The 132,464-nt window shown below is 55.4% G+C and overlaps 16 protein-coding genes and 1 non-coding gene across 17 annotated transcripts; 11 read left to right on the forward strand and 6 right to left on the reverse strand.

Moving 5' to 3' along the window:
- Nucleotides 1-9,014: 9,014 nt before the first annotated feature.
- On the forward strand, nt 9,015-12,370 carry BESB_014100 (uncharacterized protein; the record flags this gene model as incomplete). Its single annotated transcript, XM_029360140.1, has 5 exons — nt 9,015-9,054; nt 9,470-9,926; nt 10,063-10,589; nt 10,996-11,148; nt 12,210-12,370. 5 exons carry the CDS (start codon nt 9,015-9,017, stop codon nt 12,368-12,370), a joined length of 1,338 nt encoding a protein of 445 aa, XP_029216807.1.
- Nucleotides 12,371-13,051: 681 nt separating this feature from the next.
- BESB_014110 (uncharacterized protein) lies at nt 13,052-15,233 on the forward strand (the record flags this gene model as incomplete). Its single annotated transcript, XM_029360141.1, has 7 exons — nt 13,052-13,162; nt 13,214-13,275; nt 13,331-13,397; nt 13,452-13,502; nt 13,560-13,616; nt 13,676-13,705; nt 15,159-15,233. The coding sequence occupies 7 exons, from the start codon at nt 13,052-13,054 to the stop codon at nt 15,231-15,233; spliced, it is 453 nt and encodes a 150-aa protein (XP_029216808.1).
- Nucleotides 15,234-19,807: 4,574 nt separating this feature from the next.
- BESB_014120 (uncharacterized protein) lies at nt 19,808-23,314 on the forward strand (the record flags this gene model as incomplete). The annotated part of the gene is made up of 1 exon (XM_029360142.1): nt 19,808-23,314. The coding sequence occupies one exon, from the start codon at nt 19,808-19,810 to the stop codon at nt 23,312-23,314; it is 3,507 nt and encodes a 1,168-aa protein (XP_029216809.1).
- A 1,500-nt stretch (nt 23,315-24,814) lies between these two features.
- On the reverse strand, nt 24,815-33,186 carry BESB_014130 (histone deacetylase HDAC5; the record flags this gene model as incomplete). The annotated part of the gene is made up of 11 exons (XM_029360143.1): nt 24,815-24,944; nt 25,306-25,948; nt 26,338-26,679; nt 26,913-26,963; nt 27,616-27,940; nt 28,244-28,344; nt 28,693-28,772; nt 29,279-29,701; nt 30,047-30,186; nt 30,679-32,480; nt 32,868-33,186. The coding sequence occupies 11 exons, from the start codon at nt 33,184-33,186 to the stop codon at nt 24,815-24,817; spliced, it is 4,356 nt and encodes a 1,451-aa protein (XP_029216810.1).
- Nucleotides 33,187-35,478: 2,292 nt separating this feature from the next.
- Nucleotides 35,479-42,289, forward strand: BESB_014140 (uncharacterized protein; the record flags this gene model as incomplete). The annotated part of the gene is made up of 6 exons (XM_029360144.1): nt 35,479-35,907; nt 36,298-40,552; nt 40,842-40,903; nt 41,202-41,261; nt 41,365-41,757; nt 42,227-42,289. 6 exons carry the CDS (start codon nt 35,479-35,481, stop codon nt 42,287-42,289), a joined length of 5,262 nt encoding a protein of 1,753 aa, XP_029216811.1.
- Nucleotides 42,290-43,594: 1,305 nt separating this feature from the next.
- BESB_014150 (uncharacterized protein) lies at nt 43,595-49,273 on the reverse strand (the record flags this gene model as incomplete). The annotated part of the gene is made up of 8 exons (XM_029360145.1): nt 43,595-43,997; nt 44,374-44,697; nt 45,007-45,162; nt 45,435-45,546; nt 45,919-45,984; nt 46,172-46,221; nt 46,714-46,793; nt 47,267-49,273. The coding sequence occupies 8 exons, from the start codon at nt 49,271-49,273 to the stop codon at nt 43,595-43,597; spliced, it is 3,198 nt and encodes a 1,065-aa protein (XP_029216812.1).
- Nucleotides 49,274-50,701: 1,428 nt separating this feature from the next.
- Nucleotides 50,702-54,348, forward strand: BESB_014160 (uncharacterized protein; the record flags this gene model as incomplete). The annotated part of the gene is made up of 7 exons (XM_029360146.1): nt 50,702-51,057; nt 51,350-51,586; nt 52,025-52,141; nt 52,286-52,355; nt 52,610-52,657; nt 52,934-53,213; nt 54,251-54,348. The coding sequence occupies 7 exons, from the start codon at nt 50,702-50,704 to the stop codon at nt 54,346-54,348; spliced, it is 1,206 nt and encodes a 401-aa protein (XP_029216813.1).
- Nucleotides 54,349-57,928: 3,580 nt separating this feature from the next.
- BESB_014170 (WD domain, G-beta repeat-containing protein) lies at nt 57,929-77,230 on the forward strand (the record flags this gene model as incomplete). The annotated part of the gene is made up of 28 exons (XM_029360147.1): nt 57,929-58,039; nt 58,814-58,930; nt 61,104-61,227; nt 61,570-61,690; nt 61,975-62,014; nt 62,441-62,509; nt 62,747-62,941; nt 63,263-63,368; nt 63,802-63,869; nt 64,064-64,179; nt 64,443-64,641; nt 65,603-65,864; nt 66,271-66,653; nt 67,051-67,228; nt 67,286-67,524; nt 68,079-68,991; nt 69,551-70,102; nt 70,505-70,741; nt 71,212-71,568; nt 72,201-72,352; nt 72,798-72,873; nt 73,464-73,560; nt 73,875-74,007; nt 74,448-74,479; nt 74,836-74,920; nt 75,439-75,802; nt 76,168-76,606; nt 77,062-77,230. The coding sequence occupies 28 exons, from the start codon at nt 57,929-57,931 to the stop codon at nt 77,228-77,230; spliced, it is 5,934 nt and encodes a 1,977-aa protein (XP_029216814.1).
- Nucleotides 77,231-79,124: 1,894 nt separating this feature from the next.
- BESB_014190 (EGF family domain-containing protein) lies at nt 79,125-81,622 on the reverse strand (the record flags this gene model as incomplete). The annotated part of the gene is made up of 11 exons (XM_029360148.1): nt 79,125-79,420; nt 79,588-79,716; nt 79,843-79,925; nt 79,992-80,008; nt 80,142-80,237; nt 80,303-80,379; nt 80,434-80,537; nt 80,601-80,653; nt 80,710-80,738; nt 81,149-81,206; nt 81,590-81,622. 11 exons carry the CDS (start codon nt 81,620-81,622, stop codon nt 79,125-79,127), a joined length of 975 nt encoding a protein of 324 aa, XP_029216815.1.
- A 2,570-nt stretch (nt 81,623-84,192) lies between these two features.
- Nucleotides 84,193-85,318, forward strand: BESB_014200 (putative membrane protein; the record flags this gene model as incomplete). The annotated part of the gene is made up of 2 exons (XM_029360149.1): nt 84,193-84,505; nt 84,867-85,318. 2 exons carry the CDS (start codon nt 84,193-84,195, stop codon nt 85,316-85,318), a joined length of 765 nt encoding a protein of 254 aa, XP_029216816.1.
- Nucleotides 85,319-86,874: 1,556 nt separating this feature from the next.
- BESB_014210 (putative inosine triphosphate pyrophosphatase) lies at nt 86,875-90,092 on the reverse strand (the record flags this gene model as incomplete). The annotated part of the gene is made up of 7 exons (XM_029360150.1): nt 86,875-86,910; nt 87,145-87,250; nt 87,568-87,611; nt 88,199-88,303; nt 88,908-88,968; nt 89,344-89,512; nt 89,939-90,092. The coding sequence occupies 7 exons, from the start codon at nt 90,090-90,092 to the stop codon at nt 86,875-86,877; spliced, it is 675 nt and encodes a 224-aa protein (XP_029216817.1).
- A 2,060-nt stretch (nt 90,093-92,152) lies between these two features.
- BESB_014220 (O-sialoglycoprotein endopeptidase) lies at nt 92,153-94,509 on the reverse strand (the record flags this gene model as incomplete). The annotated part of the gene is made up of 3 exons (XM_029360151.1): nt 92,153-92,398; nt 92,765-93,745; nt 94,018-94,509. The coding sequence occupies 3 exons, from the start codon at nt 94,507-94,509 to the stop codon at nt 92,153-92,155; spliced, it is 1,719 nt and encodes a 572-aa protein (XP_029216818.1).
- A 945-nt stretch (nt 94,510-95,454) lies between these two features.
- Nucleotides 95,455-95,527, forward strand: BESB_015440. Its single transcript has one exon. It is a non-coding gene; the product is annotated as a tRNA-Glu (tRNA).
- Nucleotides 95,528-97,837: 2,310 nt separating this feature from the next.
- Nucleotides 97,838-100,174, forward strand: BESB_014230 (uncharacterized protein; the record flags this gene model as incomplete). Its single annotated transcript, XM_029360152.1, has 1 exon — nt 97,838-100,174. The coding sequence occupies one exon, from the start codon at nt 97,838-97,840 to the stop codon at nt 100,172-100,174; it is 2,337 nt and encodes a 778-aa protein (XP_029216819.1).
- A 3,907-nt stretch (nt 100,175-104,081) lies between these two features.
- On the forward strand, nt 104,082-106,418 carry BESB_014240 (uncharacterized protein; the record flags this gene model as incomplete). The annotated part of the gene is made up of 1 exon (XM_029360153.1): nt 104,082-106,418. One exon carries the CDS (start codon nt 104,082-104,084, stop codon nt 106,416-106,418), a length of 2,337 nt encoding a protein of 778 aa, XP_029216820.1.
- A 4,772-nt stretch (nt 106,419-111,190) lies between these two features.
- On the forward strand, nt 111,191-115,999 carry BESB_014250 (putative methylase; the record flags this gene model as incomplete). Its single annotated transcript, XM_029360154.1, has 9 exons — nt 111,191-111,392; nt 111,759-111,848; nt 112,429-112,475; nt 112,774-112,951; nt 113,396-113,457; nt 113,959-114,423; nt 114,863-115,127; nt 115,593-115,647; nt 115,906-115,999. The coding sequence occupies 9 exons, from the start codon at nt 111,191-111,193 to the stop codon at nt 115,997-115,999; spliced, it is 1,458 nt and encodes a 485-aa protein (XP_029216821.1).
- An 11,175-nt stretch (nt 116,000-127,174) lies between these two features.
- BESB_014260 (proline dehydrogenase) lies at nt 127,175-130,749 on the reverse strand (the record flags this gene model as incomplete). The annotated part of the gene is made up of 6 exons (XM_029360155.1): nt 127,175-127,584; nt 128,054-128,280; nt 128,752-128,981; nt 129,310-129,581; nt 130,112-130,345; nt 130,656-130,749. The coding sequence occupies 6 exons, from the start codon at nt 130,747-130,749 to the stop codon at nt 127,175-127,177; spliced, it is 1,467 nt and encodes a 488-aa protein (XP_029216822.1).
- Nucleotides 130,750-132,464: the final 1,715 nt, after the last annotated feature.

Raw genomic sequence — 132,464 nt, forward strand, 5'->3', positions numbered from 1 at the left:
CTGTTATGGCTTGCAGACACCGTTATGTGTGGTGGCTTGGTTCGCATGGGAGGGTACCAGGAGATCTGCCTAAGTCACAGGACTTCCACTGTCTACAAAACCACTCCAACTCCTCTCTAAGTACACCATTCGTACCGCTTTGAGCACGCGGTCTTTAAAAAAGCGGGGGCCTACGAGGTGATTGCCATTTCAATCAACAACTCACAGAACGAGTTGTTCCGCTTCAACGTCATTCCCGTCCTTATCGCAATTAGTCATGCATGGAGCACGTAAGTTGGCACACCGGAGCTGTGTCTATGCGTGCACGGAGTTGTCGAGAGTCCGACAATAAGGTCCCCCCAGTATAGACCGTAAAGGTGCCGCCTAGAGCCATTCTCTCAGAGCAGTGATACACCTAGTCAGTCAAGTGAAGTGGTAGGGGGGCTTTAGCTGCCACGGCACCGTGGTTTGTCCGCTCCTCATGGGCCGTGCAGGGCAATCATTGGCTGATTCGCGCTTACCGGGTAGGCCTTCCTCTTTGACAACATGCAGCTTGTGTTCTGAACTGATAAATGGAACGCCCCTTTCAGCCTTACTCTACAGGCACAACGCGATGAACGAACGAACGCCTGGTATCTGTTCCGGCTGTGTCGTATCTGCCCGGACTGCGACACGATTGTCACTTGTGGTGTACTGCACGATTCGCTCGGGTGCGGACCGGGAAAAAGTCCCTTTCGCAAGCGTGACTGCTGCTACGACTATACGAGTACGATGATGTCGTCAAGCCGGGACTAACAGCGGCACCTGCCCAGAAAAGTAGTCTCCCGGCGTCGCACGGGAAGAAAATATGATTGACTTGTCCTGCAGCTCTGCGCTAGGTAGATTCAGCTGATGCTGTGGTGTTGGCTGTGTCAACCTTTGTCCTGTACCTGCTAGTCTCTTCTGCTCAACTACCAACCCAACTGCGGTATGCAAGCGATATGCAGCTTTTCCGTTGACAACCGGGCACATCAGAATATTGGAGGACAAAACACTCTACATATTTTGTCTCGTACTCCCGCACTTCAGTCGCTACTATTATCGTGCGCCTCGTTAGTTGTGCACTGCCGGATAGACCCGATTCCGGGAGCAACCCACCTCATCATGTATGTAACGTGGGGCTCTTGAGAACACAGCCGCTGTCGTATGCTTCTCTGGTTTCTGAAGGCGGATATCACATCAGCACGCCACGTGAAGTTCAGGCCCTCTGGCTTCCTTAATCTGTGAAACACTGCTCCTCTCCCGAGTCGTAGACGCAGGATAGCCGCCTGTGTGCTTGCTGGTTTGCGTCCAGATCGTACGGAATATGGAATACACCAACCTGTGGGTAGTAATCGGCGCACGCGGGGAGTTCAGCAGCTTTCCTGATCAAAACACACGCCGCTCGGTGGAGATGGCGCAAACTGATCGGGCGATGCTGCTCCCGGTGAGCGTTGCTCGCGGTGCCGCTAACCGAGGTAACATCGACAAGTGAAGATATGGTGTCAGATCGCCGCCTTCGAAATGGACGGGGAAGGAGGGAGCATGCAAGTTGGAACCATATATGCTGCTTGTACAACTCTGCTGTATATATCTGTCTGCGTCTTCTTACTTCTGGATCTCCCCGAAGATAGTGGAGGGTCTCGCAGTTAGTTGAGTCCCGTATCTTGCACGCCTATAGGAAAGCGGAGGCAGCAACAGAGAAGTATGCTGCGTACAAAAAGAAGTCAAGGTGTACGGCTGTTTTTTATCTTAGCAAGAATTCACTCGATCTCGACTTGCTAGACGCACGCTCGTCCAGTATGGCTCCACAACGCGCACAAAGGGCCTCACCAATCGTCTGCGCAGCAGACTCGAAACGGCCGGGTAGTCGCTTCGCAACTCTTCGTCTATTCCGCCTCTCCTGCTGTCGTTGTTAAACGACATAGAGCTCTTTCTCTCACATCCCGTCATGATTACCTGTCTGCGCCACCTCTATAGAGAAGGGAAAGCCCGTGCGCTTTAGCACGGGTGCAGCCAGCTACCTTGCATAACAGCTGTCTGCGAACCTTTGTACTCACTTCGACGTCCATAGGTCGGGATAGTTATATCTGCCTGGACCTGTGCTTTTTAAAGCATGGAGTTACACAATTAATTGCAGCGAAACATAGGGTGAAAGTGACACTCCATTCCTCCTTGTTTTTTTCCCATGTTGATTAGAAGTCGTGTACATCGTAGGGCGTAGTTGTTCGCGAAGCTCGCGCTGCGTTGCGCACTCAGGTGTAGCGTTACCACGTTATGTTTCTGCACTCCTGTCGGCTAGTAGCAACGCAGAAAGACTCGAGCAATTTGCTGTCTTCACTTTCCATCCACATCGCACCTTCAACCTACTACAGCCAACCCCAAGTGATCGACTGATGGGGAAAGCTGCAGGCACCGGTTCCGCACGACCCGGTCCACCTGTCGGTACACAATTTGTTAAATGCGCAAAACGACACTTCTGTCTTTGCTATCAACAAGTCCGGAGAAAAAACGAAGCAATTAATGTCATGGCCGCTGTGGTAGATGTGGCAATCTCATGCAGAAAAAACCCACCAGGAGTCATACTGCGGGAGTAGATGCAGTTGAAGGGCGGAATCTGCAACCGTAACAAAAACTCAGCTCTTCAACCTGTGCCTCGTTATTTATCTGACGCCGAGCCATGTCGTGGGTATGTTCAGTACCCCGGAGTTCGAGTCAGGGCCCCCTAGTGGCAATGCGGCTGCGAGAACTCGGCGACACTCACCACTTCAGGCTGAATCTGTTTTTTCAACGTCTCCACGTCAAAACCACCGTGACTCCGCTTGTCAGTGCCCACGAGGCTGGAGACGATGCCTCTTACCGGCTCACTGAAGAACCTATTTGCCCTACCAAGCTCGTCCTTATCAAGCAGTGTCAACACATTCCACCCGTCATCGTGGTGCGGCTGGCCGGCATCGTTCCGGTGACCAGTTCTACAGTGAGTTTCCGAAGGCCTGACACTTCCACTTGTCTTGGTTTGAGAACGTGCACCAGGTGCATTGAATGCGTCAGAGATTTTGCTGGATCCTCCCTGATCGCGATTAGCTACCGGTACGTCTTCTGCGTGGTCCACCGGTGTCTTGCAGAGCTCAGGAGCATATGTACTCGGTTGTTCCCTTCTGATTTCTGCCGCCTGTTTGTTGCCTGATGACGATTGTTGCATGCTCTCTTGACGAAGGTCGCCACTGTCACTATTGCCAAATATGCTAGTTCCCACCGGCGCTGACGTTGTATGCCGTGGACTGCCGCCGCGCGAAAACGCTGCCGGATTCCGCCCTTCTTTGGCAGCCCTAGTCTGACGAGCCAGTGGCGTGTATGTCCTCAAGATATTCCTTCTCTCTGGTGAGACGCGGTGCGAGCGGTCCGTGAATGGTCCATTGTCCACCGCAACTGCTTTCGAAGGGGGAGGAGACGGGGAAGATGGAGTGTCTCTCTTGCTGTCGCCAGCTCCAGCTGCATCATTCTGCGGGCACTTGGGGACTAAATCCCGAGTCGCCATCTGCTGCAGCCAAAGAATTTCCGTTTTGAGCCAAGGCATGACTGGCGGATGATCGTTTGGCGTTGCTGACCATGATGTCATGTCAGTTACGTATTGCTGCTTCAGTCGCTTTTGCCTTACCTTTTCGGGTACCAGCGGAGGCCGCCAGTTGCACGCTGCATCGAACGTATCCCTAACGAGCTTTTGCATGCTTTCGAGAGCCGAAGGCAGTTTTCCCATTCTCAATCTACTCGCCAGACTCTCGTAATCTATCCATATCACCGCGTCAATATTTTTCATAATAGCCCAAGCCTCTATCCGTTGAAGAAATTGTTTGTGCTCTGAGCAGCAGCGATGCTTGCGAGCTCTCATATTGATGTATCCAATAGCTTCAGCGAATCCGTAGCCGAATGATAGGCGGAGGTTCCTAATAGCCGGGTCCAGTTTTTTGTAGGGGCTGATTGCATACCGCACACTACATTGGTAAACAGTTCCGGGTGGCGTGGGATCTTCATAAGGGAAGGCAGGTAAAAACGGTCCTCCAGGCATAAACTTGGTTGCGATTTGAAGACGCTCACGGGGGACCTCTGGCACATCGAAAGTGGCCCCCATTCTAGTATTGCGATCTGCTTCATAGCGCATGGCATTCGGCGGAGCACGAATGGAAGTCGCCCGTGTTCTCCGTCAAACCTGTGGGGGGGTCTCTTTTAGAGGGGGGAGGGGGAGAAAATTGGCTTTCGGTACACGGTATACCTGCCGCTCGCAAGGCCCACTGGAACTGTCTCACCTAAGCTCAGTTCGGCGTTCTTGTTGTCTTCATGCAATATCATGTTCGATGAAGGCAGCACATGCCAATTGGAAATCAGTCAGCGCTCCATATTTCCATGACAGAGCGATCCAGTCATAGGTGGTTGCCCGTTCCTGAAAGCTGTCTCAGGCTGTAAAAAGTTCAACAGCCGGCCCGGAGCCCCGAAGACTGTTACCGCAGGAGCTGCCTGTGGGGTTGTGGTATTAGACGCATGCAACTACAGTGGCCCCAGCTCGCCACATGAGTGTGCTCGCTATCTGTTACTGTACTTCTGAACAGCAGTGGAGCGCCTTCCTTCAACTCACGATATCTGCGCTTAATACTCGAGAGACGTGCAGAGAGAGGGGAGAGAGACTCAGGACTATTTTAGCTTAAGAGGGAAATCGCTGAGCAAGGCTGCGTCCTCTACGGGAGCCGTTGTCTCTTGAATGTTCTTCCCGCGAAGTGGATATGCTTGATACTATCCGGCATTGTCGAAGATCACGGCGACTCAAAAACATGGTTGGCAACTATTGGAAGGCTAATATCCTGTGGATGCATCAGACGGGCTGCAATTTCGCAGCCGGCACAGCAAAACTCTGACGTCAACCCGACAGCAACGCATCACCGCTGCATAGAACCAGCAGTGGTGTTACGCCTGAAACAATTTCGCTATCCAACAATTGACTCTAGTGGTCACGTGAATTCGTACAAACTTGAATACGTCAAAGGGAGGCAACGGAATGCTTTCTGCGAAAGGGTATGGAAGATCTGGTACCGGCACTTTTCTAGACAGCTACACAGGTTAGCTCTATGAGGACATCGTCTGCCCTAGATGAGTGTACGTTTCACTGCAGCACTCGTGGTGATTTTTTGGTTCGTGTCGTGTATTTACTGCCCTTCAACTTACCGTAGTAGACCAGTTATCTCAGGATCCAAGTACGAGAGTCTCGTAGGGGAACAGGGTTGCAGAATCAGGTTCAGCCAAAGTATACGAACTCAGTCGTATGAAAACGCCCAAGCACGAGACGCCGAAGAGTGTGCCTGCCCGGATGGACCTCGACATGAGGAGACTCTCTCTCCCAACGCTCTTCGGCACTGAACGTCAGGCAGGCTCAACAAAGCTGTCTTTTTCACTAGTTTTAGTGAGGTCACTTGTACACCGAACCAAGCAGCCCAGTTTTTTACCAGTGGCCCGTGAAGAGTCCTCTTCCCACCGCGTGGAAGCTCGGCCGTACTACAGCTCAGTACGATTTCGTGTAGGAGAGGAGGATGGCCAGTGCGCGGCGATGATTGCGCGGTGAGGCGAGACTTCCCATCAAATCCTGCCAGGGTAGATGCTCTAAAGAGTCTTCGACCAACGTTTGAAGCTGTTTTTTCTGGCGATAAAAGCTACACAGGAGAGCGGGATATGCCTGCCTTTACATTTGACTGTGGGCATCCAATGGACACATACACACGTCAGAAGAACACCAATAAAAAGCATAGCGTTTTTGTTTCCTGCGCGACAGATTCGCATCGTGGAAAGGAGCGGAGGAGGAAGACCTAAATATCACGATTGTGCGATAACATTCAGCAGGCGGCACACGTTCATGGGTGCTAGAACAGCTATATTACCGCTGCCGCTTCTTCGCATACGTCTTCAAGCTTCGGTAAAGATGCGCCTAAGACGAATGCATTCGCGTCCCAAACCGTCGGGCCCTAAATCTTAACAAAACATGCCAGCCTTGCGCCATCCAGTGTTTTTGCAATAACCTGTTTTATTCAACAGCTGGCGCGTAACGTGTAAGACATGGCGAGCCTCTAGCCCACGAGACGTGCACACTGACTATTGAGTTGCGTGCTGTAAATGGACACCTAGATAAGCCCACAGATTCAATAATGTAGCGCTTTAATGAGCAGCCGAGCACTACCTGTTTGTCTACGCACGAAATTTCAGTTTCCGCTTCCTTCCCTATGTGTATCAATCCAGGAATTTCAGTGCCTGTCAGAACTGTTTAAAGACTATTTGAAGCTGTTGCTTGCAGATCCAGGGAGCCGGGGCGGCGCATGGCAGCGTCCGCGGGAACTTGATTCAGCGTTTCCACCCGGGAATATTCACCTTCTTCCGTCGCGAAATAGGTTCCAGCGCGGCGCTGCCCCCGTCCAGCAGCGTGTGTTCCACGACAGAGCTTACGCCTCCCCGCTATACCAGTGGACACCACTGGAAAAGCCTCGACTTCTCCCGCAGTGACAAAGGAGGGATGGCTATTGCGCTGCCCTTCTGTTCGGATGCTAGTTCTACACTATAAGTCAAAATTCCAGTTATTTGGCGCATGGCGGACAGAATTAACAGGCAATTAACCCCAGGAGTTACAACGGGAATTACTTTAGTCCCGTAGGTATGGAGGCGCCCCTACGCGGATTATGCAGCTTCCTAGATGCCCAGCTGAGATGCGCATCATATTGCAACGAGGTGGAGAGACGTTATTTGGTCGGCAATAAAGCCAGAGCTTCCTGAGAAGAAGCTGAACGGCTATGCAGTTCCACATGCAGCACCTTGTGTTCCGCATGGGATGCCCTGTGTCAAGCTGCTCCCAAGCTTCAGTGACACGACACTTCGCTGCGCGGTTGTCCACTACTCGGCTTGTCAAAAAACCGTAGACAGGTATTCGCGCAAAATATAAGGTATCACATTCCAGAGGCGGTTGATCCTGGGTTCGCCTACAATAGAAGCCGTCACGGCCACCGCTCCCGCCCGCCGCAGACAAGCTAGCCACGGACTTACGGTAGCCACAGGCCACCGCCAGACCACCGCCAGGCCACCGCCACCGCGTTCACCGAAACATGCTGCCACGAATACAACAGTCTGATCGGAAAGTCGATTTTACGGTGGGAAACTCACTCTATGACTGGTTTTCCCCTATGTGCTGTTTATGGAGAACCCCTGTCCTCAGTTGTCATTCACTGCTTTGTGCGGACAGCCGCGGGCCCATTCGTTTTGTCTTGCCAGACACGGTCGGAGTCGGCGCTTCGCGGACTGAGGTGATCCGCCATCGCCTCCATTTGTCCTCGAAAGGAATTTTGTTGAAGTTTTTCTTGCGTAGGATATCTGTGCAATAGAAATACCTCTCAGCGGGGCAAAAACCGCAATGGTCTCTCAATTCGACGTCACCATCGCTATCTGACGCGAATTCCGCCTGACAGGGCGCCACTGCTGGTTGACACACAGCGCGCGAAGGGGCGCAAAACTATCACAGCTTTATGAACTCTGGAGCAAGATCAGGTTTTCGGCTCTGCCGCTTTAAACATCTTGTTTCTCTTCAACAGCCGTGTAAAGTTAAGGCGGCTTACTTCTGATGTGACGACGGTGCTTCGGGACTGGAATGTAGTACTCGCCTAGAGCTAACGCGTTCGAATGTGGGCTTTCAAGTGTCATGGGCCTTTCTTTGCAGAATCATGACATTCATACATTTCGAGGAGAGCTTTATCAAAGTGTGGAGCGCACCCCTATTGGCTGGGCTGTTAGCTGTACGTGCGAGACTGAATGCATTCGGATAGCGAGAACCGACGACAGCATGGAGGACCACCGTCAGCCGTGTTCTTCACTAAAAATGCTAAGGCCTGCGAGGCGTTACTGGGCGGCTGCAGCCTTCATTTGTCTATGTGCCTCCCTGAGAGTTCAGCTGACTGGGGCAGCAGAGTCGCTGCACCAGATTGTGGGTCCCTCTGTAGATCCTATATTTGGCCTGATCCCGTCATTGGGTCAGACCAACCTCAGAGTGGGACAAGAAAATCGGGAACTACAGGGATCATATCAGCTGGAACAGGCCAAACATCCCCATCTCGCTAGCCTTTCTTCTCGAAATGGCGGTAGGCATTTCGTCGCCGCAGCCCCTTCCGGCCCAGAGCACACGCTGTATTCTTCGTCGTCGCTCGTTTCAGCCCATCAGCATCTCAAATCTGTTCCAGCGCAAAATGGCGGTGTTCGCGCAGCCTCCGAAACTGTAAGGGAACTCCGTCTTTGGGTCAGCTGTGCCCATAGACGTCACGTGAAGATACCTGAAAACGCATTGCCATTTGGCGGGTCCCAGTCATGCTTCGCTCGACTGAGACACTTTACCATGCGTTCATTGGTATGTAGATACAACGCAGTTTGGCCTTGAATAAACTCAAATGAAGATGGTAGTTTGTCTGTGCGGCTGTCTTGTGTACCGCCATGACGGCAGCAGTTAAGGCGCGGGGGAAGTGGGGCGAGGGGGAGAGTGTGGATAGAACCACAACGTATTACGGACGTCCTGTTCTTCATCACGTCTCCTCCCCTTTCTTAGACACCACTGTCCTCCGTAAACCAAAGATTTCCGGCGGATACACGCATGGGTATTGATGGCGAAAGTTTTTCTCAGCTCAGGTCCGCCGCGGATGACAACCACGCTCTCAAGGTCTCCAAGTTTGGGCAGCACCTCGTATGTCTCTGGATGTCAATTTATGTTCGCTCGTGTAATCTACCCCTTTCATATTCGTTAATATGGCGCCGATCGCTATATATCTTGTCTCCCATTATTTATTCAGCAAAAAGGCGCTTCTTCAATGACTCAGCCAGCGAGGGCGTGGTCAGGTGTGGAGACAGCTGCCTCTATCCGCCGAGGACGTCGCTCGCTGTTTTCCATTCTGAGATCGCGCCTTCGGCCAGTTGGGCACGCCTTGAAGAAGAAAGCCCGCTTCGCTCGGAAGATGTTTGATGTCATGATACTCCAATTTCGTGACCGTCGCGGTGAGCCTTTCTAGAGAAACCAGCAAAAAAGCTATTGTTCTGTTCTGCGCTAGCTCATCTGGATCGATCTTGATCATCTCTCCCGTTGTGAACGAGCTGTGCTTCTTCGAGTCGCTCAGCCGCTCAATGGGCAGCTAATACGTAAGTTTGGGGGAGGGTGACGATGGGTATCAGTGACTGTCACCAGCATACGACGCGTTCCGGCGCAGATGGCTAGTCTTGAGCATATTTTGCTTTCAATGGTGGTGAAGCGCGAAGGAACAGGACTCCGCTATGAACACCAAAATCAGCAACCAGTGAGCGCCCCTGCGTGAAAAGATCTCCAGGTGGCCAGCTGGAGGTCGTCGCTTCACCAGCTATCAAACGCGAAGAACTAGAAGGGTTGAGCGCCTTCCAATCTTGTGTTTTCTCGCAGCACTCCAACTCATACCCGAGGATATCACCGGGCAGGAGCTGTGGGAACTAGCGAATGGAGGCCGTGCTGTAACAGGGCGCATGGAACAACTTGGCAGAATAGTAGGCTCCAAGCTTGAGTACCCAGTTCCTGTCATATCTTGTGAAGAGCACCAAGAGGCATCCCTGGAAACACTGAAGCCTGCACCGTTTCTCTCGCGGTCTTCGACGAAAGCATCTGAGAATGACAGTGAAGCGATGGATGTCGCAAACTCGGTCGAGTGGGACCTACAGGACAGCGATTCTGTTCCACTCTTGGCCTCGCCGTCGCCTGTTTCTTCGGTACAAACGATGGCAGAAGCTAGAGCCATTTACGAGGAAAACGTCCGGCAGTTTAGCATAGCCAAGAGCTCCGACATGGCATCTCGCATGCGCGATCTGAAAGGGTCCAAACCTCTGAACATCGTCATGCTGCAGTGGTAAGGGATTGTGAACATGGGGGATGATGCGAAAGCATGGAGCACAGCGGTATCGTGGTCGCGATTCACTTGAGTCCGGTACCGACAGCACGGTGATGTGGGGTGCGGTGTTTTTGTTTTGAAATCCTGCTCGCAGGAACACTGAATTGTTCAAGCCAACGCCATTCGAATTCCTACTGCCGTTTTGCCGGAAAAGTCCAGAAGAAGAAGAGGCACCAGTGATCAAGCTTGAGGGCATTGACATGTTTGTTGTCACTACTCAAGAGAACAACCGATTTTCCCCTGGGGAGGAGTTGATTATGCAGGATTCCATTCTGCGTGGCCTGAACGCTTTGAGTCAGATTCCCAACTGGAAATCCTCAGGGCTGCGGCAACTGAATAACGCGAGGGGTACACTGCTTCGACGGTTCGCGCCGTTCACACCAAACACTCAGATGATCATGTGGTTTGCTCGAGATCATGCGGTGTTCAATAAGCCCCCCGAATTCTGCATGGGAAGCCTAAAACAATCAGAGAAGGGTTTTGTTGCCGTGAAGGCAGCCGTTGAAGGGGTGGGGAACATCTTGATTGCTGGAACGCATATTGGTCACAGAAAATCGAGGCGTAATCAAATTTCTGAAGTCCTGCAGATGATGGGAACGAACTGCGGAGAAGAAGCACGAGGTGAGGGCGATGGAAAGCCTGCGAAGTAGGAGGCAGAGCTCGTGTCGCAAAATTTACAGGTGGCGCAATTTCTCATGTGTACAGTAGAGCCATCTTGGCACCCGTCGTTACTGAAGGGCATCTGGTGCGTCTCTGGGAGAGAGCTCACGGTGTTCGGTGCTCCATTGGTTCCGCGCGATCGTGTGACCCCAAATTCGTATTGCGACGTAGTGCGCATCAACACGTGAGGCGGCATATCAGGAGGGGGAGCCTGTGACATTCTGCTGTTCGGTTGCCCCTCTCGAACCAGAGCTTTCCAACACAGTGACGATGTTTATCAGGACGGTCAGCCGGTAGTGTTGTGGCACAAGCGCTCATATGTAAGCGGCTTCGCACCCTGGTGTGTTTGGCTTCATGCGCTCTGCAGGCCACACAGGACTGGATGATTTTTCTATCGTTCTCCTCGCGGGTGACTTCAACTCTCGCTTGGATCTAGATTCATCCAGGGAGCTTCTTTCTGTTATATCAAAGGAGCCCCCTTTCACCAGTCCTTTCGTCGGAGACTCAGCAAACCCAATAAGTAGGTCCCTGCAAATCCTTCCTGGTACCCTGTCCGGTGTCGACCAGGTGTTTCCAAAGGTGCCTATTCGAACATGGTGGTTTTATTTTGTCCTTAGGAGGCAGCGATCTCATGAAAAGCCTCTGGGCCGGCTACTCAGCCAGCACGCACGTCTTCCACAGCCGCGTTGTCCCAGTTCTACACGCTCTGGATTCTATGCAACCAGCTCCCATCCGCGATGGTCGGGAGATCAGCATTACGGTCCCACTTCGAGAGGCAGGTTTTTCCTCCGCAAGTGTATGCTACCAAGGGGGATTCAGCTATCCCTGGCTGAAGGGATGCCGTCCCTGCCCGAAGGGACAATGCAGCGAGGTATGTCCGTGTTTAGGCCTCCCTGGCTGGTTCGGGTGATCAGTCGAAGCTTGTTAGAAAGTGGTAGTTCGTATACATGTAGGAATCCGTGTTTAGCAAATTTGACAGGGGTTATTGCTTGAGTTGGGATCAGAATGGTATTGCATGGGTGGCAACTTCTACTATATTTAAAAGGAGTATCATACGTACAAGACAGAACACAAGGACCATCGCCGGGTAATGAATTATGATTGTCATATTACCAGCAGCCATGCTTGTGCACCTGATCCGTTAGCCAAGACTATATATCAAAGTTCATTATGTGCGCAATGTATCTCCACACCTGTTCGCTGCTATAGACAGCAGAGCGGATCCTTTGGTCTTCTCCTGCTTCACGTTAGTCTCTATGGAATGCTTAGAGTGTAATTCCTGGGGAGCCGCATTCGGAATTAGCACCCCCCGCTCGGCTCATCCGCGCGCCGTCTAATGCTGTATTTATCAACATTCGTAGGACATCCTCCACGCAATCAGGTATCGATTATGTGCTCCGGCAGGCTTCTCTAAAATCTATGATGGAACGGTGTTTCAGTCGAGCCGGACTCGATTCGCCATCAGCTTCGGGCTTTTTGGACCGACTCGTAATCAGAACAACAGGGGGTAGCTCCGCGTTTATCCGGAAGAGTCATATCTATTTCAACATGCGGAGCGATCATCTGCCCTATACTTTCGAGATAAGCCTATTCGGGTCGCCGGTCAGCAGCGCGTCCTAACGCCCCCCTCCGACGATATTGAGAGCATGCCACGGAAGATCGAGCGAAAGCAGTCAAAGAGGATGATTGAATGCCGTGCAGGCGGCGCCTTCAACACTTTTGGGAGGAGTCTTCCATGTTAAATTGAACGTTTCTCTGTATTCTGCGGAGCGTAGTGTCCCGGGGAACGCCTTTGCATCGGGAGACAGAAAAATACTTTTTTAAGCCTCAGAGCATGAGTTCAAATTAAAATTCGGGATGATGCCTAATTGGCAGGACCTCGAGAAACGAAGTCTGCTCGCATCGTGTCTTACGCCGACAAGTTGCTGTAACAACAAAAGCGGTGAAGATCCGTTGTTGGTACGTGTTTGTTGTTTCGTCGTCAGGCAGTGCTGTTGCGAGATCTGCGAGCTCTGAAATACCAACTTGGTATCGTAGATTCACTTCACGTCCAAGTAAACGATCTGGTGTGCTGAAGTTGTTGAGGCCAGGCAATGGTACAGACGCATTCACTGTGGATTAAGTTGGAAAGGAGTCACATTATTTGGCCTCGGGGCGTGTCCAGAAGTAACTGGTCACATATTCGCTGAAGAAAAACGGGGCAAGCACGCGAGCATGCAGGTGCTTTTGGCTGATAGCAGAGGTATGCGCGGTAGCTACACTGGGGGGAGGGGGGAGCTGGCGTGTCCAGACACGTCATTCGCTGTCAGCTGGGCAACTCTTCCAAGTGCCTGCAAAGTACTTACATTACGAACAGAGAGCCCGCTACAGTGTTTGTCCTACACAAGTGCTACTCAGTCACCCTGTGCCGTATCAAAGAGACCATGAGGTGTTTGATCCGATTATTGGTTTGTTCATCTGCTGCTTGTTTGGTCCTGGTGCCACAATCCGCAGTTGGCGGGCGGTCTTCCATCAGAACAACTCAAGACTATGACGTGAGTGAACTGGCAGAATACCGAAGCAAATAGGTGTAGACCAAGGCACAGGAGGATGAAGCGGCGGCACGAGCGGAGGGAGCGATAACTGACATTGAAGAAGCCGATAAAAGGTCAGGGTTTTTTAACGTGGGCATCGGCGGATAAAACCATCCAGAGACCCTGCAGAGAACAAGAGATAGATGAGAAAATAGACGCAAGTCACGATGAGGCTGACGAAGCGGAGATTGAAGAAGTCTGCATTGAATTCTTGAAACACATCAAGCGATAGACCTATGCAGGATTTTAGGAAGTTGCTGAGGCAATGATTGCGGAAAACGCCATCGCAGCAGAAGATGCCGTACGTATGACACCTGTTCCGAGCTTTGTGAGCGGGGAATACAGCTCAACCCTGCAGAAACGTGATGCAAGCCCTGACGGAGCATTGGAAAGGTTGATGGCCGAGCTGGTTGCGGTATGTCGGGCTGTAGTTTACTCCAGAGAAGCCGCTGAAGCCGGTGACCCATCGATCAGGCTACCTACGAGCTGCGCGCCGTTAATCAAGTAGGCGAGACAGCTACGCCGCCTGATAGTCACAAGGTAGACTCGTTTCTATTCAGAAACTCAAATTGCTTGATTAACCGTACACGAAGCGATAACACTGACTTGCGTAAGTCCGTCCTACTAGCAGCGGCGAGAAGAAAAAGAAAGCGCCAACCGGGGCCCACGTCTCCGGTTCCGGGGTCAACGGCAGTGGCGGCCGCGCAACGGGGGTCCTGCTTCGACGCACGTGGCGGAAGGCTATGACTACCATTTGCAAGCATGAAGACTCTGTTTGATGGATGACCTACAGATTTGATTTCTAGTACGGCCTGAACGAGCAAATAAACTGGGTTTAGTCTCTTAGCTGGGGTGGCGCCGTGCATTCTTGTGCTTGTGATATTCATACGTACGAGACAGTTTTGAGACTCAAGGGAGGCCTTATTGCAGTAGCGCCGCGCTCCCGAGCACCGAAAAAAGTTTTTACTGCACTGCAAAGCATCTGATTAAATACAGTTCCCATTAGTAAGAATCATAGTAGAAGTCACCAGGCATGCAATACCAATCAGATAACAACTGAAGCTAGACTCCTTGTTACACTTACTAAAATGGGAAACATATGATTGCTCCTTCCGCCATTCGTTGACTGTGTTTACCACGGGGAATTAGAACAGAATACCAACGTCTTTGTTTTCGAGTCATAAAATGTTGTATCAACATTCGGGTATTCAGAGCTCTAATTTCAGATAAAAGAGCGCCTGGAGGTTTGTTACGTTCCGTACAGTTCAGTACGACACTGCGATCCCTAACTTGCAACTGCAGCATTACTGCGCACGAGGATTGAGAGCTACCAATTGGCCCTGGTCGGTTCCGTGCATGACACTGGTAGAGCTCACTCAGCGGCAGCGCACTGAAGCCACGTTTCCCCGTACCGGGCTGCGCCATTTTCGGTTGCATCGTATCTGTCAAGCAGCATCCCCCGTCACGCCTGTAGAGCGTTGCTGGAACTGGGGTCGCATCATGGTGCCGCCTTGCAGTATGTCGCCCCGGCGAGTTTAGCCAGGTGATTTGGCAACGAACTTCTTTCGGGGACATCACCAGCAAGCGAGGCGTGCAGCAACATGGAATGGGCATAAGAGTGAGTCTTAACAGAAGATGACAGGAGACGTGTGGGTTTTCCCGTGCCGTGAGTGTACGGGCAGGACTACCAGCCTTGTGTTTGCTCGCAGATGGTCGACGAGCTGGCGCAGGGCGTCTGTTGGCAATGCAAGCCGAGCACATCGAGGGTGCATCAGTCACTGGAATCCGCCAACTAGCAGGTTACACCCGCTTCTAAAAATCGTCGCTAACAGATTTCCTGCGTGGGACCGCCAGGTCTGTCTCCCATCACTATTGATCTTCCCCCCACAGCAGTCGGGTTGTTCTCACTTCCGCTCCATTTCTTACAAAGTGTCTGCGAATGTGCGTATGAATTCAGGACCCTTTCACCCACAAGTGGCAAGGCTTGTACGTCCACAAAGTCTGCGTGCAAGGTTTGGCATCGAACGGGTAAAACCGCCATCCACTGCACCGGCCTTGCACCTGTCTCCGGGCCAGAGGCCTACTACGTCTTCTCGAGTCTACCTCAGTGCCGGCAGTAAATATGCTTAGGCAGAGCTGTACACATTGGCTGTTGTTGCTTCTTAGAGCCCCGCCTGGAAACGTCCACAGGGATTATATACCCCTGCATCCCCGGATGTGGCTCAGGATCTGCATCATGGTTGGAAATCGGCAGACAAGACATTTGGAGTCCCACTGTGCACTGAATCACGCGATGATTTGAACTCCGTGTCAGCAGACAGCACCTTCTGCACATTCCCCCGGTCTGTGAACATCCTCCAGCGCGTGCCGAGGTTGGCGTCGCACGCCAGCCACGGAATGGCAGCTTCGGCGAAAATTCGTTGCAGTCTTTCTCCATCATGTAAGCCCGCTCTCAATGCGATGCGGATATTATGGCTGAAATGAACTACGTGAAACTGTAATTTCCATGCTTCGCAGCAAACTCGACGCGAAATAGCGAACTGTTTTTGTATGGGATATCACAGAACGAAACACGCATCACTGGTTTTAGACAGATTGAGACTTCGTTTCCGAACACATCACCGTCGGAATTTATTCCCAGCGAAGTGCTTGACGCGCTGCGGCAGCGGAAGTTCATCTGATTTCCAGTCGCCTCCTGGTTTCAGCATAGTGACGAATGGCCGCATTTACACTTATCAGCGTTGACTACCATCGCGAGGTTGACCAACGGCATCCGCTCTCTGGCTTTCAGGAGAGGCATAGAGCCGCAGAAGCTCGTCCACGGGTTTCCCGAATGCTATCTTGGGACTGCAGCAGCTTGGGCGAGAAGGCGTCGATCCGCATCGGCAGCTGGTACAAGCTGCCTTCGCAGCCGTGCAGCCCGACTGAGAATGGCAACGTGGGCCCGGGCGAAAAATACCTGCAAAACGCCCACATGGCTCATCCCAAGACGGTCACAGCCTCGGAAACGAACCGACAGTGTCCGTATTCAAACATATTCAAGGCTGTGTGACTAGAGGTACTCTTTTTTGGGACGCTAATGCCGCACGCCACTCTCCCCCTCCGCATTGTGATTTCCATAACACTCTTGGCTAGCGGCTGTTTCTGCCCTGTTTTGCATTGAACGGAAATGTGAAGAGTGGAACCAACTTTCACGCACGATGGTACCGTAGCACTTTCTTCTGCTGATTTTTACCGGCGATGCATGCCGTCGAAATCAGGTGGTGGGCCCTCGCGGCGTTTTTTCCAAAGTACTCAACCGCCTGCGCATTTGAGATTTGCTTCAGAATGCAGGAGCAGGGACATCCAGCATGACAGCTGATGTGTCTCATGTTCGCACTATAGAAAACACGCAAGCATGTATCTATACTACTGGCCTGCTCAAGTGCGGAAACCAGCACGCCTGACCTTCCTCTCATCGCGGAGACGTTCTTCTTCCTTCTTCCATTCAATCATATTTTCGCCTGCCTGCGAGATAAACCGTATCAGTGCGTCGATTGGCCTAAAAACAATGGTTTGGTTCCCCTACAGTCTAATACCCTCGGCCGTGGCTAACATAATAGAAACGAGAAAATGCTAGGGGACTCTCAGTGGCGTAACACCATCGATTTGAAACTACGGGACCGCACACAGTTGGCAGCCACCGCAAGAGGGCACCCCATTGTCTCTCCTGGGACGAGGCAATTCTTGCCGGTCGACCTGTCGCCGGGGTTTTATGAGTGGCGGAGAGTAGCAACTCTCCTCCTGCACCGTGTTTGATGAACATTACGATGAGAAGGTGCTTTCAGAGTAAGAGTCCTGTGTACATGAAACTGATGAAAAAAACAGGAAGAGATAGTAACCGCTGCTGCGGGCAAAGCAGATCAATCATATCAATAGCCGCCACGACAGTGGCATAATAATGTAACCTCATATTCTCCAAGCGACGAGCAGACGTCGCCCGTAATTTGAAACACCTGTTGGCAGCCCGCGTAAAACTACCCTTGTACGTCTACTTAATGCTTTTCAACAGGCAGCTTCGACTGTCACATCGGAGAGGTCAACACACAGAATTATTAACGGGCTGTTGCTGTAGGGCCTATGCCGCGAGGAGAAAATACACCCATTCGTGGTTTTCGTTATGCTTACGGTAACACAAGGTCCGTGCGAGGAAGCTGCGAAATGTGTACTGAGGCGTCAGTTCTTTAGAAAACGACAGATACAATTGCATTTGAATTGAGCAGACGTTTTAATGGTGCGAACGTGTTGGTGTTCAGCTATGGCCATGCGCGCTCGCTTTCGTCTTTTAGCGACGATGACAGGCCCGCCTGCTTGGCTAACTTACCTCGCGAGCGATCCGTTCTGCGAAACGTTTTCGCTCGCGAAAGCAGAAAACATTGCTACGACTCTTCTCTCCCCGAAAGCTGTAAAAAGGACAGGGGGTTGAGAGAACATAGCATCACTGAAGCAACGTATGGCCTCGCAGTCGAGAGAGTGGTGATATATCGAGCACGTGTAATGGAACCCCCTTCCCTGTAAATCAAAATTACAAGCTGTCGCTGCCGGCTTACTAACGCTGGATGGTAGAACAGAGTGCAGTGATGAGAAGTTCGTCTCGGCGTTGAAGCTCTTCCTCTCTCGCCTCAGCGGCCTTATGCTTGGCCGTATTTCGTCTGTAGAGTTGCTGGATTTTCCCAACCAAGAACCTGGACAGCAAGAGCATGCAGCGGAAGCGGTTCCTGACGAACGTGTCAAGGTCAGAAATACACTCGACTTTTCCTATAAGGAAGCTTGCGCGTATCACAGTTGAATCACTTGCAGCGATGCCTCGTACATGGGAACCGCTTCTCCTGGTACCACAGTCGTGTAAGCAGAGGTGTTTCTCTCTTGCAGAACTGTCGCAGAGGGCGGGAACCTCATCTTTGTTCTGCTCACTACTTCACAAAACCGGAGCGCTTGCACTACATTTGAACGATGGTGCAACCTAGCAGACTAACCGCTTCCGCGCGTAAATGTGGCGTGCCCTCGCTCCTCGGAAAAACTTCTGGATCTTGACAGCGGCCTCTTCCTCTTCAGCGGATGCATCCGTTGCAGCCCTGAGGAACGAATGTAGGTTGCTCGGCCGCACGGCTCTCTCATCTGGTCTCCCTCGCCGGGAAGGGCCTAGAGCTCTTTTTAGCAAAGCTACGGCGGTTGAGGGGGTGGAGGGGGCACGCGCGGTGATATAGAAATCTGGTACTGGCCTGGTGTGATCAAGCGTGCCCGTCATCTTCACCTGAGGCCCAGAATTTCGGTCCCTCTCAGACACACCTAACAGCCTCGGAAAGAGCATGGTACCCTGGTTGCGGAAGCGTTTAACAACGTGGTCTAGCTTTCCAACTTCTCACGGTGGGGATTACCCTGTGCGATGTGCCACCACAGCGTGAACTACCGCTACTACTGCGTGACTCGGAGCCTCCTGTGCTTAGATATAGTCACATTACGGCGTTTCAACTTACTGTAAGAGTCTCAGGTGGTGACTCATCAACTTAGATGCTTCACTGGAGATGCCGTAAAACCACATTGTGACCCGTGCTGCTGCCGCTACTGCTGCTGCTGCTTACGCATCTGGACATCCGATCGTTGCAGGCGCCAATCGCTCGCCTGACTGTGTGACCCATACAAATAAGTGACTGCACCAAAAAGTCACACTGCTTTCACAAACTGGCAATCACCTTGTTTCTCTGCTCTAGACACAGCACGTTTATATTTTGTTGGTGGCTCATTGCAAGAGTTGCAAGCATGCAACTCTTGCAATGAGCGAAAAGTCGGACGGCTTGTAGGGAGCCTGCATTCTCCCATAGCTCCACGTGCAAGAATGTCTAACTCGGTCAAAGACGCGAACAAAGTGTGATTTTACCCACCGTGAAAAATTTCCGTCATCTTTCCGATGCTGAACACAAGCAAATCAATAATCCCTGCGTGCTCACAGGACAGGAAGCGACTAGCCAGGTCGATCCAGCGCTGCTAGGTCACTGAAAGCCCACCACCTGCGGGCTGGTGTACGGTGCAAAGCGCAGCTTTCATCCGATAGCGTGAAGAAGACAAATGATTCGTCATGCGAGAAGGGTACTTCGGCACGGTGGCACACTATGCCTTCGCTTCATAAACATATGGTTTCAGTTCTTGCTACTTGTTGAAGGCCACCGTCCCCACGTGGCCGCTGTTGCTTCGATGCTCTCACGATTAGGTCGAGGTCTTTGCACCGACATGCCGCGATGGCCTGCAGAAACGCTATGGAATTGCCCATTGCATGTGACGCACTGCGGGTTTTTGTGTAAGTCGCCCTTGCGCAACCGGATAACCAGATCAACGGATATTTGTGTACGAAACGCAGTTCCCGCTGTTGTTTTGCTTGTGGTCATCGATGTACTGCAAGATCTCCGCATTCGATACGGCAGTCAGAGCGAAGGATACCGGGTGCGTCGCCGGGTCTTCGCTGCACCCACGTCTCGTGGTGTCCAGCTGTGGGTCGTCTCTGCGAGACAATCGGCGCGTCAAGCACACTGGCAGCAGAAGCCTTGCCCGCCGGCGAAAACGTAAAACATCATGGCACAGTCGGAGATTTCTCTTTTCGCAGCCCAGTTCGATGAGCTGTGTGGCCGCAGCGTGACGCCCCGTGCTGAATGGTCACGCCACGCTGCAGGGTCAAGCACGCAGTCACCTCCGCCGTTTCGTGGAAGACAGGCTTGGGATGCACATCGCGCACGCTGGAGGGACTGCGAAGGCAGAAGCACCGAGGGCAGGCGAGGACTGGCGCAGGATTTCGCTAGGCCTGCGGTAACACCGGCGTGTGAAGCCGCTCTCATAAGCTGCAACAGTTTCAACAGCTACCGTTTGGCGACTGTCATCCCGCCGGAGCCTGGGCGGGGCACCTGGGCAGAGGGCGATGATGTCGCAAGTGTGGATCATCTGCCGTTCCCTATCCGGCGTATCGCCTCCAAAGATGCTGCAGCGTCTCGCACGCTCCTCCGAGAACTCCGCTCTGACGCAGGCTTTCAGGGAGTTGCCGCTAGATGTTTTTCAGAAAGGCCGCTTTTGTCGACCGCGGAACTCTTGGGCATGCTGAATATGACGAGCTGCGGCGGCCTCGCCTCTGTGGACGTCGGAGAGGGCACTCACGACACCTGCGGGGAAGTTCCGTGCCTTGCGGAGACTAAAAGTGCTGCCGCGAGTCCTCGTCGGAAACTGGCAGCGAGACAGCCTGTGAGGTTCGCGCGAGGCCGTGGAGACGCACTGCTTGGGGATGAGCGGACAGCGGGCTGTGCCTCCGGGAGTGGTGAACTGTTACCTGGTGTCGAGATGGAATATCCGTTTTCCACCAGAACTCCCCTCTCCAGTGCCCTGGCAACGAGTATCATACACGAGGCTGCTCTTGCGGCTGCCGAGGAGGAAGCAGCAGCCATTCGCGCTACGCGCAACCAGCTGGGCGGTGTTATATTTAGGCAAGCAGTTGCGGCGGCTAAGGCGGAAGAGGGACAATGCCACCTGCGGCAGCTAGTGACGCAGTTAGGGGAGCAGCAGGCAGCGATTGGGCAGGAACTCGAAGAGATTCGGAACTTGCAAGAGAGCTTGGCGCGCCAACAGGCAGAATTGCTGTCGCAGCAAAAGCGCACGGACGACGCAGACGGGAGACAGCTGCACGCCGAGATGCAGTCCGATCGGGAGCGGCGCGGGGAGGCGCTCGATGAGGCACAGGTGCACCAGCCAGGCGCCGAAACACTGCGCGCCGCCACGCCTCACCAGCCTCCTTCGGGGCGCGAGCCGTCGCCCTCGACAGGGCCGAATGGCGTCATCTCGACGCCGAGACCGGGGACCACTGCCTGGACGACGCGTCCGACATCGACGGCGGGGGAACTCTCGTTGACAGATAACCGGTTGGCTGTTCCCGCTGTGTGTCAGCCCCCCGAGGCCCCGCCGACGTCGCCGCCTGAGGCGGACGCGAGGCGCGCGCACGCGTTCCTCGAAACAGGCACGACCCTGCCACAGGCGGAATCCACGGCAAACATCTCCCCGCGGTCGGCTCGGCCGCCTGCCTCGCCTGCTGCAAACCGAGCCACTGCCCTGACAACGTGGAGTGCAGCAGAGAAGGCGCCTGTAGCCCCTCAGACATCCCCACTACCCACGGTGCTGCTTAAGTCGTGCACACCTGTCTCCGAGCTTCGAGCTCCGCGAGCCCTCGCCCCGTCGCACCAGCAGATCTGGCGAGCGTCCTCGGCTTCGCGTGGCTCGAGCTTGCAGACGACTAGCCGACTGAGACAAGCGTCGTCTCCGGCGCCTGCGTGCGTCTCTGGCTCGAAGCAGGCGGCAACATCTAGTCTGGCGTCGTCCCCGCTACGCTGGTGTGGCACAGCGTGCTGTGGCGCCGCATCCTCAACTCCGTCAACCCCTCGGCGACCGAGGGATCACACTGTCCCGGTTTTCCGCCGTGCCGCACCTGTTCAGCAAAGCCACGCGGATGCAGCACCGCTTGGGCCTGCCGTACGTGCACATGACCGCAACTCGACTGGGTACACGTGGGCGCTCCCTGTGGGAGTGACCGCGCCGCAATACTCGTATGTGCTGCCACACCCCTCCCGCGCAGGATTCTCACCCGTCCGCGGACGAACGGCCGTGCCAGCCGCGAATCGCACCTCGTTTCCGTCATCGCCAGCAGGATTCGCAGGGGCCTCGGGCTCAAATTCTGTCACGGGGGCGACGGCTGTCCTGCGTGGGCGAAGCTTCTCATCAGCTGGCGGTAGCGTCCACGCGTGTCCGGTCCGGTACGCCTCCCCGCACACAAGCGAGACAGCGCGCTACGTCTCCTACGCTCCGGTCTTGCGACTCGCACAGCCTTCTGTCCTCGTGTCGCAGCCCGCAGCGCCAAGCCTGTCCACGGGCCGGGCGTGGCGGGTGAGCGCGAGCGCTGCGAACCCAGACGCCGCTTCGGCCTGTTCAGCGTCAGCGCCGTGGTCCCCGCCGCTGCAGCCGCCTCGGGCAGACACATGGTCCGTGCACACGCCCGGGGCGGCTGCTGGCTTGGCACCTGGGCATTCGTTGCGGATTCGAGGCGCCCAGCCGCGGTGGCTAGTCGTGGATGATACGCAGAAATCTGTCTCTCCTCATCCGCCACGGCATCCCCGCACCAGCCGTGCCAGGAGCACCGAGGGGTGGGTGAAGTTCGAGACTCCAAAGGAGGACGTTTGGGAGCAGGAAGAGCCAGCTCATGTGAGTTTGGAAGTTTTACAGCTTCGGCAACAGCGACAGCAGTTGAAACAACAGCGCCAAGCGCTTTTACAGCAACATCTGGAGCGGGAAGAGGTGGAGCGCGACAGACTCAAACGTGAAGATGAAGAGGGCCGGGTGCTGCCCAAGAGGCAAGAAGAGCGTCCGCACCGCCGCCGCGACAAGCAACCCAGAGAGGAGGCGGGGAGAGAGACTCAAGAGAGAACCCGCGACCAAGCCAAAGAGACGGAATTCCCGTCGGTGAAGAGCAGCCCGGAGACCACGGCGACGGGCGTTCAGGTGGCGTTGCCATTGTTGGCATCTGGCGCTGGCGCTTCAGGCGCTCTTCCGGGTTCTTCGCCAGGGCGGTCCCACACTGTCCCAGGGGCTCCAGGGCGTCGGGCCTCGCTGCAGGTGACGTCGCCGTGCTGCCAGTGGACTGTTCAGCACCGGGCCTTTGACGAGGACTCCCCAACAACGCAGCAGGCGAGCCGCAGTGACCACTCATATGAACTCGGCACGCAGTCTGACGTTGCTTCAGCCACCGCGGCGGCGGCAGCAGCTGCCCGAGAAGCAGCTCAGGCAGCAGCTCGCCGAGCGGCGGACGGCGTGCAAGAGGCGGCCGCTGCAGTTCTGGAACCCCTTCAACCGATGCAGAAACGCTTGGCTCAGCTGTTCAGAGGCCGAGGGCAGCCACAGGAAACGGTGCGCCACTACGCGCTCCCCGGTACAAGCTCCCGCGTGACCTACTGGTATCCTGCAGGGGTCCAGGCTGGCGTTCCCCCTGGGCGGATGCCGTTCGTCGCGTACGGAGTGCCTGCGGTGCCTGCCGGCACTGATGCCAAGGCGTAGGCACAGGCGGCCGAGAAACGGGTCAGAACGTGCAGCGCAGGCAGCCGCATACACAACGCAGCAGCGCAACGGTGCGGGGGCTGGACCTTTTTTTATCAACTCGTTCGGCACGAAGTTTAATCGCATCGTGCAACCTGTTCTTTAGATCGATAGCAAGCCTCCTGGGTACTCTCCTTTAGATTGCAGCTGCGTGCGAAGAACGGGACCTCAGGGAATTGTTCCCAGCGACCGGCAGTTGATGCAGAATCTCCGAGCGACGGCGCCTTCAAATTTTGTGCACCACATACCCTCGGATTTGGTCCGCTCACACTTGTTAATAACCTGCGAACCACGAGTATCCACCGCTCGCGGGGATCTTGCATTCCTAACGCCGCTGTGGATTGTTTTGCGATATATATAGGTGCCGGTTAGTGTGGTGTATTGGAGAGATGCCTCGTGGCAGCTAGCGACGTCTCCGCGAATTTGATCCAACCGGCAACCGAACATCTGCGTCGATTGCCAGGAAGAAACACGTGGAAATAATATTTGTTAATCTCCGAAATTTCGCCTCCAGGGTCGACGAAAGCACATTCCCAGCTTGAGAGGCGCCATCGACGGCGGTGGAGACTACAAGTCGTGCAACGCCAACCATTCGCTGCGGCTCTCCGGACTGTGTTGCGCTGACCTGGGCACTTGTCCCACTCCCGGGTATTTTGATATTTTGAACAGTTATACCTGCGACGGGGACGCGGCCCTCAGTTTCCAGCGATGAACGCCCACGTTGCGACGACAGTGCTCGCAGCTAGGAGCTGAGTGCGATTTAGAAGGAGATGTACGATGTACGGATCATTCAGAAGTCTTCTTACGCTAATGCTCAATACAGGCTCGCATGTACATCTCTCTGTCGCACCGTGCTCTCTGGTGGCAGACGCCCCAACCGAAGCGGCGGCAAAATCACTGGAATCCTCGGCGCCAACCAGTCCACAAGCGAGGCGTCAGCGCACGTGACCGGACTACCTCTCCCCCAGCTAAACAGAATGGACATTTTCTACGCTCTCACAGCTGCAGAACGTATGCCCGCTGGCGAAGCCCACAGACTACTCGCCGTCGCGTGTCCATACACAGCCTGAGCACGCGCCCGTCCCATTTTGCCAACTAGCCTCCACGCGACAGGTGATCCTGCAAGCGTCTGTGAATACGAAATTGAGTGTGATCAGTAGCTCGACTCCGACAGGCACATTTACGCTTTAGCCAGGCGCGCCACGCAACCTCCCACCAGAGACCTGGGTTGCGGAGAAACGACCACAGTCTATCCAGATTTCAGCAAGCTCACCAAATCAATCAACGCACGGCAACTCACGCGCAAATAACTACACTCCACTTAACAGTTTCCACGCACAAGTCTTCAGTTTGGCGCAGCTCCCGCCATGCATCCCAGCGTGCGCAAGCAGCTGACGGCAGACGTGCAATCGCCTGCAGACGCCCGGCAGGCGCATGCGCGATTGAGCGCCGATTTCTGTCTCACTGTCGACCGCCGTCTGGGCCTTGGCAAAGCTCTCGAAGCCGAAGGATACCCTCGCTCAGCGATGGTGAGCGCTTCTGATGAAGCAACCCAGACCTCGCAGAGGACCACAAAGGCTCTGCCGGACTCCTGAGCACGCACAGCAGCACGGAGAAGCCACTCGAGTGAGAAGTCAACTCCCTCCAAACATCTCCACTCTTCTGCTCGAGACGAACTCTCCACGGCGACACTGTATGCACAACAAGTCCGTCGCTGAGTTCGCCGACTTCTCATGTGACCCCGCTGCCGGCGGGCGCGAAAACGATATAGCGCACTGACTGCCTACGGGCCGATGCATGCCGCAGCCACTGTAGCGACACCGGCGTCACGCTGTTTCCAGTGAAGCATGCACGGCTTCCCGCAGGCAAAGAGTGATTTGTTAACGGGATGGGAGCGCCGCCAAGAAAAGAGGAAAGCACGTGCGTTATTTTGTGCCACAATCTTGGCATACCTGTTGCGGGCCGCGTTGGCTTCACACTCTCTTCCTGGGTCAAGGCAACCGGTACCTCCAGTTGACGCGCGAGCTGTCAGGTCTGCATGCGCTTCCTCGCCCCTCAAGACGACATCGAGTCCGCGTTTGGACAGACGACCTGCTAAGCCGAGCGCCTCCTCGACGTGGGCACTCGGTGATACGCACGCGTCGTCGCCCGACACAGCGTGAAGCTCTGCGGGGCTATCCTCGGTGATCAGCTCCCAGCTCTCCTCGACGTCGCTTGCCGTGACTTCGCTGGCGGCGTCATCTCCGACCTCTATGTCATCTTCCCAGGAATGCTCTCCTGCGTCACGGACGTGGGGATCCCCTCCTGACGCGTAACCTGCGAAAACTTCACCCTGCGCGTCGTGCGCAGCTTCAGGGACGCAGGGGCCGCCGGAGGCCGTGCGCATCAGGCCGCGGAGATGCTCTTTGACAGAAGCTGCCAAAGTGCTAGAAACGCCTCCACTCACGCTGTAACCGCCCTCCAGGACACTCACAACACGACCCTGGCATGTTCGCTCCGCAGCCCGCACCAGGACGTGCGTGAAGAAACGGAAGTCCTCTTCTGCAAAGCCTCCAAAGGCGCCCCCGATCTGGTCTTGCGCATGCCCGTCGAAGCCTGCGAAGCGAGAGCAGCGGCATCGCACGAGAAACCTTGCAACAGCCAATCGCACGAGAAACCTTGCAACAGCCAATTCACCGTTTGCCGCTGAGACCTACATGTTCACAGCCCGCAGAGCATCTATTCCTTCCCGATGAAAGCCGTTCCGACCCGCTGAAGAAATTGAGGCACGGAGCGGCGCACGACGGTGACGATTGTTACCCACGGACGGACTCGCAGTAAGTATGTTTAGACCTTGGCAAAATCCTCACGCCTAGCAGGAGCTCCACAGCTGTGAGCTAAGAAGCTGCACTGCAAAATGCTCGCGCACACTTCAAGTCCCCATCCCGCGGCCGCGGCACGAGACGATTCGGGCCGCAGCCTCGCCTGATGACAGGCGTCCCTACCTGCCGAAATAAACAGCATATCCGGCGCGAAGCGGAGAAGCGGGCGAATAATACGCTTCAGAAACAGCCTCCGCGCTGCAGCGGATGACGGCGCCAAAGAGGGGTAGCGGCAAAAGTGACACGCCCACGGAAACTTGCCCGCTGAAACGGCTCCCTCGGCACCCACAATCAGATTTGTGGGCGCATCCGCTCTTTCACCGCGCGGAGCCGCGCCCCGAGAGAGGCGACGCGCGCGCAGCCCAGCGCATTCTCGGGTTGAGCACTTCTCGCAGCAGCAGCATTCGCGGCGGGACGGGGGAGCCGGATGAGGCAAAATGTTGACATTAATCACCACTGGTCCGCCTGAAGGAAAAACGGAACGCAAGGTCCCTCGCGGAGTTTGGAAATCCAGCACAGGTACCACCTCACACTCGCGTCTGAACTCTACCTGCTGCCAGTGCTCATCGGGAACAGCTGCACAGTACACAAGGGGCTGACCTCCATACTACGCAGCGTTCTCCAGGCGACGTGGTGCTCGGCGTCTCAATGGCCGAACGAGATATATACGTTATGAAACACACGAAGCTGCAGCTTACTGTAGTCCTCGCAGTCCGCTCCTGTCCCAGGATAGAATGAACCGTCGAAAGCTGGGTTGCACACGCAGCCGCATACACGCGACCAGCAAAATAATCATGCCGTCAGCAGCGGGAGGCTTCACTTTCCGGATTCTCAACGTGCCTCTGACACATGCTGCCGTCGACATCTACCGCTGACTGGAAGGTGGAGCACCACACAGTGACTCTCAGCTAGCGCGAAACAGTTAACCCGACTATGCGTGTTGACTCGCTGCTCAACTGGCACGTCCCCCAAGTCCCGACACACAGCCTACAGGCCTCAGCGAACAGAAATCTGTCACGGAGCCAATGCGAGCTCTACGCATGGCTTGCGAAAGTCGCTAATGGTCCTGGAAAAAAGGGGGTCGCGTTAGTTCTTGGGAAAACGACTACGCGTGTAACTAACTAAAGAACTGTAGGTACTTTGATTGAAGAGAGTTCACCCAAATCGAACAAACAAAGACAGTATAGTTCCTGCTGCTTTCGCAGTTCACCACCCTCAACCCCCCCCTCTCTCGGACCAAACGGCGACGCACTATTTGTCGCAGAGATGAAAATGGAACCCGCCGCATGCGCACTGGAGAGGATGCTTGCTGCAAAGCCTTGAGACGCCCGCCGGTCGACTTGACGCCTAGAAATACCGACGGGGGACGGTGGAGCGCTACAGACATCGCGCATAGCTTACCATGGATGGAAGCAAAGAAAAGCTCCTCCGCATCTCGCTCGTCCCGCCAGCCCCTCCACTCTGGGACATCGACGGCGCCGAGACTCTGCTGCGGCTGCCCGGCAGCAACCTTGCCGCTCCCCCCCATCGGGTACGCAGGCGAGGAGGGCGGATCGGCGCCACTCGGGTCTACATCGCAGGACACAGGTTCGACGCCGCGCCCCTGCTGACTGTGACTGGGCGCGGAGGTGTTGCGCGGCGAAACGTCGCTGCCTGACGGCGGCCAGTTCGAGCCTCGGAGCTCGTCGGCAGCCCGCTGGTACAGGCGCAGGGCAGCGCCTTGCGGCTGCGGAAGACAACAGCGAAAAAAGCGAACGCAAAGCGTGGACGCACGCCTTTGGCGGGCCCCCAATCAGCATGCGGATCCTGACCCTGTCCCGCCGCCCTCAATAATTGTCGACCCTAACCTTGCCGCCCATTCACCGCGGAAAACATGTGGTGAGCGCCCAACAGTACTACCAGTTTTAGCAGTGGTACTGGCGACCCCCCGCGGCCCAGTCTGCGCTGCGACACAGTCCATGCCCTGAGGAAGTAGAGCGGCATCCGCACTCTCATGCTAGCGAGGGGCGTCCCCGCGGCAACGCCTTACTTGCTTGACTTTGCGAATTTTCATGCCGACATTGCGTATAATTTGTTCGGTCCCGTTGCCGTGGTGCACGTCGAAGTCGACTATGGCAATGCGTCGTATTCCTGAAGGAGGACATCGGAAGCGCTCAGTCGGATTTCAGAGAATTCGCCTACCCTCCATCCTCGACGCAGTAGGTCTCAAAGCGGCAATTCGAAATCGAAACAGCCACGCAAGGTGCTTCCGATTCACCACGGACCAGACTGATCGCGTAGACGCACCGCCCCGACGGTACGATACGCGTCAACGGGCATGTCGTTGCCGCATGTTAGAGCCAAGCTGCGTAGTCCACAGCGGAATGTAGTCTCCTCAGGTCACTGGAAGCAGAGAGCAGTGCCGCGTGGCGCTGAACTTTCTTGAGGACGCCACCGGGCGCAACTCAACTGTCCCCTGGCGGCGCTGTCGAAGCCTACCTTTCCTGGCATAATTATACTTTGCGTATGAAGCTCCGATTGCGACGTTGTTCAACAGACAGAAGCCCTGACTGCCGGCGCTGCAAATAGAGACAGCGGATACACCCACGATCATCCCAATCGTGAAAGCGATGCCCATTCCACCCGGATGCCGTTAAGCTCGTAACACATACTACTGACACCACGCCTCCGTCCACGCGTATCATTCTACGGGAGCCCGCGGGAGGAGGAACCCGTTCGACGCCGAGGGTCACGACTGCACAAGTGAAAAACAAGTAGCATCAGCCTGCAAGCGCCCGGGCTCGAGGCCGGGCATCTCAAACCCCAGCTTCCACACCACGTCGACTGTGAAAATACATGAGCTTCCGGGTTCTGAAAGCCTGCTGCATGGTAGCGGGTCTCCCCTCAAGAAGAACACTTGACTACTATAGCGGCAGCGCACTGATCCTTGAAGTCATCACCTTCACAGACATCGAGGAGACCCGAACTCCTTCGTAGAGAGTCCTGCCGGACCCGCACCCGAGCGGCGCTAGCGGTTTCTAGCTCAGTCCCTTCCAGCCGCCCGCATCCAGGTCTCTCTGCTTACGCTATGTCTTCGTCTGTAAGCTTGTTGGCGGCGGTTTGGGCAGCGCCCCAGTTGCCCAGGTGATGGCCTGGGGGCCGAACGGCACAGAACGCGTTGCGGCACTTGCCTTCACAGACTGCGTCCACCGCTGCGATAACTGCCCCGGCTGCGTGCACAGCTGCAGCCCAGCTGAAGCAGGTAACTGGCGTGTCGCCGTCCGCGAAGACGAAGCTGTAGCGGCCGCCAGGTCCGATATTCTCCAGGTGCTGCCGCTTCTGCTGCTCGTACTGCTCCCCTTGCAGCTTCGCGTCGAGAGCTGCTGCGGCTGCCGAGAGGGCCGCTGTCCCTGCTGCTGACGGAGCGGGCAGCGCCTGGGTGGCGGAGGCACGAAGCGGAAGAGTCAGCGACGGAAGCCGGGTACTGATCCCGAAGGCATCCTCCACTCTGCGCACATGAGACCACATGCAGAGGCATGGGTCTGAGCGCACCTTCACGGAGCGACCTTAACTCCAACGGTGGCACCTGGACGGTGCAAATACTGATCGAATCCACGGAAAACAGTGTGCGCTCACCGACCAGGCCCTGCGAGAACAGAACTCGGTCTGCATCCATACAGGCCCCTGGCAAAACGCGCCACCAGCTCAGGTGTCCCATAACAATTCACTGAAAAGGGAGCAAGAAACACAGGGATGCGCTGAGGCTTTGCATCCCACGAAGCACAGGCGATGGGGTCCAGGCTCGTACCGCGAAGTCTCCCTGCGAGTCCACCAAGAGACTTCCAAAGCTCACCTGAGCTTGAGACGCGCAACGTAGGACATGGAGTGCACCCTCAGAATATCAGACATCGACGCAGGCATCGGATCGTCCATCCAGAGAAGAGGGGAGAATTCGCGGGTCCGCAGAATCCCAGATCGAGTCGACGTCACGACCTGCATCGCCGTGCGAGTGCACGAACAAAACACATGCAGTCCACACGCAGATCTCCACATAGCTGACGCGTAACAGAGACGGCCGCAAAGGCTTGAAGCCGTTCGGACGACGAGGGCTTTCCGAGCCCGCCAACGCTCACATGACGCTTTGCAGGCGCGCAACTGAGAGATGCACCGCCGCAGAGACGCAGAGTCGTTTTCGCACTTATGAACCTCGGTCGCGCTGTCCACGGTTTCCAGCAGCCGGCACAGTCACGACCTAACAAGAGGGGCGGGCAAGAAGTTCCAAGCCCGCCAATGTCTAGAGACGCATCCAAACCGCTGCCTCCCAGATTCCGCAAAGCAGACCAGCAGACGAGAGAAAGTTGCCACGGCCACACAGCGAGAGAGCGGAGATCCTGGTGAGAGTGTGCCACACGTCTACACAAGTCACAGCCCATGCACCCACCTCCCCCCCCCTCTGCGCCCTCTTCTTTCTGCGCCGTCGCTCACCTCTAGTCGGCTTGGGTTTTCTGGGAATCGCTGCATGAGTTTATAGCGCTTCAGCGGCATGTCGGCCGGTTCAGGAAGCGGCAAGTGTTCGAGGCAGAGCGCATGCGTCACGACCATAGTCCGTCCTTCAGCTGGTCTCGAAATCTCCAGAGCGTCAACCGCTCGCGCCGCAAACAGCGCCTGCAGCAATCGTTGCTTTTCGCTCTCGGCCTTGGGGCTGTACACAGTCGAGCTGCCTTGATCTGCGTCTGTCACATCTACGCCCCACGACGCGGCAGCCGCCTGACAGCATGCGGGAGTGCTGGCGAGGACGCGCCGGAGCTGCTCCTGCAGGTCGCACAGCGAGCCGGCGCGCCATGCCTGCTCCCTCAGGCAGCTCCATCCAGCGGTGTCGCCATCTAAGAGCAGATGCAGCGCTGCGCACCAGGGCGAGGCATCTGGTTTGCACTTTCCGGCATTGGATGCAGCGGTCGCCACGTCTGTCTGCAGTCTGCGCGGCTGCTTCCCGGTTTGGGCCTCCGCGCCACTCCCTGCAACGTCATATGCCGCGCCGCCGACTCGCTCCGTTGGATACAGAAGCAGAGCCCGGAGACACTTCCACGAACCCCGTCGAACGCAGCGTCGAACGAGCTGAAAAACGAGCCTTCTGGCTTCAGTCGAGTTGCTCAGGGGCAGCACGCTGCTTTGGGACGCGGCGCCCGCAGCCGTGGAGCTCTCGCCGGGGCTGCTGCAGCGGCACATGGGGTTCACCAGAAAGCGGCAAGGCAGAGTGTGCCGCAAAAGCAGAAGGCAACACGCGGGATCATCGGCATCGATCGCAGAATGGAGAGGCAGTTGACCGACCCTGAGCTGCCGCGCCCAGGGCGAGGCTCCGGCGTGCAGCAGCAACTCGGCGACCGGCGCGACGCCGAACGAGCACGCGAGGTGCAGCGCAGTCCGCCCCTGCAAGTCCATCGCCTCCAAGTCCAAAAGAATGGTGTCGGCTGCCTCCGATTCGCCGCCGTTCTGGCTGAAGTACAGCGGACAGCAAAACTGCGCGTTCTCTGCGGCAGGGTCGCCGGCGCTGCTCTGCCATCCTGGAGCCGGAGACGGCGCGCCGCAGCACCCGCAGCGTGGCTGGACATCCGCCTCCGCCCCTGAAGGCGAAGCAGCAGCGGCTGGTTGGTTTGCACTCTGCATAGCGCCCTCGACAGCCGCAGGCATCGATTCAGCCTCGCCTCCGCGTTTCTCGGAAAGAGCCTTGGTCGCCGCCGCCGTCGCCTTGACTTTGGTCGGCGAGCACCGCGGGCATCGATCCACCGCGCCTGCCTGGAAGCGCCCAATGTGCAGGAGAACACGTTTCAGGCACTCGAGCGCGTCTTCCCCCCGCGCCGCCCCGAAGGCGGTGCGACCAATGAGCAGGTGAAGTGTGGGGATTCCGTCCAGAGGAATGCTGAAGTCGACGCGCGCCGCGGTGGCGACGGCTACCTCAAACGCGGCTGCCTCTGCAACAGCGGCTGTCGCGCTGCAGGCAAGCTCCGACGTCCCCAGATGGCCTGCGGGTTTCGACGAGCAAATCACATGCTTCTCCGCAAGCACGTCCTCCAGCGAAACAGTTTGCGCCGCCACATCCGCGCCGCAGCTCTTCGCAGCCGAATCGTCAACCTGCGTCGCTGCGTCCGCGGACAGCCGCGTCGAGCTCGTCAGCCGCGGCGCGCAGGACGCGAGCAGCGAGGGCGTTATCTGCAGCGGCGGCGGCTCCAGCAGGAGAGACAGAATACGAGGGTTGCAGCACTGCAGCGCGACGTGAAGCGGCGTCTCCCCTGAAAGGAAACACCGCAACACAGCCAAACACAGTCGCAGCGATGATGTCGACTGCAAAGATGGGACCGCGTCTCTCAAACGCAGCGAGTCCCCACGAGCTTCAATATGGCTTCGCGCGCGCAGCGCATGTGCAGCTGAGCTGCAGGCGCCGCTGGTGCCGTGGCGGGCGTTTTGCGAGGCTAGAAAATTACACAATTGCTTACACCTCACAAACAGAGAAAGCGTAGACAGCTAGCCCTCCACGAGGTCACAGGCTGTGAGGAAACTCGCGGCATTCGTGCACCGCGCAGCGCACCGCCATCCAGTACGCGCACGAAAGTCAGCGCAGAGAAAAACAGTGGTAGGGAGCAGACACCCACGGGGAAGCGAGGGCGGGCGTGACTCACCTGCATGATTGAGGTCGTTGATCATGCCTCTGCAGAATGGATTCAGCAGCCAAAGGCGAACGCCCGCAACGTTGTTGGTAGCCACGAGCTTATGCAGCGAGCCTTCGCGCGCATTCGGATTCCCCCCGACGCAGTCTCGTCGAATACGTGCCAAGCAGAGTGCCAAGCAGAGGCGAAGCGCGAAGGGGCTGCCTGCGCGGCCGCTTCGCCCTCGGCTGCTGCAGCCGCCATCGGCGCTGCCTCCGCCTCGCGCTCCGACCCTCCAGACAGTGTGGCGCGCAGGCACCGCCTCCGTCCTCAGCAGCGAGCGACCCTGCATGCAAAGCTCCCGGGCGCCGCGGCTCCGACGAGGGCAACCGAGCGAAGAAGCCGAGAGGTGCGCAAAAGGGAGGTCAACGGATCGACAGATCCGGCGCCGGGCGATTCCCGAAAGGCACCAAAGAGACGGAGGAGGGGAATCTAGTCTGACGCCAACGCTCGCCCTGCCGGCGTGAACGAGACCGCACACAGTGCTGCGCAGATGTGCTCGGCGGAAAGGGGAGTCCTGGCTGCTGAGAAAGGCGTCACTCGAGATATATCGCTCGCAGCAAAAGTTCAGCGCTGTTGAGCAGAATTAGGAAGATGGAATGAGGGCTACCCTCCGTTCGTGCCTTCACGCAGGCGCCTGCCAAAACAGCCTGGATGACGACTCGAGTCTCGCATCCATCTTTCCGCGGACGGCTGCCCAAGGCGCGATCCAATCACGAGTGCCAGTACAAATGGCTGGGGTGGTGCCGCTACCCTCCTACGTCTTCACGTGAATCGGCACAGAGGACAAAGTTTTCTGAAGCGCGCGATCACAGCTGTTGCCTCAACGGCAAATTTCCCCGAAGCGCCACTCTCCGCCGTTGTTGACGTTCACGCCTGAACCCCTGTTGGGCCTCGTTCCACGGAATGCGCAGGAAACAGAAGTTTAGACTGTCCAGCAACTGGCTTCGACTCTGTAGTGCAGCGCCCCCGATTCTGAACGCCGAGCGTCTTACGGAGTGGCTGCCGGGGAAGGGCGACGTCAATTCCGAGGGCGAAGGCAACACGACGTCGTGAGTGACAGCCAGCGACCGTGCTTCCACCCAAGTACTAACCCGTCCATTCTACGTTCACCGCGACTAGTCAGACGCCGCGGTACAAAAGAGCTTCGAGGTTTCTGACCGCCGTCTAAATACTTTCCTCTTAGACAGCCGCATGCATGCACATCGCCTTGAAGGCTGACAACAGTGAATTTGTGAAAAGGGTGAGTTAAATACGGTTTCGATCTACGTCTAGAAGGGGGTGGAATCCGCTAACGCACCGGAGTGTGTGCGGAAAAACGCCAACGAAAATTCAGCGAAGAGGCAATCGGGACTGTCCCGGCGGGAGACAACCCCAATGACGGTAGCGCGACCACGAACATGAACTAGGCACCGAGACTTCGCGGCACAGACGGTACCACGTAAAAGTGAACTGCTAGAAATGGACTCAACAAACACTTTCTACACTGTCATCAGGAGATACGGCCTATTCCATTTGTTTGTTCCTAGTTCAGCCGCTGCGAAGTGGCCGCATGCATACTCAGCGCTTGGTCACATGGGGCGTCGTGGGCTACAGATCTGTCCCCCGTCTGGTCCCCGTCGCAGGGACAAAACACTCGATTCTTCTCTTGAAAGCACTCTTGAGCAGGTCGTGGCGTTGCTCCCAACGTCTTCTCCTGCGGGTTGGGCATGTGCGAGGCACATCCTTCACGTGTCCCCTCAGTAGAGCCTCAACCTCGCACAGCACTGATAGAGCGTGCCGCTTCTCGTACCGCGTTTCGAAATCACCACACACACTTTTTCGCTGAGAGTAGCCACTTCTTCACGCTTGTGAGCTGTGCTAGAGACGTCGATACAAGTTGTGGAAAAGGCTTCCGTTTACGCGACACTCGCGGCGAGCCGAGGCTACTGCGTGTGCTTACGGGAATGCCTGAAACGGTGCCGAGTGCGGTGGAGGCTGTTAACGTACAGCTGCCAGTGAACGTGGTTGCGGAGAACAATTTCGTGTCTAAGTCTCTGTATATCCTCTTTCAACCTTCAGACGACGCAGCTTTTTCGGTTGTGAGCTTCGCGGAAGGCATCGTATGGCCGCTGGAACCCGCATGAGCGAAGGTTTCTCCGCGCAGTCGTTTCCCTTTTTTCAGTACGGAGGTGGGCGTCGGGGAAATCCTTGTAAGCATTTGGAGGCCCTCGTTCGCGTCATTCGCAGCTGGCAGGCGCCTTCCTTGCTTCTTTCTTGGTTGACCTGCGCGCCTGGCGGGGTGCTGGCGGCCGAAATCGCCCACCCGCGTGCACTCCCTGCACAGCCCGCGGGGCTGGTAACGACCGATTTTCCCCCTTCGCCAGAGTCTAGCTGACGCGCGGGTGTGAAAAGTCGATGCTGAGTGCAGTTCTTTTCCGGACGGCTGTCCGCTTGAGGCGTGGGTGCGTCTGTGCACGGCTGCGCCGGTGAAGTTGTGTCTCTGTCGGTGCGGCGCTCGACAGAGAGGTCGGAACTCGCCGAGTCCGCGCCGCTTCCCGGCGGGAGGCTCGAGCGACGCCCTCGCTCCTCTGCAAGCAAGCGAATGCGCGCCCGCCCTCCAGTCGCCTACCGGCTCAGGCCGGCGGCGAGGGGCTGCCGGTTGGGCGCGCAGGCCTGTGCGCCGGCTGGCTGCGCCGCTGCTGCTCCCACGGCGCTTCGCTCAGGAGGCTTTGAATCGGGCTCACCTCTGCACTGCCGCGCAGCTGGCGGCCTCCAGTCGCGGGAGACGCGAGGAACGGGCAGGGACGGCGAGCAGAACTTCGCACTGCTCCAGCGACGGGCGCTCGCCTCGAGCAGCCGCGCTCAGCGGAGCCCGAGGCGCGCGCCGCCCAAGACGGACGGCGGCCCCCCTGCAGCAGCGCGCAGGAACGCGGCCGTAGACAGGTTGACGAGCAATATACACGACATCTCCGACATGAGCCCGCACGTCCTGACGGCGGCAGCCACAGCCGCTGCAAAAAGCGGGATGAAGGTAGGTTCGCGGTCCGCTGCATCGTGGGATCTACCGTTGTATGTCTCTCGCAGCGCTGCTCTCTGCTTCCGAGACCACCTCGTCGCAGCACCCGTCAGCGGAGCCTCTTGTGGATGTCCGCGAAGGGAATCGCACGTTCACGCCAGCAGCCCGCGGGTCTCTCCGGCCTTGAGTCACGCGCACATTCCTCATGACGTCCACACTCGAATAGAAGGAAAATCTAGGGAAAATAGTGCTGCTACTCGAGAGCCTGCGGGCACGTCTTCACAATATCGGCAGCGCGTGGGTCGCCTGTAGGCGGCTGTCGCTGAGCGATCCTCTGTCCCTGGTCGAGAAACCGGCTGATGTTTCTCGGGCTTCTTTCGTGGTTTCACGTCTTTTGCGCTTCAGGGTCACTGGACGGCGTGCGTGTCTCGCGCGTTTGAGCTGCGTAAGGGTCTCAGCGTGCGGGATGCCGCCCTTCTTTTCTCTGCCGCCACGCGTATGCGCGCACAGGACGGCCGGTTCCTCGACATGCTGGCTGGCGTTATTCTTGCAAAATTCCAGAGGGCGCGCGAACAGCAGGCGCTGCAGGAGCAACTCCGAGACCAACGATGGAGGCAGAGAGCGCAGGGCGCGTGGGCTCCCGAGTCTCCGCGCGGCGACTCGGGACTGCGCTCCACGACGCCCGCTGCCGACGGTCGATTGCCCCCGTCTTCGCCCCCCGCCCCTGCTTCCGATCCTGCGATCTGGCAGGGGGAGTCTTTTGGAGCGGTTTCCATTTCGGCGGCCGCGTCTTCTCGGGCGCTCTCTCCATCGCAAGGATGCACTTTGTCTGACCAGGAACCTGGCTCGCGTTCCCGCTCGGCTGCTTCCCTGTCGCCCTCACGATCCTCTTTCCCTCCCGCGCCGTCCGCTACGGGGACTCTGACGCCGCAGGCGCGCAAAGCAGAGTCGCCCATCGCCGCAGCGTTTTCGCCGTTCGCCGTCTACTCTGTTGCCGTCTCCTGCGCCACGCTGCGCTATTTCAACGAAGAGCTGCTGACTGCCTTGGCGGCCTGCGCGACCCACGTGCCGCTCTCGAGTTTCAGCGGCTTCGATCTCGTCGGCCTTCTGGCTGCCTTCGCCTCGCTGCGTTTCCTGCCTCCAGAGACCTTCCTCAGACAGGCGCACGCGCTTCTAAGAGACGAAATGCGGCAGTGGAGCTCTGCGCTGCAGCGCAGGTATCCGCTCCCGCCCCAGAGAACGGAGGCCGCGGACAGCCCCGCCAGCGGCGCACACCGTGGTGCATCGCCGCACGGCGCGTCCGTGGAGGCCCCGCCCCCGCGCGCGTTTCCGTCAGGGAAGAAGGAAATCCGTGCTCATCCCCGGCGCGAGTGCCCAAGTTCCGGCGACCCCGAAGAAGCTGCCTTCGCCCCTGCTCGTTCCGCTAGCACTTCGAGTCACACCGGCTCCCGAGGGCTGGCGCTGGGTAGAGAGCTGCCCCTAGAGGACGCCGTAACTCACGGCAACCTTCCGGAAAGGCAGACAGTGAATCTGGCTGCCGTCCTGCACTCGATGGCGAGGTTTGCGGAACTGAGTGATGGGGCGGCCGCGCGAGGCAGCCGCTCGAGACGGGAGACCGACGTCGAGGGAAAGTCGATCCACTCAGACTCAAAGAAACACATCCGGGAGCACGGGACAGCAGACGGAGGTGAGCGCTCTGAGTTCTTCAAAGATTGCCTTACCCTAATTCAGGACCATCTCCACATCCACCTTCGGCACCTTCCTGCATCAATCGACAGGCGCCAGCCGGTCCCTGCCTTTCTCGCGGGGAGCGGGTCTCTAACTGCTTTTCAGAAACTCGATAGTGATGCAGGCGCCCACGCGGCGTCAGTCGAGCCTCATTTGCTGGCTGCTTGCCCTCGCTATAACTTTGCGTTTTCCCTGACCTCTCTTCGCGATCTGTCTGTCATCGCTAGTGTCCTCAACTTCCTGCCGTCTCTAGCCTGCTGCGCCTCCGTAAGATGGCATCCTTCGCGACCGGCATCTTCTGTGGTGCACGCAATCCTGGACGACTTGGCGATCCTTGCGCCTCGCATCGTGGAGCGCTCTGCGCAGCGAGAGACTGCGTCGGGCGCTATCGGCTTCAATGCGAGGGAATCAAACAGCGGCGAATCCAGTCGCTTGCCTCAGTCCACTTCGTCTCCGCCCTCCTTTGCTGCAGAGGGCAACATGCAAGGGGCGCGGGGCGGCAGCGACTCAGCCAGTGACGCATTCTGCCACCTGGTCAGGCCGCACTCTCAGCTGCCCTCTTCTTCGTCACCGGCGGCGTTCCTGTCGCTTCTCTCGATCGCCCGCGCGCACTCTCGACTCCAGCCCGCACTTCGGCCGCAGGAGCCTCTCCTTTCGCAGTGTCTTCTGGAAATGCTACGGCACCCGTCTGCGCTCACGCCTGTGCGATTCGTTGCGCTCTGGCGGATTTTTTCGTCTTTGAGTCCGCGAACGGCAGAGGACGTTGCCGCACTACGCGGCCGTCCCCGGGGTCCGTCTGCAGCCGGTCAGAGCGTGGAACCGCCTGCTGAGCCTGAGCAGCCACGCTCGGCGGACGCCGCTGCTGAGGCGTCCTTCTACGAGGCTTCGCCTCACGCAGGCACCCGGGGCGAAGCAGGCAGGGCCGGAGTGACCGCGCTGGGACGTGCAGCGTTTGGTTTCCTTTGCCAGCATTCCGAGCGAATGCTTTCTTCGTGCACCATCTCCCAGCTGGCGTCAGTTGCGTCGTCGCTGCTCGCTTACGAGCCGCTGCTTCAAGCTCCGAGCCACACGCAGGGGGGGCCTTCTAGTGCGTATACGGCGCAGGCCACCTTCATAGCGAACGGGATTCGCCGGCGCCTCCTGGAGCTCTACCAGATGCAGGCGCGACATGGGAGTGAGGCGGCGCAGGCTGGTGATGAGGCAGACGGCGGTGCGCCTGAAGCTCCGAGAGGCAACCCTGACGCGAGGACGCAGACGCGCGTGTGCAACTCTTCCGCAGGGGAGCGAGAGAATGCAGATCAGCTTCTGAGGGCTGCGCGGAAGGGTGCTCCAGCGGCGGAAGGGCTCTTAGAACGCCCGCAGCAGGCGGTGTGGCTGCTTGCCGTCCTCGGCCGCTTTACTCCGGAGAGCGCTCAGTACGCCGCTCTTCCACTCCTCACTGCACTATGCTCCGGAGCCGCGAACGCGAGTCACGCAAATGATCAAGCTCGAGCTGGTGCGCGAGACGGCACTTCATTCCTCGCCGACACGGATTACGAGGCACTGCATCTGAGCCGCAGAGACGCGGCCGCGGTGGATGACCTGCGCCCTCCCTTCATTTCTCCGCTGGTGCGCGCTTTGAGTGCGCAGGAAGTTGCTGTACTGCTGCGCGCAATGGCGAGGCTGCATCTGCGGCACATCCGGCTTCTTACGCAGGTCTGCTTCCACCTGTCAGCCGCGCTCGACGGCGAGAATGCAGCGATCGACGGGTCGGCGGAATGCCGCCCCAGCGTGCATGCGGAGGGTGACTCAACGTCCGTTGCTGATGTGGCGCATACTGCGGCGACCCCCCTTGCCTCCGGCCGCGCCAGCGCAGCGTCCCTTGCAAGTCTGCTGCTTGCCTTGGCAAAGCTCTCTTTCCATCCTGCTTTGCTGGATGCGCCGACGTATTCCGCGGGGGCGCCTTCGCGGGCGTCGTCTCCGCATTCCGTGTCTCGAAATGCGGGTTCTGGCGGGGTCTTCTCCCGCTCAGGGATGAGCTCCGAGGCACCTGCGGAAGCTGCTGCGTTCTCTTGGACCGCGGTTATGCGTGAACTCACTTCCCGCTGCCGACGGCAGCTGTTGGGGTCTCTGGACGCACATCCGGCGGCGGCGACTCTTGAGGGCCGAGCCTCTGCCTCAGGCATGCTGGAGCAGCTTCCACTGAGCCGATACGTTGCAGATAGTGAGGCGGCTTCGGCGCCAGCTGCAGAGGGGGAAGTGACTCTGTTCACCGCAGTGAATGCGCTGTACGCATTCGCTTTGGTTGACTTCGCGGACTGCTACAGCGCCTGTGCTAGCCGCGGAGGTGACGCGCCGCCGCCAGCGGACAGTGCGACGGGTGAAGCCAGCGCCGCGCCGAGGGGGCAGACTACTTCCGAGCGACGAGCCCATTGGCCTACCCGAGGTGGCTGCGGCTCGCTGATGTCAGAGGCTGCAACGGCTCTTGTGGCTGTTTGTCAACGACACTTGCTCGGCAGCGCCACGACAAGAGGAACGTCTCTCCCTAACCCGGCTGAAGAGGGGGATGCGAAAGACATGGCGGGGGCGGCATGGCCTTGCGAATCGAGCCTCAAACTGCTCGCTGAGAAAGCGTCTGCGGAAATGCCTAGGATCGAGCTCAGCAGAAAATCTCAGGGCTCAGTCGAGACTTTCACTCAGCTCATCGCAGTCCACGCCGCCCTTGACCGACTGCGCGCCATCCCCGGCGGCGCCGGCGAGGACGTGGGCGAGCCCTCTGGAGAAGAGAGAAGCACTGCGGCTGCGTTAAACCAAACAGAGGAACTTGCGGATCTGGGGCAGCATACCTTGCTCTCGCCGCACGCCATGGCAGTTCTCCAGATGGCGAGAGAGCAGGGGGAGCGCGGGCTCCGGGCAGGGCAAGCTCCTGCCCCTGCCACACTCGCGACGTCAGGTCAGTCTCTCAAGGCATTCGAGGTCTTCCGTATGGACGTCTGAACTTCCACCTGCTTCACTTTGCCGAGTGCACGAGTGCCGCGGATATGCTGCGTTTTTCGGGGTGGCTCCAGCGCAGCCAGGGTACCACGTCTCCGTTTCCTGGGTTTGAACCGCCTGCGCTACCGATGTTATTGGGGCGGGCCTCTGGGCTACGCGATCTGCCTGCGGCTCACTGCGGACACGCAGAAAGGCCTGGATCGCTCCTTTTCTCTCGAATTCCGTCTGATGCGGTATGTGGCTTATAGCTTTTCACCGTCAAGCTATGATGGCTTTGGAGGCGGCGCTTTCCGAGGAGTTTTTGACGGAGGTGAGGCAGAAACGGTTTCGGCGCGCCCTCAGACTCGTACCAAATGTCTTCCGGCATGACACGTGCCCTACCCCTGCGAAAGGATGTTTCCGCCAAAAGTGATGAGGTGCTTGTTTGCTTCGTGTGCCGCGTCACATCGTAAGCATCGACTCCCGGTCTGTTGTCTAGTTCCGACGCCGGCGCGACTGCCTAGCTGGCTCCACTTCTTCGCCCCTCTGTCATGGGGTGGTTTCGCTTTTTGTCGACCCAGTGTCCACATCAAGGCGATTGTGCGTCGTTTTTCTGTCGGCGTTCTTAGGTTCCGTTCCTTAGCGGCGTCTTTTATATCGACTGCGTGCTGCACGAGAGGCGCCCGCCGGTAAGCGATAGCACCCGAGCCCCTAAACGCACAGATCGGCTCCTGGCGATGTTTCGCCTGCTCAGCTAGTCTTCCTTCTTGTGGATGCTGTGCGCGGATACAGGTGGCGCTTGAGTTCGACGGACCTCTGCATTTCTACCATCCTGCATCGTTTCCTCGCAGTAACGGCTCCTACGGACAAGATTCAGGCGGAGGATCTGACCGACAGCGGGCGCTCGGGGGGTCGCTGGAGTCGCAAGGGGGCTCGCGGAACGACGGAGTCGGCTCTCGTGAAGAGGCGGAAACCGGCAGACGGCCTCTAACGCAGCGACAGCCGCCGGCGGAAGGGGGCGGACACGGCCGTCGGGCTGAAAAAGACGAGGGCGCGCTGCAGTCCCGTCGCGCTCCACCCCAGAAGCGCATGCCGTACACCAGCTTAAGCCTTTTTAAGCAGCGACTTCTAGAAAGACACGGCTTTCGAGTGGTTCGAATTGCCTACTCCGACTGGCTGCGACTGGTGAGGCAGTGGACTGCGGCCCCAAAGCTGTAGCAGTTGCATCCGTTTTTTACCGAGTGGGCTTGCACAGTTCGCCTGGAATACCGTGTTGTGAAGCAAAAGGGTTCGTACTCCATTTCCACTCATGCATTACTTTCTGAGCCCAACTCAACACAACAGACAGAGCTACTTTCTACTAGCATCCGTAGTGTTGATCTCGTTAACCTCGGACTCGCACAGCTGAGGGCGCCCGGCGCCACTGCTCCACCGCCGCTCCCCGCGAAATAATGCAGTAAATCGGTAATCTGGTCTGATCCACTCGTCATGCGATGATACCATGTTATCGGCTCAGAGCAAGTCATACATGTGAAGCGACGCCGATTTCTCCCGCGGGTGTCACGTGAGGCGTCGTGGAACTAGAGAATTTTTCTGTTTACGATTTCTCGGCGCGGAAATACGGTAGCGTGTCATTTGCCTGTTGTGCTGGCAGGACGGCGATCTGGAGAAACAGAAAGCGTTCCTTATTCAAGCGATATCGAGCCCTCTGGACTGACACGGATAACACGAGGTTTCCACGTGAAGCGTCGACAAACTTTCGCGCGTGATCACCGTTTGTGTATCGCCTTTTTCATATGACTTTTCTTGCTCCAGGCATCATATGCTTGAGATACTGCAGTAACCTGAGTTCACTCCCTATCGCGAAGACACTCTATGAAGGTCTGCAGGCCTGCGGCAGCCGTGACGCGCCAGCAGGTGGTGACCAATAGATGAACTGCGTCGCAGGAGAGCATGCGTTCAGAAACGTTAATCGTATGCTTCTACTCTAGGCAAGTGTTTAGATACGCCGCACCTGCCGCTCACTGCGCTTCGCCATGTTTCCGGCGAAAATAGCGCTGGTTTTAGATAGATTTTCCACTGTTAGGCATCGTAGCACCCACGTGCTTACTGGTACTGACCGCCCTGAGAGCGCACCCCTCCTGAATGCGTATTTCGGCCGTGCAGGACATAGAGCCCCAGTTCGACGGCTGCGTTCGAATTTCACATTAAAACACAGTCTTTACAGGCGGCTTATACATATACGTAACGGTTTTCCGCTGTGTAGAAACGCCAACAATGACGTATTCGCACTCTTCCGCACGCGACGGTCGGTAAAGCGGCACGGCAGACAGCGCCTGTGAGACTGCCTGCGCGGCGCACGCTTTCGCCTTGAGAAAAACCAAACAGCCGTTGTTCTGCGGCGAGATTCAGGGTGCCGCGATCGCGAGAGCGACAGCGGCAGACTCAGGCCCCACGAAACGCACGCAGTCTATCATCGCTCCTGCAGCTTTTTCGGCACGCAAACGAGCTCTCAGGTGACCTGAGAGCTCGTTTGCGCGGCCCAGAGAGGCTGGTCGGAAGCAGCGACTCCCGCCCTCGTCAGTGTCTCTCACACTGCAGCGCGTAGTGAGCATGTGCCGTCTACTTGCGCCGCAGCTGCCTTCGCTGTTCCTTCAGCAGTCCCCTTCGGCGGCGTTCTCCGCTCAAGCAGAAGGCGCAGAAGGCTGCTGCGCCGCGCAGGGACTCTACACGCAGGCGGATCGCTGCGTGCCGCGGCTCCCCGGCCTTGAAAACCTCAGCGCTGGTTGCTGCCCTGTGTGGATCGGCGCTCTCTGTGCCTGGCGCAAAGGGCGGCGCCCCGCTCTTCTTTGCTCTCCTCAACACGCTTCCGCCAAATCCGACCGCGTGCAAGCCAGCGACGCTCTACAGGACGCCGCAGCGGCTCTCGCCGTGGCGCGCGTCTCCGCCCTTTCCCACGCCTCCTGCGACTTCTTTTTCATTCTGCTTCCTCCAGACTCCTATCGCGTTCGCGGTGCGCCGATCACGGAAGGGCGCGGAAGAGAACTTGCTGGACGTCGATGAACCGGCGGAAGATGTGGCTCTGTCCGTTTTCGCGCCTTTCTTCTTCTGCCGCCTCGCCGTCGCCGCGCTCGTCTCGGGGCGCTTCGCGCGCCTCGCCGGTCGCGACGACAGCAGGGTGACAGAGGAATTTCGCCGCGCCGAAGTCGACAGCCTGCGAGGCGACTCGCACCTCGCCGCCGCTCTCGGCGCGGTGGAGCAGCAGCCACCGAAACGGGAGCGAAGACTCCGAGTCAGACGAACCGCTGTGACGGTGATTTTCCGCGAGGGAGGTGGCGCGGAAGCCCCCCGCGCCCTCGGCTGAGTTCAAGTAGCGCCGGAGGGGCACGCATCGCAGACCCGCCCCGAAGAAAGACGCAGGCAAGCTGCAGAAGACACCAGCGAGACAATAGCGGCGCTGCGCACTGAGAAGGCCTACAGGAAGACCGCCAGCCACAGCCACACCCGAGTCGACGCACGCGCAGACGAACAAACGGAACTCGCTGTGTGTCCCCTGTGGATGCCACGCTACAGTGACGCCGCCGCAACCGCACCCAGACGCGTCTGCGTGAAAATGCCAGACTTCTCTTTACCCCCGCTGTGTACCGAGGATCTCCACTCTTTCGAATTCAATGTGCGAGTTAGCGAGGCATCGCCTCGGCCGACGCCGCCCCCTCTCGCTGTCCAGGCGCTCGTCTGCACACGCGCGAAAAAGAGAAGCGCACCCCAGCGGCGTCGGACGGGCGGCCCTGAATGTCTTACTCTTGGTCCGCCAGCAGAAGGTCTTCAGCCGTCATTTGCTTGGGGAAGACCGCGTCGAGTGCGTGGTCTTTCCTGAGTGAGGCTGCGTGCTCGCTGCCTGGTACGCTTCGCTCTGGCTTCGGCCTCGCGCCGTCCTGCGGAAGTCCGAGCGCGTGAGCTTTGCCGCGAGACGAGTGGTGCGTCTCGGCTCTGTCTGCCTCAGCTCGCTTTTTTTCTCTCTGGAAAACGCGACGCAGAGAGGCGAGGGCGGCGCGCGACGGCGCGTCGCCCGCGCCGAAGCGAACCGAGAACAAAACGCGTCCGGAGACGATCACCGCCGGGCCCCTGCGGCGAGAGGAAAGAAGGACCAGGCAACTCGCGTCAGGCGACAGACAAGAGCGGCGCGATGCGCTTTTCTGCGCCAACGGCTCTCAACGAGATGTAAACAAAACACCTCTGCATGCGTGAATGTAGCTGCGGAACGCTTCGCAGGAAGACCGACTTTTCGACAAGACCGTAGACCGCGACGCCGCGTCCACCCAACGGACCAGGTGTACGCGTGCGAGAGCCTGTGACGCACACGGGTGCACTCAATAGGCGAACCAGATCGATGACTGGAATCAAGTATGTCTGCAGGGAGTGCGAAGGCCTTACAGCATCACAGTGGGCGCGCGGTCGCCGGAGGGGACTGGAAGAGACTCCGGGCCCAAGGCCCAAGTGTCGGTGGCGCTGCCCAGCAGACTCGGCCCCCGCTGGTGTGAGGGCGCGTCCAGAAGGGCGAACGGCGGCGACGAAGATGATCTGATGACTCTGGAGACACAGGGCAAAGCCACCGCGGCAACACGCACATATGCAGCTCACACCCATCCGTTCCTCGCAACCGAAACCTGTGCTAAGCGGTCCTTGAGCACTCAAGCCACCGAAGGTGCACGAAACACGCCGCGCAGGAATGCAGGGGAGAGACAGCAACAGACACTGCTGTGACCGACGCCACAACGAGGCGCAGAGACTTCGCCCTGTCGCAGACCCAGCCAGCGCTGAGCCTCAGGGGGGTGAACTGTGCTGCCCAGCTGCTGACCTACCTTCCGTAGGGAATGGGGTCGGAGTCGCCCCCATGAGAAGCTCTGGAGAGGCTGAAGAACTTCCAGGCATCCTCGGACGGTTCACTGAAGGTCCACGCCAAACGGGTGGCGGCTGCGCAGCGGAAACCGCGACCGCAGGGATAGTGACAGGCAAAACGAGAGTCTCAACATCTTTCGTTAACATTTTGTCTCATCAATCTGGCCTGGCCTCTAAGCCGGAATCCTCACGTCCCAACAACCGTGTGTGCAGTCGCAGACGCTGGGAAAACGCATGTGGTCCACCGGCGCAGCCACACTCTGAGCAGAACTGCATGCTTGTCGCTCTGCTGGCTGCTGTGCATGTATGTAAAGGCGTACGCAGAGCTGAAATGACCGGCGAGAAAACGCGCTGCATGCATGCATGCCACGCATGCTGACGCCCATCCGTGTAGGTTGGCTGTCGCAGCACACACTTCCCAGAGAGCGCAGGAATGAGCGAGCTTACGTTCCACGCCGCCGCCGTCGTCCTCCACCTTCCACAAGCTTCCGGGGTGCCGAAGGGAGAGGGGCGCTGTACGCATCCACAAAAACGAAAGGGCTACCGGACACGTCCACAGCCTCTCCAGTATTTGCCCAGCCTCAATCTGAGCTGCATTCCCTTCTCGTTCCGCTCCTGAATCTCCACACGCCATGATCGTATTCGCTCTTGCGGCAATGCCTGTCGCGTTCGCTGCCGCGTCAGCCGTTCAGCCACTTACCCTCCAGACCCAGTTGCGCCTCCGTGTTGAAAAGCACTGCACGCTGCGCTCTGAGAAACGCACATCGCACCGCCCCATCTGACCCGCATCTGACTCGATGCTGAAGAGAAGAATGCCAGAAATCGCATTCTCCTGCGAGAGCATCTGGCTGTCTCGCGCCCTGCGGCTGAGAGGTTCGAGCAGACTGCTCTAGCATAGGTCACCAGCCGCGAAAATAAAACGGCAAAACACTGCGTGGAAAGGACTGAGCTCGCCACTGCACATACGTCCCCCCCTTCCCCCCCCGTTCAAGCTCGCCCAACTGATGAGGGCTTCCGGCGCTGGCGCATTCGCACAGCTGACGGACTCTCAACTCCAGTGGCTCGGTCGAGTAAGGGTGCTTAAAAAATGAATTTGCCTACGAGACGGTGGCTGGGGGAGGGCGCTGCGAAGGGGCCCCGTAAGGCGCCTCTAAACACGGAAACATCAGAGCGGGTGAGGGCGAGTAATGCTCCCCCAATAGCTGGAGAGGCTCCGTCCGCGAAGATTCTGTCTGCACTCACGTTGGCTTCGCCACGTTCCAGACATGAAGAAAGAGGTAGGCGAACGTTAGTACGACAAGGCAAACGTTGACCGCTCCCCACTGCAGAGACAGAAGAAACACATAAAATGCGAACTAGAACACGCAGATAAAAAGGCATCTAGCGGGGGCTTGTCTCGGGCAGAAACACAAGCGCAACTCGTCGCTCGGACCGTTGGGCCTCGCATCCCAATTGCAACGCGAAAGAACGTGAAACGCACAAGGTCGTGCTTCCTCTTCCGTGCCCGTCGCCCTCATGCCATCCGACTTCGCCGTTTTCCGTAGTTCAAATGAAAAATCTTCTTCCGCTCTCGCTGCTTTTCATGTACAGATCCTGTCCTGTTCCCCACCCCGGCCTTCACTTGCTCCGCGCCACCCTATTCTTCTCCACCATATATACGCATATACACAAATAAACGTGTATTCAGGTATTGAGCACGAATGTATCGACCTTCAGCATTTCCACAATCCGTTCCGCTGCTCGTGAACAGCAGTTCCTCTCTCCTAACGCCGCTGTCGTCGGCTGTTAGACTCACCATGCGGGCGCGGCGATGCTCCTTCGGCGTCACACACCAGAGCATGGCGCCTACGACCCAGAGAAGAGGAAACCAGCACAGGCAGCCGGTGACAAGGAGCATCTGGTGGCATGAGGGGTCGTCCTCCTCGTCGTCTTCCTGCGGCTCAGCCGCGTCAGTCCTTTCACCGCCTCTTCCGCCTTCGCGGTCGCCGCCCGCTTCTCCGCCCTGAGCTCCGCCGTCGAGACCCCCGCGGCGTAGCCTGCCAAACGCGCTCCGAAGCGCCGCAAAGACTGCAGCGCGCCGCGCGCGGATGCGCCGGCTCAGAGACAACGCGGGCGCATTCGCCCGCGCAGCTTCTTCGGCTGTCGGCTGCGCGGTCGACTCCGTCGGAGATTCGCTCGCGGCGTCTCCGCGGGTCGCGGAAAGATCCCCCATCTCGATATCAACCTCCGGCCTCCGTGCTGCGGCCGACGATAACGCAGACGAAGACTGAGGAGAGGAGGAAAGAAGAAAACCCGGTCGCCAGCGCCATCCGATGGAAGTCGAGGGCGCAGCGGGTGGCGCTCTTGGCGTCGCTCCGCCCGTGGCGTCGACTTCTTCCTCCTGCATGGGCTGCATCAGCGCAGGCGAGCCCAACACGCGCGGCTCGGCGGCGGACGACGCAGAGGGGGCGGAAGGAGCGAAGGATGTCGGCACTGCTGTCTCTTGGCTCTCCTCTTCCTCCTGCTCTCCGGACGGCACATCGCCTGTCATCGGGACGTAGCGCCGCCTTGGCCTTCTTGGCCGCACACGCAGCGCCCGCTGCCCCAGCGCCGAGGCACCTGCGACGCGACCCTGAGCCGACGACGAGCCCGCGGCAGATGGAGACGAGGAAGAAGTAGAGCGCGCGAAGCCCAGACGCTGCCACAGCCACGACCCGGCGCCGCCAGAGGAAGACTGCGGGGCGGCGGTAGGCGCGTCGGCGTAGTCATCGAACTGCGTTTCAGCCTCGCCCTCTGAAGAATCTTCTTCGTCGGAACGATCTTGCGACGACTCCTGCCGGCTGCTGGGTCGCCCCAACACGGCTGGAGCTCCAGGCGGATACGCAGCAGACAGCACCGAAGCAGCTGAAGGTCGCAGTTCGACGGAGTGCATCTCATGTGCCGATGCCGCGGCAGAAGATGCAGCGAGCCGGACCACTTGGCCGCCGGACGCAGCGTATGGCGACGGCGATGAAGAAGACACGGTGTCGACTCGCCTTCCCAAGGCGTGTGTAGGCCGCGCCACATCAGAGACTTTGCCCTCGCCGGTTGAGACACTTTCCGTCCCGATTCGGCTTTGATCTGAGCAGACCTGAAGCGGAACTTGGCTTTCGCGCCTCCGCATTTCGCCTCTCTTCTCTTCTCCTGTGCTTCGCCCTCGAGAGTCTGAAGCGGCTGCGGCCTGAGAAACAGCTGAGAAATTTCTCGCTGCGGGGGTCAGCGCCTTGGAAGATTTCCACCACCGCTGCAGGAGTGCAGCGGTTCCTGAAGAAGAGCGGGTGAGGGACGACGCACGCGGGTCTGCGGCGCCGAAGTTTTCTGAGGGGAAGAACGCCCGAGTTTCAAAGTCATTGACCGCATCTGCATCAAAGAGAAGGTCTTCATCTTCTTCGGGCTGTCTGAGGCCATTTACCCCAGTCAGCGGCAGAGAAGACGAGAACGCAAATCCGTCCTCGTCGAAGGCGTGAGGCGGAGGCGCTGCCGAGACGGCGCGATCTACCGACGACGACCCCGGCGTGTCTCCATACGGAGGCGAGCGGCGGGAAAAAGAAGGGATCGACGAGGAAGCTGCTCCATTTGTCGCCTCAGCAGCGCGCGAGAAACCTGCAGCTGACGCGGCCGCCCCAGAAAGTCGGAGACGCTGGCGCCCGTGTGAGGACCCCGAGCTGGGGAAACGGCCTGGCAGAAGACTGCCCTGATCTCCAGAGTCCTCCCCGTCCCCACCACGACGGGGATTTGCGAGTGACGCTGCGGACGGCGAAGCAGCGCCGCCGAACGCGGTCATGGCAGGCGCCGAAAACGAGGAAACTGACGAGCCGACAAAAGGCGCAGAAAAGCTACAGTTCAGTGCGGCTCACTTGCAGCAGCAGGCACGGTGAAGGAAAGAGCCTGCATCGCCTTTCCGGAGCCAGCAATAGTCCTGTTAGTGGTTAAAAAATCAATCCTAACATGATATGGTCGTATGGATATCCAAACACCGCAGAACCATATCGCATCTCAGTTCCCTTGTACTGACAGTAAATATGACGCGATACTTTCTCTCCGGCCAATAGTGACGGCAGGTGAGTGCATACGTGGACCAGACGCAGCCAGCCTGTCAAACTCTCGTGAACTGGCTCACACATTCATGTCAGACTCGCATTGCGACTCCAGGGCGAAAACCGGCGTTAGTCTTTCCCTCCGTAGACATGTTAGTCGATGGGGATAAGACGGAGATAAGGGCGGCAGGAATTGAAGGGATAGACAGACTTGTTTCGCGGAGCCGAGCTGAACTGTGCGGCGAAGGCAGGGCCTCGCAGAAAAGACAACGAGGGGGCACTTTGGCATACGTGAACTACCCAAACCAAAAGTAGCCACGAGATTTCACAACATGTAAGGACAGTTCGCAAAGTCCTTTGGTGCCTGAAGCATGAGGAACGGTACAGAGAAAGTCGCGCCTGATAACTAGATGAGTACCATTGGACTCCGAAAGCCCCGCTGAAAAGGAATAAGTCTACCAGCCGGCACCCGTAGTTGCTAAATCACTTTGAATTTGCGTATGAAACTCGACAATGTCAAAAACTTGGAGCAGCAATCAGACCGGATGCAGAATGTACGCTATTTGTTTGGACAAGGCCTCGACTGTCAGCACGCGCCATAGCACGCCAGCTGTCTGCATGCACGGAACATCACACAAAAGGACACTCGGTAGGCCGGAAGTCACACCGGCGGTAACTACAATTTTCTTCTTAGTTTCAACAACAGGCACCACAACTTTTTGAGATGCGTAGGTCTGACTGGCTCAAGGAGATACGGCATGTATTTCCGCAAAAGCCTCTCTCTCGGTCGTCGAACGGACAAGACCCCAGCGTTTTTGCGAGCATCTAAGCTACGAACAAAGGTTTGCACGTCCGTTGAATGGAAACGTCGTCCACACAAAAACGATCGTCTTTTTCGACGTAACATAGATGTACTTCTAATTTTGTTAAGGAATGAGGGCCTCTCATGGTTTTTTACGTCATCTATGTTGGAAATCATGTTCCGTACGACGGTAGCACTGCAGGGGTCTAAACGCGTGTGCGCCTTGCCGAAAGGGTTTAGAGAGGAACGTCTGGCATATCACAGCGGTGCACACGCTGGTTAAGGCAAGCAGAATTTTCACTGAGGGTTTTACGGAGCTTTATTCAAGGGAATGTCGAGGTGCTTTCTCATGGGTCCCTTACCGCAGGCATGCATGGGGGTCAGTAGCGACAGCCTGCAAGCGTGGTTCGCACAGGATAGTCGAAAGCACAGGACAATGATGCTCGGTTTTGCTCAGACCAGTATCTACCATGGATGTCCTGATATCTCGCGCGTGCGTTTCCGGGTAACCCTCTGGTACGCCACTCGTGGTGATTCTGACGCAGCCGCTGGGTCTACGGTCAAGGCCAGGGGATGTGGCATTTCAACGGAGGACCCGTCCAGGGGACCCTGTGGAGTGTTCTCAATCGGTAATAGTAGCGCTGCCATTCCAAAGCAGCCTAGCGTCGCTGCTGAAGTTCGACGCTACAGCGAGGATATCGGCTGGCAAGAACGGCTCATTACTCCTCTGTAGGCAAAAGCGCGTTGCCGCCAGCTTGTGAAGAGCGGTCACCAGAATTACTGCAAGCATCCACGCAAGCCATCAAGTGAAGAGCCAGGTTTCCCCGCAACTGAGGGACAGACGTCTACAGGCACAATACAGCAGCAAACCAGTTAGAGAGGGATCAACTACAAAGAAAGTCGAAAAAGACCACTCCCGTATACTGTCATCCTGCTGGTGATGCCATTGTCGGTGCTGTCTCCGTGAAAGCATTCCCAGCTCTTCTTTGTTCTGTATGTGTGAATGTGGCAATGTCCGCAGAGAGGAGGCAGTGTTCTTGAGTGTTTCATGCCATATACAGGCAGAAAGTCGGAAGTTCGAGCTTTACCGAAAGCACATCCAGCTCCTCAGGGAGGGAAAAGAAGTCCCGTACACTCGCTTTAGTAACATTATATACACTTTTACGGATCGGGACCTGTCAGACGGCTGCATTCCAAAGCCGGTTCAAGCTTTCCACGATCGATATGCGAGCCCTCCTTTGAGCAACACCGCCATCGGGTGAGATTTACGGTTGCGGCAAAATTATACGATGTTCTCACGTACAAGATGCATCGTATGGGAACATATCATTGCGCCATCTCCCCCTTGAAACATCACCGGATTCTGTTCAGGCTTACTGCAGAGTGGAGGGCTCCTTTCGCCGTCAAGTATGAGCTGGTGGCGCTTTTCGCCGAACTAGTTACAGTCCTCTGTGTGACCACTCGCAAGTCAGCAGTGGTAGCAAAGCCTGCCTGACAAGCCGAGAGGCAACGCCCCAGGCCTTTGCATTCCTTTCTTCCGTTTACCAACATCATCCTGAACAAGCATCTGCCAGTGTAGGCAGATGCTCAGCAAAGCTTGCAGCCCCAGGAAAGGTTGCAGCTATTTACGCAAGGCGAGGTCTTCACGTGCTTTCTCTGTTCCAAGCAGTGTAAAAATGTGTGATGCTTCTTGCAGGCCAGCCCCTATGGCAAAGCTGCGGATGGAGCCTGGGCTTGGCGCCGCAGTGCTCAGCGCTGCCGACCTGTTTTACTGTGAAACGATGTATATCATGGCTTCAATCGAGTGCTACGGGTAAGCATAATAGTGGCTATGGGGCACTCCTTCTCTGAATTCGTTTACTGCGGACGTCAGCGCTGCGGTGTCAGCAGTTAGCAGTGCAGTGATGCTTCTACTTTTCCTTTTCTTCCCCTGTGTCTGTGTGGCCTATCACTGCAGGCAACCCGCGGAGGACGTGGTTCTCTGCCACATCACTTACAGCCGAAACGGCGGCGTCGTAAGGATGACAGTAAGTATCGAAGCACTTCACGAGTGATCGAACATGTTCGATCTGATTCAAGCTCTCCTGTTCGCGCCTGGCACCTCACTGTAAGTACTCATCATTATAAGGGTAACTCTTCGTTTTTTCGTGCGCTTGGGCACAAGTACGAAGGAGGCTGTCGCGGCAAAGTTTTGCTAGTAATTCTCCCTGTGGACCACCTCGAAATCACAACTACGGTTATTTTTTGTGGCACGCAATGCTGTTCGCCTTTTGTATGGCAGCCTGGTTTCTCTGACTACGGCAAAACATTCCGAGCGGTGACCCAACGGGTACGCAGTATTCCGCCGTATCCTGGCACCCCTTCCGCAGCTTCCTCCTCTAGTCTCTGTACAGGCGCGCGTGAGTGACAAGGAAAGAGCGCGAGAATACTACATGGCATATATCAAGTGGAACGCGAACAGTGAACATAAACGCAAACGAGGTGGCGGAAGTGTCCGAGGGCCACAGGTAGTTTGTGTCACATTTGCATGCAAAGTAGGTATCGTCACTTCGTAGGTGATCGAGTTAGACCACAGTTAGAATGTGTTTGCGTGCTGCGTGTTTAGGGCGTAGCTTATGAGTACACGATCGACGACGTGACGCAGTATGAAGAGGAAATCGGCGAGGCGAGGCCCGTGTCGCATACCGTTCACCTCACAGCGAAACGGCCGCCCGTCTCACTCGGTCGGGAGGTCCTGTGGTCTGCTTGCGGAGAAATTCAAAGCTTCGACAGGATCAGAGCTGATGAAGATGACACTTTCAGTGTAGAAGCAGACCAGCCCGACGTACCCACTCAGAACGCACCAGTTGAAAGTCGGTGCGGTGTAGACGTTCTCGCCCAGCAAGGTGAGCCTACTGTAGCCCATGATAATGCACGTGTCAGGCAGGCTCTATGAAAAGAGGCTAGTGGCCGCTAAGGACCCCGTCTACATCATGGGAGCGTCTCAAGTGCGATGGGTTTCGTAGGAACTTTCACGTAAAATGGACTCTAAACCCGGCCTGCACTACCATACGGACTTCACGGCATGCGCACCTCACGTGCCCTCCAGCGCACCGTACGCTCGAAATAGTTGGTTTGCCATCGATTAGTAGATGCGAGCTTGTAGGAGGGCTTCCGGGCTCAGGTTACAGCCTTGGCTACGCGCGCCTTGGCGTGTCTAAGCTCACCGTTATGTCATGCCCATCGTACCCCTGTCTGTTCAGCCCGGAAAATCCTCCTGCGCCGCCTGCACCCTTTGGCCCGAGCACTGGAGTGGATCTGGCCAAAATTTGTGTGAGTCGCCCAGGGGAATGGAAATGCAGGATGAACATGAGGGCCTGTTTCACATAACGAGACTGTTCGTGAAGCTCCCGCGACTCTCCACGCCCCTTTTGAGCCAAACGTGAGTCCGGTCGACTAACTGTTGACTTGTTTGTCTCGGTTGGACGGTTGCCTCGCAGATATCTCCAATATGAGTTGCATTTGCCGCACTCGCAAGGTAAGACCATCAAGATTGAACCGACATTGGTCATGCTGCAACAATCTGCAATGTCACAGGTTGGATGCAGCGAGCACACGTCACCGTAACCCGAAAACTAACAAAGAATTTATCAGGGTGGAAGATAGGATAAAGGACTTCGTGCGTGGCTCACGCCGTGCGGAGCTGGGTCGTATGTGGTTGCGCTGCCCACCTATCAGGTAGTGACCACTCGAGGAACTCAATCACACTCTAGTCACAACATCATCGATGGAAATGAACAGAGAGCTCCTGGGACGATCCCGGCTCAGGCGAAACTTTAGACCATCTTGTTCACGTGCATAGACACCTGCACCAGCGTATGCGCATTCAGTGCTAGGACGTGCAGCGGATGGCATGCTGTCTTGCTTCCTTGCCTTCAATCAGCCTGGTCTATAGACCATATTGGAGACGGTTTCAAGCGCCGCCAGGACAAAAAAGCAGACAAGTATGTGATTGGCATGCTTCCTGTGGAGTGCGTATGAGGGGGGTGTATCACGCGGCTTACAGACATGATAGATTGGTAGTAACAGAGGAACAGACCGCCTGTAGGCTACCTCCTTCCACCTGTAGTGTGACGCAGTTCTTGGAAACGCGCGTCCGGCACTCTGGAGTTGCCACGCCGTGGCCTGTAGTGACTCGAAACCGAAACAGCATTTGCTTTTGCACGTAACTGCCTCCGGTTCTGTTCCACCCCAGGCAGGGTCTCTCTGCCTTAGCCATGACCTTGCGCTCTCTGGTTGACTTTTTCTCTGATATTAACGCTACGCAGGTTGACTGGCGAGACTTCTATAAGCTCAGGCGGGAACGGGTGTGGCCGTCACGTGTTTTCGCACGTAAGCAGCGTTGGCGCTTGCTCTCCGACCCGGCTGGGTCGGAGAGAGACCGACAACGGTACGGGTACGGCACACGATATCGTCTTTCACTATATATATAGCTCCTTGTGACGCCACCTCGTCCTGCGTGTGCCGAGGGTGATTCGTCTTGTACTCGTAGCCTTTCGAGGTTCACCTCCGTACTACAAGCAGGAGTATGTCATGCGGCATGTTAACGGCGACAGGAGAGAAGGATGCCAATGAGTTTCCGCGGCTGTACTTCCAGGTAACCGGAGAAGTATGCGCCCCTCACTCGCACTGGGAGCCAGCAAACCCTTTGTACATGCCAGGGAGTTTCGGTTCTCTGTTTGCTAATTCCAGAGGGTGCACCACCCCTGTAGAAATTTCGTGGAGAGCATTAGCTTGAAGATCGTCCCGATTTCCGGGTGTCATGTTCATAGGCTATCTCCGTTGGCTTTCTAAATCGGCATCAATTGGAGGGCTATGGCTATATCCATCTTCCACTAGAGCCGGGTAAGTGTGTACAATTGTGCCGCAGCCAAATCTCTTTGACGTGGTCTCGGTGAATGATAATTAAACGCGTTGGCTTATTCATCGTTCTGTGTCTCGTTGTGCCTCATAACGTTGATTCATAGTGGTGCTGAGACGCTTCCAATGCCGCGAATTGGCTGCGGCAGCAGTCAATACCATTCATGGTGGATGCGTCGTTCCACTGATTGATCGTTATTCAAATTTAGTGTCGCAGGGGCGAAGCTTGTCTGCCTAGAGCTTGCTGATTCATATGCTTGCATAACAAACTCAGGACTAAAACAGTGAGAAATTTATTATGTGCATGCGCACCGAGCGTCAAGTCAAAAGTTGTCGTGTGCCTGTACGTTCCCGGAGTGCCATGGCCCAAAGAAAGAGCATATCTTGTCCTGAGCCTCGTGCATCATGGGGCCTAAGTGGGCGAGTGAGACCGCTGCCATTATTGGGTAATCCCCGCATACGCGAGAAGATGAGTACTGTGGTAGGCTTGTGTGTTGACGCCTTGCAGGCAGACATCAATTGTCGTGCTCACTATGGAGACCGTGTGGAAGCTGGCGGCAAGAATTTTCGCGAGCATTTTCTGGGGCGTCTGCCTCATTCACAGCCATCAGGCAGATAGCCGAACATATGGTACTTTGGAATGTATAGGGCTCTCAGTCAGGCGGCGCTCCAGCGAGATGAACCCCGACCTGCGTTGAAGGTTTTTGATGAAGTGTCGTCGGGGAGGAACGTGACCTGATGTTGCGCCTGCACATGCGCCTGCGTGTGTCTGTTTCGCAGGGTGGGACGGCCCCGATTAATAGAGCAAACATATCAGGGCGCAGTGTATGCTCAACAATTGCGATAGTTGTCAACGTCACCAAGTCGGTTCTGTAGCCGTGTGCCATTCCCGCACAACGGCATTAATGCGAATGAAGGTCAGGAGTATCCCTGTACAAGCCTCGATTGATGGCGTTCTTAGCATGCAGAGGCAGCGGAGAGCTGCTAGCTCGCTTCCGTCATTCCCAAAGTGTCGCGTAGCTCGAACAGTGGTGTAACGGTGCATGGGTGATGCGCTTCAATGGGAACTTCCTTCACCTGCTATGTCAGGATACTGTTCTAAGCGCACATCAGCGGGACTACTCGACGACCAGTTCAATGCATATATCTCTCCTTGATAACGATACAGAATTCAGAACATGCCAGCGAGAACGATGGAAACAAAGTAGCTTCGTCCACGTTCAAATGGCTGCCCCATGGTGTCTCTTTCTCCAGGCAGGGAAGGCAGTCATCCATGCTGGGCGGTGCTCTTGTACAATTATTCATCCTGGTTCCTTTACGCTGCCTAGCTGTTTCACTAGAGAACACCGCTAAACGGCAGTGAGGCGTTAGAGATTGCAGAGACCTTCGGTGCAAAAGTTTGCTGGCAAGCATTCCACAGCAAGCTGGCAAAGAAGCAAGAACGAGACCATGCACGAAAAGAGTTTGTTGACAAGACAAGGAACCAGGACAACAGTATAGTTAGGAGAGGGAATCTTGTACTTTTTTCCTTCTGCTAACGGGCGCACAGACTATGGCCGGGGGATTTTGCGGTGGCGGACCAGGTCACCCGCTTGTGAACGAATCATTAAATAGAAAAGAGAGACCCAATCCCGCACACGCGGCGAGTGATGGCTGGGCGAGCGCTGCCGCTTCCGAGTGAGGGGCGTATTCGTTGGCAGTTGACGGGAGAAAGCTCTGGTCAGTATGCTCATCAGGCGCGATGGTCAAAAGGCTGACCGCTTCCTGGCGTTAGAAGTGCTCAGGTCCAAATGCGCGTTACGACGTTGCCTGCGATTCTTGGGGAGGGCCACACCGCAATATTCGTCGCACCGTAATATTATGTAGTAGTTGTTCCCAACTCCAGCGGTGCGCAGGTGGTGTGAACGATGCTCGATGAAACCGTAGTCGGGCACCGAGTGTGACTTCCTCTTGCGGCTGCGCTACCTACAGCATCCAGCTTTCGGCATAGTCACAATTTATGGTTGGGGGCGAACGCACTTAGACGAAAAACAAGCTAGCTGACACATCAAGAAATGAAGCATCAGTGCAGGTTCAAATTCTATAGGGTGGCTGGCGCACACTACGTTAACGGTTGTTGAAGGCCCAGCCGCCGGCAAAGGAAGTCTCATGCTCTAAACCGACTTTGCCGCAGGGCGTACGCGTTCGCTTTCTCATGCTAGGAGTTAGAACAGTTGAATGCACCGAAATGTGAAAGTGCATGCTCGGGGGTCGAATAGGTGGAAATATCCACAAGGAGGTGAGGCCACTGGCCCAAGTTGCTGGTCAGGTGCCGTAAAGTCTTTTGAGCAACATAACTGCTAAGTAGAACACTGCGCGAGTGAAAAGACCGTTGTGGCACAAATAACGTGCCGATCGATGCTAGCCGTTCTCTCGGTTCGGAGAATAATGAATGCGAAACTTAAAGTGGGCATTTTCCGCTTTCACTTTAAAAAATGGTTCCTACTCCAAGATTGTGTTCATGATAAACGAGAGACATAGAACAACGCAGGCTCGGCTGCGCCGTTTAGTTCAGTATCGTGTTTGACGAAGAGTCCGAGTCAATCTGGCGGTCACTCTGAGCAGGTTAAGTCTGCATGCTGGCGATATTGAAGATGCTTGAAAAAGTGCGGTGTCAGAAGAGGATCTTGAACTTTGCTGGTGGCACAGGCCATTAGCAACAATGGCGATACCTTACCCGCTCTCTCAGGACCCCTACGTGAACGTCTTGAAGGCGTTTCCCCTTCATGACGAAGAGGCATGCAAGCGACAAGGCGATGTATCTGAGGAAACGGTGAGAGAGTAGCATATAAACTCTCATTCGAGTATGCGTGCACTATATTCGCGACTGTCAGTGACGAGCCTGGGTGCATTACAGTTTTCTAAGTCACTCAGCGACGCGGCTGCTGCTGCTACCTGGACAGGCGGCGCGGTTCCCCTGAAGTCTTGCCTGGAGACTGCGTAAAAAACTGCGGCGGACCTGGTGTTGGCAACGCACTTCATCGCTCCGTCAGCAGTCCAGCCGGTTTACTTCGTATGGCAGTGCTCACCGCCGTCTTTCTCCCCTCATCTGCTGCTTTTCTTTGTTGCCAGGACAAACAACTTGGAACTCGAGTTATAAGGGTTAACGGCATGATTGCTGCTAAAAATTATATCCAAATGCCCCACGGGAAAGGAAGGCGGAAGTCTCTTGGGCTAAAGGGTGCTTACGTAAGTCTCGCTCTGCAAGACTTATAAGCCATAGGATACTGCACACCAGTGCGAAAGCTCAAGTGATCGAGGATAACAAAAAAGGCAATGGCAGTGATTGGGCTGCGTCACCTCTGCAACGAGTGCGGGTGTGGCCATCCTGGAGCATGGTCAACAGCCGGTACGGTGCAGGAAGGACTGTTCAACGTCCCTGCAACTCCATAGACAGGCAGAAACTGTGGTGTTGATTCAGTGTCTGATGCTTTATTTGATATCGGCCACAATGCGTGTTCGACCGATGCGCGAGCTTCAACTGCTTTGCCTACTCGCTAAAATGCGTCCGCTGACGGAATGCTTTTCTGTCAACTCTATGGGGCAGACCTACATGCAGATCAGAGCCTTGAAAGCCCGATATTTCGTAATTCATATAGACATTACCACGGTCGAGGGCTTGACCGTGAGGGCAACGTTCAGCAACATGGTAAAGGAGCCCAAGGTACGAGCCCCGCAGGCCGTGTGCCTGCTTTTTTTCAGATGTACAGTGATCCGTGCCTGTTCCCCGCCCTAAAGAGCGAGGCGCACCGCATCAAATGGACAAGCGATCCGCGCCGTCCTGCATCTGAAGTTGCCCCTAGGTTGAGATGTTCCGCAGCCGCATCGTGTTAGCACAACTTTGTGGGTAGTGGGATCAGACCCACTGGCAACTGGCCGATTTGCGTCGGGCGTAGCGCTCCTGCATTCCATGCTGAGACGGAGGAGGCGTCACACTGCGACTGCTTGGGCAGGAGATGATATTTTCACGCGCCGCGCGCTCGTACTCTAAAAACACGCTGCGTCTCAACACCTGCTTTGGTGATCACCGAGCTCGATGAGGCCGAATCTGTAGTTGCCGGAAGTACCTCGGAGTCGACGACGCACAGGCCACATCTGCTCATAGAGGCATGAGCTGCTTCCATTCTCGCGTGGCGTGATGCGAGATTCCCCGCTCGTAGTTTCACAAATGTCAAGATTACCGCTTCTACCTGGTGCTGCTAGGTGTCTGCAAGGACAATTCAGTATCCCTGCCATCCTACTCCGGGCTCGTGGACAATGCTGTGCGTCAACACATCCGCCCTCCTTGGCCAATACACTCGCCTAGTTCCGAAAGGAATGGTGATCAAGTCCATGCAGATCTGCGCGAGCCTAGACCTTCGAGGGATATACACATCGGATATACTATTTCCTCAAAATGTAAGAGGCAGCGAACACCGCCGCATCTGCGTCTGGTCCCCACGCCAGCAGAGTGTGTTTGAAGAACTTCAGGCGGTCCCTGTTACTCTGTGAGCTGTCGACTACGATCCGCAAACGGCTGTCCACGTTCTCGCAGCCGCAACACATCTTTCCCGTCACAAGCCTGCTGACAGAACTTGTTTTACCTTGTGGTCGTTGGAAAGCGTTGCCCATAGTTATCATCGATGCGCAGGGGCAGCAAAGCCCGTCGCTGCACGGTGCGGAAGGAAATGACGTTTCGCTGGGCAGTCTTTGCCTCTACCACAGATGCTTCCCCGCGGAATGCGCCTGTCTCCAAAAGCCTCGGCAGAGGATTGCCAGTGGCTGTACGCCCCCTGGGAAGTCGGCCAGACAACGTTCTGCCTATGCCGGCTGAAGAGAGCGATGAAGACGAGTTCTTTCAGTGTTCAAAGTTGCAGTTGCACGAGTGCAATGAACTGGAGAACGAAACCAGAGCGTCTGCCACCGCGCCGCAGGGGAGTCGCGAACCGGATCTGCCTGACGCAAAGCCGGTGGAGACGCCAGAAGCGGAACAGCGACCAGGCACTGAGGGAAGACGAAGCGACTGCGTGCCGATGGCCAGTAGCAGATACACCCGCCACGGGGCGGACGTTCCCGAACCTGCGCTATCCGGATCTCTCTTCAGTCGAGGAGCTCTGCTGCAAGTCCGTGCTTCGTTGAGGAGGGATGCACAGAACGGCGAGCGCCAAATGAAGTGGATTCACAGAGAGTTGAACCGGGGGGGCACAGAATGGTGACTCGGGATGCCTCCAGTCACCGCAGTTACCGTAACTTGAAGCATTTGGCTGTATTGACATGTGGGTCCCTTCACGTCTGCAGCCCGCATCACAGTCTGGTAATGAAATACCGCGCAGCTCTGCGCTCTGAATAGAACTTCCTTCGTCTTCCACTGCGTGGAGACTAGTATGCTGCGGGCGTGAGCGTTCAGACCCCCAAACGACCGAACTTACACGACCGGGGAGCTAGACTCTCGTCTGGCTGAGCGCCATGTTCTGTGATACTGTCAAGTGCACTTCTGTGTGGCTCGCCTCGCGAGCAGTCTCTGACGGCAATTAGTACTCCTTTGACGTTTTTTTCTCTACTGGATAACGTGCTTGGTCTTCGCGGTCTTGCACCGCGCTTAAGATTCGCAATGCGCTGCGGACGGCGGAAGCCTTAGGGAATGTGTCGTGTCTTGCTTGAAGTTACTGTGATCCCTGGTGTCGCTGGCTCGGACTCACTTAGACCTGTATTTGTTCTGTTGCTTGATGCGCCCTGTTTTCCCATTGTGGGCGTCGGTAGTAGCCCCCTCATGTCAGGTCTGTAGGGGAGGGTCGCACCAGACCGGAAATGACTGCAATCCTCTCCGTGTAGCAGCCACGCGACTGTCGGATTTGCAGGCTGTCCGCATGATGGGCGCCTCGAATGGCGCAAAGCACCGGAGGCGGCACGCGCTGTGGGCGGGGAGAGACCGGATGCTGGTCGCTCAGGCATCGACTCTCGTGTGCGTTAACACCGAAACAGGTAAGCTCGCCAAATCAGAGTCATCGCGCTAAAACGGAAAAGGCCGACGCGGAGTCAAACATGCAACGCGTCAAGCTGTCGGTATGGCATTCCTCGCTGTCATTAGCGATGCAAGTAAGTAACTACGGAGCTGTATATACTTTGAGCGAGGGGGCGTCACTTTTTGCTTTCGCCAAGAGGACCAGTGCGTGTCTGGCATTTTTCGCTTCTTTGTGTCGCCGGCTAGTTTTTCATCAGAGCTCGCGGCATGATGACGAATAGTGTTCGATGGAGATATCTCACTCATGCCAGGGTCAGCGGAAACGTTTTGTGCCCGTATGTCTCTTTCTCCGTCTCGTCTAGGAACGCAGAAGTGTTTGTTCGGACACACCGCGCCCATTGATCTGATTGAAGTCAGCTCAAACTTTGCAATGGCCGCCACAGTGCAGAACGACAGAGCCTCAACGCCTGCGCCACAAATCCGGTGAGCTTGCTTCCTCGCAGAGCTGCGCATGCCGATTTGATTGCGATCACTCTATGGAATCAGCCGACTGCAATCACAGGCGTGCCTGAAGTTGCCGACGAGGGGATTAAGGAGAGCCGGACACGCCTCTGTCTGATATACTCGCTGCATATGTGCGCTCCACATGCAGTATCCATGCTGCCAAGCTCTGTAGGCCTTCTCGCAGCTGAATCAGAGTCATGAGCAGGCTGGAGAGCTTTCTCACGGTGGATTACATCTCTCTTGCTGTATTCGCCTCTCTGCAGGATCTGGAACCTGAGCGACAAAGCTCCCTTCTGCGCTGCCGTACGCTGATCCGCAGGAGAAGTCGAGGAGCCGCGCAGAGCTCCGTTCGTTGTGTCCTATAGGGCACCTGCGTATCGAGTATCGCGAGAGCCACACACTCATCGACTCCTTCTACTAGCGTTCGTTGCTGGTTTTTGCGTTAGCACACCCGTACGCTGGTTTGTGACTGAGTCGTGCGGTGTCAGGCTTTCTCATGAGCAAACCGAGGCGGCACCAACTTTCAGGCGAGAAAGTCGTTTCGTCCTCTGCGGCTTTCTCTCGGCGTCGCCGCAAACGGCATTGTGTTTTCCGTCCACTGTGCATGCCACAATGGAGCACACAGGAGTCAACGGCTCGAGCAGATTCTTCAGGTGCCCCCAGTGAGGCAACACCCGCGCGAGGGCAAGTGGACTGTTGCTGTGAAGCTTTCCGTCTCTTCTTTGCCAGGTGCTTCAGTGCCCGTCGCTGGACGAGCTTCGCGTCTTCCGCTTTGACACGCACTGCCGGCGTATGGTGGTAAGAGGGTGGGACCTTGCTGGTGTTGCGTGGATCGTATACGGGACGGTGGCGCGGCAACCAGAGTTGAACCTGACAACATGGAATCCTTCGTAGCAGAAACAGCGACAAGTGTGGGCACGAATTCCGATTTCAGCGCCGGCGCAGAGACGCCCCTACGGACGCGCTTCTCGCAGCACCGTCGGTAGCCGCTGCGGCCGCACGTCGCGGCTTTGCGACCGTTTCGATGTCTCTTAGGTCGCGGGGATCGACGCACAGAAACGCCAGCAGCTGCAAATTTGGGATATGAGTCGGTTACGCTCGGAGCGGCGCTGCAACCTGCTGGCTCGCCAAGTCTCAGACTTCGACGTGGCGTGCATCAGGTTCTCTCCCTTTGACGAGTTTTGTCTCCTCTCCTGCGGCAGCGAAAACATCCGGTTTTGGAGGATCAAGGTCAGCAGCGACACTCCTTAAAGTGGGGCCGCCGCAGCGGAGTTCGACGCGTCTCCCTGCACTGCATGCTTCACAGCCACGGAGACACACCTTTCCGCAGGTAGCCGAACCCTCGAAGTTGGTGCACAGTGCGCGGGGCGGGCAACGCGCGGAAGAGCTCCAGGCCAATGTGCTCAATGCATACGTGCAACAGCTCTCGCCGCACGGGGACCTGGGTCGGCGTCTGCAAGGAGCGGCACGTTCGGGCTGTCCAAAGTGCTTGGTGGAAAGCCGCGAGAGCACGCGTGGATCCGCTGTTGTCTCTCGATGTCCCCTTCACAGAATTCCCACTTGCCGGGTTGCAGCGTCGTGCTTGAGGCAGCCGCTCGGGCCAACTGCTACACAGACTTGGACTTTGAGTGCTGCCGAAGCTTCCAGTCTGTATACAGTAAGTCCTCCTGCGCCGCGGCTGTGCTGCCGCTCGCTGCCGCATGCATCGCTTCTGCATCGTGGCGCTGTCCCGTGTTCTCGAGCAGAGAGCCGGAGCATCCCGGGTCGGCGGCACCGCGCCCCCTTCTGTAGATGGTCAGAGGGTGCTGGATGTCCTTCGTTTGAGCGTAAACTGAGTGTTGTGCGAGTACGGCGCAGACTCCGGCGGTTAGTCTGCATGCCTGTCAGCGCCGAGGTTACCGGCACTGCACCCAGCCCTCGGCACAGCATCTTCGGAGGGACGCCAAACGGCAGGGAACTTGACGTTTCTCCCCTGCCAGTCGACCTACTCTGCGGATCCGCGCGGCCACTCTCGCTGTCTGCTGAGACTTGCTTCGCTCAGGTCGGGAGAGGTGTGGTTCTCCTGCTGCTGTGTTTCCTGTGGCTCGCAGACTCGGGAGAGAAGTTGCCAGTTGCAGCGCGCATTTTCGTCTCCTCCACGGCGGGATGCGTGGCTCAGGTGAGCGGAGCCAATTGAGTAGGGTAAGCATTTACCATCCGTCATTCGCACGCGCGGATGGGCGAGGAGCTGTCGCTGACGCCGCGCAACTTCAGAGCGGTACCGCCTAGCCGCCTTCTGGCCGCGAAAGCCTGAAAACCACTCGACGCGAGCTTTGCGTAGGTTTTCTTGCTTGTGCGCACCTCGCGTTGCAGGTAGACTACGTGACTCGCCAGCTGCAACGGGTCTACAAGCTCCACACGGGGCCGATCTGGTCTCTCACCGTGAGCGACGCATTCTGCACCACTGCGTCGGAGGACGGATTCTTCCGGTGAGAGGCTGGATGCGCGTGGCTTGCCCGCGTCGGTATTTGCTGCCAACGCTAAGTATGCCCGCTTTACATACCAACACGGTCGGAACAGGCAGCCCAGCCTGCCGGCGCAATGCAAAGGTTTCCATTCGTCGCCAGCCCCCCCGCCCTTAGTCTAGAGAGATCCGAAAAAGCGCCTGTCCACGGCGCGGCTGCTGGGTGACTCTTTCTGTACCTGTAAGAGTGCGTCCATGCAAACGGAGGCGGCCCTTTCGCGTTTGCAGCGTCTGGCCGCTCACGTTCCAGAGCTGCTTCATGCACATGCGAAACCACGAGGCGCCCGCCGTGGGCGTGGACGCGTCGGAGGACGGCCTTCAGCTCTTGTGCGCGTCCGCCGACGGCAGCGTCGGAGTCGTGAATTTGAGCTCGCAGCAGCACCACCCGCTCCTCCGGACGCACGCCACTCCCATACGGGACGCTGCAGTAAGCGGTGAGAAAGCGCTTCTCGTGCAAGATCCTCTGGAGCCGCCTACTTGCAGGCTCTTAGGGTCTAGGGTCTGGGCTGCCCCCACAAGGCACGGAAAACTAGGGAGGCGAGAAATAGAGTGTGCCATAGTAGAGCCGCGGATGAGGGATAGCCGCAACCGGCGAATGGCGAGGCTCAAACAGGACAAATACCCCGACTCGGGCGCTTGACATGGGCTGCACTCATGCAAACAGCCTCAAAAATAGCTGATGTGTTGGCAAGCTCATCGAAGGACGTGGCGGACGACGCACCAGACGAACAGCGCTGGTCACCTAGGGGCGGCAGTTGCCTGGCTTGCTGAGGGCTTGCGACTACGTTTATCTGCTTGAGAGAGCCGTTGAGAGAAGCTGCAAAGCATCACGACAGCCGGGGAGACCCTCTTAAGAAGAAAGAACGCGCCAACGTTTCGGCGGCTAGGCTCTCGATTCAGTGTGAAAAATCAGCCGATCCGTGTCACCGCTCAAACTCCCGCAGACTTAGGCCTGCAGACTCGCCCAGAGCACTTGGAGGCTACCGGGGTACTTTGTCTGTATGCATAGGGCTGCTTGCGGGTCTCGCGCGTTCGCCTTAGCGCCTCGCGTGTGGTGCTTTTTCGCGTCCTCAGAGGCATGGCGAGAGCTCTACACCGTGTCAACCGATCGGTCCATTCGCGTCTGGTCGCTGCCTGATCTCTACGAGGTATGCTGCGTTTCCTTCGCATGTGAATTCCCCCTCACTAGCAATGAAGAATCTGCTCTACACAGCCCAGACCCGCTTCCATGCCGGCTTGGCTCCTGCCGCGAGGCTCTTCAAAGTCCCCGACGCCGCTGCGTTTTGCAGCGGCTCGCCCGTGGCGCTGAGTGCACGGAACCAGGGGCGCTCAACAGTTGGCAACTGCAGCTGTCGCTAGAGAAAACTGATTTGTTCTCCTTGCTTCAGGCGTTTGAGTTCCAGTCTTCCGTCGATCAGCCGACACGGGTCGCGTGCCACCCCCTGGAGCGGATCCTCGCCGTCGGCTTCGACAGCGGCGCGCTGAGGGTCTTTGACATCGACGCAAAGCCGCCGCAGGTGCTGCTGGAAGCGCGGCACCACCTGCACGCCATTCGCGGGCTGCACTTTGTCCGAAATGCGGGGAGAGCCCACCGCGAGAGCGTCGTGGAGCAGAGCCGCTCCCTGCTGGTCACGTGCGACTCCGCAGGAGGTGAGGCGCTCCCGCCTGCAAAGTCGCACACACGCGAGGAGGCTGCTCGGAGACAGCACGCGTTTGGGCGACGTACCACGGGGCCACACAGCTGCGAGATGTCTGTAAGGAATGAATCTGAAGCCCTCCTCTTCATCTCTGTGGAAACGCGACGAACCTTAAACTGGGATTCACGTGCTCTGCGAGCTCCCTTCCAGCCCGCGTGTGTCTCCACCCGCCTCTGGGGCCATTCGCGGCTTGGAACTCGCATCTTTCTGGGGTCGCCTATCCCAGCTTGCCGGCCTCAGGTAGTCACGCAGCTGCAACATTGCACTGTGTTTCTCGTTGGATTGCTCTCTGGATGTTCATGGATTGCCCATCATCGGTAAGTTCTCTGTATGGCGTCAATGCGACTTGGGCGGCTCAGTTATTTCAGTGCACGACGAGCAGCTGGAATACCAGCTCGTGCAGCGCATTGAGAATCCCGGAGTCCACCAGCCTCCCGAGGGCCTTCCGCCTCTCGTCTTCAGCCCCGACGGCCATCTCATGGCTCGCTATTTCGACAGCCGTCGCCTCTGCTGCTTCGCGTTTCCATCCCTGCTCTATAAGGCCAAAGTCTGCCTGCCGCGGTCCGCCTCCCGCCCAAGCGCCTGTTCGCTGTCGGCGACTCCCTACACCGCGCCTGCGCATCTCGGCAGAGTGGATGGCGTCGTCCGCATCACCGCCTACGGCTTCGCCTCGAGTGGCCAGGGAATTCTCGTCGTCTGCTCCAGCGATTCGAAGATGCGGATCTACGACCTGAGCGAAGCAGTGAGGCAGCCGCAGCCCCCCCACCGCGCATGCCGGGGGGCTTGTAGACGCGACACGAAAACGCCGCGTCGCTGAAACTCCTGAGGCTCTGCAAGTTGATTTCTCCTTGCCAGCGATTGCGGAGAGAGACCCAGTCGAGCGCCACGGGTCGTCTGCATGTCGCCCCCCGCGTTTTGCCAGGACTCAGCAGATCTCCCGCGCGTCTCGGTGTCGCCCGCCGAGGGCGCGCAGTTGTCACCGAGACGCTGGGCTTCGTCCCAACTCTGGCGTGTGGCATTGGGGTCTGCATGCGAGCAAGTCTGGAGCCCTGTTCTCTCCCACGCACTCAGCCTGTCCCTTGTTGCCGCAAGTCTGCAGTGGTGCTCCTGTGGGGGTCTCCCGCTGGTGCTGCGCTCAGGACGATCCTGACCGCTATGGAGATACGTCCTTCGACGACGAGTGCGCTACTCAACCCGGTTGGTCGCCTCGCAGCGTGGCGAGCGGCTCGACGCGCAGTCGCAGCTGCGGCCGTGGCAGCCACTCGGCGAGGGTCGTGACGCTCTCAGGAAGGCCGGCGACGGGTTGGAGCGACGCCAGTAGGCGAAGCTCCAGCCTCACGCCGATGCTGTTTCGTCCCACGCCTTCGTGCTCAGGCGTGCCCTCGCGGAGCCTGACGTGTCTAAGGGAAATCCCCCTCATGAGTGGCGCCATCACTGTGGCGCTTGTTACGTACATCGACTTGGAGGCCCAGCGGGCGCTCGGCAGGGCGCGTGCCTGCGACAGAGCCGAAGCTGACTGCGGCGGAACGGCGAGCTCAGACGGTATCTTGACGAAGCGCAGAGATGCGCTGCCTCAGCTTGCGCTGACAGCTGCAACAGACAATGTGCTAAAGGTATGCATGGAGACGTAAAGGCGAGTGAGACGAAAGTCGACAGCAACGCGACAGAGAACGGAGCGCCTCTGCTTCCATCAGCTTGCCCACGTCTCTTGTGAGCAAAGGTGCTTCACGAAAGTCGTCCTCAGCCTCGGACTTCATCCACGCGCTTATCCCTCGCCAGGGCCCCCCTCCCTGCCACACATGCAAGCACGCATACGCGGGCCATTTCGATCTTTCACTGGGTACGAGGGGTGCTGCATTTGCCGTGACGGATTTTAAAACGGCATTTCACCGTTCGCCGGGACTGTAATCGGAGCGCACTGAACTTCAGCACGAATCAGATATCACGCGTGAAGTCTTCCTCGCACAACTCATCGGGGACGGTGAACTCCTCAGTGGCGGCAGACTCCGTCAATGTCCCTGGGTCTCACGCTCCAGCGGCGTTTCCTGGTCAACCCTCTGGCGAGTCCTGTGGGCTTGCACTCCACTAACTGCTCGGTCTTTGCGCGGTGTCTTCTAGATTCTCTTGCGTTTCGTTGTCTTGTGCATCTTTTGTCTTCCCCCTGTAGCTCTGGAACCTGGACGCGACAGAGTGTCGAGACTGTCTCCGCCAGCGGAAAGCCGGAGCGCGCTCTCTCCCGGCGTCGGCGCGGTCACGTTCCTCCCACGTTTCTTCAGGCCGCGGCCAACCAGGCAGGGCCCCGTGCTGTGCCTCTGTGGACATTCTGCCCCCCTTTCAGTCATTTCCAGGGCACCTCGCGACACCCTTCAAGTTATTCGTTTGCGGCGACGTCGTTGTCTCCGTCAGCGCCGCCGAGGTCTTTCTGTGGGGCTTCCAGCACCAGGAGCTTGAAGCGCTCGCCGGGCAGCTCGTCCCGCTTCAGTTCCCCCAGTTCCTGCCTCCCCTGTGCTGCCCCTCTGAGGCGCCCCCGGAAGGCGAGATCACGGCGGCGGTGTCCGGGCCTTCTCAGGCGCCCGCTTCATCTCCTTCTCGCCGACTTTGGAGGAAACCTGACAGTGCGCAGGCTCGGCCGGCGCGTCCATCCAGCGCACTCGTGAATTCTGTGGAGTTCACAGCCGCTGACGGAAGCGAGCTGCGGCCGCACGCTCCCGCCGACGAGACTCCACAGTCGGCCGCCGTCCGGAGCGTCTCAGCATCCTCAGCAGCTGCTCAATCGTATTCTCAGTCCTCCCGGCGCCCCGCGGCTCTGCCGCCTTCTGCTGGCGCCGCTGCAAGCGCTGACGCGCATCAGAAGCCCGCAAAAATCCAGTCGGAGATGCCCGGCAGCAAGCCCCTACCCCCGTCGCTTCACACCCCGCACACTGCAGAATCGGTGGCTCTAGCCCCCGGGGCGCTCGACTGCAATGTCCAACACGTCGTCGTCGAGCCGGGCGACTCCGACCGACACCTACAGCTCAGACACATTATTGGGACGACGCTTACGACCTGCCGCGGCGGATGCATCTGGAAACCGCAGCACGGTGAGTGAGGCGTTTGTGAACGACCCGGCGAAGAGGCCTTCATCACTCAGCCGTTCGCCTTCCCTTGTTTTTCGAGGCTTGAGCTGGACCTCGCAGAGGCTGGTGCACGACTCGCGGCACGTCGAACTGGAACTGAGCGCCAGGAACGCAGAGCGTCTTAAGGGGGGGGCCTTATGTCCTCCTAGGCTTGGGGACCAGAATAGGCATTCGTCAGCTGCTCTTTGGCTTTTTTGGTTCCCCGTGGAATATCTGCAAGACAACGCCTCAAACGCCTGCATCCTTCCTGCTGCATTCCGGAAAAGCTCTCGTACTCGTTTTTCTTTTGTCTGAGCGTCTGTCTCTGCGACAGCTCCGTATCCAGCAGCTGGTCCACCCCAGCGCGGTCGAGTCAGCCAATCTCTCCGTCGTATTTCTCTGTTATATGCCTGTATGCGGTAGCGTATAATATATAATTCATCGTCTGTCTTCCCTCGCTGTGTGTTTGCCCCTCGGCGCGTTCTTCCTCACTATGCCTTTGGCTCTTTGCCGTATTTCGTGTGTCTGTCGATTCTGTTTGTAGGCCTCCTCTGCCGCGCCGTCGGAGCCTGGGTGCTGGTGGAGCGCCTCGACGTCCGGAGTCGCTACGACGCCAAGGGCAGGTGCTTTGGGCTCCTGTCTGCTCAGTCAGCAGCCTCTTCTTGTTCAGGAGCTTTTAACGACGCGCCAGACCGGCTGTGGCGGCGCCGGAGTGCACCGCTGGCCTCCCGCGCGGCGTCAGTGTCCGCAGGGCATCCGCGAGTCTCCTCAGGCCGAGCGAATTCTGTCGGCGTCTCCTCTGCGCACGCGTCTTCTTCGCGCCAGAGCGTCGGCGCCAGCTCAGGCCCCACTCGCAGCCTAGCCGGCGTCAGTGGAGTTGCTCCTCGCGGTTCTTCTTTCCCTCTGTTGGGCAGCGCGAATGCCTCTCGGCGTTGGGGTGGAAAGCAGGGCAGCGGTAAGGCTCGATGCAGTTTCGATGTCGAGGAGGCCGGCGCCACTCGGACACGTTTCGGCCTCTGCGGAGATCCCCGTCTGAACGACATCCTGACCATGGCGATAAATCAGAAGGGGACGCTCCTAGCTACGATACACGCGAGTAAGCAGAGGAGGCGACGGCGGCGGCTTGTCCGCGCTAGTCTTGTGAGTGTTTGAATCCTTCTGCGTTCTAGAGAAATGGACTGTGGGCCTCCGCGACGGCGCGTTATCACTCTAGGGGGGAATGTTCGGGCACAGACGGAGAGTTTCTGGATCCCATATTTTACTGGCGACCGCTGCAGCCACGTCGGCGAAAAATGTTCGCCTGCACGCACGCGCGTGTGATTGCCACGTTTGCCACTTACCTCTGCCTTCACGGCTGTGGCTCACTGTCGCATTCGCTCGGCGTTGGAGCGCCTGGTGGCCTTGGAGTCTTCCACTCCTCGCCGTCGCGTGGCGTGGCGCCGACCTGCTGTGCCGTGACCGCCTGTGACTGTTCATGTTTAACGTCTCACCGGAACAGGCCGAGTCCCGCTCGACGTCACGCGAGACGAAGTCTCTGAGAAGGACGAACTTGAAGAAGGCGAGAGGCGCGACGACAAGCTCTTAGCTGTTTGGCATCTGGGCGACTGCAAGGTGTCGCGCGTCACGACTCTTCCGCGACGGTGGTACTGCGAACCCGGAGATGACGAGGCAAATGGCGGAAAGGCGCGCTGTCCGGCGCTTGTCTTTTGTGGCAAGGACTACCTCGTTGTTGCCAGTAGGTCACGCCCGCGTGATCCATGCTCAGTGCAAAAGATAGCCCGACAGAATCTGTTTGTTGCCTAGCCATTCCCGGCCTGCTGCTTTACTCTGCGTTGGAGGGGCCCGGTTGCATATCCACGCGGATGCTCGCGCCGGCAATACAGCCGCTCGAAATGGCGGAACATGTAGGCGGTTGCCGGCCGCCAGGTTCTCGTTCCGCCAGCGTTGCGGTTTCAATCTCATCACAAGTTTGGGCACGCGTCTAGTTGCTCGCTGTGCCCAACTCGCGGGCTTCTGCCGTGGCGGTGTCACAGCCTCACCAGTCACGCTCATCGAGGCATCCCGTTGGCGGCGGCCATTCACCTCACGAACACTTGCATTTCCTCGGGCACTTTGCAAGCATCACTTCGACTTTTCCTTCCTGTCGTCTTTTTTTTCACCTGTTCGGGTCTCTTCGCTGCTGCCCCTCTCCCCGTTCGACGTCAGGTGCGTCTAGCCGCCCACATCTCGATGTATTCCTCGTCGACGACTTCCTCAAAGTTGTCACTCGCGTTCGCCATGCCCTTTCGTCGCCTTGCTGCGGGCCGACGCCCGTTGCAGGGACCGAAGTGGAAGCGCCTGTCGTCCGGCTGCTCACGAGCGCGCGGGCGGACGACATCGAGGTGGTTTACGTGGCCCCGCGGTCGGCGATCTTTTGGAAGATCGCCCCTACCCACTCTCTGCACGAAGACGTCTTCGAGTGTCTCGGCGACGCGGCGGAGGCTGGGAGAGACAGGCAGGCCCTTGAATGCCAGTCGCACGCCTGTCTCAGCAGGCCGTTCGCGCCCACAGAGGAACGTAGGAGTCAGCAGCGAAGACAGAAACTGAGCGAGCGTCAGGGCTGCACCGCCCTGTGACCCTCTGCGTCTCATGTTGGTGTCGAACTCAACTTCTCGGTTCGGATGTGTAATGCACCAGTGGGGTTGACCAGGTTCAATTGGTTGCACGAAGACAGCATCATTGCACATGAGATAGATTCATATCCTCAATAACTTCGAACGACCCTCCCCTCTCTCTCCCTGTGCTAGAAAGCTGCCCTGGCGGAGTCGTGAGCTGTGTGTACCCCTCCCCCCCCCCCCAGTCTCCGATGGCAACTCATTAAGGCAAATGCGTCTGGCGTCAGATGGCTTGGGATGTCCATCCACTGCGCTTCACATGGTGCTCGAGGACGGCCCTAGGCGGCTCGCCGAGTCTTAACGGGCGACGCTTCCTATACCGTGTGCTTGCTTTCGGTCTCTTGGCCTCTTGTCCATTTAGAGCGTAGTGTGTAGGGTCAATGAGGGAGACACAAGGCTACTGCGTGCGTATGCCTCCTCTTCACGCGGCGGTCTCCCGTATGTAGCTCACCTCCCTCCCCCCTCTTCCCGTCCCCCCTTGCTGAAGGTGCGACTGCCGCTTCTCGGATTGTGTGGTATTTGTACCTCGTTGTGGTTCAGCCCTGCGCGCAGAGCATGGCGTTGCGCTTCATTTTCAGTTTGCCGACAGTCCCTGGCGCATGCGCGAGGATCCACACCTCTGCTACACGACGGGATGCCTGACTCGGCGGGGTTCTTCGACGCCGACGCTCCTACTGCTGGCGACGAATGCAGTAGGCGAGGCGCGCCGCTGCGGTTGGTAGTGCAAGTCGAGGCAGCGCAGTCAACCTACAGACCGGACCCCAAGAGAGCACACAGCCAGACGTTGCTTTCTTTTCTCTCTCACGTTCTTGGATACGCTCTGCCGGTCGTCCGCAACAGCCCACAAGCATCGCCGCGCCCCGAAAAGACATTCTGTGCTCGGGGATTCACTCTGAGCGCCCCCACGTCCCAGCGTCCCAGCGACCTCGGTCGCCTGCGCGCGCGGGACGCAGAGCGACGCAGAGTAGACGGCCACAAGGTCAACAGTCTCGCGTAAAGCACTTGCGTGGGCTTTTTTCGTGGCACTCTATATGCCGTCGGCCGCGAAACAATGACAGGTGCGTCGACTTCCTGTTGCCTCACCCGTCTCTGGGGTGCACGCTCGGATGTAGACTGTTTGCTTCGCGCCTGCTTCAGGGGTTTGTCTATGGCGTGAACTTCGACACCAACACCCTGCTCTTCGAGCTCCAAGTTGCCACGTCTGAGCCCATTAGTAAGTGCTGCATTCTGCCTATGGCGACAGTGAGCAAGCCCTTCTTCTGCGTTCGCTGCTCTACGGAAGAGTCCTCGAGTATTCAAAGCAAGCGTCGACGTACGCCGACTGGCATGTGGGACTGACCGGAGTATTCATGTCAGCTGAGTGGACTCGCCAACCGCGGCGAAGCTCCTCAGTGTGACAGGATCAGCTCAGCCTGAAGCAGCCACGCTCACTCGAGACCAGCTCCGATCTTCCCTGTCGCACTCCGCGAGTCCTCCAAGGGGCCTGCTTAAAAGTCTCCAGCACAACGTCGCAGTCAGGCCCAATCGCACGAATTTCTATCGCTGAGGTTCGAGTTTGCCTGTGGTGGCGAGGGATTGCCGTAGAGGAAGGATTACGCACCCGGCCAAGCGACTACGAGATTGTGCAGCATGCCAGATTGCCTCGCGTCGCCTCACTGCTTGTGTATCGGGCGCCTGCCTCCGCATCGCGTGTCGCGCCGCTGCCACCCCGCCCGCCCCCGCGATGAGGGATGTGCATGTGCTGCGGAAAGGCAACGAGTGCCTCAGGCGTTTGCAGTGCTTGTCCGCGATGCCTTTGAGCAGATTGCATATCCTGCGATCGGGCACACGATCTGTTCTGCGGTCTCGGCACTTCGCTGAAAAGGTGGAGTGTCAATCTCGCCTCGCTTCTGACTTCCGGGTAAGCGGATCGCCTCTTTCTTGGCTTTGCCCTGAGCCGACAGCCAGCAACCGTTTTTTTCGGCGATGGCTTCTCGTCCTGCAGTTTGTGAAGGTCTACATGTATCAATCGATGACAGTCGAGGCGCTAATATATTTCTACTCTCGGGGTGTGCGGCGTTGAAGGATATTGTGCGGTGTGCTTGAGCGTGTTCGCCCGCATATGCAAACGAGCGTCCACCTGCTGCCGCTGCCCCTGCTTGCCCTCGCAAGCTCGGCGGCATCGTGAATCTTGATTCTGCCGACTGTATTCCTCGCCTTTTCTCTGCTGCGCAGCGATACTGGGGGCGGTCTCCCCCCTCGACCTTCTGGTCTGGCCTTCGTAGACTTGCGTGGCGCGGGCGCGAGCGCTGCGTTCCAGCTTGACGGAGTGGTGAAGACGATGCAGTGCGATTTACAAGCAACAGAGGTTAGTTGCGGCTAAAGCGGTGACGGCCTCGCGCGTTCGGCCTCTCTGCCTCTCGAGTCTCTCCCTTCTACTCTGCCCCAGTTCGCTCTTTTCCCACCGTGAAGCTCGGGTTTATCACTTGCTGTATGGCGCGCTTCCCTGGTTTCGCTGTGCTGACGCTTTTATTTTGTCGTTTCTAGATGTCCTGGGGGGTTCGAATCTGCAACTCCCACTGGAGTCTGCGTACCTCCCATGTGCCTGTGTCACTCCATCTCCTTCGGTTATGCTCGAGCTGGCTGGGAGACGGGACACGCCTTTGTGCATTCTCTGTCGATTCGTGGGCGTCTAGCCGCATTTTGCCTGGCCTTCAAGAACATATTTGACCGCGGACGGAGGACGCTTGTGACTTCACCTCCGCAGTAGGCCATCTGCGTCCGTCTCCACCCTGTTGTTTTTTGCAGGCCGTGGTTTCCACTTCTGCAAACACGATCTGGTAGGCCTGGGTTGCGTCGCGGCCGTCTGTCCGGGAGCATTTTTCTACTACACTCCCTCGAAGGGTGGCTGGGTCTTCCTGTGTGTTTGATGATTTCCTAGGTGGTGAGAACTCTGTCCCGCATCTTAATGTTCTGGGACCCTTGCCAGATGACCGTGGCTCTTTCTGTCTGTCGAATGCTCAAGTGATGCTAATGACGGAGACGCTTCTACCGCTGCTTCTGTGCAGGCCTATTCGCTGGTTTTTCTTAAGCTTCTCGCCTTCGATTTTGCGAAAGTCGAGGGTCCCGTCGAGACCTTGCCTCCGCAGGCAGTGTCTCTAGGAGGTTTTTTCGTATTCATCTTGGTGCACTCTAGGTACCTGCAATGGAAACAGAAGGCGCGCGTCCGCCTGGAGTCAGGTCACACAGGGGTCATCCGCCACATCTGCTCTCCCTACGCGGTACGGACGGACAAGCTGCGATTCAACTTCGCTGTGGTGGGCCTCGCGTTCATTTCTTGTCTTGTGAAGCTTCTACGGCCAAGGTTTCAGGCGTTTCCGGTTTGCGCGTCTGCAGGCGGAACCTTACTGTGTAGCATTGCACCTTATCGCCAGCCCATCGTAGCGTCTAAACCCTAAACCCTAATATTTTGCGCAAACTCGAAATCTCACAAACAAACAGAGGATCCGGGCGTGCATTTCGATCTTCACAGGCCTCACGGAGTTTGCGGCACATGTCTTAGTTCGAGACTCACTCTCTTGCGGCGCAGCCCCGGCGCCAGTCCCAGGAAAGTAGTCCACTCGGCTCTGAGAGTCACCTCGCCTCAGCCTGCCGATATAAGAGCCTTCCTCTACAATGAGCAACGCAATCATGCAAACTCTTGAAAGAAACGCCGCAGCCCTGTTTCCCACTTTCACCCTTGTCTGGGCCAGATACCAGTGTAGTCTATTTTTCCTCCTATGTCGCTTTGGCCTTTCAGCTTAGGCCCCTTTGCAGTCGCCGTACTGGGCATCCCATAGGGTCTGGAAGCAACGAAGCTCACCCCAGCGTTCTTCGTTCGCTTTCCGCTGGTGAGAGTCCCACGTCATGTTCCGGTATCTTCGCGACTGCGGGAGACGACCTGACAATTCGTCTGTGGTCCTGCTGGCCGCGTCCACAGCAGATCGCGCTCTTCTGTCTCAAACAAGAATGCCGTGGCCTCGGGTTTATTCAGCCACATGTTCTTGCCGCATTATTTGACAACGGATGCCTGAGGCTCGTTGACGTCACAAGCTTCAGGATTGTTGGCAGACTCCAAGCTACAGTCGAGCAAGACCCGCCGACGAGTTTTACATGCGTCAACGGTGCGTCCGGCATCTGGGTTCCTCAGAGCCCGTGAATGCTAGTATTCACACTTCGATAGTGCTGTGGTAGCCTCCTGCCACTTACAGAAGGAGCGTGGAACGCTGACGAGACAGTCTTGCTCATTGCTACCACGCGTAAGCGCACCGAAATGGCCGCAGTAAATCTGTATGACCACTACCACATTCATGATATCAGGTTGCATTTTGCACCGGACGCAACATTTGGCAGCGTCTACTAACGGTTTGGTGACGCTACCGTGCTTTGCCAACTTTGATGCAAGGAATAGTGGGCCATGCTGGTTCGCGCCGCTCTGATTCGGTAAGGTCGGTTCTTCTGGGCTGTATTTGTTTTCTCTGTCTCTCAGAGAACCATGCCCTGGTGGCGACACAGTCGGGAAATGTGCTATCAATACACCTTGTGACAGAAAGACGGCGAAGCGCTTCTCCTGCACCACCACCTCGTGATGGGGCTCAAAGTAACCAAAAGATGGTCAAGCATGCCAGTGTGTCGAACATAACTGCCCTGCTTTTCGGGAACGTGGCGTCCGCCCCGCCGACGCTCCCATGTGGGGAACTGACCGAGCTGAGTGGGCATTCCACGGTGCCCCCTCCAGTCACCCACATCGCTGTTTGTCGACAAGCTTCAACGCCAAATCCAAGAGGGGAGAGTGTTATCACTCGTGAGCTCGAAAGCGTACCACAGCTCACAAGGGTCGCCGTCTCTACAAACAGAGGTGTCTGCGCGATCAGTGCCTATGGGTCAGCCTCGTCGTTAAGCCACCCGGCTTGGATGACTGATCACAGGTACAGGGAAGCACTTCTGGAAAAAAAAGAAAAACACACCACAATAAAACAAAATACAATCCCTGATGAGGCAAGGTTTACCCTTATCTCATAGTGGCTTGCCATGTTTCAATACAGCCGGAAGTCGCTATTCCGCAGCAGAACGTGCCCCGACTATCGCCTGAACCAGATAGGCTTGGTCTCCCCTCTTCGACACTGACAGCACTGTATCTCGAGGCAATAGACTGGGTGAATTGAGATATTGGCGGTAGGCTGGAACTGTGCGCAGATGGTAATTTGGCAGCTAAGCATCACTGATGTTTGCGGAAAACGGGCGCGGTCAGTCGAGAGGAGGTCTACGCACCCGTCCGGAGTATTGGACTGTCTGCGGCGTGACAACGTCGGATCTGATATTCAAGCAGGCACAGCATGCTTCACCAATTCCACGTTGTTGTCTTGATGGTTCTGCTGTACAGCTTCGTGGTCAAAGTTCCCCCCGGCGGAAGCTTAGACCTCCCTCACATCTCAGATGGCGTTGCCTGGGTCCAGGCCGCCTTTGCTGCAAATAACATGGTGGTCATTTGTCGGGGTTCAGCGGTGTTTCTCGTCGAGATCGGCACAAGAAAGGCAAGGCGCCGTCTCTAAACCCGAAGAGCCGTTTCTGCATCTATTACTTGCTTGTGTGCCCTCTGTCAATATGCATCGTCATACTGTAACATTGACAGTCAGCGATGAGTTCTTTGCATCCACCGTGTCATTATATTGGCATAAATAAAACACAACTGAGGGAGCTGTTCGGTTTTGCTCTCGTTCGAGAGATGATCCCTTTCCAAGCGGCCATCAACGCCGTTTTTCGATAATTAGCCTTCTGCGCAGTTCCTCAGTATGGCAAGAGGCTCTATTCTCGGATTGCGAGACCTTGCTATTATTTTTTGTGCTCTGGATGCCTAGAAAGAATGAAGGGTACGGTAACTTCTTTTTGGAGCAACCTCGCAGATTCCGCACGACGCATGCAACGCGAAAACCAGTATACTCACTCTTTCAGCACGATACGAGTTCATCGCAACTGTAGATACAAAAAGACGAATCGACAGTCGTGTTGCTGAGGGCGTGATACCTTAGACGTTTAAGCCGTATCTCTACAATTACTTCAGTCGCCATTAGCGTGTAGCCTCTTCCACTGTGGTGTTGTGCGATATCTCAGGTGATCAGGCACGTCGATCTGCTTGATCGGCTGCACGGCTGCCGTTCGAACTCTTGTAGATGGGCTGTCGTCTCGCTTCTGTACTGCTCCGGCCAGGATGCCTTGCTTTTAGTTTTGAAAGGCAAGTGACGACCATGCACAGTATCTCAGTGCGTCACACAAGCAGCGAGAGCGTGCCTTCGAAGTTTTCTGAAGTTAGTATGAGGGGGAAATTCGAAGTACATAAGCATGCAGGTGGATCAAAGAGCGTGGTTGTCCAATCTGTGCAAGGAAACTTCGATCTTGTGTAGGGTTAATACAGTCAAGCGACAGTGGACATTACCGGAGATGACAGGTCGATCGCATCATGAAGTTGTGGTGCGCATGTCTTCGTGAGCACCTACCGACTAGTGCCAATGCCAGGGTCGATGGACATCGCTCTGTGTCGGTGTTTCGCAACTCGCTTTCTGCTCATTCAGGCGGTTCTATCCTTACTCTCGACGTGCCGAACCTGTCCGTATCGTCTGGCCCGTCTCGTGTAGTTCACCTTTGCTGCGGGCCAGTGGACGAGGCTGCTCCTTCCGGCGAGTTACCCTGTCCAGTTTCAACAGCTCTGGCAGGATCGGACCACATATTGCTGGGGATAAAGGAACTTGTCGCGTCCATCCAGAGCCTCTGAGTGCCCGCATTTATCGACAACCACAAGGCATCAACACATGCAGCGTATATACTGTTTCTCGGCGGCTACGGATAGCCGGATTGTATCTGATTAGCAGCGGATAGTTTGAAAGTAGTCAAGGTGAGCGATGGGGACGGGCTATCTGCGGAGGCGCAAACTCGTCCCGGTAGGGTATGCCTACAATCTTCGTGGAGCCAAGTTGAATGATCTACAGACTGAAACTATCAGCCTGCCGCTAGCTGGTTGGTGGTCAGGTGGTCTAGTTGCAGGCGGTTCCGGTGAAAACATATCGCTTCTGACCTGCTGATCGGGAAGTGAGGCTTCCGCGCCATATGATCTCCTCTATTTGTTAGCATGCAAGAAAAAATACGGTTACACATCCGTAGTTCCTTGGTCAAGGTAATCTATTCAGGCTCCACCGCCTGTTGTCGAGGGAAAACATGAAAGAGTTGTGAAAGCTATAATAGGGACAAAAACACTAGCTGGAGCTGTTGAAAGGGAGAGGCTTGCCACCGCAAAAAACGCCGGGTTGGGCATTCTCGGGTACGGGAGGGATCCGTCTCCCCTGATGCGTTCTTCGCTTCAGAGGACTGTACTGCACAAATCCACACACATCCGGCGACAAATCTGTCAGCCGGCGGAGTCAAGCAGAGTCACCGTGAGATACCCGTGGTGCATCACGTTCTGCCGTGGTTGATGGCGTATATTACTGAGACTGCAGCACTACCTCCTAGGAGGCTCAGAACGCCGACTACAACTTTCGTGGCAGCTGAAACGTAGGCTGTGGCAGCACCGTAGGGCGGGAGGTCCGGGAGAGGGGTCGGCAATCTTTGGGATCGCATGCTTGTGTGTGGTGGCTGCATTTTCGTTTCGGAAACCGGCATGTTCGTCCTCGGCATGCCGGGAATATCCGCACGAAGCGCATCGATAGCCGCAGGAATACCTGGATGACACAGTGTGCTGTAGCGGCCAACTGGGCACATGAACGTCAAACAAACTTTCCGACTGGAGAGAAATGAGCCGTTGTGGCAGCGGTGTCCCTCCTTCTTTGCTTGATGTGGAGGTAGCCATATTCGAGCCTGTGACAGTGACAGATCAACCGTGACCGCCGATTGAGAAATATCTAGGCTTTCGTTATACCTGGAGGTCCGCCGCCCATTTGATGTTTAGCATACAAATTCGGGAGCTGGCTCAAGTGCTTCTCCTGCTTCTCATCTTTCCGACCAGTCACGCGCGAGCTGAGCTCTGTCGGAATATCACACGCTGTCCCTGAGGCCTACAGGGTGATTGAACCGCCACGTGATGCGCGCTCATCCCACCTTACCTCGGAACCCCTGTCTGCGAACGAGCATACATCATCCATATGGTATTCGTCACCATTTCTCGAGCTCTCACTTGCATTCGCACATCCCGTTTGACTGACAAGTTCCATTTCCGTTGCAGTCCCCTCTGAATCCGGAACCAGGGCATAGCATCCCCTGTTCGGTCAACCACAATATAGAAGACATGCGCTACGAACGGGCCCCGGCAATAATCAACCTTACAGAGTAGCATGTTTCGCCTCGGAAGCCCGGTAAGCAGTGACACACACCGCTTAGGCAAAAGCCATGTTTTCGGCATCCCAACGGGCATCCGCCTTTCTGATAATCATCCACATGTGAGGAGGGACGATCAGTGCGAATCCGTTGTGTTACCTCGCCACAGTCTTGAGACGCCCAGCCACTGTTGCAGGAGCAGCTACCGTTTATACAAGTACCGTTTCCTGAACAGGACGGAGTTCCCCCGCAACTCTGCAGTAGTGTCGGCGGAGGTCTGAGTCTCCTTCTCCGCAGTCAGAAACTGACTAACAGCTTACATCGCTTTTAAACATTACGACATCCTGGTAATCGCGCGCCAACATCTTCTGTCCGCCGATAAGCAGTATTCTTCCCCCTGTGGCCAGCATACGTTGCTGATGTGCGAACAACGATAAAGCATCCCCCGTACCACTTGTCAGGTGAGCTGTGTGAAGTTCGCGGGCGCCGAAGCGAGGGTGAGACCCGGAAAGGAGGGTCCACCGCAGACGGGTAGTGTCTAGCTTCCACACGTCGCTGAGTTGTCGAGAGTTCAGCTTTCGGATTAGTGCTGCTTCGTTTTTTGTCTGTATAATTTACTTGTAACACTTCTGCACGTTCCTGGTAACGTCGCAGCCACCGGCTACGATGATCTAATAAGTCTGACGATAGCGGGAGACGAGAGCATGGTTCCACTCAGCACTCTCACGTTGTGTCCGTTTCGGACCGCTGTGTGGCCTGCACAGGAACGCAACCCCTCTTTGTTGAGGGATCGCAGTGCCGACGACCGTATGATACTCACCTTCGCGTGGAGCTGGCTCCCCTCCACCCGTTTGCGGATGCTCCCACGTGTTGGCCGCGAGACTGTACGCCCATCTATATTCGGCGCGTCAGTTACTCTGTAGATTTCCTATTCGCGGAGGCTCTTACATATCCGACGAAATCAGACCTATGGCATTACACATGGTCAGAGATGTCAACCCTTATCCATCTTGACGAATTGTTACCTAGAGGCCCGTATCCTCCGAAAAGATACAATTTCCCGTCAACGTAAGTGAGCGTGCCGTACTCGCGACCCCGAGGGGGGCCATTTTCTGCAGGACGCACGGGTCCTTCAAGGGTCCAAGTATCTTATTTGGGGATTTTACCTGGCTTGACTTGGTGGAAAGCTACCGCAAACTGATTGTCATTCAAGCTTTCGGCTTCCTAGGAAGGCTGGGGCGTGAGAGGGGGCAGGCAAATCGCTGCGAATATGTCAGTACCGCTGCTATATCAATTATCCACATATCGTCGAGAAATTTTCCGTTCTACAAGAGAGCACATGTTGGAAGCTGTGGCGCGTGGTGATGACGCCGACCTGCCTCGTTGTAGCCGCCAAAAATGTAAATCTTCTCTCCGTCAGTTGCTGCGGCATGACCACTCCGGGACTCTGTTACATTGATGACACGACAGTGGCGCTGAAACGACTGATGGTGGTTTACGTGGTCGCAGGTTTTCCGTTGCCAGCCCGTACGACCAGCTGCCGGTGCTGAGGTCTGTGTCGAGAGCAGTTTAGTGTTGTGCTGGCAGAGCGATTTGTCCAGCCCTACCATATCTGTAGACATCATTGAAGGTTCCATCATTGTTGCTTCCGCCAAACAACACCAAGTAGTTTCTCAGGTGCACCAGAGATCCTCCATCCCTCGCAGACGGCTTGTCTCCCCGGGAAGACAGCTTTGACCACGTGTTAGATGTGAGACGGAACATGTGTAGCTCATCGAAATACTGTCCTGCGTTCAACATGAAGTACACACTGCCGCTATCATTCAGAACGGTGTCGCGCCTACTCTCACCTTGGAGATTGGAACCTCCGAATACATACGGATTGTCGCCGACTGTAGCTCCTGCAGCCCCGTGTCGTCCTGTAATCCGTGATTTACTGGCGATGTGCCATCAAGTGAATCAGCCCAACTAGCCAGTTACCCGAGGGCCCAGTGAACCCACTCAGCATGGCTCCCTCTCTCGCAAGTATAGTGAACTCGGCGTCTGCCGCCGCCGGTAGAAATAAGACAAAGAAGGCAAGCAGATACACGTAGATCCGTCCTGTCATACTCCCAGAGTTGCGACTGTTGCCTCGGTTTTGCATGCAGTCCTACAGAAAGATTTACAAAGGGTTCGGCCTACTCGAGAAGGCGTTTCTCCTGCGCGGAGGAACCAGTCACGGAAGTAGGTCAGTGCACTGTACATACAACTGGGTTGGAAGCCAACTCTGGGTGGAGGTAAATCGTGCATTTTCAGGCCGTTTCAGCAGCCGGGAACTGACTGAGAGTTATACCCTTCGCGTAAAACTGCCGGTAGTGAGGGACGGTGAATATGTATGTTGTTTCAGCTTGTCTTGCATGTGCAATCTCCTGGCTCTGTGGAGTGAGTGCTGAGTTTAGAAATGATTCTTGCTGTCGTGACGCCTGTTTACATTTTCCGAAGTTGGAACGGTACTATGTGCCTTCATGCCTCGTGGCTGTGCAGCGTGATTTGCACACAAGTCACAAAATGCGCTTGACGCTTCCATCACCACCAAGTGGGTTGGAACAGCTGCGTCCGTTCTCTAGAGGGTGTTTCGCCTGCGGTTTGCGGATGCCAGTATATACAGATATGTTAACTAGCCTCCGCGTGTGTGACCTCAAGTGCTCCAGACGAGGTCTCACAGGTCATTCGTGGCGGCAAAGCGGATTGAGGTGACGCTAACCCAAGTTCCCGACCTGACGGGCTTCTTCGGAAGCAGAATATGGGAGAAATCCATGCGTACCCTCTGGAGATCCAGTGTGTGCTAGTCGTAGAGAGAAATGGAAGGCGAGTTGTGCGGCGAACACGAAAAAGCCTGTGCGTTCAGCGCTTTCGCGGCCGTGCAAGAGGGATCCGTTTACCAGGTGGTGGATAGTGAACAAAAAACGCCCGTTACCGCCAACAGGCAAGTCAGAGATGAGCGAATATCTACAAGCGGTTCGACAAAATGGACGACTCTAGTTCAAAACCCGTGGATAGCGCAAGCACAAATTTGCGGTCCGCCAACTTCCGCATGGCTATTATTGAATCGGTTTTTGCGAGTCACCTGGTGTGCAGCGCGCATGCAGCCTCGTCATGCGCTGTCTTCCGTTGCGGCTGTGTAACGCGCTGCGTCACAACAGGAGGTATACTGAATCATACCCCGTCGTGTTAGCTCCTCGCTGCTGGTTAGCTTAATTCGCGTAGTGTCATGTATGGGGAAAGCGGAAGAAGAATGCGCAAGGCGAGCGCCTGGCTAACGTCAGTACGGCGGCACCCTTTCTGTCGAAATCGTCTGGCGTCTTGCCCGCTATTGCTGCAAATGGTCAATCCACTGTGAATGATCTTTTGACCCCAGTGTTACCTCGATTTTTTCTCTGTGTAAGGCGTCTTTCGCCTCGTTCGTGCATGTTGTTGCTGTGATAGCTGGGGCCGTCCACTTTGGTTCGGCCGCAAGCTACCCACTGTATTCCTCCGTAGGTCATGCGAAAGAAGGGAGGTCAGTGCGCGTTTCTGTCCCGACCTGTTTCAGGTTCTTGGACAGCTTATACCGGTGGCACATCCTCCCGTGTGGCGAAGTTGATATCGCAACGAGGGCACGACACTAGCAGCTTCTTGGCATGCATTGGCGGACCGGGGCGTTGACCACGTCTTCACTTTGAGCGTGCCCCTTTTCGCCGGTCGTGTAGAGTAGTTTTTTATCTTGTCTGTTCCTGCCTGATTCACCGGCTCGGAAGCTCATTCTGCATTTTTTCTCTCGCAATGCTGCTGCATGCTTGGCAGATGCATGCTGCACGTGCCTATGCTCTGCCGTTGTTGTCGCGTCCACTGCGGGTCGCGTTTACGGAGTACGTAGCCCATCCACTCTTGCGCTGTCCCGAGATTGGTGCCCATGCCGCCCACACGCCGGCCCTCATCCGAGGACAAGTCCTGTTGGCGGGCGTGGTGCTGCTGCCTATGCAACTGGATGCACCGCACGAGCTTCTCGTGGGTTCGGCGACGCTATGTGTGGCGGTCGACCTTCATGTATAATTTGATTACTGTTGTTGTGCTTGTCGGGAACATTTTGACATTCATTCTCTTGTCGATCATTTCGGGTCGTGACTTCTTTACTAACTACCGATGTGGAAGTCAAGCGCTCAGCCTTATCAACACTAATTTCGTTGCCATGATGGGAGTAACAGGGATTATGGGCCTGTGCGCTCTGATGATGGCTCGTCTGACTAATATGTTCAGCAATTACTCTCTGAGTGATTTTATGAGTATCGGGAAATGGGCAGACCGTCTTGGTTGTCTTGTGAAGTGGCTCCCGTGGCTGGTGGCTGTATGCGCCATCGGCTGGATTGTGATTAATGCGGTCAATATCAGTTGGATCCTCATAGACCCGAAAAGTTGGTGCGCCAGGAGATGGGCGGACAAGGGTATTGCCGCAGTAGTCAACTGCCGCACGTGGTACCGGGGCGACGCCCCCTGCATCGAACCACGTAAGACAACCACAGGCACGCCAGCGTCGCTGTCAGCGAACCAAACACACAAAAACCGCCTGGGGGCAGAACACAACAGCTTGCTGACGGCAGACATCCCGAATGGGTATCAGCACCCAGATAAGTAGATACAAGAGACATTGTGGGGCAACTGGAGTGTGGCAACAGAAACTAGAGTGCTTGACTCCCCCCCCTTTATGTGATTACGTGGCTTGCTCTCTCACCTTTACCCCCTTCGCCGGCACCGACCAATGCACCAGCAAAGCTGCGGGTCGCCAAAACGTGGTGCGGCACGCGCGTTCTGTGTTTCCTCGATTTGTGCACTCCTGGATCTTCTTGGTCGTTGTGTTGTCTGCTTCAGAGGAGAAAACGAATATGGCGAACAAAGTCGCTTCATGCAACGACGGCGACTTCCTTGAGGCAAATCATTTCTTCCTTTTTACGCCAAAGGACGGCGAGAAGTGTTCTTTCAAAACCATAGAGATTTGCCGGGCTTTCAAACAAAAGTACACGAGTTTTGGCAATGGAGGGGACATCAATTGGGGAAAGGAGCCTCTAGACAAATGTTTGGGGACCGAGGCGGAAACGCTTGGAGCCGACAACTTTCTGGTAACAACGGACGAGAACAGCGACTTGTATCGATACGTCTTCATGTACGTCGTTGGCTGGTGCGTCGCTGTGTTGACACTTGTGATTATCTTCTACTATGTCAAGAGTTCCAGTAATTTCGAGGCGATGTTCTACCAGCCTCAGCGAAAGGGAGACAACGTCATTCTGAAAATAATTCGGCCCCTTACCCCGTGGAGCAGGTAGGACGCTGTTTTCTGGCGCGCGCACACAAGGACAACGTCGTGAAAGCAAGAACTGGATGGATGTGGAGCGTCGACTGTTGGATGGTGTGAGGGGTTCTGGAGGCGGGTGTTCTGCGTCCCCGGCGCTAGGGCACGGGCTCATGCCATAGTCAGGCCGTAAGGAATAATGCAGTCCGTGTTGTGAGAGCGGGAGGTCGGCTGCCAGTGCGTATGGCCGATGAATTCTTTGAGAAGCGGTAATAGTGGTGCTGATCTGCTCTGACTGGGACCCACAGGGAGCGGCACTACCATCAGTGGACACAGGAGAAGCAACGCAGCGCACCGTGGTGTGTCTGTCTCTCTACCGGTGAAGTTGCGCTGTCGCGCTAATCTGGTCAATTCGTTTAGAAAATTACGGGGTAGGACGGGCAGGCCTGCCTGTACAGACGTATAGTCCTGGGGGGGAGAGCGTATTAGTCTGCGTGTGCGCAGAGAACGTCGCGTGGTTCTGCATCCCAGGCGTAGTGTCTGGGTCACCCGTGCTTTACACCAACCAAATGTTTTTTGCGAACTGTTCCCTTGTCAAGCAACCAAGAGTTGTCAAGAGCATTCCAGGTTTTCACGCTCTCATCCATAGTCAGGGCAGTTCTCGGAACGCCGCACCGTGTTCCGTTCTGTGACTAAGGCTTTTTAATTCTTGGCGTATGACAGGGTACATTTCTGCACAAGGGGCGAAAAGAATTCCTCCATTCCCGTCCTTTCCAGCCACCTCTAGAGACGTGCTTTAGCTTGATAAAGCATTATTTCACAGCTGGGCCCTGAACAAGTTGCCGGCTGAGAAACCCGCCGTCGTGAGTCAGCAGCGTTAGAAAATTTCGTATACTCAGTTTTGGGGGCAACGTGGCCTCATCGCTCATGTGGCTACGTGTTCCACGGGCTGACTGTAATCTTGTTCGCCCTAGCGCGAGCGCCCGAAGCAACATGCAACTCGGCATGAGTCGCGATAGCACCGAAAACAAAACAAAAGGGGAAACAGATGACAGGTTCTTATGTATATTGAGTTGACGCGGGACGTAAAGGAGGCCCTACGGTCACAAGTCCAGTTCAAAACGAGACACGCTCATCCACGCTGCGGCAACCAAGCGGACGGTAAGGCAAAAGTTTGTTATAGAGCCAGCCTGACCGCCAAAGCAAGGGAAGCGGCAACCCCCACGCAACGCAAGAATCACTTTTGGTACGCTGAGAGACCTAAACTCTCCAAAGATTACGAATGTTGTGCTAATATGTAGGAATAGAGACTGTTCATTTCGGCATATCGTCTCGCGCACGCTGTCGCGGTACTACGGGGAAACAGTTCTGCGAAACGGGCTGTTCCTGTGACTCTCTCCCGATGGCTGTCCCATGAAAACAGGTGGCTTCTTCCGCGTGCGGATTTCTATGCACATTTGTCGCTTTGAAAGCGTAGATTGCTCGCCTCTCTGTACAGCGCCTTCTAGCGCATGCCAAATGGATGGCAGAGCGACACCTTCACCGCGGGAGCGGACGAGAGCGGCGTCGAGTCGGTGCACGGCGCTATCTTCAGAATGTGTTGCCGCTTTTCTGCTTCAGGAAATCCTGTAAGATTTGGGAGCACACAGAACATTTGGCAGGGGGTTCAACGCTTGAACAGACACCGGAGATTGCATGGTCAGCCGAACGGCGACCTCGCCATCTGATGTGTCTGTTCGCCCGGCCTCCCGCTTCGGCAAGGAAATAGAGAACGGTCGAGCGAGAAAAGATGGATGGATTCGTCGGGCAAACGAGAGAAAGGGGAGTAGCAGCAGTTCTACGCAGGCATGGCCTTCTCACCTTGAGCGCTTGCATCGCTTTATATCGATGAGAGATAGAATTCTTAACCGCTTTATCCATCTCTGCGTATGTCAGGTTGTAGCCATCTGGCTGGAAGATCGGGTCCCTGAATACCACAACAGTAAGCAATTGAGGTGGCGTTGGTTCTGTGGGGGGTGTATTCGTCAATATGAACTGAAACCGGCCACCATATTCAAGTGCACTCTAATAAAGAAGCAGACTCCTAACGTGCACAGACAAACAACTCGAGTGATTTTTCCAGCTGTCGACTAACGCGAAAAGTTCACCGAAGGACAAAAGGCACGTCTTGTCAACCGTTAGCGAGTTCTCAAGGTACACCACCGCTTTCCCATCGCCGTCTATCGTAAAGACGCCACATCGATTTTGAGCCCTCTTGCGCAGACACTCTTGTATTCGCCTTACCAGCCAAAATCACGCGGGCCCCGCGGCTCCGCCACGATAGTGCCCTGTTGAAAAAAAGTGTAGCATTACTTCAGTGCAATGTCAAGCAGCGAAATGGAACCCAACAGAGAGGACCAGCGCAGAAAGTTCTGCAATACATACTCAATGCATACCCGAAGGCTCGCGAGTGGTTGATGGGAAGAGCATCGACGCTTCGGATATCGCATCATTCAGTGTACCAGCCTGTGCGCCGGGACAACTCAGGCACGCTCATCCAATGTCTACGGGAGGCACACATAAGCGCTATATCCGCAACCGGTAGAAGAAGCTTGGTTTGACGATCGTTTATAAGAAATGGCTTTCCCTCACTGTGTATTCCAATGACCCGTCACCGAGACACGGGTATGTGCACGGAACATGAATCGTAACAAGAGTAGCGCATCGTTGTGCACAAGGTTGGAAGAAAACATGTTCCTCCAAATTGATCCTAGAGGTGCAGTTCTCGTGATTACGCTCTATGGCACTAGTCAACCTAAGTGTATCACAAAACGGATATCTTCTTGGTAAGGTTCTTCGGAGCAGAAGAGCTTTGGCTATGGCTTCTGCAAAAAAGCTACCAGCTCGTCCCAAGCGGCAAATGACGGTAACTTACGTCAGTGCGCCCCTGAAGAGTGTGAATGCGCGGTTCGCCTTCATCACCGGAGCCGTCGCCGATCTCCGCCACGCACACTGTGCAGAGGGCGTAGCCGCTTTTGTCCTACGGGACACGACCCCCACATGCGCGTGAAGGTTGTCTTGAAAACCTTCGCGTATTCGAGGCACAAGCGTTTATGTGAAGACCTCGGGTTGACAGCCGGGGGCGAAATGGAAGGCAGGAACTTTCCCTCGAGGACAGCAGCATCGCTATTGTTCTTTATCTCCACCGATCAGCGAGCAACCCCCATGTCCGCCCCATGGCATCTCATCGCTTGCTGCGGGAGAATGCAGCTGTTAGTTCCAAAGGGCTTTCGGGCAGCAGGCGCTCGCACTACCCCCAACGCTCGCTCTCAAGCAAGCCGCCGGCAAACATGAGTGCGATAGGCGGCGGCGTGAGAACGGGGGGACTCTGCCGTCGAGGCGCAGTACAACGAATGCGAGGACTGCCCAGCTTCTTGTTGTTCGGTGGAAGTCAGGGCGACTCTGTGTCCATGTCGTGGCAAGGTGGTGTTCCCTCTGAAGGGATCAGACATGGATCAGCGTCGGGGACGAACGAAGAACGCTCCGGCACTATCGCGGTCATGACTCACCACAAGCAGGACCTTTTCGGGCAGCACAGAGATTCACTAAGGCTGACACCGTGTGATATTCGAATATTTACTCACCTCGTAAGCCCCGATAAGTTTCGGCAATCCCTCAGGTCCGAGTTTCTGGAGGAACCATTTTCTGAAGGGACACAGGAGAGAGACCAGGAGTATCCCGCAATAAAAGACAAAGCAAATCATTAAGTGGCCGCAGTGAATGACGGCCAATGGAGGCGCCACCTCAATGAATAAGGAGTCTCTTCGCCCTCGAATTCGACCCCACTCGAGCAGGCTGCAGGGGCAGTCTGCATAGCCTGACGCAGCAAATAGTATCACTTTATCTTATGATAAAACGCAGATGGAGCAGAGGTGTTTTATGCCGGACACATTTTTCAGTTTAACGGGGCACAAGTGTCTGCATCGGTGGTGGACGCTGCTTCCGTCATGACAACTGAAAACTTCCTCGCGAAAATTCGCCTCCGCACGCGACTTGCCATAACGTACAGGTTGGGCTTACACATATGGTCCCGGCAGCCCCTTGATAGCATTGAAGCACAAGCAGGTGTCTTCAGTCATCAAGAGTGATGACGGGGGGATCTCTGTCTTATTCAGACGCAACTGGCGTACAGCAGTGCGGCACTTGGCCTCTGCAATCTCTGCTGGTGATGCGCCTTGAAGCTCTGGCACTGCGCAGCACAGTAGCGAGCGAAAAAAAGCAGCACACTCATGACGGTGAGCATCAACTTTGTTTGGAGACCGTTTGAGAGCAGGAGTCAAAATATGGCCAGAAGCGAAGGGCTACTAACCAGAGGAATGATGGTGAGCGAATTAATCGGAATAACCCGCTGAAGCTTGCACGTGATCACAATAAAGGTCTCCTGAAGCGTCCCCTGGAGTGTCTAGAGAACCAGAAGGCAGGCGCAGTGAAACCCGGGTAAGGGAGGCAGGTCGAGACGTCCCACACTATGTGAAAAATCTATCAATGCATTGCTCCGCGGTTTGCTGCGCTCTGGTAGCCGGCGCCCCGCAGTGAGTTTTACGCGGCCATGCATTTGCACCCAAAAAAAAAGAGCTCCACCAGGTCGCAAGTTTGTTCTCTTCGACAAACTCACGGTCAAGGTCTGCAGCAATAAGCCGAACGTCTCGGCTGTCTAGGATCTTCTGAACCTCGGCCAATTTGTTGGCATTTCCAGTGCAGAAGAAAATGAGTGCTCGCTGATCCTCTGAGTGTACATCAGAGCTACACTTTCCTTCTCTGTCCGCCATCCCGGGCAGGTTAGACGGAGGAAACACTAAGGGTCGATGTCCTGACCGGAAGGAGCGGTTGAGAGAAATGGCACCCTGGGCGCACCTCTGCGGGGCGATCATGAGTCAGCCGCCTTTCGACGCCGGGTGGGCTGGCGCGTCCAACAGCGAGTCGTTGCGTGAGCAGTTTGGAACGCTACTCAACTGCGTCTAAAACGCTTGCAAAAAGATGCCTCCCTAGGCGAAGAGGCCACACAAACTTGCCTACCCTCCAGGGGGACCAGGAACGCGTCCCCCAAGCGAAAAATTGGGGCTCGAGTTGCAACAGCGGGGACCAATGACACCAGACAGGGTTCTGAGGTGGTAAGTGTGGCCAGGGGGGACACGTACGCAAGTGGCTTCTGATGAACGCACTGTGCAGACGAGCGGTGATCGTTGCAAACGGCCGGGCAGTGGTGTAGCGACAACGGCTTAGTCATCAACAAGGTCGAGTCAGTGTCGCAAGGGTTCATTCGATGCTCTCAAATCATGTTTCAGAGTCAAACAACACAGGTCGTAACAGTGAGAGCGAGGACACCGGCGTCTGGTGGACCGCAATCGACCGTGAACAGAGGCTTGCCGGTGTGAAGGACAGCGTGCATGTGAGCTGCAGGCCGTGGTACTATCCAGTTTAGCGTATGCGAAATCTGCGTTACCATAGATTGCCTCGCTGGTTTCACTCCTTTCTCAGCAATTCTACTTCTCAGCATATTCATGGACAGAGCTCCGGGCTATACTACGGCAACATCGAGATCATTTCTCGTCGACGGGCTTCGGGCCTGGAGCATGCCGCATACTGCTACGAAAAGATGCACGCGTCTGCCTTGCGAGCTAGGTGTCACTTTTCGTGTCCAACGACAGAATCCGAGAAAACTAGTCTCTCACTAACAGTAAATGCCGTTCCTCTTCTCTGGCATGATCTCCATAAGGCACACCTGCGATAGAAAGCAAGCATCTGCCCGCGGGAATTGGTAGTACTTCAGAAATCTGGTATGTTCGGTCATGACGTCCTCATTTTAGGTTTGCGACTGTCCACCTGCACCACACTCATTTCTCCCTTGCTGGTCTCATACTCGTCACTGATTGGTACGCATGTTGGGTTGCGTACCTTATATATATCAGCCCGTGCTCTGGCCACAAGGTGCGCGCTACAAAATAATAACCCTACAGTGTGTCACACGGGTCACAATCAAGGGATCGTGCAAAAGCAATTCCAGTGGGGAGTTGAGTCCAAAAGCTCGTTACACACGATTTGAAAGTGAATTTGATCCCAAATCCATTATCAGAGGCAGGACATTGAATGACGCGTACACAGCACCTTTCATTCTCCAGAGCAACAACGCTGCGGTTCCGAAATGTGCCGAAGAGGTCACGGTCGCCAGAAACCTGGAGATCCCATGTTGAAAAACAAATGTCACGCAGGGCCAGCGCAGGGATCACCTACCTTCCAACTGGGTGCGGCATGTTTCAAAGCGAACTCGTACCAACCACCTTGGCTCGCAACTACCAGATCCCAATAAGGAACAAAAATAGACAAGTCTTACACGCTCAAGAGTCCTAAACGATGCAGAGCGAGCGAACTGCAGCGCCAGACTGAGTCCGCCGTGGTAGTGGACAGCGTTGGCGTGCGCCTCATGCTCTCTAAACCGTGGCCGCCTGAGGTGGACAGCCACACAAAAGCTACGAAAAAACGAGCTGTCGTCTACTACATTGGTTCTACGACCGTCCCGTGTTGCCTGCCAAACTGAGGCCGTCTGTCCTCACGACAATGTAGAGTTGGTCACCCTCGAGCTCGCTGCTTAACAAGGGGTTTTTTTTTGTCAATAACAAAATCTTTTGCAGAAAACGGGAAATACACATGAAAAAACTGTCACTGAGTTTTTGGCGGTTCGCATTACCGTGGCGACATATGCCATTTCAGCGTTCTCTACATTTGCGTGCCACATACAAGTCTGGATAAGCCCCCGTTCCCTTCCCCCCTCCTCCCTCCTCTCTCGTCCTGAGCGAGTATTTTCTCCTCTTGACGCAATGTGGTAACTGTCCTACTGTCGCTCGTTGTCACGCCAGAGGACGGGCACCTCGTCGGTGCGAAACCGCTGACGGTAGTGAGCTTTATTGACCTCAACGAATTGACCGCGTGCGGCCATCAGGCAGCCCAAATACGCCACCATGGCTCCGTTGTCGATGCAATAACGGTCATCCATGCCTCCCATTGAGGCACCCCGCCGCAGTGCCATTTCGTTAAGCATCTGCTGCAGGCGCAAATTGCAGCCCACGCCTCCGACAACCTGGGAAAAAGAGTGGCAAAGAAGGGAGTCGGATTTGAGAGAAGGCACAGTGTCTAAAGCCACAATGCAGCAATATACCAAGTCGACAGCTTCGTGCCAAAATCTCGTGCAGGCCGAGCGTTTCCTCTCACTCGAAAAAACAAATACCTAACAGAGGCGTCCACGCTGTAGCACCGGAAGGCCTCACTTCCCGAACCGCAAGACCGCCCTCAATGGAACCCTGCTGACGAAGTGAGCTTCTTCACTGCAGGCAAACGGTGCGCACAGCGGTCGATGGCCTATAAGCTGAGTTCTTATTATATGATATTCTCTCTAGTCCCTCTCCATTGTATGATGACACGCCGGTGCAGCTCTGCGAGATCTCACCAGAACTTGGTCAGCATGCTGCAAGGCCATTGCACGCTCAGTAACTTCCGTCAGCATCGCGAAAATAGTCTCCTGTGCGCTGAAGCACAGACTTTCTGGAGATAGCAGATGAGTGGGCAAACCCTCGAACAAGGCTGGAGTTTCTGTCTTAGCTCTTTCTGTTTCACAGGGCGACCCTCTTTCGGCTGACTTCTCAGTCTCCTCGGCCGCTGACAATGTCTCCTTAGACAGGCAGGGCTCAGGTTTCTTCGTGTTTTGTCTTTCTCCTTCTCGACGTCGCCTTTTCTCCGCCGAATTCCCATCTGGGCCCCGTTCGTTGCTTCCGCTTCCCTCCTGGCAATAGTCATCCTTTTGAGAATCACCCCCATCGGTCCTCGAACAAGGAGAGCATTCTTCCACCACATCTCCTCCACCAACCACCACGCCGTTTGCCGCTTGCTTCCCATGACTTCCACTGTGTTTCAACACGCGCGTCTTCCCTGAGGATTCGTCTCCTTTGGTGTCATGCTGCGTTCCGATTGTTTCGTCTTTCGACGGTTGAATACTCGCGCCCGCATCCATCCCCTCTCTACTAGTCACAGCCTGCACCGAGTCATTCTGAAGCCGTTTGTAGCGCCGCATAGTTCCGGTGATGTCTTCAAGGCGACTTAGAACGCCACTGAATGACAGGTCCATGCCCTTCACGGTGTAAGGAAGAGGAAGCAGTTCTGCTGCATCGCTCCCTTGTGAGCAGTCTACAGATCGCGCAGCTGAATCCCGCTGCGCAGAGGACGGCACCGCGCCAGAACGAGGTGTTGAAAGAGGACAAAATCTCAGTGACCGAGCCTCGGCAAAGCGGCGTGCCAGCTGCTCGACTTGGTAACCGGGAGCCGGGTCGTTTGGAAGGTGAAGTAAACGAGCGAGACGGTCGATGCAGTTCCCTACCGCGACGTCTAAGGTCTCTCCCAATATCCGGTAACGCCCATCTGCATAGCCGATCACCTGGAGGCATCAGGGGAATTGGCGTACAGCAAAAACCATCAATCGTAACGCTACACGGAGCCGAAACAGAAGCACAAGTGACGCCCTGAAAAGGCGGAAAAAGGCGCTTCCCCTATGTTTAGAACTAGCATTGTCGCTGAGGGCTTCTGGACGGTGTGTACGGCAAAAAGCACGATGCACAAGCACGAAAGACCATCTCTAGGCCGACCCAAATAGCGAAGGCTGCCGAAGTACCCTTGTTCCGGCGGCTGTGTTTACGCGTGCTCTCTTACCTGTGTGTTGCCGCCGCTGACGTAGAGAACGACGGGATTGCTGCACCCTGTTACCAGACGGCCCATTTCAATGTGCGCAACGCAGTGGTTCACAGCGACAAGAGGCCGACTCCAGAGCAGAGCCAAGGTGCGTGCTGTCATGGCGCCCACTGCGAGCGGCGCGCCCATCCCAGGCCCGGACGTATAGGCTATACAATGCAGATGTCTCGGTTCCACCCCTGCTTCGGTGAGAGCCTGCTGCACTAGACCCACGATCACTCCTTGATGGTGCAGCGCTGTTTCTCGAGGCAGAAATCCAGTCCCAGGGGGAGTGATGAAGGTCTTCCGAGGGTTAGAAAGGATGGCGCCGGTGGAGGACACAATTCCGACGCCAACCTTGTTCGCGCTGCTCTCGATGCCGAGGCACAAGAAAGGTTCCCCAGGAGTGGGTGACGGATGGCATGGCATGCGATGTGGAGACGTAAAAAATCTCGACGGTGCGGACGCCATCATGGCTTGGCCTATGGAAAAGAGGGAACGACAATCTCTGGCCGCGGCAAGGACACATTAGCGACGTCGCCAGCTATTACATTGACTCTCCTTCGAGCTGGCTTATTGTGTTCCTCTTCAACCGTCCCCTGCGTTAACTGTCTTCTGCTCTGAAGAAGAGACGGGTTTTTACACACAAATGAGTCATTGCCTCGGCGCACGCCGTGGCGCACCCTCCAGGTCCGGCAGTCTCTACTCAGGCGTCAGGAAGTCCCCGTTCGACCCGTCATGAACGTCGTACGCTTACAGTTGTTGTGACCGGACCGAATGCCCACATGAAACATGGAGTAGGCGCTCGGCGACGCTTTCATGCCAGCGACTGTTTGCTGTGCTTCAAAATCCTTCGACCTCGTGAGAGAAGACTACGCGCTTCAACGGAAGAAAGCGTGCGCAGACATCATGTTCCGTGGACGGGGAGCTCAAAACTAATTCAAGAACAGCACCGCTCGGCATTGCCAGTTACCTTACTGTTGGAGGCTCGGAAAAAACTGAGGCAGCTTTTTTGTGAGCAACCCCAGGAGCGGTGCTGCCGCTAGCGCGCATGCTCTTACTCTATTTTGCTCTCATCCGCATGCCTACGCATGCGTGACCGTAGTGAGATGTCGGAACTCGTCTATGCATGCTGTTCCCAGCTGCTCTAACAAGTACTGAATGCCTCTGAGCTTGCTGTAACAATTCAGCCACACATGTTAGTCTGAAGCACGTATCTTCGCGCCAACTACACACCTCAGCTTGTCACGACTCTTACTGTTCAACCGAGTTTAGCTTCATGTGTTGGTTGAACAAGAAGTAGTTCATTGGTGAGCCGCTGCTCAGAATATAGTCGGAGGCGATTTCGAATTCTGGCAGACACATCGCCGCGTTGCTTCGCGCAGTGCCTGGTCTATAGATAGTCCAACGGTACCAGCATCCCATGTAGTCTAGGTGGTTAGGATACCCGGCTTTCACCCGGGCGACCCGGGTTCGAGTCCCGGCGTGGGAACGGTTTTTTCTTTCTTCATGTGCGTCTCTTTTTGTCTTGCTGCCGAATGCATACGCCGTTCTTTTTCTTCACTTTGCGTGCACACACAATGTTTTGTAGCTGGGGAACTGTAGGCGCTCACATCTGGCCGATAGTACTAGGAACCAAACAGTCTCGAATCACTACGGCGCTGGCCACGATTTTGCCACGCTGGATGCATAAACGTGAATCGCAGGAAGTGGGCACACATTACGACATGCGTTTCCTGTAGGCTTTTCTCTACACCCGAAGCTCTGTGGCAACTAAACAGCACCTTGTTTTAAGGCCCACGACGGGTGAACTGCCGGGCACCTGCATTGACTTGCACAGAAATCTGTCTTCGACATTCCCACACTGCTTCCGTCGTGCTTGACCGTAAAATCCTCTTGCAGCTCCGGAAGCAAATGCCACAAAGTGCCTCAAATGCAAATGCTACGCACGGCATAGCGACAACTCTCACTGCCAGCAGATCGCGGTTCAAGATGCGTGTGCAGCGCGCAACGCTGCGCGGGCTACACTGGCAAGAGGGAAGCGGGCGGAGTAATACGATGAGAACGCACGAGGGGAGTATAGTATCAGGCCACTGCAGGATGAGTCAAAGGTAGGCATCGGCCACTGAAGCCCTCGAGCGTGGAGGTGGACGAAAGGTCCGAACTCTGCCAGTGCAATATATACTCGCGGCACCAGCGAGTTGCACAGGAGCGGCTGTGTGTGCCTCAATCCTCCATACAGATTCATCTAAGTGCAGGGGGGAGGGGGGACCGCGTGATAAAGGAGGGACGGAATCAAAACAGTGAGCTGCGTGGGTGAGCTGCAGATCGGACACCGCTACTCGTGTTAGAATCCGCTGCTGGCCGTCCATTGCTGGGAAAGGTAACGTACCAGAAACCAGAAGCCAGTGAAATGCCATGTGTCGGCAAAATGCGGGGGGTCCATGGTATAGCAGACCGCCGGCAGACGCGACAGGGTGAAGGCTGAGTCGACGAGAGACTCCAACAATGCTGCGTACACTCGGGCACCTGGTGCCAGCGTCTGCTTTTATTTGTTGAGTGTTTGACACGGCGAGCAATCCTTTGTTCATCTAACTCCATGACGCTTCAACATCAGCGGTACCGGGAAGGAGAGGGATCCCGGCAGTCTCTCGTCGACTCAACCTTCATCCTGTCGCGTCTGCCGGCAGTCTGCTATACGATGGGCCGCCCGCATTCCGCCGACACATGGCATTTCACTGCCTTCTGGTACGTAACCTGTCCCAGCAATGGACGGCCAGCAGCGGCTTCTAACACGAGTGGCGGTGTCCGATCCGCAGCCCCCGACGCGGCATACTGTTTTGATTCCGTCCCTCCTTTATCACGCGGCTCCCCCTCCCCCCTGCACTCGAATCTTGCATTCATGTCTATTCAACCACATGGACGTCATGTTTCTGACTAAATCTCGTCTGCGCTTCCCGCTCTTCCGGACTGTCTGTGGCTGTGCCGTATTCGGAAGCGTGCGCTGCTAACCTCGTCTGTCTATCGTTCACAGTGTCTTCTGGCTGCCGGAAACCCCCCAGTGAGTCGCGTGCCGCCTAGAAAAGATCTTGTTATGCGGCGTTGAACTAGTCTAAGCCAAAATATGGAGGCGCCACACTGTTTGCGTCTTCGTGACTCGACAGAGCCTGAGGTGTGCGGTCAGCCCCAGCCAGCAAGGTATGGACGGGCTGCCGGAAGTTTTGCACGCGTCCCTTCATTCGTTGTAGCGATGGGAAATTTCTCTTCCTCCAAAACTGCCTCGAAACTACGCGACAGCATCCTCGAAACACTGTGCCGTCACAACAACCTCTCTGCCGCTGAAACGGGCTGCTTACGCATGGCAGTCCGCCAGACAGCTGCGGCGTCGATCGAGTATTTGTCTCGGCCTCAGCAGTTTCCTGCAGTAGCAACAGCAAAACAATCTGCAAGCTTCAGCCGAACGGCGCGCTCGTGCAGGTTCGAACCGCAGGGGGGGTGTCACCCTCGAAGTGTTCTGGCACTCGAGCGTCCTCAACGGCAGGCTGATGCACACGCTCCGAGCACGAACGAGCATGAGCAATCGAGATGCTGCCAGGGTGCTGTGACCGAATGGCCAGACACACGAGTCATTCGTGTTTATTTGTGTTTTCGGTCGATCTATATATAGAGAGAGCGATTGATATATTTATATGTGCCAACAAAAGATCGGTTTCAAAGAATTTCCAGGTTTTTCAATTGATCATTTTCAGCGAGAGTTCTCTTTGCTATCAACATACTACTTTTCTTTCTCCTTCCTATCGAAATGGAAGCAGATTACTCCGCCTACGGAGGGTCTGCCGCACGGCAGCCCTCTACTATCTCTAGGGCGTCCTTGTGCAACCGGGGTGAACAGACCGCTCCCCCCGGCACATGCCCTATTTCTTTTGCGTTTCTGGACAAGGCCGCAGAGGTTTTCTCATGGGGCCTGGAAGCTGTCATGAGCTGCTGGGAACCCGCACTCTTCTCACCATACGAGAAGGCTGTAGGCGGCGTCGATGGTCCCAAGTCAACCGGTGTCGTCGACGAACACGAGATCAAGGTTAACATGGAGGACGTCGAACGCAAGACGGCTGTAGGTCCTGGCTCTCACCGTGCCACACACGGCCAGCGACCTCCAAACGATTGCTCACTAGACATGACAAACCGTGGCTCAGCTCTCTATGTTTCCACATGCGCGCGTGGCTACGCAAGGACTCAGGTGGACCAGGCGTTGCATCATGGCATATACGTCGTCGGCAATGAATGCGATGACGATACGCCCAGATCGCAGATGCAATGTCACGATGCCAAATACTCGCGCCAGGATCGCTACGAGGACCATTACGACAGCAGCCCGTCTTCCTCAGTCGTCGAGGAAGACCTGTCGACGCATGTGCCCCCATCGCCGCTCTACGGCGAATACGGCCTCGACGGTGACAGCGGTGACGAAATGGCGAGTTCGCAGATGCAATGTCACGATGCCAAATACTCACGCCAGGATCGCTACGAGGACCATTACGACAGCAGCCCGTCTTCCTCAGTCGTCGAGGAAGATCTGTCGACGCATGTGCCCCCTTCCCCGCGTCATCGCGGACCCGTTGTCGACAACGGCAGCGACGACGAAAGGGGGAGTCCACGGGTTGTCTGCGTCGTTGAGGGCGAGACATCCTCTTCGTATTCACGCCAACTCCTGGAAGAGGGCTTCGTACAGGTGGACGAGTGCTCGGTGTTGCTTCCACCCTTGCCACGACGCGGTTATCTCCCTTCAATTCCGGAGGAGTGCGAGGTCTGCCTTCCTTTTCCGGCATCAGCCAGGACCGGTAGCTGCTCGGATGACCAGAATCTCTATCAGAAAGATCAAGGCGGAGTCGACGGCGTTGTGGCGGTCGATGGTGTCAGCGAGGATGAAGGAGGCGCTCCACCTGCAGGACTAGCGACGCCACAACATGCATCGCTGAGTTCCGCCCGCCTGCGATGCAGTCACGTAGATGCTTCGCCGGTATCATCCTCTGCAGTTGGCTCTGCACCATCACAAACTGACCAGGGCTGGATCGATGGCGAACGAGTATTGTATGAAGTTAGCAACGACGACGACGAAGGATGCAGTCCGCGGAAGGTGGCCCGTCCAGGCGAGGCGGGGCATCACGGAGTTCCTCAAGAACGTGGAATGAACGCATGTGGTGGCGATCTGCAGAGTTGCACGGCACTGCCTCTCGATGCCGGTCACTCAGCTCCCGGGGACTGCCGACCCTCCGGGGCAGCGCGTGAGGCAGCAAGCCATAGTTTCGCTACCTCTCAAGCGCAGCAACAGGCGAAGAGCGACGGCCTGGGGACTGGCACTGAAGACGCGGAGGACGTCGTCAGTTGCGAAGAGCACCGAGTTGTGCCGGCGACTTTAGCTCCAGGAAAAACCTTGGTGTTTTCGATTTCTCGCCAGTACCCGGATGGAGATGGACCGGCGACTAGGACCTCGAGCATCGACGTTCTGCTCCTCCCACCCGATAGAGCTGGCGAACCTCTGGCACTTCCAGACGAGAACGTCGCGAGTCGCGCTTCTCGGCTGTCCACCGGAAACCAGTTCTGCACGGCAGACGAGACTCAATCGACGGATATCGACTCCGACGACGGCGCCTATCCCGACCAAGAGGAGCACGTCCGCAATGCGACCAGCAAAGCGGCTCAACAGGAGGTAGCAACTTCCCGTCCGAGTGGAAAACTCAATCCGACTCTTCCACTCGACAGGTTGGAGGAAGACGCCGAAGTTGCGGAGGAATTCTCAGGCATTTTCCCGGGCTTCCCTCGTGAGAGAGTGTTCCGGGGACTACCAAAGCATGGCGAGGACGCAGCACCGGATCCTTCCTCTGTGCCTGGAAACCAGTCCTACGGACAGAATCAGCAGTCGACACACGGTTATGAAACCAGCTCGGACAAAGATCATTCCACTCGTCAGAACCACAGTGATGACAAGCCCAACGCCGGGCGACGCGACGACTCGTCTCCTTGGATTCGAGTGATTTTCATCCAAGTTTCTCTGTTTCGTACTGTTTATGAATTTGGGACCCTCTCTTACTCGACTCGACAAGAGAACTTTCTTTTCATACAGATATCGGACGCGGCCTGATCCCAGGCCGCACTTTTTATGAAAAACAAAAAAAAATACAAAATCAAAAAACAAAAAAAAATCACAAAATAATAAAATAAAAAAAAGTACAAAATTAAAAAACAAAAAAAACTATAAAAACAAAAATAAAAAAAAATACAAAACCAAAAACCTAAAAAGCCACATCCTACAGCCAGAGGGCGAACCCTTACGGTTTGTTCAGTCCTATATGCTCTAGTCTAGGCTGTCGTGCCCATCCCTCCCGGATGGCCAGGTTTCCCAGTGTACGCCGTGCTCATTCACTGCTTCGTGTCCACGGTGCACGTGAATAGTGTATATTTGTGTTCGAGTGTTATCCTGATATTCCCTCTTTGCAGGAGGAGATATTTGGGTTGTGGTTAGGTAGCTTCACGAGCGGCCTGCAGATCACTTGTCCTCCCCCACAGGGCACGCGACTCAGGCGTTCTTTATTTTCCCGTGTCATTTGCATTTTCCCAATTGTATCTCGCAGCTCGTGAGATTTCTCCGGACCCCTCCCCACAGAAGGAGAAAAGACACAAGCGTTCTTCGGAACTTCTTAATAAATCGACTTCTGCTTCCAGGTCTGAAGACCTCTGCTGGTCTTGTCGAGGAAACACTTGCCCGCACGGGCCACTAGCTTCGCCTGCGCTGCAGCATCCTAGGTGCTGAGAATCTTACCAGTCAGTTTTCATTAGCGCTCACACTCTCTCCGGTCGAACACGAACAAACAGCTTGAACGCAGCACACTCAGCAGAGGAACTCGTCCTTTCGCAGATATTCCTTCCCCCCCCCTCTATCGATGCGAGCGAGGATTGCTACAAGAAAAAGTGTCAGAAAAGCGTCCGCCACGCGCGTAGGTCAACGCGGTAGTTGCAGTAAGGGATAGTGAGAATTGCTTCTGTACCGTTCGTCGTCTCTGCCAAGTAGGAAGTCATTCACACAGAATCACGCGGTGGCTGGCTTTTCCCAGACTGGCAGATCCTAGTAACCTGAAGGTTTAAACAGTACTGGCTGGAGCTAATCAGAAGGCTGGTACGAATGTGAGAGCGGCGAAAGAGAGGCGAATGGAACTGAACACGAAGCGTACGCCGTCCGTCAGTCCCCGAGATCATTCCACCGTTCCTGCTACGTCGTAGGCCAGCCAGCTGCGGTCGCGGGACCGGCAGACTGTCTGACCGAGCAACAACTACCCTCCCCGCGGAATGAAGCTGAGACCAGTTCTGTCGTTTTCTCAAGTGCCGAGGAAATCGCGCTGATGTTATCATTCAGACGAATGCCGTTACAGACGCAGGACAACTCCGGAACAAGAGACTAGCGTCGCTACAGGCGTGCTGTCTGCATATCTGCTGGCTCCCACTCGCTCTCCTCGGCCACCTACGAAGAGCGCGAACAGCCATAGCGGAGGCAATCAACAGGCGGCGACGGAAGGCCATGTTCGCTTGGGGTTGGAAGTTGCCCCTGCCTCCGGCCAAACGTGGGGTTGCGAAATCAATGTTTGCGTAGCACGAGGATCACGAGTTTTCTCCGCGCATGATTCGGAGCAAGAGCATACCACTGCAGCACTGCAGTGCTCGCGACTATGTCCCAGTGACCATTCGGCAGCGACACAAGCAGTGGACCGGCCAGCTGACACCACGTCTCATACGCCGCCATGGCGGGGTCCCGCCCCATTTACCGTGCACGTGCAGAGCGAAGAGGTCTCGGGTCGCAGGTCGAACGCATTACCAATGCGCACATGGGCAGGACGCTAGCGTAGCCTTCTGTGAGCAGTTTGATGGATTGACTCGACCTTCAGTTGGGCAATGAACAAGACAATTCGAGACCGGCTAACCCGGTCTGATTCTTGCCCCCGCGGGACAACAAGCTGGCATCTGCAGTGATCCATTTCGAGGCCGCAACGCGCAGCCTTCATCATTCGGTGAAAACGAGGCTGAGTTGCACTGGGCTGTGAGCATTTCAGTTCGCTTGCCCATGACGTGATATATGAGGCCGAAAGCCACGATCCCCGTATGCTAATCGGCCGAGACCTCCGTCCTATGTTACACAGTAAATAATGTTTCACTGGCATATGGAGTGGCCACCGGATGACGTCACAGCGTAATCTTCACTGAGAGCAATCGACCAACGATTACCGCTGCCGGCGCAGGAATGCGTTTTGTGAATACGTCCCGCTATGGGACGTTTACTGTGTTGCTCGCTACGGACTCGCTTGCCTGGTATTCGGCACAAATCGTGTTTGCACCTCTTGACGCCAGTTCCCTGTAGTAGTTCGCACGTATATACACCGCGCAGCACAGCGATAGCTCTCATCGCCAGCGGATCGCGCTTCAGAGGTGTGTGTAGCGCGTAAGCCTGCGCGGGGCACACTCGTAAGAGAGAAGGGGCCGGCGTAAAACGAAAAGATGAGAACGCAGGAGGGGACTATAGTATCAGGCCACCGCAAACGTAGTCGAAGGTGAGTATCGGCCACTGAAGCTCACGATCGTGGAGGACGGCGAATGCTCGGAACTCCGCACGTGCCAATGTATAGCCGCGGCGTGCGAGAGTTCCACACGGGTGTTGTGTGTGCCTCAGTCCTCCATACAGATCCATCTGAGTGTCAAGCCGTCCAACAATGCTGCGTACACTCGGGCACCTGGTGCCAGCGTCTGCTTTTATTTGTTGAGTGTTTGACACGGCGAGCAATCCTTTGTTCATCTAACTCCATGACGCTTCAACATCAGCGGTACCGGGAAGGAGAGGGATCCCGGCAGTCTCTCGTCGACTCAACCTTCATCCTGTCGCGTCTGCCGGCAGTCTGCTATACGATGGGCCGCCCGCATTCCGCCGACACATGGCATTTCACTGCCTTCTGGTACGTAACCTGTCCCAGCAATGGACGGCCAGCAGCGGCTTCTAACACGAGTGGCGGTGTCCGATCCGCAGCCCCCGACGCGGCATACTGTTTTGATTCCGTCCCTCCTTTATCACGCGGCTCCCCCTCCCCCCTGCACTCGAATCTTGCATTCATGTCTATTCAACCACATGGACGTCATGTTTCTGACTAAATCTCGTCTGCGCTTCCCGCTCTTCCGGACTGTCTGTGGCTGTGCCGTTTTCGGAAGCGTGCGCTGCTAACCTCGTCTGTCTATCGTTCACAGTGTCTTCTGGCTGCCGGAAACCCCCGAGTGAGTCGCGTGCCGCCTAGAAAAGATCTTGTTATGCGGCGTTGAAATAGTCTAAGCCAAAATATGGAGGCGCCACACTGTTTGCGTCTTCGTGACTCGACAGAGCCTGAGGTGTGCGGTCAGCCCCAGCCAGCAAGGTATGGACGGGCTGCCGGAAGTTTTGCACGCGTCCCTTCATTCGTTGTAGCGATGGGAAATTTCTCTTCCTCCAAGACTGCCTCGAAACTACGCGACAGCATCCTCGAAACACTGTGCCGTCACAACAACCTCTCTGCCGCTGAAACGGGCTGCTTACGCATGGCAGTCCGCCAGACAGCTGCGGCGTCGATCGAGTATTTGTCTCGGCCTCAGCAGTTTCCTGCAGTAGCAACAGCAAAACAATCTGCAAGCTTCAGCCGAACGGCGCGCTCGTGCAGGTTCGAACCGCGGGGGGGTGTCACCCTCGAAGTGTTCTGGCACTCGAGCGTCCTCAACGGCAGGCTGATGCACACGCTCCGAGCACGAACGAGCATGAGCAATCGAGATGCTGCCAGGGTGCTGTGACCGAATGGCAAGACACACGAGTCATTCGTGTTTATTTGTGTTTTCGGTCGATCTATATATAGAGAGAGCGATTGATATATTTATATGTGCCAACAAAAGATCGGTTTCAAAGAATTTCCAGGTTTTTCAATTGATCATTTTCAGCGAGAGTTCTCTTTGCTATCAACATACTACTTTTCTTTCTCCTTCCTATCGAAATGGAAGCAGATTACTCCGCCTACGGAGGGTCTGCCGCACGGCAGCCCTCTACTATCTCTAGGGCGTCCTTGTGCAACCGGGGTGAACAGACCGCTCCCCCCGGCACATGCCCTGTTTCCTTTGCGTTTCTGGACAAGGCCGCAGAGGTTTTCTCATGGGGCCTGGAAGCTGTCATGAGCTGCTGGGAACCCGCACTCTTCTCACCATACGAGAAGGCTGTAGGCGGCGTCGATGGTCCCAAGTCAACCGGTGTCGTCGACGAACACGAGATCAAGGTTAACATGGAGGACGTCGAACGCAAGACGGCTGTAGGTCCTGGCTCTCACCGTGCCACACACGGCCAGCGACCTCCAAACGATTGCTCACTAGACATGACAAACCGTGGCTCAGCTCTCTATGTTTCCACATGCGCGCGTGGCTACGCAAGGACTCAGGTGGACCAGGCGTTGCATCATGGCATATACGTCGTCGGCAATGAATGCGATGACGATACGCCCAGATCGCAGATGCAATGTCGCGATGCCAAATACTCGCGCCAGGATCGCTACGAGGACCATTACGACAGCAGCCCGTCTTCCTCAGTCGTCGAGGAAGACCTGTCGACGCATGTGCCCCCATCGCCGCTCTACGGCGAATACGGCCTCGACGGTGACAGCGGTGACGAAATGGCGAGTTCGCAGATGCAATGTCGCGATGCCAAATACTCGCGCCAGGATCGCCACGAGGACCATTACGACAGCCGCCCGTCTTCCTCAGTCGTCGAGGAAGATCTGTCGACGCATGTGCCCCCTTCCCCGCGTCATCGCGGACCCGTTGTCGACAACGACAGCGACGACGAAAGGGGGAGTCCACGGGTTGTCTGCGTCGTTGAGGGCGAGACATCCTTTTCGTATTCACGCCAACTCCTGGAAGAGGGCTTCGTACAGGTGGACGAGTGCTCGGTGTTGCTTCCACCCTTGCCACGACGCGGTTATCTCCCTTCAATTCCGGAGGAGTGCGAGGTCTGCCTTCCTTTTCCGGCATCAGCCAGGACCGGTAGCTGCTCGGATGACCAGAATCTCTATCAGAAAGATCAAGGCGGAGTCGACGGCGTTGTGGCGGTCGATGGTGTCAGCGAGGATGAAGGAGGCGCTCCACCTGCAGGACTAGCGACGCTACAACATGCATCGCTGAGTTCCGCCCGCCTGCGATGCAGTCACGTAGATGCTTCGCCAGTATCATCCTCTGCAGTTGGCTCTTCACCATCACAAACTGACCAGGGCTGGATCGATGGCGAACGAGTATTGTATGAGGTTAGCAACGACGACAACGAAGGATGCAGTCCGCGGAAGGTGGCCCGTCCAGGCGAGGCGGGGCATCACGGAGTTCCTCAAGAACGTGGAATGAACGCATGTGGTGGCGATCTGCAGAGTTGCACGGCACTGCCTCTCGATGCCGGTCACTCAGCTCCCGGGGACTGCCGACCCTCCGGGGCAGCGCGTGAGGCAGCAAGCCATAGTTTCGCTACCTCTCAAGCGCAGCAACAGGCGAAGAGCGACGGCCTGGGGACTGGCACTGAAGACGCGGAGGACGTCGTCAGTTGCGAAGAGCACCGAGTTGTGCCGGCGACTTTAGCTCCAGGAAAAACCTTGGTGTTTTCGATTTCTCGCCAGTACCCGGATGGAGATGGACCGGCGACTAGGACCTCGAGCATCGACGTTCTGCTCCTCCCACCCGATAGAGCTGGCGAACCTCTGGCACTTCCAGACGAGAACGTCGCGAGTCGCGCTTCTCGGCTGTCCACCGGAAACCAGTTCTGCACGGCAGACGAGACTCAATCGACGGATATCGACTCCGACGACGGCGCCTATCCCGACCAAGAGGAGCACGTCCGCAATGCGACCAGCAAAGCGGCTCAACAGGAGGTAGCAACTTCCCGTCCGAGTGGAAAACCCGATCCGACTCTTCCACTCGACAGGTTGGAGGAAGACGCCGAAGTTGCGGAGGAATTCTCAGGCATTTTCCCGGGCTTCCCTCGTGAGAGAGTGTTCCGGGGACTACCAAAGCATGGCGAGGACGCAGCACCGGATCCTTCCTCTGTGCCTGAAAACCAGTTCTACGGACAGAATCAGCAGTCGACACACGGTTATGAAACCAGCTCGGACAAAGATCATTCCACTCGTCAGAACCACAGTGATGACAAGCCCAACGCCGGGCGACGCGACGACTCGTCTCCTTGGATTCGAGTGATTTTCATCCAAGTTTCTCTGTTTCGTACTGTTTATGAATTTGGGACCCTCTCTTACTCGACTCGACAAGAGAACTTTCTTTTCATACAGATATCGGACGCGGCCTGATCCCAGGCCGCCCTTTTTGTGAAAAACAAAAAAAAATACAAAATCAAAAAACAAAAAAAAATCACAAAATAATAAAATAAAAAAAAGTACAAAATTAAAAAACAAAAAAAACTATAAAAACAAAAATAAAAAAAAATACAAAGCCAAAAACCTAAAAAGCCACATCCTACAGCCAGAGGGCGAACCCTTACGGTTTGTTCAGTCCTATATGCTCTAGTCTAGGCTGTCGTGCCCATCCCTCCCGGATGGCCAGGTTTCCCAGTGTACGCCGTGCTCATTCACTGCTTCGTGTCCACGGTGCACGTGAATAGTGTATATTTGTGTTCGAGTGTTATCCTGATATTCCCTCTTTGCAGGAGGAGATATTTGGGTTGTGGTTAGGTAGCTTCACGAGCGGCCTGCAGATCACTTGTCCTCCCCCACAGGGCACGCGACTCAGGCGTTCTTTATTTTCCCGTGTCATTTGCATTTTCCCAATTGTATCTCGCAGCTCGTGAGATTTCTCCGGACCCCTCCCCACAGAAGGAGAAAAGACACAAGCGTTCTTCGGAACTTCTTAATAAATCGACTTCTGCTTCCAGGTCTGAAGACCTCTGCTGGTCTTGTCGAGGAAACACTTGCCCGCACGGGCCACTAGCTTCGCCTGCGCTGCAGCATCCTAGGTGCTGAGAATCTTACCAGTCAGTTTTCATTAGCGCTCACACTCTCTCCGGTCGAACACGAACAAACAGCTTGAACGCAGCACACTCAGCAGAGGAACTCGTCCTTTCGCAGATATTCCTTCCCCCCCCCTCTATCGATGCGAGCGAGGATTGCTACAAGAAAAGTGTCAGAAAAGCGTCCGCCACGCGCGTAGGTCAACGCGGTAGTTGCAGTAAGGGATAGTGAGAATTGCTTCTGTACCGTTCGTCGTCTCTGCCAAGTAGGAAGTCATTCACACAGAATCACGCGGTGGCTGGCTTTTCCCAGACTGGCAGATCCTAGTAACCTGAAGGTTTAAACAGTACTGGCTGGAGCTAATCAGAAGGCTGGTGCGAATGTGAGAGCGGCGAAAGAGAGGCGAATGGAACTGAACACGAAGCGTACGCCGTCCGTCAGTCCCCGAGATCATTCCACCGTTCCTGCTACGTCGTAGGCCAGCCAGCTGCGGTCGCGGGACCGGCAGACTGTCTGACCGAGCAACAACTACCCTCCCCGCGGAATGAAGCTGAGACCAGTTCTGTCGTTTTCTCAAGTACCGAGGAGATTGTGTTGTTGTTATCTTTCAGACGAATGCCGTTACAGACGCAGGACAACTCCGGAACAAGAGACTAGTCGCTTTCGACTCTTGCCTTCCACCAACTTGCGGCCTCGCACCCGTTCTACTCGGCCACCTACGAAGAGCGAAAACAGCTGTAGTGCAGTCAAATCAATATCCCGAAGAAAGCGACGGGGAGCGGTGGGGCTTCAGCCGCAGCATGCTCTGGCGTCTGTATGCACTGGGGATGAGTGTGTAAGCAAAGCAGTAGAGAGGCGGCGCGAAGCGAGGACCTCACATTGGTTAGGTGATACGCTTTCGTAACAGGATGGCGGAAGACTATGCTGGACCCGGTTTTAAATTCATACATGATTCTGCGCACGAGCAACAATTACGTAACAGGTTAGCGGTTCACACAGGGCGAATGACGAAATCTGTGGTTGCAAAATGAGTCCGAATGAGAAGTGGTTTCGTAGGCGTAAGGTGATGGCCAGATAGCCCAGTAACAGGCGAAGCGGACTTAAGCTCCCGGGAGCCCCGATGTCTTTGACAAGTATTCGTCGAACTGCTTTGCTCACAAGAACATAGCAAGAATAATAGTGCAGCAGGACACGAGTCGCGTCTCACTGAAGCCCGAAGTCGAACTCAGAAGTCTCTGTAGACGTCTTGGTAATTCGTTGACGCGGCCTATGGAGGCGTTGAGGCAAGGGATGTCCGCGACATTCCAACCCCCCGCAGATCAGTTTTCTCCCGCTCCGGCTTTCACGCTTCTTGAATTTTCTTCCTTTGGTGTTCGTGATGTTTCATGTGGTTCGCCGACAAGACCGCCGCTGGCACCATGAAGGATTCAAAACCCGCTTCAATGCCGCATTTGTCACCCACCAGCCCTGAATTCCAGTTGCAGTTCCTGTCACTATCTCCAGCCATGGCGAGGGCTGTAACTGCAGGGCAACGCTACATTGAAGGCAATAGCTGGTCAACGCGTCTTTCTTGACCGTGCGTGGAGCAGGCCGCTGTGGCTCCAGCCGCAGTATGCTCTGGCGCCTCGTTGCAAGGGATTTCTACGAGAGTGCAAGCAACCTCTTGTGTATAACAGAGCTATCACCCGAGAGGATCAAAACTTGAACCGGAAGGTATCAATGCGCTTGTGACTCTATGCGGCGTTCAAAACGGATATGATCGAGCTTTTGCGACTCGCGGACGCGACACCGCACCGTAGAAATGTCCAGGTGTCTCCTCCTCACATAAGACCGTTGAAGCTGCAGACACATCAGTACTGTGCTGTGATATGCTGTATTGTGATTCCTCCCAGCGTATGGTTGCCATCGCCACAGAACATACAAAGAAAAGGAACTGCTACGGGACCAACGGGAAGCAACGAATGTTAAGGGGCAATCGTATATCCGTACCAGCGAGCTGTCGAGCACTCTGGGCACTACGAACCAGAGTAAACCGGGCTTCCAATCCTTGCTTCCTTGGTAAAAATAAGTGATATATGAAAAGTATTTCTATTCCGGAGCAGTAACTGAAACTGTCCTCCGCTAACCCGGAACGCATAAGTCCCGCATATCACCTCATCTCATGCAGTCGTCGCATCGGGTAATTCCGCGATGAGAAACAGGATCTAATTAGCCTTGGGCACTGCATTGTCTCCAATCCTCTGTACACCCTATGAGTCCCTGCAGGAGAAGGCCAGAGGTGCACTGGTAACAACACTCTAAACAGTACCTGCTCATCGTGCTCTCGTGCAGATATTCTGGGTAACGAAGGGGGGGGGAGAACCACGGAGTTGCCAAGGGCGACGCTGCAACTTTACGAGTCCGAAGAGTATCATCCGACTGACTGGTTAAAGAAGTAAGTTGCAGCTCCTTGTTCTCAAGAGTTGCATGGGTCAGCTCCGAAAAACTTCTGTGGGAGTATATCCATATACGCCAGCAGGCAGGGCAGACCCTTACATGTGACGTGTCGTTTACGGATCCAAAGAGTAACAGCTCACGCGTATTTTTATATTTTTGTGACTGACGCAACACAACCATAAAGTATGCCCACCTGCCAAATAAGTCGATATTTTTGGTCGTGTACAGTTTCATTTCCCAGACCACATCATCTTTGCCATCATGCCTATAGCCTACAGTGACGGTCTGCAAGGGAGCTTGCGGTCCCGTGCGCTTTCACTGTCACCGACTCGCTTCCTCATCTTCCCTACTTGTCTTGTTGCCGTGCGTTTCAGTATTGAAGCCGCCAGACATTCAAATTCGAACGTAAGCGGTGTTTCCGAGATAAGGGTTCCGACTGTGAGTCGGCCGAACTCGACGTCTCATGGCTCGAACCGCAATTTCTTGGGACGCTCTTTGCATATTACGTTCAATCCGTATTTATACAGCTGTCGGCCAGCCGGTGGTAGACAAGCACTATAGTCAGAGCGGGCAATGCTGCGGCACCGATTTTTCTTTTGAGCACTCGCGGAGAGGGCGGGGGAGGAATTCACTAGTTTGCGTCGTACCTCGTGTGCCGTTTTCTCTGACAGGTATCCCACTGGCTCCCCAAAAGCAGAATATAAAAATACAGCTCCGCCATAATTGAGCTCAGTCAAGCTGAGATCGCGTAGGTGGTACAGGCGCGCGCGAGCAAAACAGTTCGGTTCATCATTTTCCATTCGGATACCTTTACCAGCTTCCCTCTGTACAGCAGTATGCTCTCCTATCCTCCAAACTTCTCCGTTTCGGGAACCGTTTACGAAAGTTTTTCACGCTCGGTACAGCGCTGTGCTCTTTATGACGCCGGAGTTGGGAAACAGTGATCTCCTATCCCTCGCTCTAAGATAATGTGAGTTGCCCCCTTTGCATGTAAAACCCAATTCCGGTGTCCCGTCCCTCTCCCGGCATCCTCTTGGCATTCGTTATCCATTCCGCTCTGGTGCTTCACCTCAGCTGAAAATGGTTCGTGAGCTGCATGCGCATGCACGGAACCTCTCCTCCGGTCAACGGGTTTTGCAGGCCACGATTTTCGCATTGTTGGCTAGAAGAAGGGAATAAACGGCAACAAGGCAACCTATATTTCCTAACACGCCGTGTATTTTACTCTGTCGACCTGGGTCCACATCTGCTCTGGTATGCCAGCCTTTCTTTTAGTCTCGCACCGGGTGTCTCTTCCATCTTCGTGTGTCTCCCATCAGCCGTGATTGTCCCACCGTTTTCTTGAGCTTTGCCGTCCACCCTCCAAACGGTAGTCATTTTTCTTTTAAATGAGCTACATGAAATAGTTTTCTACGTGGGGCGCGAGTGGTCTAGCCGCTTCTTCTGTTATTCGCCTTAGACCCGCAAAGTCGCGCCTTGAGTGTGTCGGGTCATCCAGCTGCAGGGTGCAAGGATAAACTCGTTCGTTTCCTTTTACCAGATAACTGAGAGCTTTGCCAAGATCAGTTCAATCGTATCTGGGTTGGCACTCTCGTTCCGTACTAGCATTTAGGCATAAAACACTTTCTCTCCTTTTCACGTCGGTGGTGTCCGTGCATCAGCGTTCGCTCTATCTCGGCATGTCGGCCTCCCCCGCTGAGGAAGGCCACCGGGCTGGTACGCCGGGAGATGAAGCTGACAAAGGAGAGCGAGCCGATGGCCGACTTGTAACTGGCGGCCGGAGCGAAGACATGGAGACGTCTAGAGAGAATGTATCTCAGCTTGCAGCCAGCATGATCGTCGATGTGCTTCCGGAAGCAAACTTCTACGATACTGATATAGGTAAAGTCACCATCTCAAGGAAAAACTTCTTGAGTGCATGACGATGCCACCCCTGTATCTTGCGTATCCTGCATACATTACTACTTGCAATATTTACATATACAGAAAATCAGTTTGCTCGGACAAGTTTCGTTTCGAGGCCCGTAAGCCCACTGGCAAGTCCCGCTGTTAGTACACAGCAGCCCTGTGGTTTGTCCCTGGCTAGAGACTGACGTTTCACAGTAATGTAGCGTGCTTTATGTCATGCACCACTGAAAACTGGTTCTGCTGTGTTGCTCTTGGCGTTCATGAGTGTGCGCTTCCTTGCTCATTTCCGCAGGTTTTATTCGTTACTCCAGTTTAGTCCCGTTGATCCCCTGTCTGCAGTCGCATCTTTCACATTAACGGCTCAGGAAGTGCAAGTGGCACACGCGCTTGTCGAGGCGAACGACCAGCTTCTTCCAGCTTTCACTCTCGGTAGGTGCCTTGTTTGGTTACTGTTTTCCTCTCTCTCTTCTCTTCATTCTTCCTCCTCGACGTTTATTTACTGCCTGAAGCTGACCTGTTTTCGCTTGTCATCCTTCAGTCTCTCCCGCGTTCACGAAGAGCCTGCTTCCTCCTCTTCATATCAAGCAATGCACGGTACAGGACCCGTGTCAGATGTCAGTGAAGCGTCGACTGATCTCTTTTTGTGGCCTTCGTCACGTTGTGTTGCCTGTTTGTCACGCTCATACTCTGTCTTCTCGAGTTTGCCGGAAGTCACAATATTGTGAGGTCATCGTTTCTCCTGTTTGCTCCCATATTCGGCTTCCGGTTTTCTGACTGGGGTACATCGCCAGTCCTCATTAGCACGGAGCTGTGTTAGACAGCTTTTCTCTTCCGGACCTCGGGGCTTCACTGTGCGGTGGTTTTTATGTTCGCGTGGATGGTTGGTCGTCTTGTGCTCCTCGGCATTTCTCTCGCTGCGCTAGCGTTCGCCAGCTCCAATTTGCTCATGTATCAGGCCGCAGCATCACGTACGCCTTTGACGTCTGTTGGACTTCCGTTTCTTTCGCAGAGAAGTTGGAACGCGACGCTGTGAGGAACTGGGACGTCTTCTACAAGGTCCGTCTCTGCGACAGGAGATAGGCAGAAGGAAAAACACCAGCGGAAACCGGAAACGGCTTGCTCTCGATCCGTGCGGGGGGCGGCGAGGAGGGGGGGGAGAGGGGACTACTCTTCTTGTTAGCGCCATGATTGTATGATTGTAAGAAAGAGGTATTAAGAATACGGAAGAAGGTTCTGCCCTTTGGCCGGTTCTATCCTTCCTTCCCCTCCTCCCCCCTCTCTCTCTCTCTTGTCTCTTCGTCTCTGTGTTTCGCCGCCTGATTCCGACAAAGAACTGTTTCGTTACTCTGTGCAGCACAACCAAGGCAACTTTTTCAAGGACCGGCAGTGGATAAAAAAGGAATTTCCGGAGTTTGCATCCTATGCCGCCGGGCAAGGGATCCAGAACGGACATGCGGGAGGTGAAACAGATGCGCCCCTGCTGGTTGACGTTGGTTGCGGCGTTGGCAATGCACTTGTGCCCATTCTCGAGAGTGAGAGCGGAAGAAACGATTGAGTCAGTTTCTATTCACGAACCCAACGCACACGTGTCATTGTGAGATATTTGCATATACTCGTGCTACGTGTGTGATCGTGCGCGCGGTGTCCTTTTGCATGCATTGATATACACGGCGCGCCGTTTGCAGTCTGAATGTGGGGAGGTGCGAAGCCAGAGTTGGGCGGGAGTTCTTGAGCCACGGTAGCATCGCTTTCGGCCTAACTTTTTGGATGGCTAACCTATCTGGTTCCGTTTGAACGAGTGGCGCCCTGTCTGATCCTCGGCACCCTTTCGGTTCTGTTGTCAGACCTGGTTCATTATATCGCCTTTCACAAGCCTTGCACTCTTCCGACGTTTGTTCATGCGCTTGCGTCTGAAGTATCCTCCCTCGGTCAGGCTCTTCATGCTCCTTCTTTTGCGTCTTCCTGCGACATCTCAGGTTTTCCCCACCTACACGCTGTTGCGTTTGACTGCTCGAAACGCGCCGTAAAGCTTTTGCAGGTAACGTGTTTATCGCCGTCAGTCACACCTGTTATCTTTCAATCTCCTGTGCACTTAGTACTCTAAGCAGAGCAACTACAGTTTCCCGAAAACTCGCATCTTCGTTACAGAAGCCCTGATCCCGCCCCGTGCTGTGAGAGAAGGTGATTCGCAATAGATAAGCGGTTTTATTCAATCGGTAAATACGGGTTTTCGATGTAGAATATCGTCCTATAGTGGTTCAATACGATAGGTGAACGGTCGACTCGATGTCGTTAGTACCACGCGCGCCACGCTAGCTGGATTGACTTTTTCCACTGTTGCGGAACGAGAGGAGCGTTGTCCATCCAGGTTTCACCGTGTGCGGCCGTCATACGCATGAACTGCTAGGTCTTCGAGAGCGGAGGTAGAGTTCCTTGGGAGCAATTGGGTAGCTTTGTTGCACACCGATGTTGAAGGAAAAGCATGGTCCGAGGGTATGCTGTTGATCCTTTTTGTTCGTTGCCGTTTTGTACCTTTCAGGACCGCTGGAGGGAACGTGTGGCTTCTCTTCCCCGCCTGGGGACGCGTAGTGGCCACGACTGTGCTGCGAGTTCGTCGTCAAGCTCGCGTGCTTCCTCTTCGTCTGAGCCTGCACTGCCCTACACTTGTATACTGGGTCCTGAGTCGCGTGTTTCCTCTCTGTCGCGTGTAGCCAGTAACCCTCTGTTGGATGAGTCCTGGTTGGAATCGTCTGCGCTCCCCGATGGTCGCTTTTCTAATGGGGGAGGAGATGAACGGACCAGTAACTCGGGAGCCGCTGATAATGCGACAAGGTCAAAAAAAATGTCAGAAAACGATGGGACAGCAAACTCCGAACAAGGGGGATATATCAAAACTGAACAAGACGTCGGCGATGGAGAAGCAGAAAGCGAAGAGGACTGGCAAAGGAGAAAGGAGGGCGAACTCAAACGGTTGCGGGCAATCATCCCTTTCGACATCACTCAGGTATTTCTGCTTCCAGTGCCCACTTATCCGTGGACGCCTCATAGTGATTTCGGCTACGTAGCCATTCTGGCGATGGCGTGGGTCTTTCTTCCTGGTATGTATGTACCTGGGTTTCTTACACTGGCGGAAAGGAGTATTCTTCATCTGCCTGAAGTTCCGTTTTTGTCTTGCCATGCTGTATAGCAATGCCATCCCTGGCTTTATCGCACAATAGTGTCCCTCAGGTTGATCAGCTCGCTCTTACCACATCGTGGGGATGCCGAGCAACCTGCCGTGCGGTTTTCGTACACGACCTCCAGTCCGCCAATTGCTGTCTTCAGCTGTGGCACGTGTCTCAAGTGAACTAGGTAGCCCTGCGGTCTCGGCTGCTTCTGCTGCTGCCAGCATTGAGTGGCTTTATCGTTTGGATTTGGTGCGTGTTTGGATTGTTGCGTTTCAGAGTGATGTGCCATCGTCTCTGGCCCCTCCCGCGTGCGCCGATTACGTTCTTCTGCTCTTTGTCCTATCAGCCCTTCATCCACGGCACCACGCGGCAGTAGCCACTCGGGTTGCGTCTCTCTTGAAGCCGGGTGGAATTCTCTTCTTTAGAGACTACGGTCGCTACGATCTCGCTCAGTTACGGTTTGCCAAACGTGGCAAAGCCAAAATCGCAGACAATGCGTACGCAAGACACGACGGAACACTCGCCTGTTATTTCCTGACTGGTGAGCTGGGAGAAAAGCAGGAAGGGTTTACAGGTGAAAAAGGGCTGAGCGGGAGCATTCCAGGGGAATCTGAAATGCTGTGTCACAGGACGGATGCAGACCGTCATAGTGGCGAATTCTCGTCGTTGCGCCCACTTATCGCATGTGTATTTATATACGGGTTTTGTCTGCATCAAACAGTTCTTCTCTCCACCTCATGTGGTGTTCTGTGGAATTCACTGGCCTCAGATCCAGTAATGCGTAGATAACTATGTTGGGAAACAGCTTAAGAGAGTAATATGCGTACGAGTATGCATACGCGTCCATCGGCAGCCACGCGTCAGGTGTTTCTGCGTTGCTGTAAGGCATACTACTCCTGTTTAGGCTTGACGCTTGCTTGTGATGTTTGTGAGAGTTTCGCGTCGGTCTAAGATTCGAATGCCTGTCACCGACTTATCATTTCCCTACAATCCCTATCAATTTCAGATGAACTGCGGGATCTGTTCTGTCGTCACGCGGGCCTTGTGGAGGTCGAAAACAGGTAACGTAGCCTTGTCGCTGTGGGGGCATCGGTTCACATGGACTCTTACTACCACGTCTGTTATTCAGCTCACTTTTGCTCGTGCACTTTGCCGTCTTCATCCAATGTTGTGGTGGTACCATATCCCTCACTCTCGCCCGAAAGCGCGTAGTCTCGCTTGTTTGAGGGAGGCGATCTACTTTTGTCTAAGTCTTTTTGCGAATTCGCGTACCGGTATAGATGTCTGGTTTTCCTTGGACGTCAATCTCATATGTACAGGTATTGTCTCCGGGAGTTCACGAATAGGAAGACTGAAGTCAAGATGCGTCGGATATGGATTCAAGCGAAATTCCAACGCCCTGTTGACTTGTAGAACTACAAGCGCAGAGATGGAAGGCCATGCGCAGAGTAGCAAGGGTCCCATGGCTGCAGGTGATCGACACAGCTAGGACTCCGGCTTTGCGGACACATATATATATATATATATATATATATATATATTGGTAACGGCTTCCATAACTCCTCGATCATCTGCGTGTCCCCAACTCGCACTTCCGACCGGTGTGTCTTTGTGGGATCCTCGACACGCGCATCGGCTGGATCCTTCGGTCACGTCTGAGAGCGACAAGAGAACGTCTGTTTGGCAGTTGTTTCTACCACTGACACGCCGCTAATGCATATCAGGACTCGATGTACGTTATGTACCAGGTTTTTCCGACATACAGCGGCAGATCGTTGCTTTGATTTTTTTTTTTCGATAGAACATTTCAGTCAAACATTGCTTCGTTGTCGATTTTCTTACGTCATCAGTTACCTGACAGTAGGAGTGTCATTCATCATCCCTGGTATCTTCCCAGAAATAATATCCATCGTCACGCAGTTACGTATCTGGTCAGATTTCACATGGTATAAACTCTCACCCTATAACGTTCACGTGGCCGTGGCTACAAAGCGACTGGCCACATAGTAGTAGTGGTAATCGCCCTATACTATCCTACAAGTTCTAATCGTTAGTGGGAATGCGTGACGGAGAACCACGCAAGGTCCCTTCTAGCCGTCTTCTCCGTAGTGCCTAGACACCGCATACCGTCGCATTCCCGTACCCCGCGTCTTGTCATTTACCTCATTGAGACTACCCGTCCCGAGGCACTTACGTTTAGGGTCGTATCCCAAAAGCACGACCCACACAACGATTATTTCCTATCAGGGTACAAAGCCGCGGATACCGATGTGCTTCAGAGAGTAGTAATGCACATTCAGCACTCTCCTGTCTCCAACGGAGCACTTCCCCCATACAACCTCCCAGATTCTGCCGACTTGGGGACGCCGCGTGTGCTACAGCGAGGACCTTCGGACCGACTATGATGACACAATAATATTGCTAGCGTTGTTGGATAGTAGTCAAACATGAACCACGAAATATGAAAGACTGTAGACTTCGCTTGAGGGCATTATAAAATGAGCGCGTTATAGCACCAGCTTTCACTCTCCTTCCGTTGGTGGGCCCCACGTCTGCAACAGTCCCCCCACGAAGGGATGCTCTTTGCTTTAGGCACCCCACGTCGACACTGTCATTGTTCGAAGTGCTAAATGCGTCAGTAGACACGTTTGGCGCCAGGCCCGACCATAAGCCGACCCCGTAAGGGGATGTCCTGATGATTGCCTTCAACGCCTGTACGTACCTGACGGGTCAGTTAACGGAGAATTCCAGTTTACCGGGTGAATGCTGCGCACCTACAGAAATACTTCTCCATCAACAGCCTCACCATCAAATAAGCTTCCGACAAAGCTCGAACCAGGTTGAAAGCCTTCTTGGATAGACTTACTCACAGACCTTCCCCCGCGTGATATCAACAGAGCGCACTCAACCTCGGGATCCCATGCGCAACAATCTATCTGCCCAGAAGTGCGCAAACGTAGAAAACAATGCGTCTCAATGCTATGCACCAGCAACCAAACAGACTTTTCCCTTCTAAGCTATGCGGTAGTTTTCAGGAAGAGATGTACGACGGTTTTCCTATGTATAACCGAGGACGTACACCCTGCAGCGAGCCTCTTTTTCGCTCCGTGTGGGGGCCGGCTACGTAGCTCATCAGTGTAGACATATGTTACTACCTTCCTTGGGCAACGGTACTCGCTCCTTGCAAACTGGTGACAGGCACGGGGCAGAAGTGTTCTCGTAATCTACTCAAATGATAAGTTCGAATCCGATAATAAAACTGCGGTTATGTCCGCCGTCCACCAGCTGGCATACAACGGGATCAACTGACAAGGCATAAGCGCGCATGCCGGCACAACGTAGAGTGCCGGGTTTTGCTCATGTGGCCCCCAGTAGAAAGGGCGCGTCGATACTGACCGGGTAGCGTTACCGGAACAACTGTCCCGGTCCTCCCCCGGTGTGCCAGTACACCCTGCTCAACGTGATGCCTATGCAGTCTTTCTGTGCATTTCATCATCAGTTCACTTCGCAGTGGACTGAATGAACCATAGATTCCACAACCATTCGGCCGGAGACGTATCATAAAAGCGACGTGAGGAGGCACTTACCTGTGCGACAAACAAATATAAAAGCATGATACTTCACCAACTAGATCGCCGCAGGCACTCTAGCACTCTAGACTTATGGGAAAATCGATAATCATGTACCACGCATTGTGGTAGAAGCTGTAGTTCGCCCCAAGACTATGTCAGAGTTTAATTACGGGCGGGACGACCTTATCAATTGGTAATGCAGCCTGACGTGTCGATCCCGCTGCCCGGCTCCACATGTACTTTCTGGGCTGGCGTTCGGTTCTGAGAGACAGCAGGGACCGGAATTCCATCGAAGATACAGCCAGACAACACTCCTGGGCGGAATGTCTAATTCCGGGAAAATAGCAGAAATCTTAAACCATGATACCTCAACAACTAGACCAACCTCCTACGACTGTAGCTGCATGCAGTCACGAGCACCTTGAAGATACAGCCTTGATGGTGTCGGATATCAGATTCGAAAGGAGAATTTTTTGTGGATGATACAGTTACGGGGATGAGGCACCCAAGAAATTCACGAGGAGAAGATATGAACCCCACTTGCACGCCGCGCGCACGGCAGCTCCCCCCGATTTGGCCGCTGAACGCAGTCGAGCACCTACTGTCTCTAAGGCTAGCTGCCGGACTCGGTGCACGTCAGAGGAGCCGGGCGCCGATAATACAGAGACAGCCTCGCCTCCAGCTACGGCTTACATAACATGCAATGATTTCTACTCCGTAGCGTAGCAGCTTCCAGCCGTAACTCCTTCGAGTGGTGGCTTGAATCTGCTAGCAGAAGACCGGCACGACGGAGAAGAATTGTCATGTGCAACAGAATACGCTTTGGCTTTCACACGGCATTTTGCTTGAATCTTGCGGTGAAAAAAGCTCGCACAAAAACGAGGTCTATTCTCGAGCGAATCTACGGTTCGTGAAACACATCCTCCATGGAGTTTCCCCGTCTTAGTTAGCATAGTCGAGGCAATTTTCAAAATGCGCAGCCAACGCAATACGAAACAACGCTTCCGGTCTTTGCCTGATCGCTGCGCACTCCTGTGCATAGTCAGGGAAGACATAGAAGAACTCCACCCTCGACACGAAGCAAAAGCACATGGGAACTAGCGTCATTAGGAATCGCGTTTCGTAGGCTCTCTTAGAAGGCTTCCTACACCCGAGTCTGTTGTTCCGCGGGTCTCAGACGAGCAGCCGACCATCCTGCCTGGAGTGAAAAAAATGCGAACGCACTTAAGCCGTGATTAACAAACCGCCGTGTCAAAACAAGCCACGACTGAAGCGATACCTTTGTTTGGAGCCTCCGCTGCTCTTGGACGTCACTTCTTTACCCAGTAAGATCGCGGATTGCGTGAGCATGTTTTTCAGAGATTCTCATAGAGGCACCACCGGAGAAGAGTATTATCTAAAACTGCTCTTTCGAAATCCACCACAAAGCTGACCCGTGATGAGCCCGTACCCAGTATTGCCACGGAACTCATGGCCATCTCACGCCGGCACGATGCTTTCACCGTGAAAGCACTGTCTCCAGAAAGTTGACGGGAAGTGCGCCTGACTAGGACGACAGCAAAGCACGTACACCAGCGGGTTGGTGATCGCACTAGAGCTCAATGTCCGCGGACGGACCAGACTTCTCCGGAGTTTCGAGTCGGGCGCCGAATAACTGAAGCCGTGTCGCACGAGCTGTGAGAGTACCTGGCGGAGCGCCAGGCGAACAGCCCCAGACAAAAGCCGCGTTCCAGAAACGCCTGGCACCGTGGACAGTTGCTGAGACATCACTGGGCGCCGAGCGTCGTACGGAGATCCGAACCCACGTCACTGAGACAGTTGCAGATTTTGAGGGGCGAACGCAAGAGAACTGCGCGAAAAAATTTGGACATCGTCCCCCAGGTAACAAAGAGCAATACCCGCTGACTACCGCCATCTTGCCAGGCGGTATCAAAAGCTGGCTGCAGCGCTGCAGTAGTGTCGTACAGATGAAGAGAACACCGAGCCAGCTTCGACACAAACAGGAAGCATCGCTAACACACCTATAGAAGTCCGCTAGTTTGGTTACTTAACACAAACTAGCGGCAAATTGAGTCTAAAAGATCCGAAGACCAGAAGCTCAGCTATCAATCACATGACGGAAGTGGAATCATCCTTTCAGGCACAAACGCATTCAGCCATTTTATTCCAAGAACAAAAAAAATTGAAAAGCAGTACAGTCGCCGGAAGACAAGCAGAGAAACGTCCCACGGCTCGTTCGAGCTGCGCGCCGGATTTTTGATTCAAGCAAAGAGGGCATGGTCACACGTGGAAAATAGATGAATCGTCAGACGCCGCGTAGCCGCTGCGCGCTCTTTCGTGGGCGTAGCTGTGCCGTACTGAAAATTCCGGGCTATCGCAATCCCGCTTGAACGAGCGCTTTTTGGCAAAACCAATCCAGCGTCCGCGACACCGCAGCTTCTACGCAAACGCTCGCGTTCTTCTATCAGGCCCGTGCACGGAAATCAGCTGCAAACCTGGCTTGCTGCACTTTTTCGGCTTAGGCCAGCTCAAGGCAAGCATACGGCGTTGTTATGCAACCGCGTCCTCGGGGCTGCGGAGATCTGGCTTCGCGCACATGTAGGCCTTTCGAGCGATACCTGTAACATGATAATAAACCGACGTCATCGGCTGAAAAGCCTTTTGTATTCTATCTGACTGAAATTTGAAGCGGACAACGCGCGGAACAGAACTCGAACACCACCGGCAGCAAAGGTGCGTAGCGAGCTGTAAACACTTTGTGTTTAGTTTACTGGTCCAGACGACTCTAGAGCCGGATTCTGAGAGAAGCTTGGCAAAGTACTATTGGCGGACAGGAGGCGGACGTGGACCTTCAGCTCCCACCAAAATCATGTGGAAAACGTCGGCAACCATAACCTAGATGAAAAGCCGTACTCGCGTTTGACAAAATACGTGGATGAATCACAACAATTTTCATATCTGCCAATTAAAATGCACCGCCGGAATTGCGGTTAGCTTCTATCAAGCCTCAAGACTTATGATCGAAACACAAGTTGTACCGGAGCCGCACCGCGCGCGGTTTCACCCTGTTTCTTTGGGTGTTTTGAGGGAGCTTGGAGAGAGCCGGTTCGGCTTCGTAGATACGCATGCTATCGCTCGAGAACGCAACGCAGTAATCGCAGTGCGTTGTTGCCCGGTGACGCCACGCGTGCGCAGCGGCGTTCAGTGCGACCGGCGCGCGATCGCCCTGAGGGGCGGTCGTTCATACAAAGTATCAAATACGACGTCGCCTCTCTCTCATGCTAAAAGCGCTGCTAAAAAAATGAACCTAATTCGGCGTAATGCGACCCGATATAGTAGTGCAGTGCAAGCGTGAGTGTGCAGTGCAAGTGGACTTCGGCTTCTTCTGTGTGCTTTTCGTCAAAACGCGCAGTTGTTGGTTTTCCCTCATTCCATATCGAGACACCAGCTAATCTCAGAGAGATGCCAAACGCCTGCGGTCAGTTGAAAACGCACGATATTCAGGGTTGGCGCGCCGCACGGATCCAGAACGGATTTTGCCCTAAACCGTATTTCGGGGTCTTCATTTTTGATCGTCAGCGGTATGGTACAGAACTCCGGCCAAGCACCCGGCGGATACGAAACTATCCGGGCAACACCATAAATCTGCGCGCCACATGTGCACTTTCCGGGTGATTGTCCGCGCCAGCTAGCGGGCTTCTGAGCTGCCACGCGAAATTATTGCCGGTGGTTGTGCGGTACTGTTTTTGCTGTGTCCGTGGTCCAGATCACAGGCTGTCGAAATTCGGCTGAAAATCACCGGCCTGCTTCATACTTCAGCAGCGCGCTTTCTGCGGCGGTCCGATAAAGTTGACGTGACAGCTACACATGAGTACAGGCTCACCTGCATCCCTATCGTAGAATTGCGGATTAATTGGATAGACACAGGGACGTAGTTGCATAACGGACGACACCTGCTCGATGCGCGCTACTTATTTCTATTTTGCGGTAACCACAGGCTAGGCCGCTGCCCGCAGTTTGCCAAATGCACTCGTGTTGGACACGTGCCACATATGTTCTTGAAGGGAGCGTGCCAACAGCTCGGTGACGGAATGCTAGCAAAAGACAAATAACTCACATTTTATTTCGCTAAACCTTCTCTATTCAGCTATCGCTTTTGGTAATGCCATGAAGCGCAATCATAGGCGGGCTAACGAGCAGTTGTGTGGTAAGATGTGCCTCATCAGTGGCCGCTGTCAAAGCCTGGACTGCCTCTCCGGCTTTTTTCTGCATGCGGGCGTGTAGCGGACGTCGCTCCATTCTGAGCAAATCCCGCACGAACCAGCCAAAAGTCGCGCTGCGGCTGTCATTCACCTAGTCTGTTGTTCAACATTCGCACGGGTTGCTATTTGCAATGACAGATTGTTGTCACTGCGTCCCACTGGCAAAGGCGCTTCGCTATCATCTCCGCTTAGACCTGCAGCCCGGCAGCATAGTCCATAACGCCGTCTGAGTCGGGAACATGGGACAGCCATTGCAGCCTGCTGGCTTTTGTTTGATAAGCCTATCGATAGATATCGACCACCGCCGCAGTTGTCGCCTATAGGTGGAAGCCAGGTACATATCTTATGTCGTTTTTAGTAGGACAAATCAATTACCGGAGCTCACACATTAGCGGAAATTCAGACAGGCCCGGAACGTCGGTCACTGTACTATCACAGTCCAGTAGTCGGACACAATGGGCGTCATTTGTCATATTTCATTCGTCGTGCCGCTAACGGATCCCTCTTGAATTGTGCCGCCGTATCGTAGCTTGTTTGACATTGGCAGCTTGGGGTGCAAGAGGCTGACGTAAAACGACAGAAAAAGACCGATGGTTTATCCGGTCGGTTGAGTCGAAAAGGCGTCGTCATTCTTTTTCAGGACCCGTAAGAGCACACCAGTTCGACGACGCTTCCCTCCGGTTTTGAAGTCTGGGGAATATTGGCAGGCTTTTTTTCATATAAGCGCGGCCACACCACAGCGGCAGGTCATGCTGGGCGTAGACCGCAAGCAACAAACTGAAGCTGCAGAGCCTGCAATCAGCCCCAACGAGCAGCTAGCTTCCGGTAGTGGTCTGTTTATGGTGTAGCCGGAAAGCCGATCCGATCGACAACGAAGCCAGCGCCGCGCTTTTGTGTGGCTAGGCGATCGTCTACGCACGCATGTCAAAAGTGTATCAAGGAACTTTCCTGCGCATGAGGGCATCAGTGTTGGGCGACCGGTGCAAGGTCGTTAGCGGGAAGCGGCCAACGGGCAGCTAGACCTTTTGGGTGGGGCAGGCAGCTTCTTGAAAAACTACATTTGCCGCAGATATGCGCTACCACCAACCCCCCCTTGCGTAGAAAGTGTAGTGCTTCGCAATATTGCACGCGAGCTGCAGGAAGTATTGACGAAAGTGTAACTAGCCCGAGGAGATTTTTCCGTGAAAAAGTGTACTATCTGACCGGCCAGGCACGCGGCAACAAAGGCTTCTTATGAAGTGTCAGCTTCATTCAGCTTGCGTCTCTTCTTCCGTTTCCGACGACACGGGCTTCTGCAGCTGACAAGTCATGAACTGCTGTGGCTGCCTTAGCAGATCCGTGCGCCTCGCTTATGGCAAACTACGTCAGGGTTGCGGAATCACCTTCGGAGCGGTCAACAATACTTTCACCCGAGGCTGAGCATTGCTCAGCTTTGGCATGTGCCATGCCGAGACGTCAAAATGTCAGCAAGATTCGGCGCGAGGCGGAGCGTGGCACCGAAGCAGTCTGTCAGCGTCTTCTGTGAGACCGACTTTATGGAGGAGAACAGGAAAGTCAGGATTTCTCCGCAGTATCCGCTTGCTGCAAAGCCGTTGTATAGTGTGTACGTCGGTGATATGGATGAAAAAGAGGCTCTGCCGCTCTCTGTCACGCGGTGTCTTTTTCTACTGCCCTCCCGGATCCATGCTGTGGTCCTGGTGACTGCGGCGTACGGCACCAGCATGGCTTCGGTCCGCTGGATAGTCGCCCCGCATCACATGGGCATACCCGGAAACAATGCTCACAATGGCCGTGATGGCCCAGAAGCTCATTAGAAGCACCCCTGCTTTAGGGCTCATCCCTCCTGAAGTTCACCAACTGCCCGGCGTTCCCCGAAAACCCTTATCTGCAAGCGATTTGCTGCGTCATTCGTAATGCTCTGCAGTGTATGTCATGCAATATGGTGTCTGCCGTTTTGCCATGGTTCGCTTGCCACCCGGCAAACATAATCAAATTGGCAAAAGGTGATGGTTTTTTCTGCTCTTCTCGGAGGGGTGGCATCTGATATGCGACTCGCCTCTCGCGTCAAGGCTCTCCCGTGAGCCTTGACGGCCGGGCGGGAAGCCCAGGTTCCAGGGCGTATCCGTGTGATGATGGGGCAATGCTCTGCAGTGGCGGGGAGAAGACGGCAGCTGCGAAAGCTCTTGACCAGTGTCCGCTCGTTGCCTGTAAACAGCAAAGGTTGCCGGGAGCCGCGGCGCTGTGATGGTTACGCTCGATGTCGCTAATAGCACCAAGCCGCCTAGTGGCCAAATTCATTTCACGTGAAATAGCGCCGTAATGGAGGATGACGCCAGCATCCGCGGGGGTTTCCCGGAACGCTATAAGGGTTGTAATGGAGTTATTCCGGTGCGCCTCCTCCCGAGCAGCATACAGTTCGATGTTATGTCATGACGCCAATCGGGTGCACCACGATTGAGCTAACTTTGGTGGCTGCAAGGGTGGCCGCCTCAACTGGTTGCGAACTCGTCATTTTTATATATGCTACTGGTAAGGAGGACGTCGTCTCGCCGAGGTGTGACCGAATAGTAGCGCCTGCCACGGCGAAGACTCGGGAGTTCTCTCTTCCACAAGGACTACTAGCTTTTTTCGCAAGAGGGCCTGCCGGGAAGAATGACGGCGGGGGTAGGCCGAATGAAGCGCAGATCGTATACCACGAGAGACGTCTATAAAATCAACGTTAGCCACCTCACCCCCTATCTGGTGTGCGGGTCTCCTGTCACGTACGCTTTTCATCGCGGAGCAAGTGAACGGTATTGGTATGTGTCCAATCATTCATTCCTCATTTCAGTGGAGGTGTCACCTCTTGTGCTGAACTGTGAGGCTGCCATTCCGTTTCTTGATGAATGACAGTGACGATAACCGAGGTTCTGCACCTCTTGAACATTGATTTGTCGGGGGATAGCCCAGCGAAGGGAAGACGAGCACTTCCATGGCACCAGTTCTGCTAAACCACGTGACCATCCGGCCGCCGTCCGGAAGAGTCTTTCGCTACGAAGAAGGAATGTGTTCGAGAGGTCTGGGGTAGACTAAAATATTCGCCGCGCCTGACTGAATCTACGGGTCCCCACTTGCGCCTACGCATCCCTCAGCCAGTTGTAGCAAACTCGAAGCCCGGGTGAGCAATATTCATGGATACTTGGCGTAAGCACTGCTCGAGGCGGATGAATAATGATGTTATGGTTCGTAGAACCGTGTAGTGGGTCACAGGTGTGGCACACATGATTATTGGCGGTAGTAGTTTTCTACAAGAGACGTATTATAAACAAGATGAGCGACACTAAGACCATGAACATGTGGTGTCCCATTTGCCGCATTCCACTGTGGAAGTACCTGGTAGAAGGCGGTAGAGGAGGCAACGCCTATTGTCCCTACGGAGGATGAAGCGCCTTTCAAACCTCCCTCGCTCAAGATATATCGGGAAGACTATGGCCTGTCGCTAATAGAGCAGCCTGAGGCCACGGGGTAACGACTGGTTTCAGCCCTTGTCCTTCAACAAAAACGATGGGGACAACAGAGGATGGCTGACGCTTAAGAAAACGGGGCACTTCGTGATGTGAGGCCCGCCGCTGGTGGGACAAAAGCTGCGTATGCGGTTCCTTTTGTGGCGTCCTGCTGCCGCAGGCGGAGGGTCCGCTTGAGGAATGAAGGTGGGTGATGTAGACTCGAACGTTCTCGCATATTACGAAAGCGCAGGCACGCACCGGAATCAAATATTCCATGGCAGAGCTAGACGAACCGAAGACTTATTTTTCATCAGTGCTTTAACTGAACTTTGCACCACTTCGTAATCATCACTCTTCTTGTCTTGCCTATTGCTGAAGGTGCCTGTGCTGTTGTGATGGACTGGTGACAGCAACAACCGCCGGTTGTGCCTATGACACCTCCTAATGGAAGTAGATTTCTATATTTCAGTGCTCTATGACATCTATATACATCTAGCAGTTTTGGCATAGTCGGCTAGTTTCACACTGTCTATGCCATTCCTGACGTTGTCCCTTAAGAATAGGATAAGTTAGACGCTGGAAAGGCAGATTGATAACCCGCACTGCGTCTGTCTTCCTTAGTTGCAACGGGATAGATTTGACATCTCGCGCGTGCCCGATCACCTTCGCCTCCCCCATGACAGCAGCTTGTAAAATGATGGGACAAGAGAGCCTGACACTCTACAAGAACGTTTAAGATAATATCTAGACCTAAGACAATGAGTTGAGGAGCTCACATTCGTGCGGTGGCTTATTCCATACGGCTGGCGTTTTATGCCAGCGCCTGAAACATGGGAAACAAGAGTCCTTTTATAGGCACCATGAGGTTGACGTTGAGACATGAGGGCAGTGGCCGTCCTGTCTTCCATATGACATTAACATTGTCACAGGACGCGTGGCGACGATGGACGGATATGAACCGTCCAGCAGCTACGACAGATCAAAGTGTAGACACTCCAGGGACTTGTGCCAGATTGGGGACAGATCAAATGCAACTAACTCAGTCAGTTGGGCACTAAAAATTGGCACGCTTCTGATACATGAGTAAGACGTTCGACGATGACGAACATCCTCCACGGGATAAGAAGGCTTCGTATCATTCGCATGCGGTAGACAACGGAGTGCAACAATAATCACCGTTAATCGCGAATTCGTACTTGTCTGCCCTGCTTCGTTTCCAGAAACATTTCGGATGACTGAAGGCAATTCCGTGGAGAACTTGAGGTGAGCCTAGCGCCGAGTTGCGTATTGCCCACTATCGGAGGTTTGTTCCTTCCGGCCCAACCAGCCCTTCACGCGATTCTTCACTTCTTCTGCTACGAAAAACAATTCGCGACCAGCTCCCCCCATCATCCCAGCATTTTCCTGCGCGCGTCGAAGAAGGTAAGGAATTGTGACATCTACCGGACCATACGGTACATATTTGTACACCCGGAAACCAGAGTCACTCAACGTGAATGTCAAATGGTCTCCCATTCCAAGGAGCTGCCCAAAGGATACAGGCAAGCTCGCCGGCGTCAGCAGATCCGTTGACGCACCCGCACCGGGTTTTCCGTCCTTGCCCACACCACTGTTACGCTCTTCACATATCTCATACAGCAACGCCGTCGCCTTCTGAAGAGATTCTGCATTGTGACTTCCTGAACCACATATTACATAGTAAACATTTCAGTGAGCAATAAGGGAACACCACGTTTCCGCTCCGACTCCAAATGTAATTATTCACCTGCACTGAGCGGGGGTCGACTGACATGAGGGGGACTGCAGGACTCGATCGTTGCTCCTTCTGCGGTATCTCCACGTTCATCTCCTGCGTTAAATGATGCTGCCTTCACTGGAAGTGGAACACAGTGAGGAATTCTAGCTCACCGAATGTCGCTACAATTTTAGTAGAAGAAGATTTCATTATCCTTTGCACGAAAAAGGCACTGGGTGTCAATCAAGAGCCCTCGCCCCTTGAATTGGCACCTGAAGTCAGTTACTGCCTCTAGCATTTGAGAGACATGATACAAGGACGCTGCTGGGTCAACTCAAAGTGGATTTGATCCAGAGCACGACCATTTAACAAGACGGACTTCGTAATGCCGACGCAGCACTTTCGGCACGTACCCATAAAGAGAGCCACCCTGTCAATGTTGCTGAGAAGAAGCCGGACACACGCGTCGTAGGAGTTGTGGGTGTCTTCCAGACAGTCATGTACGGGACTAGGATAGCCGTTCTCCTCTGCTGTTCTTCGCTCGAACGACATGTACGCTCCACGGACAAGCTTGAGCGCAAAAGTCACCCCGAACCGACGGGCCATCTCCAAATCCGATGTCAGTTGGCTTTTTGTCTCTCTGTACAGGGAAACAGGAGTGACACGCGTAAACACCCACTGCCCAGGAAGCTAGGAGATAAAAAAAAAAATCTTTGACGGAATCCGTTCCCCTCTTCTATGAAAGTGTTCTGAAACAGGGGGTGCACATGATGTGTTCCTTGGAAATACGGCAATTTCCGGAGAATTGCGGGACAGTATCACGATGCCCGCTGCCACAAATATTGTGAGATAATACACCCGTAAGTATGTGTTGGGGGAAAAGAAGCAGATTCGGTAACGCAGTCAAACAAAGCTGCCAGAGTGACCCTTGATTTCTAGCACACGCGCGCAGCTGTCATATGTTACTGTGTTACACGGAAGCCGTGGCAGCAAGAAATAACGTTCTTTCCATCAACCGAGGAGGATATGGGGTGACTCAGGTAGTAGGCATGAGATACATATACATATTAGTAATCTCAGTGTCCGGCTACTCTTCGTTCAACAGACTTACTTGAGGTAGGCTTGGTAAGTGTTGTACACAAGACTCTTGCCGTTCTTGTTGAACTTTTTTTGAGCGTTGATCGTGACAGCGCGAATAAATCCTTGGAGCGGCGAATGCTCAGCGTCAACAAGAAGAGACGGCTTTGTCTCAACCTTCTCCGTCATCTCACAAAGCCGGAACAACCTTTCCTCGGTCGCTTCGACTTCCTTCACATCCTCGTCAGACAAAGGCGGTATCAGCTGCAGATAAAAAAACCCGCAAACACAGACTTGTCACGAAATATACGGCCATTATATTGCGTATGGCGAAACATGCAACAAACACTCCACCGGTATTTGCAAACAAGCGACGACCTCAAAGCTTGAATCTGCATGGACATGCCACCCCGGCGTCTCATGGGGTCTAAAAACAAGCTAGAACGCAGAGTTCTATGTTTGCCCTAGTACGGTCGTCACGGACCTAACACGAACTCGAGACGCGATAAGGATATCTGGAGAAAAGAAACTGTATTTCGGACTCGTAGTCGCAGTATGTTCACACCCCCAAAACATATTGTTTCATGCGTACCTCCTTGAAGACAGACAGATCTGCTCTTCCCACCATATGTGGTTGGAGAAGATGACACCACTGATAGAAAGAAACTTTCGTTTTATCGTCACCACCACCAGGTTGCTCCAGAAGACGATTGAAGATGCGGTTCAACTCGCCCTCCGGAGCAACTGGCATACTTTTCTCAGTTTGCAGCTGCTGGATGCCCTTCACGAATGTCTCTTTCGTCAACTCCTTGGAGATGAGCAAATCGGGTAGTGTGCGCCGGTGACCAGCTGATACTGGCACGCCTGTGCATACACACGAAGTTGAACCGAAATTGACATCCAACATCTGCCGAACATGGGTGTCATCTTAGCATACTTGTTGAACCCTCCTGAGAATATCGATACACGAGCTTTCGCCAGGTGCTACACATCTCGACAGTTCCGCATCTTCTACACGGCGGCCGGGCCCCTCCAGGCATTACCACTTCCAACAATAAACATCCACCTGAGAGTCGATCGTCCCTAAACACTGCCACTTTTTTGACCCAGGGATACAACTAGCAAACTTCACTATTCCATTCTGTCTGGCAAACCCCTCTACGGCACCGATGATAATGCCGACCACACTTTACCGGAGAGACAACGCGCACGCTTCCAAAAACCCGTAGCTCAGGCCATTAACAAGAAAAGTGACAGAATCCCATATCCTTTCATGCTGCGCGGGACTGACATCGCATTCTGGATGATTACGATTATCCTTGACTAGGACACTGACTCCCCTCCTAAACTTCCTCACGGAGGAAGTTACTTTCTGCCCGATGAGATTTGCTTACCACACAGTTCGGCAAAGAGTCTCTCCACCGCCGCAGTCACGATACCAGCCCGCTCCATGGTACTGGTGGGTCCGAGAGCAGTGACCTTAACAGCAACAAGGCCGTCGCGCTCGTCAGATACGGCTTTCACCGCGTCCCACGTCAAGCGGAGATTCTCTTCGAACGTCTCTGCGGACATCGCCGCTACATCATCCGGAGAGGCTTCGACAGCATAATCCAGAACACTCTGCACACCTGCCAACATACACAGAGAATAATATCCACCACATCGAGAATGCATTTCTAACACCCATTGATTGCGGGCGCCAACCGCGTGTGGAGGCGGTGCCCTTGCCTGCACACCGAATACACGACTCAAACACTGCAACTTCCCATGAGTGATGTTTGCACCGTGACCTGCGGCGCGAAAATGGGAAAAATGAGGCCGGTCCCGGTAGCATGTTCGTCTGACTTCCCTAGGGTAGCCATGCGCGTATTTCAACGTGCTGCCGGATGGCGTAATTTACCATGAACTATCAGAGACAGCAGAGATGCACACGCTTACCGCGCTTTCTGAGTTTGTCCATGGTTCCCCGGACTTCGTTCAGGTCCTCGCCTCCGCAGAAAACTTTGTAGAATGACTGCTTCAGAAGCCACATGGTCGGCTTTGTGCCCAGAACTTTGCACGACACATCCAGAAGTTTCTGGCTATTCCTAACGATTTTCTCCGATGCACACACGCCGAAAACGGACGCCGAGACACAAAGATCCCCCCAGCTTTTCCCCCGGGTGCACGCAGCAGCAGCCTCCGGCCCATCGAAGGAAAGGCGAGATTTGGACAACTCGGGAATCGAAGAAAATGAGCTGTCCCATGTTCTGCGGAACGTTTGCCCGCCAGCCCGGTGAAGAGGAACCACATGTCCTCGATGAGAAAGGACAGTGGGGGCTGACCCCTGTGAACGCCCGCAGTTGAGCTTCGCAGACATCTGGCGTGATTTGCAATCTTCCATACGGCTTCCCTGATATTCCGCAATAGTCGGTTTATTCCGGGACGCCAGACCTGCGATGGGGACTCTGCTCAACGAACGATGCACCATCATACCAGGACCAATGCCCTCAGATTGGGTTGACTTCGAATTCGCAAAGCCGGTCACGAGAGCGCATAATGCCCCACGAAAAGCGGGAGGCTCTGGGTGAGAATAGCAAACAACACCGGCAAATCTAGCCGGCGTCACCATATTGCGCGATGACAGCTTTCCCTGAACGTGTCGCCGCACATTCGGAAACTGTGGAAAAGCCATTGTCATTGGAGCAACGCAGGGACGGAGTCGAATTGCACGAAACGACCAGAACGACTATAAAACGTCGAAAATGTACAGATGTGGGAATATGTTGTGCAACGATATAACCGGACTCATCACCAAAAAACATCCGTAACCCACGCCACCAGGAGGAGACACCTGCACCGACCGCCCGTGGCGATGGCGACTGACTGTCGCTGTGCGCTTAAGTGTTCCTGGAAAAGTTCTGCGTTTCTATTTCCTAGTTGCTCTCGATTTGGGCCATCTCGTAAAAAGGACTTGCGTAAAGTTCGGCAGACAAGATGTTCAGGCTTGCACCAATGCGCAAACTTGGGAGACCGGCGTTGCTACTCATTGCGGTACCGGAACCACCGTAGGAGATCCTTGCCCTGCATGCAGCCCCCAGGGGCCGCCGACACGCCAACCCGCCGGAAGTGCCTGTGCATTTTTTTCTTCTCTCGGCATCCCCCACCTGCCTACATTACACGCCAGAAAGAAAAAATGAAGCTGCTTAAACGAAACAGCGCAGTACGGAGCATTTGAAAAAGTTGGATCAAGGAATTTGACTCTCGAAACTGAGTGACTTATGTGGAGATGGGATTCATATCCAGGCTGCTCAAACTTTACCGCCATTTAACGTAACTGCGTGGGCCGCTTGAATAATGATTCTTTTCTCACTTCACAACCGGACCAGAGATACCACACTCACACGAATCGCAGTTAACACGATTTGTGGGCGACAACGTGGGGCCACGTGGGACTCCCAGCAACATGGGTGGCTGAAAGCCTGGACTGACTGTGTGCTTCACAATTGTGTTTATGGACGAGACAGCGCACTGCACTCAGCTTTTCTTCCATTTGACCTGCATGCCATGGGCCATCATTAGTGTCGGCGACGAGCTGTAACCCGACCGAGAGTGGGACACACAAGCTCCGGTTTCTACCTGTCATCTCTTGTATTAGGCTGCTGAATCTCAGCACTCAGATTCGTGCATCACCACTCCTCGTGCAGAGCTGAGTGGCACGGAAGACAGGAAGATGGCATTTGAGAAAACCCAAAGCAATCGAAAGCG

The sequence above is a fragment of the Besnoitia besnoiti genome, chromosome IX (assembly GCF_002563875.1).
Source record: "Besnoitia besnoiti strain Bb-Ger1 chromosome IX, whole genome shotgun sequence".
In the NCBI taxonomy this organism is placed as follows: domain Eukaryota; phylum Apicomplexa; class Conoidasida; order Eucoccidiorida; family Sarcocystidae; genus Besnoitia; species Besnoitia besnoiti.